This window comes from Pungitius pungitius, chromosome 4, assembly GCF_949316345.1.
Source record: "Pungitius pungitius chromosome 4, fPunPun2.1, whole genome shotgun sequence".
Lineage (NCBI taxonomy): Eukaryota > Metazoa > Chordata > Actinopteri > Perciformes > Gasterosteidae > Pungitius > Pungitius pungitius.
In genome coordinates, this window is record NC_084903.1 from 20199337 (window position 1) to 20342096 (window position 142760).

The window sequence follows — 142760 nt, forward strand, 5'->3', positions numbered from 1 at the left end:
ACACACATCAAAACTTAACCCAAGACAAATACACAGCTTTTTGATGTGAACCATTGATTCTCAACCCTTTGGTTTTGAAAAATGATGAATTCTCAAGTAGGTTATGAAAAAAAGAAAATGTTCTTTGAATCTCTTTGTATTTTACCATTACTTTCCTGAGAAAATTGAAAATTTGAAACTGAATTGCCATTGAAAATTGTTCCAGATTATCCCGGCAGGAGCCCTGTATTTTAAGGGAAAGTTTCTGAGACCTATACTTTGGAAAAACACAGAATAATGTCAAATAATAGACATTGAAGTTTCACTGCAGACCAAGCCAAACCCCATACGTCCGCAATAGCTTTTATTTTCATTTGAGTGTTCAGGTTGGGTTTTTACCTATTTCATCTGAGACTCCTAATCAACACCATGACCTGAGGTGTAACACACATTAATTTCACCAGAAACTGGTGCTTTCATCATGTATCCTTTTACAGTGAAAGTCAGCCGAGTGAGAAATTAGGAATATTCTTTCGAGCATCATCCGCAGGGTGAAGGTTCACAAACCTTCCCTTTTGTCATCTAATATCAACACAATCATTGCATTAAAAAAGCTCAACGAAACGAACACGGCAGTGAGCTCACACAATGCAGCTGTAACAGTGAACACTGATACGTTCGTGTTCGCCTGGAAGCGGGTGTGTCGCCGTGGCGATGTGGGTGGGAGGACCATTGCATTGCAGAAGTATTGGAGGAAGTGTAGTAATTACAGCAGAGGCAGTGTCAGTGACCTCTAGATTGCACTATCTTGTCTCCTTTGTGCCTGCCTTTGCAGCCCCGCCTCATTGAGTGAAATTGTATCTTTTCACTTTGGCTCCCTTAAAAAATGTGCATGGTATTGGGAGTCAGTGAGGCGTGATGTTTTTTTTTTTTTTTTTTTAATGCCTTTTTTTCCACCTCCTCCCTTCAGCCTCCCCCAGCTGCCCCTCTCTTCCATCCCCACTGTGTTACTGGGAGGTATTTCATGAACAGCTGGGTCCCGGGAGAGGAGAGGTTAGTGACAGAGGCGCGCTGTGTATAATTCAATGATTATCAGGTGTGTGTGTGTGTGCGTGTGTGTGTGTGTGTGTGTGCGTGCGTGTGTGTGTGTGTGTGGCCCTCCCCCTCTATTGGCAGGTGTCAGGTGACGGGAAGGCCATGTCACTGGCTGTCAGCTGGCTTTCTGTTGGAGCAGTCACACTGTTCACAACATTACCATAAGCTGATGGGGAACGCTGAAGCCCGTCCCGGCACACACACACATACACACACTCACACTCTCTGACCTGGAGCTCACCAGACCTAGTCCATGTCAGCCAATTTAGCAGATATTGTCATCGTTTTGTGGTATGAAAACATCAAGTGCTATCGGACAGCTGCAAAACTTCACAATATTTTGCCAACGCAGCTGCACATTTCCACTTGTTCCTACTTTAACTTTCATGGTGGACGGAACAAAAGTGCAGATGTCTTATTTGGCTCTCACGGGACATGGAGTAAGCAATCACAACAGAATAAACCTGGGAGAAGAATTAGTTGATTCATTGATTAAGTGACATGAAATTAGCATGCATCTATTTTGATGATCAATTCAATTAATTAATTATCATTTTTCTTATTTCTTCATTTGTGTGGTTGTTTTGGAACCTGCTCCTTTAGGGCACCGCAAATTATTATCAACTATGGTTATTGTCAAGTGGTTTTAGGATAATTAAAACAATAATTAAAAACATTTCCTGTATATTACACATGCCCTCGTGTAATATACATTGTGGCTTTGCCCTTTCCTTACTGACACTTTGACCCATTGACACAAGTTAGCCTCCAAGAGTCCCCATGCGTGATCATCCTGTGTAAACACTGAGCCTTTCACCAAGGCTGGCAATAAGCAGATTGGTTGGGACGGGGGGGTTCAAAGATGCTCTCGCATTAGTGCTACCTTTAGCATGCTAATTGCTATTCTTCCCCTCAGTGGGGATCCTGTTTGAGATGGAGGGGACATGTGAACTGCGCTCGATCCCTATCTGCTTTACTGTCAACATGCCCGGCCTATAAGGGAAAGAGAGGAGAGCTGACCCCTAAACCAGTCGTGCATCTGAAAACACAACTCCTTACTTTAATTTTACCGATGTTATCTCAGCTGCTACATTGGTCGGCGAGCTGCTAAAATAACAACCAATGACGAGGTAATATGTGTCTGTAACAGGAGCACAATCCATCTCCAAGGGCGATTAATGCCTCTAAAAGGACATTGGACCCTGCTGGACTAAATGGCACGCACAAAAAATAATTTGTTGAAGTTTTAAAGGGGGCATGGCCAGTGGCAGCTCTGATCGATTGCATTAGCTGTGACAAAATACATAAAAAAGGGGATCAATGCTAATAAAGTGAGCTCAGTCGTGCAAGAAAGCCTCTTCCTCCTCCATTCACCTCTAGATCCCTTGTCTTCCTTGTTCAGTCATATGGGAACAACGGGTTGACTATCAGTGACACAGAGTCCAGGTCAGGGATCACATCTATTAACTATTATTAATGGCCCAGGTTCCCGAGAAGAGAAATTAGATGGGGAAAATATAAATATATAAGCCAGTCTTAATATTCTACAATATTCTTCCTACAAAAGTGTTTTTTCACCAACCCGATAACTCAACATGTACCGTGTCTAACTTTAAAAGGCGAGGCGACAGTATAATTGCACGGTGTGTGTGAAGCGGCCTGCGCGGTCAGATGTTGTGCGAGGGGATGAACATGTTCCACCTGCTCGTCGTGATGGGTTTTTTTTTTCCGCGCGCTAACCGCCGGGGACTCTACTCCGCATAGCTGTGCTTAATGTCCACACTGTCTCCCTCTCTTAAGTCCACAGCACGTTGAGCTGGGAGAACACTTCTTGACTGCATGACTGTGTTCTCAAAATAATCTTGAAACGGCCGGTTTGCCTCGGGAAAGGACACGCTTTTTATTTGTGTGCATCCAAATAGTGAAACTGACACCCCAAGGAAGGGGGGGGGTCAAGAGATGGAAGCTTTTGTACTAAATACATGTTGATACAAGTAATGTGATATGAGTGTAAAAGTATAACGTTATGGAAGATAATGGCATTTTCTATATGATGTAGATAATATTGTTTTTTTCATAATCCGTGAAGATAATCTTCATATATTTGTTACCATTGTGGTGTTTACTGAAATATTAACAGCCTTATGTAACCTTGTGTGCGTAACGCAAGCTAACCTGCATCTGCACATAGAGGTCAAGTTACACAAGGCTTGTTTGATTTAATCCACATTCATGGAATAAAAGTTCCTAGAAATGAAATGAACTCTTTTTTTTGCTACACTAAAGCACTTGTGACTTTGTTTAACCCAAAATCTAATTCATTTAATTTAGGACACAAACATGCCTTAGCATGGAGACCTTAAACCTTGTACCTTCCCCTTCATGTGCATCAAAGTGGATCCATCTTTTTATATAGTCATCATATCCTGAAAATGAAATATATTCACAATGCAATGTGGAGTTTGGCCAAGTAAGCGAAACATCAAAAACAAGTTTTAAGTGTACCAAAATCGATCCAAAAAGTTAGTGAATATTTAAATGTTTATGTTTTATTTTTGCCCATGTGTGTAGTATACCTCATGATAACAACACAATGTAGTCCAGCTGAGCACCAAAACCAAAGAAAAACTGGTTCGGCTCATGAGCACAGCTCCATAAGTGTGAGTGTATATTATATATATATATATAAATATATAAATTTACTGTGTATTCATGTGAGCTGTGGTCCCGGTCTGAGATCCAGAGCACAGCGCCCCACAGTGGACAAGCCCGGGAAAGTGCTCCCCTCTGCAGCCCCCAGGTCCCCCGGCTCATCCTCTGCTCTGAGCTGGACGAAACATTTACATAAAGGTGCTACCCCTTTTAAGCCCGGCGCCATCGACACTGTTTATCGTTTGATCAGCTGTGATTGATGGTCTGTTAATACCAAGTTATCCTTGCGTATTTTCCATGCCAGGGGACCCGTGAAGAGGTTCATTTACAGAGCAATCTCCTTCATTTGAGAGCTTGTTCCAGAGAGGACAGCAGCCTGTTTTTTTCTTCTTCTCCCCCCCCCCCCCCCCTCGAAATTCTGGAATGCAGATGTGTAAGGGACATAATTAGTAGATAAGAGTCCTAATTGGATCCTGCTGTGCGGCTGCAGAGGGCGAAGCCTTCGCTATGTTTCACGAGTTCCACGGTGTGGAAGGAACGCTTCTTTATAACCTGCTCGCACCGTCCGTCACAATGTGGGCGGGGAGTCCTCGCTGCCTCTCGTCGTTGCTGGTACTTGACCAACTTTGCCTTTGGTTTTATGTGCGGCGGAGATGTTTTATGCATATTGTGTGCGTTTAATGGAAGTATCATTTGCTTTCATCAGACAACTGGTTTTAGAGGTCAGTAGAGTTTAGTTTAAATGCATAATGGTTACTGTACAGAGTCACAAAGAACGTGGGGTAAAAACATTAAAAAAAAAAAGGTCCTGCGCCTGCTGTCGCAACGCTTTCATGAGTCAGGATCTTTCTGGGAGGTGGAGAGAGTCGTGAAAGCTCGCCCCGTCTCTTGGCCTCTGCAGAGGAGCCCTAGCCAGAGCAACGCAGCCTCCCTTTTCCTTAGGGCAGATACGAGTGTGGCGGCACTCATCCCCGGGCGGTCCCCCCCGCTTCGCTTCCTCCCACATTCACCTCCCCTCCTGCGAGGGGTGTGCGGCGTGCAGCAGACTGACGGCTCGGGCCATGGCAGCGGCACACAGCAGGGCAGGGGAGGCAGAGGAGGTGGCAGCTGCGTGTGGGTAGGGGAGGGCCAGGAGAGTGTGGGTCGGTGGGTGGGATGGGTGGGTGGGGGGGGAGGGGGAGGGGATCCGACCCCGAGCTCCGGGGGTTTCGGATCTCCCCCCCACCCCCCAGCTGTGCCCATCTGAGGGGAAAAGCGGGGCCGGGGAGGAAGCTCCGTCAGTTGCAGGGACGGCCCCCGGGGCCCAAAGTGTCCGTTGGCAGCGGCGGAGCAGAAACCCCACTCTCCCTCCGCTCCACACTCAATTACTTCTGTGGGAGAGAGGTCCACGGACAATGAACACAGCCTGTGGAGCGCTGATTTGCACCAGTTTCGTCTTGTTCTCAGTGACAAAAAGCTTTCGGGAAACGGTGCATTGGGGGGGGGGGCGTACCTGAGTCTCGCTTACGCCACGGCTAAGGCCTTGAGAGCTATTTACTGCATGTTTCTCTTTGATGTCGGCTCGCCGACTGTGAAGTGTGTCGCGCCAGTACTTTGTCCAAGTACTGTATCGCTGAAAAAGCAATCAGCCAAGGAAGTCGTACCACATGTCATTTCTACAAAGCGGAAGCCCCCGAAAACGAAAGTATCTGATGACTTTGTCCTGTCTTCTACACTGAAACACCCGTGTAATGAAGCGGATCCAGTATCAGCATGAATTAAGTGTGAAACAGAATATTATTTTTGTCCAAGCATTTGAGCTGGCGGAGAACAAAAGTTCTTCGGGCACACTTTTATAGGGAAGGATTGTGTTAACAATCAAAGTCAGACATGCATCTGAGGAGCTCCTCCCCGCCCTGAGTGCTTCACCAGAGGCTGATTAACTCACATCAGGGTGTTTCTTTAGCCAAAATGAATCAGAAATGTCCATATTTTTGCAACATGAGACATCTCTGACTCATTTTATCTGCTTCCGAAAACGAGGCCTCGGTTGACTTGCTGAGCCAAATCTCTGTTAAGAACGTAGTTCATCTCTCACGTCTCTACAGTGAGGCCACTTCCACCGGGGAAATGGACAAGGACGCAGATATGTGGCAGCTTTTATCTCACTTCTATCTCTTCACCCCGGCGATGCTGTTGCAATACCCTACGCGTGACACTGTCATACCTGAACACTACATATCATATAAATCCTCTTAAAGATTTATTCCTGTTTTCTTCAAAGTAGAAACACTAGAAGTGTGTGTGTGTGTGTGTGTGTGTGTGCAGCAGGACATGATGAATTGCTTCAGTACTTTACATGCGTCCAACCTAACGTGCGTGTGATAAACATCTTGGTTTTCAAGGGTCCGCTCCTTTGACTGTGGAACATTTTAGCCGTCTCCCCCGTCTTCTTGGTTTTCATTTGTCTGTTACTCCTTTTGTGTGTTTCTGCGATTGATGCCAGCCTCTCGGTGCTTTGTGTCCGTGTCTCCATGCTAACTCGCTCTGTGTGTGTCTCTCTCTTTATGTGTCTCGTAAGTCTTGGCCAAGCGATCTTGGCCTGGGTGCCTGCTGTGCTGTCTGTCATTCCTGCTTCCATTGACATTCAGACTGAGCAGCTGTGCGTCTTCATGTTTTTCAATTAGACATAACTTCAAACCCTGTTTGGAATTCAAAGGGCTCACTTTCCTTGTTTTCACCCTGGCAGCAGAGCGGATTAAAATCTGCAGAGTGAAGTTTGTTTTGTTTTCATGAAAAAAAAAAATAGATGTAGATGCATACTTTTTTTTTATTGTGATGTTGTACTTGGGGGAAAAAGCAGCGACCGAAGGGCTCGGTGGTTGCAAAAAAATCCAAAGCAAAGTAAAAAAAAAAAAAACATTTTGATGGAGCAGCACATGATCAGAGAAGATCAAACTCATCTCAACAGGTGACCACTGTGAGGTGCTTGGGGAAAAAGGTTGGGCATCCACAATTGGGAATAAATCCCCCAAAAGACTCCCAATCACAACAAAGGTGTCATTTACGTCCCCCGTCACCAGACGTGACCCGGACCCAGACTGAGCCCAGAGGAGACGCGCTATTGATCCGCTCAGCCCGAGAAGGCCAGCTGCCATTAAAGCCACGACAGTGGAACTGTACGCCATCGATCGGCAGCGCCGGGACCCCCACCGTATTATTTATAGAGGAGAGCTCCATCCACCACTCTCTTATGTCTGATAATTGATGGCAAGTGGGGCCTTGCTTCCCGCCCTGACCCCGGACCACCTGAAACCCAGATGGATTACATCCAACACAATTATGATTGATAATACCGTGTCACGCCGCGGCGAGGCGCGCTGAGGTAGTCGCTCTTTCTCGCTTAATTCCTCCCGTGGGGGGGGGAAAAAAACGGCGCGTCCGCGAAGACGAGGCGAAGGTGCATGCACAATAGTGTAGGGATAAGTGATGAGTTAGTGCACGTGTTGAAACAAAGCTATGACCTCGTCACTTTTTGAATGGAAGGCTGCAGGTGAGAATATACCCTCACAGCTCACGTCGCTTCACTCAAGTGATTTAATCGTTTTGCCGAAGTCTATGTTGGTGCATTCCGTTACGGGTTCATTTCCACCACATTTATTTTAACTTACATTGTGTAATGATTGGATTTAGCACTTACTATGGTGTTCCCCCTCAATGCATTAACATTGTTTTGGGGTTCTGTTATACAATATATTTGTATAATGCATTCAGGCTTCTGCTTCAATAGGGCGTCACAGGCGGTCGAGGAACTGTCTGCCAGAGCCTCACGTGTTTGTTTTTCGCTTACAGTTAAAGTTTGAGTCTCACTCCACTGACTGTGAAACCTCTAACGTTGGAAAGGCAGCCTGACAACGGCACTTTCCCCAGAGCTCCAGCATCGGCCCCCGCACAGACCCCTCCTGTCCCAATGACCAGCATACTGCTCTCAATCCATTTCTTTATATGTTATTATTATGTGGTTTACATGCATTTTTCCTCTAATCCACTTACTCTGGATGAGTATAATGCAATTAAGACATGCTTTATTATTCAATTAAAGGACATATCTCTCTCCCGCAAACATTCAATGCTTGCCCCTTAAAGGCCCTCTTAATGGTTCAGAAGTTTCTGCGTTCTCATCGTTGCCGGGAATTGAATTAACGTGACAGAAAGGGCAGCTCACTACGAGACTTAAATTGTAACGACAAGCTAGTTAAAATTAATTTTCCACTCTGATTGGATTTAATGTTATCATCATTGCTTCACAGATATGTCCGCTCTTCATTCATATTGGAGAGAGGGGAAAGAAACATAAATCTCACAAATGGGTTCCTGTCTGTTCTTGTTAAAGTGATGTAGATTCATGGCTCGCCTCCACCCCCCCCCCCCCCCCCAGAAGTCTCAACTGCTTTTCCCGTCCTTACCAACATCAGCTGCGTGGATATACCAACAACATTGTTTCATCCTCCAACAACCAAATTAAATCAAATCTGCATCCGTCTCCTGATGATTTTTTATGTCCAATTCATTAGCAAAGCAAAACATTCTCATTAGACCCTGAGAGGGGATGTGTTGCGCAGTGGAACGCATGACTAAATGCCTGCTGGGTGTTTTAATAAGAAATATGTTTGATGTGATAATGAGCACTTGGCCCTCCCACTTATGGACTCCTAGTTGTGTGTCTTTTTGTAATTATGCATCTGTAATTGAACAATGAGGAGCTAGTTTGGACGGCAGAGCGAATGGCACAGTGTTTACATCAGGGTCATACGATAGTGTGACGTAATGTGCTAAATAATATGCTCACCTAAATGTATGCTGTTGTATAGTTAATCAAATGTGACGTTTGGAGCATGAATATTTGCAGATGAGGTGTGAAATGCTTCTTAGAGGCCGTGAGTGTGAAGACGTGGAGGAGGTGAGGAGGTGAGGAGGTGAGGAGGAGCAGTCTGACTCTCCCGCTGGTCTGATAGCTGAGCCAAGTGGGTTTTAACACCAGGAGTTCTGGCCTAGGCCCGCTCCACGCACCACACCATAATGACTAGTCCAGGAGCTCAACAGAGGCAATTCACCTGATGAAAAAGAGAAGGGGGGGGGGGGGGGGGGGTGAAACAACTTGAGATATTGAGTGTCAGCCAAACACAAAAATGGACCGTTCAAAGGCTGGTGTGTATAACTCTATACGGTTTGTCTCTATCATCTTAATTTAATGGCCTCTCCTCATTTGTGATATTTGATTTCATTTTTCACTTCAGCAAAGGGAGGAGGTCCTATATATGTATGGTCAGCATATGGCACATATCAGATTACTCATATGTGTTTTGTTTTGGCAGTATCATCTTTCTCATCCAATAGCTTCATGCGACATATGTTCTCTCTCCTATTCTTCATATCGCGCCAGCTATTGAATTCTGTCTGGTGTCTGATTCCAGCTATTAAAGTAGTTCATATCTGCATAAAGGATCCCTGAGCAACTAACAGGTGTGCTGTAATTCTATTTAAACAAGTATAAATGATGCGGAAGGTGCTATGTGCTTGGGGGAATGGCTGCAAACACAGTAATGTAGCGTTTTTGACCCATTGAAATGGAACCACTGGGGTCAGGGCTTTGCTTAAGAGCACTTCAACAGTAGCTGTCGATGGCAAAAATAGTCCAAACAGTTCCTCAAACCAGTTTTCCTCATCCTTTACAAGAGTTAACAGCCTCTATTGCAGATGCACACTTATGAGATATTGGCAGATGGTAAGTGATGTCGGAGTGATTTAAGATAATTTTTCTGTAATTACATTTTTTTCTTATCTCATCTTTTTTCTTATCATTTTCTTCCATAAACACTACAGTTCCAGACGTGTCATACCAGTTCTTAATCCGACATGAAACCGGTCACATCAGATGTCAATACAACATATCAATCCAATGTCCAAATTCACACTCAAATCACTTTAATAAATAGATAAAGAAGAAATTCATCACACTTCAGATTGGTCTCTAAACATGTTTTTGCAAACATGACAAACATCAAATACAGCTATAACAATACAAACAATATAAAAAATACAGACACAAAAGAAACAAGTCATCACATTTCATAAAATATGTCATAAAAAGGTCAAAGAAACATAGTATAGTTGTCTTGAAAAATCTTTTGAAGTAATTAAAAATGCTGTAGTTTAACAAGTATTAAGATTTTATTCAAAACTTTTTGTTATGCAATGTCAAAAAGTAGAGGATGTCAAGAAGGTGATTATAAAGCACTGATTAACTACATTTTTAAAAAGTCATGAAGATGTGCATCTCATGAAAGTACTTAAAATGTTATTAGAAAGTAATAAAGTTATTGAATTGATACGTCTTTAAAGTCACGAAAAGGTCATAGAATATTACTTCATAACAAAAACCACAAAAGAGTAAACGTGTGGTACATCATTAAAAAAATCCACTTCATAGTGTTTCTAAAATAAAGTTTCATGTCATAAAACTTTTTCGAAAAAAGCCACAGTACAAAAGTCTTGAAATTCAGGTGACGACATGTCACATGTTGCATAGTATAGTATGATCGGTATCATTAAATATTCTTATAGAACATTACAGTCTTTAAAGGCCATTCGACAGATATAAAAGAGCAATGAAGAAGTCATGTTAAAGCATTTATTCAGTCCAGAAAAAGGAAAAACAAAGTATATCTGTGTTTTTGTCGTTAAAACCAATGAAAACAGGGTATGATAACAAGCAAGTTATAGATGTGTGTTTTCTAATAAATTCATAAAAAAATCAAATACTATCATAGTATAATATGTCAAATATATATACTGTCATTAAAAGCTCTAAAAAATTGAAAGTTATAAAACAGTATAGACAATACATAACAAAGTATTAGAGAATTATTAATGTAGTATGTCTTAAAAAATTTAAAATCTTTTTTAGTATATAGCATACAAAAATTGGTACGTAACTTGGCAATGATTATTGTATAGTGTGTCACATATATAATTATGAAAAACCTTAAAAAAAACATGGTTCAACAGTACGACTAATTTAATAAGTTTAAAATGACATGGAAAATAAGTCATTAAAATAATCCTAAAGTAATGAAACAGTATGTAACACAATTATTTAGTGTGTCAACATATAAGTATTTTATTACTAAATAAAAAATCACCAAGTCTCTGGTAAACGTTTTTCTTTATATCTTCATTCATCAATGTGAACCGACCCGACTGACATTTTGGCAGCAGGCTGCAGCTCCGACTGTCACGGTGTGACGAAGCAGACACCCGGAGCCCTGCAAACACTGGCAAGCGCTTTGCTGAGGGGGGTGGGGGGGGGAAAGTGACATCATCCGGGACACTATACCGGACACCACGAGCTTCCTGTGTTTTTTTTTCCCCCCTTCACAAAACATAATGGCAGTTGATCTCTCACGCGGTGGCCCGGTCTTTGTATCTCTCCTCAGGGGACAGCAAAGCCATGCTGAAGGCACATTTTACCCAACGTCAAATTCTGCACTAAATCCGACCCGGTGGCACCAATAACAAGCTTTTTTTTTTTCTTCTCACGGCCCTGGTATTAAACTGGGACTCTTATCATAACCAATCAAAGTTCCTCGCCATCACTTTGAATAATATTTTGTTTGAAATCAAATTACCATTCAGTTTTACTTAAGTGAGAAATAACAATAGTGTTGTTGAGATGAGATTTATTTTCTGTTACCATATTCAGTGTGGCCTCCTGAAAGAATCATCAATTGTATCATGTCTCTGTCTTTATCTAAATTGTATTATAAAGTCAAAACGCAGCACAATGCATCTTCAGCACAGCTATCACGGCAAGTAATTGAACATATCAGTTCACAGGAGCTAATAAGACCTAGTTTTGTAATGTTGGAATTGTACATTGACAAACGGATTGCATTTGTTTCTTCCTACCCTGCTTATTATCAGTAAATTCTAATATAAATATGCAAATCTTCTGCTTGAACTTTACAATCCTTCTTTGAGGCTATTCATCTCCTTTTAAGTGTTCATTTACACGCGGAGAGCCCCCATGCATCAAGCCGTGTCATTTTGAAAGCAAATATTAATCAATTTTGCATTGTGGATTGCCCTGCAGCAGTTTGTAACACATGCGCTGCCTTCGCCGGGATGGATGGATGCAGACGCTCCTCCACTCTAACTTCTGCTGATAAGTGCGGAGAGGTTGAGGCCTCTGTATCACAAGACGTTTATCATATTAGGTGCACACATGACTCGCTGTGTGGCCTTTTCTTTGTATCGGTATTTACTGAGAAGGCCCGGTTTTTGCTCTTAACCGAATTCCGCTCAGCCCATTAAAATGCACCTATCCAATGATTATTGCAGTTTGATGATGATTTAGTTTTTCTGCTTGCTTCAGAAATGCATGTTGAAATGCTCCACAGTTATAGGTTTGACCTTTACATTACATGTCATTTAAGCTGCCGCTTTTATCCAAAGCGACTTGCAATGAGTGCATTTCAACCGTGCTGCCGTCACTTTACAGCCTTTCTAGTGGATGGTTACAGAGAATGTTCAGAGCCAGCAGGTGAGGCGGCTTGCTGTTGCGGTGTGTTAACGGAGACCGAATCCTCAGCGCGGCCTACACGTGACTGGCTGTTCAGTCGGGAAATTACCCAGCGGGGCCACTTATGATAAGCTTTCATAAACAGGCTGAAGTTTGTCTGAGTCGTGTAAACGGTCTGTTTCTGCCGGCACGGTCTGTTAACGTTAATACCAGTCAGGACTCATTAACCTCCCCTCACTGGGCCACAGCGTGTCTGTTCCCTTTCACAGGAGGCTGCGTTGGAATAATACTGTGATTTCTTGTGCTCGGGCTCCTCGTAGCCCAATGTCATTTGCGTCCCAGCGTCATAATGTTGCAGTAATGATCTCCCGATGTAGTGTCCTGTGTTCATGGGATGGGCACTGCTAATATCCTCAGCTGGCGATGGTGGGGGGGGACCTTGTTGTTGTAGATGAATTCAAGTTACGTTCGTATGTGATAGTGCTATATACTTGGCTTTCATGGCTCTGTAAATACAGATATGAATATATATGTGTTGTATAAATATGAAGAAATCGTCTCTGGGAACGAACTTGTTTTAGGTTGGTCAGTCCACCACTTTGGTCCAGATCAAAATATCTCAATGTCTTTTGAGATAGATTGCTACCATTTTTGGGGGCAGATCATCATGGCGATAATCATTTATTTATTTGTTTATTTGATAACGGCACATTGATTAAACATTGCTGTGAATCTGCCAGTGTTAGCCAAAAGGCTATTTTTCATCTGTAGTCTCATTTATTCAATTGACTTTGTTTCGGACTTTTCCTCCGCAGCCACTGAGAGGTGAACATTTGGTTTCAAGTGAGGGGCGAGTATTGGATAGAATGCCATGTCATTTGGTGAAGACACCAACTACATTTTAGTTACAAAACAAAGATCAGCGTCAGCGTTGCTTTGTGTTTTGTGCTAACACATATTAGCATCGCGGACTGCACATACGCTAGGTTAGCATGCTAACTTGCTCAACTAAGATGGTGAAGAGCACGCTTGCTCTACTTCTGTATGTTAGCCTGTTAAGTGTTAGCATGTTAGCACGACGGCGTTGGGAATGAAAGCTCCAAAATGCAAGGGTACAGCCTCACTAAGCTTCTCCCAGGGCGACTTGTTCAACAACGGAACATTTAACGTCCGTTCTTTCTTAAGAAAAGAATATACTCAAAGGGGAAAAAAGGTTAGATTTAAATGTAAGTGCTGTTTCTTTGTGCACAACAAAGAAATTTGCTACAGTTGCAGTTCTCTTTGGCCAATGAAAGTAACTCATGATCATGCTTTTTGCATTTGTGTAAATGCAGCCAGGTCTCACACAGCCCCCCCTTTGACAAGCCATCATACTGACTAATACCCCATGAGACCAGGATGCTGGTCTTTTTTGTGTTTGTAACAAACCTTCCCGAGCAGTTTGACAGGCTGGAACAACAATCCTGATAAAGCCAAGCTAGCAACTAAATAAAAAATAAATAAAAACACACGGAGCATACAGCAAATACAGCAGCCCGCCCCCATTTCCCTAAGGGCTCCCTCCCACTCAATAGTGTCAGACACGACAGACAAATGATGATAAAGTGATCCTGTCATGCCTTTGACGGACAGCCGGGGGGGGGCTGGCCCATGCAATAACGCCAGTCAACCGGGCTCTGGTTCAAAAGCACAGCACTGAGACACGCGTTTCATCTGCAACGTCGCAGTCAGACAGTCAAGAGTAAACGCCCACGCTCACAGTCACGCTCCTAATTATTGCCAACAGCTTGTTAATAAATAAAGGCATATTGCTGCTGTCAGATCAGCGTCACGGGATCCTTTTTGTCGACTTGAGATGAACAACCGTGCATTTCTAGATAGATTTTTTTTCTTTTCCTCGATAAAATCAAGTTTAAGTAAAAGCAATGATTTATTCTCATTTGTCTTGAACACGATACAACTCTCTGGGTTCAGCTGCATAAATGAGACATTAACTGATGTGCAACACAGACATCATTTTAAACTAATGTCAAGTGAGGACGTCTTACCTTCTGTGGGAAATTCCTTTGATTTTGGAGCCGTATTGAATTGCTTTCTCTGTGAATTATTCCATTTTCTTTGCCAATTTCAGAGTCCCGGGAAAGAAGATGTTGCACTTGTACATATTTTAAAGCCCTCTTTGGCTTTAAAGGTGATCTTGGTTTGTACTAAATAAATAATTTGAAAGTAAAAACCTACGGTATGAGGACCAGACATTTTGAGGACTACAGAATGATTCATTCATGGCTAAATGACGCGTATACTCACACACACAAATATTAAAATGATTTAGTGAATTTCCCTTTTACCTCATACATCATACCGTGGTGCCGCTGGGAAGCCAACCACCACAGACCAGACCAAAGAGTTCCGCACTGTGGAAATGCGTTTTAAAATAGCTCAAAGTGAAACACAAGAAATTTAATTGGGGCTTTTCAGTTTGTTCCTATAAGGGTCAAACCGGCTCTCTCTCGGTCTGCCTGCGTGATTATAAGGCACCGGAACGGAACATGTGATTTGATGAAGATCAGGAAATTCAACAAGGCCACCGGGAGATTGTTTAGAGCTCATAAGGTCAAGCATGTAAAATCAAGGAGACAGCACACTTGTCTCCAGTGCACAATCGCCATTTCAGCATTCACCGTCCATTTCTCTGTTAATTATAGTCATACCGCTGCATTGAAGTTCAGCGTTCCTTAACATATTCTTTGTTTTGAGCCCTTTTCGTCTCAGGTAATGGAATGTCAGCTCGGTGTGATTCCCATGTTGCAGAGCTTTGATCAAAGTGACCTCTGCACCCCTCTGCCTTGCAAATCAATACACAAAGTCAACAGGAGCTGACAGAGGCAGGCACAACATGTAATAAATGACAAATCACCATCACAATGGCGAGAGGATATCTGACAACCGCAGCTCATGGCAGTCATTTTCATGTGACGCCGAGCTGTTATGTTCAAAGTGGGATCCATTTGCCAGGACTGTCTCACAGAGATGCTGATATTACAAAGCTGACTTGTAAGCACCTCATCCCCGAGTCATACGTTCCCACTGAAGCTGTCCCATTCAAGTGCCGACTGAGGCAATGGCATTACAGTTGTATCTTTTTTTTTTTTTATTGTTGTTGTCTGTCAAAGGGAGCTTATATTGAAAGCAATCTTCCTCTTAAGGGAGCAAATTGTTCACAGAAAATTGTAACTGCCATCGCTTGGAGATGATTGGCTGCATCTCCTGGTGTTGGCAGCCAATAATGGAAGGATTTCATATGCGGTGAGGGGGGGGGGGGTGCGCAATAAAGGAGCAGTGCAATTCAAAAGGTGTGTTGTGAAAAATGAGTGTGAAATTTCACACTGGCTGCTGTTTTGCCAGGTGGAGGGGAGATGGAAATCTGTTGTGTGACGTGCAAAGGGGTAGACACGTTGTGTGGTGGGGTTGGGCGACGCAGGTGTTATTATAGTCAGCACCGTGGGCCTATCAGAGACCGGTCATCTACCTTCCGTGTTTTACAGCTTTGTCGGGATCAGGAGGATTTGTTGCTGCTGCCAGCTCGCTCGGCACCTGAAGCATCCGGCTGAAAGAAAAATGGCCTCAGTGCTGTGGCCCAGTCGACCAGAGCTGAGGCCAAATGCCAAATGGACAGCTCTGACAGGTGTTTCACTGACTCTTTCCGGTAATCTTGGCCAGATTTGTGTCCTAAGTGTTGCAGAATGTTCTCACCTGTCAAACAGTCTGTAGGATTCACTGCGTGATCGCTCATTTACGGAGCGATCGGTAATGGCTGCATCGTTCTGTTGACTTGACCATGCGCCTTGTATTACAGTGGCTCTATGGTACATGCCGCTGGGATGTCACATGGGCACGCCTATTGTTTACAATCATGTACAAAACTGTTGTTTAAATGCTAAGCAGAAAAAGCAAAACAATAGGTTGTCCGTTCGTCGCCAGCGCTCCGTCGGTCTCTGCGTTGTTCCTGCACTCTCCCTTTCTTTTTTTTCCAGTAAGCAGCCCCCCCCCCCCCCCCCCCCTCCTCCACCAAGAACCAGCGAGTCCTTGCAGCTGCTGCTAATTGCCCAGATCCTGACATTTCTCTCACTGTGGACATAATGAATTATGAAAGTGTCAGACCAAAGCCCACCCTCCCCTTGCACGGACACGTCAACATATACACACACACACACACACTATCCCACGCCTCCCTCGTTTTGGGGCTGGCATGCCCCATCCATTAGTTGTTATTGTTTTCTCTAAACGTGACATTGATTCAATTTACCACCAATCAATTTCGAATGGTTCTGACATTCAGATATGACCTTAAAGCCAGGCGGTCCAAGAACTATGATTAGAATTAAACTTTTGTTAATGAGGTGATTTCTCTTCACACGGAGGCATGTGACATGATTCCAACAGGAATGGTCAGTAAAAATTAGATCAATTATTGAGAACGAAAACGCTTTAACTCGATTACCCTATCCACCCTCTCTGGTTTGTGTAATTAATAACCCCCTCTCAGCTGCAGAGAGCAGTTTATTAATAACAGTCTATATCTGTTGGCCTTAATGAAATGGCATGGACCAGGCCATCCGTTCTGCAGGTAATGTCATAATCAATGGTGCCCAACACATGTTAATTACCATAGTTATTAATTGTTACAGTTGGATTTGAATGCTACATGCTGTCTGCTCCTTTGTCCTGCTATGTATGGCAATCAGTGGATTGAAAATGGCAAATCTAATTAGCCATTCAGCGAGCAGGCTGGGAATCCAAATGAGACGATATCAGCCGTGACAGCTGGCAACCGAGGCGCCGTTCACACTGGGCCGTGAACAAAACCGGCATTATCCACAACCCCGGGAACAACAGGAAAAGGCATGTATCGCAAACTAATAAATACATTCGCAGCAGCGGCCTGCCATATCGCACAATGGTCTAATGAAATGCCTGCTTGATGCCTTTGTTGGGGTACAAGGAGTGTTTATGCATCTATCTGTACAGGGTGCACGTCGCCCATCCAGCAGGCAAGTGGTACTTCTGCTTGATATATGCAGTGATGTAACGACATGGTCCTGTGGGAAAAAGGTCAAATGTTTTCTCTCTATTTGTATTAACTTATTTCCTGAATAAATACCAGATATGTATTAAAATGTTTAACCACTGGATCTAATGACAAAAAACAACAACATATTTTTTAAAACCCTGCTTTTTCATCTATGAAATAAAATGTATTCTTTCCAAGGATACAGTTTAATATAAATTAAATAGACAAAAAACTTTCAGACTAATCTATCGTTCAGACAAATCATTAAATTGGCCTTTTATCCTTATTTGCTTAATTTGAGTCCAATCTGAGCATAGTTGCTTGGTTTGTGACAGATTGTATAGGAGATTATAACTGGGCATACTGTACTAAGGCAAACATAGTTATTGTATACCCATTACAGTGGGAAGAGAACATTGTTTAGTGTCTGGTCTCTTTGCGCTGTACTTATTTCATCTGGGACTGGTATTTCTGTGGATAATTTCTTTTAAACTAAATTACAGTATGCAGTAATGTTGGATCCCAGAGAGGTCATGGGTCTTGCAGCATTGAGGACATCCGAGTGGGCGCCGGACTGTTTTCAAATTCCACCAACAACAATACAAAGATGCCCTCAACACCACTCGTTCCTCTTATTACTCCTCCATCATCCAATCTGGCTGCAACAACCCCCAAAACGCTTTTCACCATCAACAAACTTCTCAAGCCCATGGACAATATCTCCACCTCATTCACCACCAGCAAATGCAACTAATTTCTATCATTTTTCAACGATAAAATAATTGCAATACACAACCAGCTGGCTGTCCCACTCTCCCTGGCCCTCAAAATGATTCTCCCCCAATTCCAAGTCACTCCCTCTCATGCTTCAGCCCAATCACCGAAACAGACGTCTCCTACGTAGTCTCCAGCGAGAAGACCTCCACCTGTGCCAAGGCCTGCCTCCCCTCACTCTCCCCTCTCATCACTAACATTATCAAATCCTCACTGTCCTCTGGTCTCATACCGTCCTTACTGAAGAAGCATGGTCTCGACCACGACCTCGGTTCGATGGTCTCGAACTACAGACCAATCTCCAACCTCCCCTACCTGTCCAAAGTCATTGAGAAAGCTGTGGCGTCACAACTCCAGTCCAATTCGGCTTCTGCTCAAAACACAGCACAGAAACCGCCCTACTGAAAATCACAAATGACATACTCCTCTCTGCTGACTTTGGCTTCCTCATCATCCTCATCCTCCTTGACCTCAGTGCCGCCTTCAACACCATCAACCACTCCTCTCACGTCTCCAGTACACCCTCGGCAAAACTGGCACTGCCAGATCGACAACAATTCATTGCCATACACAACTGTAAGTCCTCCACCTCGCTAGTCACTTAGTCTTAGTCTTAGTCATTTAGAACCTTCCCCTTGTACAAATCATCCGCCGTCATGGCCTCAATTTTCACTGCTACGCCGACGATACCCAACTCTACTTCTCCTCCAAGAACATCACCCACTCCACTCTCGCTGCCTGTCTCACTGACATAAAATCACGGATGCAACAGAACTTTCTCAAACTCAACTGCAATAAAGCAACCGAACCCTTTACGGCTCTCCCAACAAAATCCTCAACAAACTCCAATTTCTCTTATCTATACGTTTCTCTTACATCGTAAAGTGTCTTTGGGTACCCAGAAAAGCGCTATAAAAAACCAAAGTATTATTATTATTATTATTATTATAGATGGTCCCATATCCACTTCGCTGTGCAGCCTGAAGACAACATTAGTTTAAATCACTTTTGCCACATCTGGTGTAGAGGTAACAAGTCGTGAACACAACCTTTTTGCCATGTCAAATTTTAAAGTTGAAAGCAGACCTAAACGCTCCTCTATGGTCACCAGTTAGTTTCTTACTGTGGTTTGTCGGCTTTTTTGTGCTGATCAGGTAGTGTTTTAAGAGCTTTTTAACGCAAAGAATGGGCAACTACAGCCAGGAATGACTCTATAAGAGCAGGGAGAATGAAACAAAAGAGGTACAAATGTAGGTCAAACAGCTTTGAGCACAACTGCAATAAAATAAAAGATAAGTAGTAATCTACATAAGCTGTCTTGACCTCATTAAGCTAACCTGATGACCACTATCATTCTAATGTGCACAGATGGTAAGTTGTCCACTACAAAGGAAAACATTCTATCAATTGCATACAGTAATGAAATAAAACTTAAATGTACTGTTGGACACTTTGATTCACATCAACTGTGATTGTCAACACTGAAACACAAAGTCAGAGGTCATGCAGGTGAGAATAAAAGAAAATAGTTTGTAACATTGTTAAGATTTGGAAACATCAACCATGTACGAATAATACATTGTTGATGCAGCCACACAAATTCATCAGTTTGAAGTTCAGTTTTTGTTGGTGGAAACGCCTCAGTGCCTCAGTGGATGGAAGCTCAACCTGCACATACACAAGCCCCCCCACACACACACACACACACACACACACACACACAGACACACACATTCAATCCATATTGAAAGCAGACAACAGCTTGTGGCTCCATCCAGAGAGCACCTGTAAATAATGCAGTGTTAAAGGTGGCAGCCAGGAGAGAATTAGAGGGCGAACAGGTGGATGAACCCCCCCCCCCCACCCACCCACCCCACGCGCACACACACACACACATACACCATCAATGCACAAACCCCTCCCCCACCCCCCACGACGCACCGTCACGCCGAGTCTCCCTGTCAGCCGCAGTCTTAACACCACAGGTGCTGAGCTCCAGCATGGCGGGCCCAGGGGGGGCCGCCGGCCTTTCCTCCCGCCACACTCAACGCAGTGATGGGCAATAAAAACACTTCACACCTTAAGTGAAAGATACGACTTTAAATATTTTACACACATTCTGCATATGCAATTTATCCACACCTGGCTGTTAGGAGCAACAACATCTGGTAGTTGTTGCTTTAGAGGCAATTAATTCTTCATCCAAGCGGCCATGGTCCTTTTCTAAAAAATAAAGAAGAAGGACTTATGACTGGGAAGGATGTAAAGATGACAGCGTAGTTTAATAACGGTGATCACTGGTGAAACTGATTTTAAAAGCTTTTTGCCATTGATTTTAATATTAGGTTCAAACACATCAGAAATATGATTTAATTGTAATTTTAAGGATGAAACTAAAAGGGAAGGACTCGAAATATAAATGCAAATGGCATACAAAACCAGCAAAATGATTATTGCTTGATTAAATATGAATTTATTTTTAAAACAATAATACTTTTTTAAATAGGGTTTTGGATCTGCTGAAACGTGGATGGCTGCACTCACTGATTCGAAAGAGTACGCGACGACCACGACAGCCGTTTTTTTTAAGCTGGATTTTGTGTCCTGACTCGATAGAAGCCGGAGGCTCTCATGTCCCTTGACTGATGAATTCAATAGATGGATAAATGTCCGGCCGAGTGTAATTCTAGAGACGCAAAACTGATCAAGGTAACGATGAAAAACAACTGTCTGGTGAAGCCTAAAGATAAACTAAAATGAAGATTTTAAGTTAAGCCTACGATGGCTGAGTAACTGCTGAGTTAATACTTTTGGCCATAAACATTTGCCTTGATTGTGCTACTTTGACTTCTTTCGAAAGTGACCTTTGAAAACAGTAAATAAAACGGGTTGTCATGATGGAGTTAAAACAACACCTAAGTGGTATATTGAATTAGCGCTGATTGGCTTAAAGCCGCTCACGCCCCACTCTTTTTCATCTCCAGCGGCGGATATCACCTCTTTCCTGCTGTCTTAATGGCCCGTGACATTTACCTTCATTCATGCACTGATAGGATTCCTTTGTTTCTTGCCATCTTTTCCCACGGGAATGAACGTAGATTCGGAGTTCCGAGGTTTAATGGGAAACAAGTGCTGCGTTCCGGTGTGCTGTGTGACCACAGGAGGACGGTTATCGGCCTGTTTGGACGGTGTTGACGGTGACCGATTCTGCCAGCGGGGGCCCTGTGTCCACGCCTCCCCGTGCACGTGGGAACCACGGCGATGGAATCTCAACAAGGCTACGAAGGAAAACAAAACAGTCCTCTTGACAGTAGGGAGGTGAAAAGGGGAGGCAGACAGGGACGTATCTATGGTCTGAGACCATTTCAAAGTTTAAAGCCAATGGGGGCGAATGTGATTCTTTATTGTTATACATTATAATTATTCAAAGCCGCCGCTGAATCGTTTTAAAAAGGCACAATGTGCTTCCGGTCTTCTGTTTGTTTTGGGTTTGGCTACCGTTTGAGCAGAAACCCCGCAGTGCAGGTGGGGGTTAAACTGCTGTAATCCCGTTTCCTGTTGGTCTGTTTGGTGGGCGGGGTTAAGGTGTTAAGACGGACACTGGTTGTGCTGGCTGTTTATCATAAAACACAGCCTAGCCCAGAGAGGTCCATCTGCTTTGATTTTATTTAGTGATTCCCCCCAGGGGCCCTGAGCTGGAGCGAGAATAACAATACTTGAGCCCATCTGTTCCCGTAGAAGCAGCCCCGGCTAAATTACCACACGCTACGAGCGGCTGGCATATGCTGTGGCATAAAGCTACAAGAGGGCATTGTGTGCCAGCTGTTCTGTTGACAAATACTTATCTGGCACTTCTGAAGTCAGCTTGCTAAGCTGGTTTCAAGTTTGACTAAAAAAAAAATTATAAAAAAAACGAGGTGAGGTGTGGAACAGGGTTCCTGTGGGGGGAGATGCATGTGTTAAACATGCCGATTTATCTCGGGGTATCGTTTTGTCAGAGATTGTCTGGAGAATTAGGTCACCGAAGGCAGACTTAATCTGAACATATAGGCCAGATAGCAGACTAAAGCCAAACCAAGTGATCCACACAGACTATACTTAATGTAATCTTTCAGCATAACAGGCTGTGATCATATTGTTGTCGTGTGTTTACAGTGTCAGAAGCCTAAATTGAGCTTGATCATGGTAATCCTATCAGAAAAGAATCAGATTGTTGAAGGAGTGGATATAACACACACACCTTAAACATTGAAAAATACACTCATGTTTTACAATGATTTGCAGCTTAAGCCTCCAGAAACTGCACATTGATATTAATAATAACAGTAATAATAAAAACAGATACTGTTTAAATATGCTGCTCTGCCACTCAGACCCAGCAGAAAGCACTCATGAGGCCAGATAGATACATCCTTCAATCCTTTGTATGGCGTCCTAGTTTAGTCGAAGATTTTACACACTGTATTTATATCCGTATAGTGTAATATAGTGTAGTATTTTGAGGTTTTCACCTTAAATAGCACGTCTATAACCACCAGATACATCTAGCACAGTGCCTGTAAATGACCTCGGAGAGAGTCTCTGTGGTCATGTTGCTTGTTCTTACGAGTTGGAAACGTTACCATGGGATGTCTTTTTGTTTCAGTAGCCTCCACTGTCAGTAAATACAGAATTATTGCAGCCGGAAGCCAACACATGTAGCCAGTCAAACAAACAGTATGGAGAAGATGTTCATTAAAGAAACATATTATTCATGAGTGGCTTTGAAAAAGTTACTTCCTCACACATGTTAGTAAGTGGTGAGGGGGGGTTGGGGGGGCAGTCTTCTCACAGCTGAAGGTGCTAACAGCGCTAAGAACGGCAACAGCGCTGACAGAGCTAACAGCGTTCACCTGGAGGGGAAGTCGTTACCGGCTGTAACCATCGTCACAGGCGAGATGGTCTGCTCGGGTAGACATTACACCACTATATTTTAGGTTATATATAGTCGGCTCTATTAATGTTCAGAATATTATGTACAGCTTAAAGCGTTTCTACTCTCCATGGTGGCATTATGATCTCTGGCAAAGTGAAATACATTTCTCAACTTCCCTGAGAAAAGTTTTTGTGAATAAAGTGTTTGTGACAAGATGACGGCAATCCGAAAACTCACCAATCCAGTTCCACCTCTGACCCAAAGCAGCCCTGAGAACCTGCCGTGTACCCTTAAAAATGGGCTTTATTTTGTTAACGTTTACAGGAACATCACTGACATTAATTTTCCACCCGTTACATATGTATATACTGTACAGATGCCACTGAAAATACAAAGAACCAAAAAACAAAACAAAAAAAAACTTCAAAATGGTTCCCTTCGTTGTGAGATTCTCTCGTAGAGAACAAGGCTCCAGTCAGTGACACGCTTCAGCAGTGCAGAAAAAAGTTCACACAGGAAATCCCCCCCATCAGGGTCCCTGGGACAGTGGAAACGACCGCAGAGCAAAATGGAAGTCGTCAGCCGGAACCAAATTTATAAAAAGAAAAACACTTTCACAATTATTCTCACAACTAAGTCAATAATTAAGTTGTGATTTAGGAAAATATATATATATATATATATATATATACTGTTTATATATAATGCTGATGCCAACATGTGCAGTTCCTCGCTTCGATCCAATTTCTTGTGATGTATAAAAACAAACTACTTTATGCTTTAGATACTCTTTCAAATTGGAATACAATGCAATCAAGGAGTTTTTTTCTTTTTAAATAATTAATTTAAACGGTTTTCTTTAAATACGTATATATGGTGCCCCGAGGTTTCCAGCCCGGTGCCTCATTCATCACCCACCCTTTGTTAACTCTACACTGTTCAACGTGTCACTATTAACATTCAGTAGTTGCTATGAGACGGCGTAAACTGCAATGACTCACTTCACTATACTGAGAAAGAGGAGGAGTCCTCGCACCAGTAGCATCAACCCGGTTTCATTTTCTCAAATAGGGACAATGTAGGACTTTGTAACTTGATTAGAATACAATAAATACGATTTCATCACACTTTGTTGTGTTATCTGGTGCATTGGCTGCAAACATTGCATGTCACATCTTCATGGAAGGCAGCGAGAGTCAATACTTGCAACGACAGGCTTCGTAAACAATAAAACATAATTTAGGTCAAGTTATCAACACGATGGGTCTAAGACTTCCAAAACACTGCATGTCAAATTATACACGTCATACTCTCTGACTTTAGAGATAACAGCCAGACTTTTCCAGTATTTCACCTCATTGACCCTGTGAATGCGTGGAGTGCTCCACCAACAAGCTTTACAACAGGAGCCATTGTACGAGTCTCCTTCCATAAATTTATCTGGCATCTACCCTGCATTAGCAATGCAGGGCGCTCTTTACAGCTACTGAGGAGAAGCACATTTGTATTCTGTAACACAAAACTCTGATGTCTCCCGACCAACAAATTAGCACTCACCGTGACTTCCAAAGAGGAAAAAAAAAAAAAAGAGCGCAAAACCTAAATGTTTCCTGATAGGTCCACTTGGGGATGGAGCAAAAGTGCAGCGTTGCTTGAGCAAGTATGCAGTAAAACGTGAGACTTTTACAATGGCTACATCTGTTTCTGCAAAACATGTACTGTAAAGAAATTTTACACAGAGTGATGGGGGGTGTATGCAAACCGGTTCACAGAGAGCAGGATACTCTGGTCTTAATGCGACTGCACAGCAGGATGACATCTACACCGTCGATGTTACTACCCGGAGAAATCTATGCTACCAAGAGATTTTACAACAAGTTTTTAGAACAGTACATACAGGTTGGATGAGGATTTGCACACTGCATTTGCCTCCTTAATGCAGCATTAGGGAAAGCTCCTGTCTTTTACAGTGATTAAGAATAGCAGGACTCCTCTTATCTTAAGGTAAATGAGGTGCTCCCACTAGCTCGCCTTGTTTTTGTTGCAGATGTTTTGTCAGCCGCAGCGATGCGAGCAGGCCCCCCCCCCCCCCCCCCCCCCGGTCTTCTCCCACTTCCTCTCTGAACAGGGAGAGAATCTTCGTAAGGCCCACCTTTCCTTCATCGTCATCCGCCGCCCACCATCCACACAGGGAAGCTACGCAGGCCTGCACGAACAACACACCAATGCACAGTGCAAATAGACTCCCACACCCCCCACCCCCCCTCTTCCATCTCCTCAACCTCCGCAGACGGGCAGGCATTAAGGAGAGGTGGGGTGCAGAGGATTAACTCCGGACAGCACCCCTGCTGGCAGGCAGCCTTTCTCCTTTCAGTTTGTTTTTTATTTTTGGTCTTTTCTGGGAATCTCCTCAAGGAGGGAGGGAGGGAGGGGGAGAGGGAGGGGGGGGGTCTTGTGGCTGAGGGACAATGGTGGAGGTTTTCTACTTGTACAGGCTCATGGTCGAGCTCTGGTACATGCACATGTACGCGTCACACAGCAGGCGTCGGGCCTGGCCCTGGATGCTCTTGGGGTCCAAGGTGTGCAGCTCCTCTGGGCTCATTTTCAGGTAGGCCTCCACCTCCGGACAGGGAGACACCTGCGGGATGTTGAAACCGTTCTGCCCCCCTGCAAAGACACAGGATCAAAAGTGGTCACTTACAACAGCGAGGCCTTAGTCACATCACTGGTAGCTCAGTCATTTGGTCACATCGAGCAATGACAGTATTACAGTATAGTGATCTAAAGAAACATTTTTAAATGAAAGAAAATCTTTACAGGACCAGAAATAAAGGAAAATATAGAAACAACTAAACTATTGCTATTCTCCCAGGCTTATGACTGATTGTGTGTGTGTGTGTGTGTGTTAGGGGCAACTCTTTAATTTGTTGATTTTTATTCTGCGATTATTCTGTATTTTGATATTTAGTCATTTATGTGTAGTGAAATGTGATACATAAATATTATTTTTATTATTAAATGTGCTCTAGCACACATCCTATAACAAGAAGGATAAATAGTTGTACTACATCTCAAAGCTTCACAAAACAACAAACCATAACTTCAGAACTAAAATATTTGTACATAATTATATGCATTTGACTTTGCATAAAGATTCATTTGTTTAGTGTTTCTGAGGCCCCGCAACGCCGTCTTCTTTCACCACAGTTTGAAAAACGCAGCACGGAAAATTGCAGCAGACGCCTACCGTCACGATCGGCCATGCTGTCAAAGAAGAGCCAGGCGGAGTCTGCGCTGCCGTACTTTACGAAGGCCACGTAGTGACTGGTTTCGATGCACAGCACGGCGAACAGCTCCATCCTCTGGCGGGGGAAACTGCCCTGCCGCCCCGTACCGTCTTGCAGCTCCTTGGGGACGGACAGTTTGCCGTGCCGGTGGGTTTTCCTCCTCGGGTGGAGGTGAACCTAAAAAAAAAAAAAAAACGGCGCGAGCAGGTAAGCGCCGCCACAGCGACGGTTTGTTACTGCGTCCTAGGAAAGGTGAACACGCTACACACAACGATAATTGAGATCACACGAAATAAAAGCGTTGAAGCACATTTCGTTGGTCACGCTGCCAGGTGAGCGACTTATGGACGTAAATGCGACAGCATTCCGGTGAACGCCCTGTGAGTGAAATGGCGGGACCGCGTGTTTCGATCTACCGAAGAAGCCTCGTGCAACGGAACTTGAGACTGCACCGAGGCAAATCGATTCCCTTGGATCTGGCGCCACCAAATGGACGATCCTGGCCCAGGCTCTATGCTGAATTGGCGATGCAATGACGCCCTCTGTTGTTTACCTGTGTATTGCACTTTTCACAGAACTGTTTAATCTTGCCCGCCGTGATATCCCCGTCCTCGTAACAGTCTCGGCACTCGTAGAGCGCCAGGCCTCCGCAGATCCGACACTCCCGTGGCGCTGGATAACAAACACAGCACGTTGAAACAAGAAAAAAAAGGTCCCTTTCATCTTCATCTAAAAAAATGACGAGCTACAACTCACTGTCTTCGAGAAGGTCTGTGATGTCCAACTCTAGTGAGGGGAAGATCTTGTTGAACATTTTGAAGTCCTTGCCAAAGCGGGGCATCTGGATGATAAGGCAGGAGGGAGCCTGGCGTTGAGGAAAAACAATAGAAGGGGAAACGTGTGTGTGGTCATCGGTTGTACACAGGAAGTGAACCCAGGACTGGCGTGTAGAGGAGTCTATTACTGACCCTAGCGCGTACGTCTGTAACGTGAACAGAGGTGACAATCTTGTTTTTGTTTGTAAATGATCTAAAAAATAAAAAAAATCTAAGTGTAAGTCTTTCCATACCTAGATCATGTGACCACTCTATCTACGTCAATAAGTTGTCTGGTGAGCACCAGATGGTGCACTAAGTGCACCATGAGGATTGCTCGTGGCTCCGGACAAAGTATTGTAATGGAGCCTCTCATTTCTTAAGAGTCGCTGACGGAACTATTTGTGACCCTCATCCACATTTAAACAACCAAAAGACTTCAAGTCAGATCGAATGAAATTTGAGTTAGGAACAATCACAGATATAAACTATGCACCCTGATGCAGACTACAGTTATGTAACAAATGGGCGAAGGGAGTGAGGGGGGAACATTACTTTGTCAAATTACTGGACATCAATCTCTTTAGTTAACTCTCTACAGCTAGTAAGTTGAAACAAAAATTCACCTCTGCAAACTTTAGGTCGCTGTTGATGAACGACCACTCGAGGAGCTGCTGGATGGTGGGGACTCCCACTTTGTCCTTCTTGTCCATGAAGATCTGGTAGAAGTAACAGTCCTGGACCTTCTGTCCTGCTGACCTGGAACGCAAATCTTATTTAATCTTCTACACTTGGGAGACAAAAATAACACGGCAACTGTAAACTGTTCAGAAACAGTACTTAGTAAGATATTTATCTCAAGATAAAGAAATATCAAGGTTTCGTATTTATATTATGAAAGCTTTGACCCTTATTTATTTTTAAATTGTTTATTCTATATTCCCCTAACCTCATATGTTATTTTATACTTTGGCGATTTGTAAATTAAACATGCCGTCAGTAAATACTGATTAAACCGGTAAGCTTTGAATCTTATCTAAAGCTAAAACTAATTGTATGTATTGTGAGCATGATAAATGGTGAAGAGCAACATCATTTAGTTTCTAATCCAGTTTGTTCATGTTTCAGATTAGTCACGTTATATGAAGTGGGTTTAAAATGCTGGGAGCCGCTCACTACGAGACTTTGGTGCGAACCCATTACTACTAAATAATCCATCTTTACAGTAGACCAAATTCTCTTCATCGGACTACCAAAGAACATAAAACATGAATGCAATACAAAGAAAACTAGTTAAACCACTTTGCCCACATTGTCTGCCATTCAATCTGTGAACTTTATTTGCAGCTTGTCACATGCGGCTCACAGACAGGATTGTGTGTGAAAAGTAACCTGCATCACTGAGCGGTTTTGGATTGGTAAATCATATGCCTCTTTTTGCATTTATGCACAAAGTGTTGTATATTTTTCAAAAAGGCAACTGACTCGTACCTTAGCTTCAGCAATGGATCCACCCTCAGTATGTGATGGAAAAGGATGTTAAGGAACTCCTCCGGATCTGCAATACAATATGTGCATAGATAAATGTGAGGCATCGCTTCCGTGTAATAATTGCAGGCAGCCAGCGCTGACGCGGTAAAAACAAAGAAGCCAATGACAAGAATGTGTACAATTACTTTTGGTTCATCTTGCCGCAGTATAATATATTATTATTGAAGTTGTTTTCTTCCTAAAAAAGTTTTTAATACGTGTGGCCACTAGTTCAATAAGAGTCACATCAGAGTGGAAAATGTATGAGAAATCTTTGAAAGACCAATTATGGATATATCTGTACCTTTCTCTTCAGACGTAAACCCAGAGGCAGCTTCTACATTCTCCAGGATCCTCCTCAGCTTCATCACTTTAGTAGCACACACATAACCATGTCTGCAGGACGAAAGAGTTACACGCTCGAATATGGAAAAGTTCACAGATGAAGATGAAGTAAATAATGCAACTCAAGCTCATATTTTAACTTCTCTCGCTCAGCTTCAACTTGGAATAAATTAAATAAAACGCATTCCAAGTGTTGAGAACGCTGGGTAAAAAACCTACAAATGTGAATCACGAGTGCGTACGCAACAAACCACTCTGACATACATGCGCAGCGGGTTGACGATCTCTGTGCGTAGAAGCTCTTGGGTCTCTCTGTAATACTCCACATCTGTCTTTGAGCGTGGTCTCAACAGAACCGTGTCCAGTACCGAGCTGAAGGAGAACAGACTGCAGAGCAGAAGACACAGGACAAAGCGGTAATAACAATAATCCATGTTTCTTTTATCGTGCCTCTATAAGATTAAAAAAAGGATTTTCCATGAACTTTGACTGACATTGAAAAAATATATATGGTGGCTATAATGGCGTTTGATTATTTACATTTGTGTTTATTGTTTAGCTGATAAAAAATACTTTCTATTGATTAAAATAATTCCCCACTTAACCAAACTACCTGAATGTGTTTTTATATCATTTCTGGTAAAATAATCACATTTAGAGCTAAAATTTGTAATCTCCCAATTGGACGATGCTTCATAAAAGCCTGGGATCCCCACGGTTTGGGGAAGAAGTTTGGGTTCACTGCTTAGTTCAAACTGCCCTTCGGCAGTTCGGCATAAACAACACAGGAGACGGTATCCACCGACCTGCTCACAGCATGAATACACCTTCCTGTCGGAGCCGGTGGGCAAAGTCAAAACAGTTTACTAATAAGCTTCTGCCTCTGGGCAGACAGCACCGCAGGCCGAGGAAGCACTATATAGTCAATCAATAGGACTGTGCAGAGACGGTTATGTGACGTGGCATAGACTGCAGCTGATTAGGTATTTACTGTTTGGAGTACTGACCAGAAGAGGGTTGAATCCAGGTAGCAGGAGTTGTAGTGGCCCTGGATGCCTTTCTTTTTTCCTACCATGACATCCAGACCGTCGTTCTCTGTGCGGGGAGGCGTGTTCTCGTGTACTACCTCACTTAGGTACCCTCCAAATGCTGCACAGACACACGGTACGGTGGGTGTAAGGTTTTCTTAGGTTTTTGTTCATCTGTGGCGTTGTCTCAATCATCTCAATTCTACCGACTCACCGATGGAGTTGCACCGTTCGATGGGGTTGGAGGAGTGATGCAGGGACGGGAAGCGGGAGTCGGGCCGGCAGCACTTCAGCTTAACGAACAGGGCCTTCTTTGGGGGGCAGGTGAAGTAGCGCGTTCCTTTGAAGGTGCCGTCAGTGCAACCGGGGCATTCTTCTTCCTGGAGGAGAAGATCGATACCACGGAGTCCAATTTATAACCACAGGTACTGGAGTAAACATTTGTTTTGGAGGCATTGCTGAGAGAAACATAGTTAACCAAAATAAGTCTAGAAATGTCCTCATCTAGCAGGGACATGATCAAAACGAGAACAAGATGTCCATGTTTGAGGTCATCAGTGGAGTCATAACGTTCCGTTAATATTCATGGTGTAAACTTTCCATTGGAATGAATGACTAAAGACTAAAATGGATGGCTGTATTTATAATGTCATATGCATAAGGAAGCAAACCTTCACCACATCATGAGACAACACTCCATTGATTAGACTGATAAATCCATTCAAACTGAGTACTAAAAGATAAAGCTTCGTATAAATTAAGGTTTTGCTAATAAGATAGCTCAGCTTTTATTCAGCTGATCGCTTCCTGTAACCCGTCAATACGTATCTAAAGGAAAATAATCACTTACCAGCTCCAGCCCAGCCAAAGGCTCCAGCAGGCCAGGAGGAAGACCCACCCAGCGGATGACACCACACAGAGGTGGGTTCTCCTTCACCTCCACCAGAGAGCCCACCTCCAGACCCGGCTGGCCTCGGGGCGGCGTCGAAGGACGCGGCGAGGAAGGGGCGGCCGGTGACGGGGGCTCGGCCTGCTCTCCCATCACCGACTGGACAGAAAGGGAGAGAGGCCCATGGTTCATGTTGTCAACGGGCCCCGTCTTCCTGTTCAGGCTGAAGGGCAGGGAGTGGAACTTGTTGTCACTGGACAGCGAGGTGGAGGGCGGGGCTCTGGAGGGCGGGGAGGACTGGTTGAAGTCAGGGGGCGTGTCGGTAAGGGACTTGGCGGGGTCCTCCCCAACTGCAGGAGAGAAACCACAACCGTAAAGAACAATCAGCAGTAATAGTGGAGACAGCCTTCAGTATGCAGAGATGTCGGGCTTTATAGAGTAACAGAGATGAGGCTGAAAATCCCGCTTTAACCAAAGTGAGATTCTCAGACGCTGCCCCGGTTTAAGAAGCCAAGGAAGAAAGCACACTGCCAATGGAGATGTACGCCTCCACAAAAGTCCACAGTAAAGATCTGTGATCTTTGTAGCTAAACTATCTCAGTGTACCTGAAAATGTTTGCACCTGGGTCAACTTTTGTCATTAATATCCCTTAACAATGACCGTCCCGTTTCAATGCAAAGTCCAAAAAGAATTGTTATATTTTCATGCCGTGAAATTTCCTCTGATAGTAAAGAATTTTATGTTAAAAACAGTTGAGGATTGGGGACAATCCACAGTGTGGACTCGGGTATTTGGATTAAGTTTAAAAACGCCCTTTGCCAGCTGATGGCGTTCTGCAACGTGCTTCACCTTGCTTTAAACTCACATTATTCCATTCAAACCAATGCGTTTGTGAAGGAGGAGTGTCACATCGTTTATCAATCCCCAAAAAGAAGAATGCCTAGCATACCTACCGTTACAGAGGAGTCAATTTTATCAAGAATTCAGATTTTATATATCCACACCTTAATTATTCCACCACCGAGAGAATCACAGGAGTTTGTGGTCTGATCTTTTTGTGACAGTAATGGAAGCACAATAACCACAAAGATAAATATCCCAGACCCAGAGGACAAGGTGACAAATTCACAAGATGAGCTGGCAGTTGTGAAAATGGCTCGTCAGCCATCTCTGTCATTACGGTTTCACGCCCCAGTATTGAAATAGTCATGCGGACACTAAAGTAATGCGTTTTCCTGGCGGGGGAGGCAACGCCAGTTAGTTCGCGGTCCTCATTTTGACGATGAGAATTCGAGCCTTTGAGAGGGTGCCGAGGTACATCACCTAACGTATCTGGCATCTGGCTTTGCTTCTACTTTATTTGTTGATTTGAATTAAGCGTTTAGTCAAGATCATTAGAAGAATGGCATCTGGAATATGGCGAGAAAACCGCTTATCTAGTTGATATTCAGAATAATGTGCATCATTAATCTGCCCCCACCATCTTGACCAACTTTTGACCAAATTTTTCACAACTGATGCGCAAGGGTGATGAGATGAGCAATGTGATCGTAACGTGTGTCCCCAAACAATGTGCTGAATCAGTGACACCAGAAATAAAGTATTTTACTAATGCTTCGGCTTGCAAATAGAATGACACAGAAATGTCCGTCTTTTAAAAATAGGATTTTGCAGCCCACAAACAAGGGCCAGTTGAGGAGATATTTGCAGCATTAAGCATTATTAAAAGCCTCAGGGCGACACAAATTACTCCGTGCAGGTGGAATATCACATTGAAATGGTAATGAAGGACAAGACTAGTGGAAAGGTTGTCATAGCAAGCTACTGCAACAAACTACTCATTGTCGTATTCCCACAAATTCGTGTTTGGGGCGTTGATTTTAGATACATACTTTATTCATTCATTATTTTAACCACATCAAATAACCTATACATGAATGAAGGGAATATTTTTTGTATGGAACTGCATTTCTCCAACCTGTTAAAACACTAATAACTATTTTCATTTCCTGTAATAGAACTTAAGATTTCTACTGATTATGGAGGTGCAATGTCAGAACTATGGAACTATGATCCATTTTGAAACTTTATCTGAACTAGAAGAGGCAGAATAACTTAATTAATAATAATAATTTCTCCAGCATTTTCTGCCTCATGTACTTCTGTTAGGATCTAGTTACTGTTATGGCAAATAAGAACAAAATAAAAATAAAGTTACCAACTGCAGTTCTGATGTAAATAATAAACAATTATCAATTTGATTGATATTAATATTACAATAAATGTATATTTAGTTTAGTTATTGAGAAACATTTAGTTGTACAAATAAAAAATAAATCCCCAAACTGACTACATCAAAAACAAGGATACATTTTTACTAGGTTGGAGAAGCAAGTTCACATAAATGAGATTACCAATTGCTAAAACTTCTACGATCTGTGGTATGTTACTTTGAAGGACACTTCTGATTATTTCATCCCACAGTACCACAATACACAATTATTTTAGTAAAGTGGAGACCCAGTAGGAATGGAGCCCATTATTATGTTAGTAAATAGAGAGTAGATTGAGTGGCTGGGTGTGTAGCTTGTCGTAAACAGGAGCTTGCCGGTGCGATGGTTGACACCCCACGAGTCCCCGTGTTTTACCTTCATCAATGTACCATGTGCTTTTGGATTTGGACTGGGCGGGGGGATCAACAGAGCTGCCATTTAAAGTATAGTAAAATTCAGACTTGCTTCTACTTCCACAATGATGACCTAATCCTGTAAATAAGTACATGACAGAAACAGATAAGCGTGTGCGTGTGCATCAGTGTGTTTGAGAACAGGCCGGGTGAGAATTAAAAGGGTAAAGAATCCAATGAGATTATTTAATAAATAAGGTCGATAATAATAATAATCTTAACTAATTAATCAGCAACTGCAATGAGTTTTCTGCATTTCGTGCAAGGAAAAACTAAAAAGGATAAATGATCACGGTAGGAACAGAATCCAAAATCAAAGCAGCTTCAACAGGAGTTTCTTATAAGTTGTGAAAAGGGTAGTAAAGCATCTACTGTTATTTCTTTGATGAAATTGTCTATTCTCGTGTTATTCTTAGCTCTGCTGGCCGTAAAATATAAAGGTTGATCAAAACTTTAAATTTTTAGAGATCTCTAAATCGAAGAAAAGACGTATCTACCTCAGAGGGGTAATTACCACTTCCAAATCACAATTTGTGAAAACAGCATGTTTGTAAAGACATTTGAAAAATAAAAAACGTTGATTGCTTTTGTAGAATCCCAACCAACCGTTTTGATGGAACGCTCCTTTAAGAATTACCACACCAAGCGGTCGGTACATCGTCTACGTCTATGTGTCATAACAGCAGTGCAGTACCTTTGCTCTTTGGTTTGCTTTGGCCAGAGGACGACTTTTCACTGTTGGTGCCTCTGGGAGCAAAACTGTGCTTTTGCAGCCTTTGGTCCTGCATGGAATATTCTGTACAGCCCAAAAACACTTTGTTAGTACAACAGCCCCATCAGCGAGGGGAAAACTAGCATGCACCAAATGTCACCCACTTCATGCTTTTGAACTTGAGAAAATAACTTTTTTTTTAATGAGATTACGGAAGACTCTGGAAGATGTTGAATTTAACTTCACACTGACAAAACTCTAACCAGGTATTTTTATTCTTCCTTCCCGTTAGACTGTCTTGTAACGGCATCATGGATAATTTTAGCAAATGTTTGAAAGTATCTCCAAGTTACAGAATATACTTCATGTAGCCGGTCTAGAGGGTGCAAAAAGAAAGGCTTTCAAAAGGCAAATTTGCAAAATAGAGAAATCTTCAAGATTGAGGATCTTGCAAATCTGCAATTTTCGATTGCAAATCTGTGAGAGTGAGAGAGGCGGCATACAACACATAAACAAATCAATATGCCAATGTGGGGAACAAAGAGCCCGAGTATCTCACTTGACGTTCCAAAACAAGTGAGACGTCAACACAAAAGGTTCTCTGTTCCCGCTGCGAGCGAAACACAAACTCACAACGCTCGGAGGCAGCTCAGAGTCGCTCCAAGACAGGCACAGCCCAATGTTCTCAGGAACTGTTATGGTTTCACCACACACACACACACACACGCCTGGGACCAATAGGAGGTGACTCACCTGGCATTACGTCGCAGATGGGGACGAGTCGTGTGTGCTCCAAACTTGCAAAATTACACAGCAACTTCCCACCAAACAAACCGTCCCAGTCTCCGATAGGATTGTCCTGAAAGAGTTGGAGACATGAGAAAGTTGCGACTCTGCCGGGCGTTCTTCTTCATCACTGCGAGGCGGACCGGCTGCCACACATGCTTCTTCCCCTGCTATCTTCTTGGAGATTAAAGAGGTCTCTTGTCTTACCGCTCTAAAAAACAATGCTCAATCTTGATCCTCTGTGTTGTTATGATCCAAAACTGCTCATCTCATTTTCTCCCTGCTAAAAAAAAACAACAGCTTTTCCAACACAAATCCTGCCAACTGGACGCTCGGCTCTCTCCGCAAGGCTCAAACGCGCTATTCTGCTTCTGCACTTTGGCTTCCAGGACCCAGTTCCAGCGGCGTAATCTACGATCGGGCGAGAGGTCCAGTGCCACCAGCTCGAGAAGGCAGGGCGAGGCTGGACGCAGAGCGAGGCAGTGGGCTCTCCTCGGCTGCCTGCTGGCCCCGTGCCATGCTGTTGGGTCATACAGCACTAAGTCTTTACCTCACTCCCCGCGTGACTGCCTTGCCTTTGTGTGGGTGGCTCAGATGCACTGAGTGGGCCACTGCTGCTGCTGCTGCTGCTGCTGCTGCTGCTGCTGCTGCTAACGATCAGCAGTCAGATGCCTCAGTTATGTGTTTCGATCTCTCTACGACTACAATACCTCACCCGCCTGACAACCGTAGCCATAGATACCAGCTGCTGGGATCGCGGGGAGGAAGACACGTTGCCTGAACGTACAGAGGAGCGGTCGTAAGAAAACAACAAAAAAACACAGCGAGGTGATAACTTAAGAAATTCATTCTTACAAGTTTGCTCTGAAGATGGCGAAGCATCCGGTCGTGTTTGAAACATATTAAACGTTTACCTAAATGTCACACTGACCAGGTTTGGAACATTTTGACAGCAACACTAAATGAGCGGGAAATTAGGGCTGTAAGAATATATTACATATTATGTTTTGTGACACTGTATGAAATCTCAAACACTGTTTCAATTTCTATAAGTTAAAAGGATTGTTTCACATTACAGGAGAAACTTTCCTTTCCGTTGTGAGAGTTCTGGATGAAACAAACGATTATTAATAGTCTACATTAAGACATAAGAGAGACAAAAGAGAGATACAAAGTACATTCAACTTGTGTTGTGATATTCAGAGAGTACCAGTACTGAAACAATGTAATGCAGTAACATGTTGGCATTTAAAATAAAACGATCAAAAGGAGAAGTTAGCGGAAAGTATTTTAAATGTGCTGCCTGACTGCAAGCAGAACCTCACTAGCTGCTATTGTTTAGCAAATGTTTCATTTACACAATGCTGGCATTTTAAAAGTTACAAGCTCTGGAAGCAGCTTTGACCAGACCCGTTTTAGTTTGGGCGGTGGCTGGAGAAAATCTGTTTAGAAATGTTCCATTAATTTCACAGAAAGTGGCAGGAATCTAAGCCTAGTATCGCTCTTATTTTTAGACAGGTGGATACAATAACTGTTCAGAGAGAGCTTTGCTTACCATGTCAACTCCCACATAGTAGCCCAGGCTCTCGTTGCCCGGCAACAGGTCACAAAAAATGGTGGTGCCTCTCTCCGGCCCGTCCCTGGTCTGCACCAGGACCCTGGAGTTGATCTCCAGTGGGGGGAAGTCCTGGTCATCTTCCACCAGATTGATGTGGTCCACCTCCAGCTCGCCAAAGTCTTCCACGTCATCATCCTCCCACAGTTCGAGCTTGTCCAGGGCCACGAACACGCCGCACTCATCCTCGCAGCGGAAAAGTTGTCGGCCCTGGTAGGAGCCCTCCGTGAAGCCCTGGCCCCGGCCCTCCTCCTAAGTGAAGGAAGGATGATGAGACAGAACAGGAGCGTGAGGGATGAGAAACTTAATGTTGTAAAAAAAAAAAAAAAAAGCTAGGCAGGTAGCGAGGCTGCTCAGCAATTTTCAGTGAAGGGAAGTCAACATCATAGAGCTGTGATTAAATAAGATTGATTACTGCAGCAGGAATACAAGTAGAACTTCTGCAATGATAAATGCATTCAAAAAGTTCACGCACAGCTGCTGGATGCTGTCGCACAGCAGACTATAAACATAGTGTGCCCCTTGTCCCGCATGCTAATTAGATATGAATTAGAGTCGTCTCTTTTTGGTGGGGTCAATAAATCTGAATTGTATCTGAAGCATGTGTGCAAACTGAGGCCTGAGCTACGGTAGGAAAGTTTGAGTTCCATCAGCCCACTACAAGAAGACGCCATCTGGATGAATAACAACAACATTGTGCTGCAATAAGTAACCCTTTGTGTTGTGTAGTCCTGCTGTACATACGGTACAGAATGAACAGCGCGACCAACAAATAATACGATTTAGTGATGAGATTAAAAGGAATAGTTCACACAAACTTCTGCCTTTGTGTCAGTAAAATTACAGCTTCTTTGGTTCAGATTTCTCAAAAAAATGTTTTTACATGTAGCGAGTGTCTATCTTTAAAGTTTCAGAAAAGACAGAAATAGAGGCAGTCCATAAAAATAGACATCTGACATCTGACGGTCCAACATGTGCATCGTTTAATCCATCAAGTCAAAACCAATGTGATGCACTAATGTAAGTGCCGAGAAGTGACACTGTCATAGCGAAAGTCACACAACAGTGACGATTTAGCAGTTCTTTGTGCTTCGGAAGCGCTGCCTTGTGCTCTGTGCAAACATCTCCAAACTGTGAACAAAATAGCTCCACGAGGAGCAGACACTTTGATTTGTTTCAGGGTCCACTTTGTCTACACAAGGCACACATGAGAAAGCAGACATTTGCATTTGTTTGCACAATTTAGATGATAATACTGGTCTATCTTTTGCATTACTTCTCCAATGTGTGTTGAAAGTAAAGTCTGTTGACCTTAAAATAGCAGACTCAAACTACAGCGTATGTTGTGCCTCACAATATCACGTAATTCTGTCTACCGTGCTTATTTGTATATTTATCTTGTTTAGAACATGAGCACAGATGTATCATTGCAATTGCCTTGAGCCCTTCCACTAAAGAAAGTCATGGGGGGTGGAAATGCATTGTCCGTGTCTTCTAAATAAATGAGCAAATTGTGAGCGTTGTAATTTGCTGTACTACAGTCAGCTGGTGCCAACGGCTGTTTATTTTGAATTGGATTGAAACATGAACAGCATTGATAACATGTTTCTTTTTGACAGCTGGTTTGCGATATTTCATTTATTATTATGTAATAATACATTATTATATTATATTCTTAATCATAATGGACACACAGTTACGGCGGCGTTTGGTTGCAACTGTGCTTTTGTTTTTCGCATCTGCAGATATTGTTTTCAAGCTGTACTTCCTGTACAAGCTGAAACTGGCTTCTTTTTGGTTTTTCGTGAATAGATGTCTCATTTGTACTGAGCAACTTAAAGTTAAAAAGATTTGTCCTGTCATAATGACTAAAGAGTAAAAACACACACACACACACACACACACACACACACAGTCTAAAAACCGTAAACGAAAGACAAAAATATTTCTCACCAGCAGCTCCACTCCAAACCAGATCCCAGAGAGGGCCCTGTCGGGGAGCAGCGAGCCCTTGAAGCGAACCACACCGGGCAGAGGTTCATCGCCCGAGCGCAGCTGGACGCGCACCTTCGAACCGCAGTCAATGTCACGGACGCGCTCCAGCCGCGACTTGTTGCAGAGGAGGGCGTACCGCTCCTCACAGTTGGTGATGGGGAACAGCAGCTCGGCCAGCTTCTCGTCCAGCTCCAGGACGTCCCGCTCGTCCAGGCTCAGCACCACATTGGTCTGGTCCAGGACGCGGAGACTCTTTTTGCCCTTGCACGGGGGCAGAGTTCTGCCGAGGCTGTTGCGCTCCTGGCAGGCCTGGCCAAGACTGCCGCGGGGGATCCTCAGGGTCTTCTGGGGAGGCTTCTCCACCGTACACTCCTTTATGACAATGTAGAAGCGCCAGTCCTCCCTGAAGCCCCCACTGGGCTTCTCCTGGCTCCACAGGGCAGAGCTCATGGCTGCATGCTAGGCGGAAGGTCCAACATCAAGGCAAGCTTGACCTGTAGGAAGAGATGACTAATGAATTAACAAATAAATTAAATATATAGTGTGTATGTATACACATACACAAAACATATACATGTATTATGTTTTTCATTTAAGACATATACAAACTTGGATCAATTATAATACAATAATAACAAACAACATACTGAGACATTTGGTAACAATCTGAATTGCTTTACGGTCAGAATAACTCGGTGAAAACCTCGAACAACACATTGAAATCTGAAAGTTAACTTTCCATCTTAAGAAGCCGATGCCTGTTCTTGTATCAAATAATGAAATAATGTTGTGTACTACCTGTCATCCCTGTGCTGTGCTGTTTAAACAGACTCTCGTGTGAAACTGCTCATATTCACTGATTTGAATAGTCTGAAAAAAAAGACTGTGAGCAGATGGTTGACTTATTCAAACACCAAAGGGCAAGACTCGGAACTGGGTTTCCCCTGATGACACGTGCCACATGTTTTAACGGCACACTTCATCCGTCATTTGCTTCATGTGTGACAGTACTGCGAACACAGTGATGATATTGTTGTTTTCACTAAATGATGTAGTGTCATAGTAACGTGTTACAATCAGGGTATTACTGTCATGGCTAACAGCAAGAAGCAGGTAGAAAACTGAAAGTGAACCTATAAAGCCGTTGATCCGCTTTGATATTCGTTTTAGCCGTTTGGCCGACGTGACGACCACAAAGGCGGCTGCAGGTGTTTATTCCAGTCTCGGCACCACTGACACTCGTATGAGGACTCATTTTCGTGAACATTTTCCCCTGATAACCAGAGCAGCAGGGTGTCATCACCTGTCAGTCACAGGCCCTTTAAGAGAGGGAAGTAGCTAACGTATCAGCCAGCTAAAAAGCCCCCAAATGGCAATTCACGTTCAGTACTAAGGAAACCGACACTTACCTTTTGATACGCGTCCGTTCAGTTAGAGAATACAGGTGACTGTCATTTCAAATGTTCATCTCATCAGGCCTCTGGAAACAAGCTAGAATCCTCCCGAAATAACCTCTGATTAGCTAAATGGCTAGCTAAACCAGCTAAGTAATACGCTAAAGTTAGCCTAGTGGGCTAAGCGATAGCACGCGGGCTGGCAGAGGACTGCCAACCTCGACAGTATCAGCATTTAGGTCTGCTCTCCATGCGAAAATATGTGAAATAATACAGTGTATCACTACAGCTATGCCGATATATTATTTACAGGAGACGACCTCACGAAACTCAATGTATGACATCATGCACTCCCTCGCATGCATTGGTCCGTCGTTCCGTTTCCAAGCGCTGATTGGCTGTTCATTATGCCTGTAACCAAGCCCCACTGTGGGGCTTTCCCATGAATGGCAGAACACATAGTTAGGTTGAAGTGTAGCTCTCAGGGCAGATATTCAGGGCAGTAAAAGAAGATGCTGTCCCCGGGACTACAAAATACTACTGCATTAATCAAGAAATAATTTGAAGTGTGTTTATGACCGTGTTTAATCTATCAATTGCTTAATATACTGTTGGGACGTTATATGTCATATCTGTGTCATGTTTTAATAAACAATCATAGGTTTTGGATAAAAAAAATGTTGGTATGAAACTACTCACTATAGCAGGAAATCTATATATGTATATATGCAATCCCTGAACAAGCTTCAATAATATTAGCATCATTTTCAGTTGTATTGATAATAGTACAAGTGGTGTGGTTTCATATGAACATATCACAACCTAAACCTACAAAAGAAACCCAGACAAAGGTGGATATGTCTTTTTGTACTTGGATAAACCTTGAAAAGTATCATTTTATTCCTTTCAGCAGAAGACCAACACTTAAGCAAACACACTCTTATATAAATATTTCATACAATAAATAGAAAACAGTCTATGAACAGTACTAGGCCAGCTTTACACAAAATTAGAAGATCAGTCTGGATTCCCGTTGGGTCAGCTCCTCCACCTCCTCCAAAGTGAGGTCATTGTTTATCAACCTGTAGTATGATAGGAAAATGATGAATGATGTCAGTTTGTGAAACGAAACCAAAATCTATGTTTTCCCGTAGAGCAAAAACATTGCAGTCTTTTCTTAGTTCTAAAAAGAGAAGTGAGGCCCTTAATTTACCCCAAATCCAGGATGTAGACAGCCAACAAGAACACACTCTAAAGAAAAAACATAGAGTAGGCAACTCACCATACTGATTTCATACGCGTATTCTCCTTCAGGGCTTGAACCAGACATTCCACCCCTTTTGTGGTTATGCAGTTCTCAGTCAACCTTTTACAGAACACAAGCGCGTGAGGAGAAGGTGGAGCAAGTGAAGCACTGTTGTACTGGGAGTGCTCAGCCACTCCTGTCCACAGCAGTCCATTGTCAGTACCAGTATAACGTGTTGCTAATCCTTACCAAAGCTCTTCCAGTGACGTGCTGTTCCTGATGATGTTGGCGAGGGCACCTGCTCCTGCATTCCCCACCCCATTGCCTACCAGACTGTTAAGATAAATCAAAAATTAGATTCAGGTCAATTATTCTATAGCTGCAGTAGTAAAATGTTGAAACATATACACAAATGTGATCATTGTGCAGCTATTTAGAAGTCAGTCATGTCTGAATATGTTCGCATGTACCTTTTCAACTTAAATATAAATATAAAATATTACCTAAGCCACACCAGCGATGTGCTGCTCTCTAGAGCACTGGCGAGGGCCACTGCTCCTGCATCTCCTATCTTGTTGCCCCAAAGCCTGGGAATACACCAAAATATTAGGGGATATTCAACCTCGTATCAAACACACGAGTCCATATAAAAAGCAACAAAGACAAATACAACAAAATCAAGTTCGAACAGAAGTTCATCACCGATAACACATTGGCGTAGAGACTTTTACCCTAAATACTTTAGTGAACGGTTGGATTTCAGTCCCTCCGCCAGCTGCTTTGCTCCTTCTTCCGTGATATTATTGTTGCCAAGCCTGGAAGGGAAATAGAGAAGTTAATTTGCTATTCATCACAAGCGACACAGATGTTGGGAGTATCGTCATTCTTATCATCATAGTTAGCATTTGAGTTCTGCTGAAAGTACTGAAAGTACTGACCTAAGAGAAAGGAAATCCTGCCTGCTTTTCAGAAGATGAGAAAAGTGCTGTATACAAGCATCAGTTAGCTTGTTGTTGAAAAGCCTAGAGACAAAAAAAACGATTATGAAAAGTAATAGATCAAACGTAATTTGAGACATGTGAAAGAAACATTGATGATTTTGACAACACTGACTTACGCAATTTTCTGGAAGCTGTCACAACGGATACCTGTAGCAAGTAGTTTGCGAATTCCCTCATCAGTAATGTTATTATTCCTGAGGCTGCAGATGGAAGAACGTAGGAAACTTGAGCATAACATTTCTTTTTGAGATGGAAGGAAGGATTTTAGCTTTTCATACTCACTACAGGGACCTGCAGTTGTGCATGCAGGGAAGAAGCTGCTCCACTCCGACATCGCCCACGGAGTTGTTGTCAAGCTGGAGGCCGACGGGATTCCTCAAATGCTGGAGCACGTAGGCTAGAGCGGTGCACTCTACAGGACCGATGTTACAGTAGGTCAGTTTCAGGTGGTCCACCACCAGCTTACTCATGGCATCCTTGGCAACCCTGCTGTCCTGCATCTCGTAGATGCATTTGATGAGCCAGACGAAGCCGGGCATTGCGTGCATGCTCTTTTTATCGCCCTCGACGGGTTGCGGGATGGACTTGAAGTGTTTGTGCATGCCTTTGGACAGGCATCTCACCACCTGTCTGACCCTCTTCTCGGTCACTGCACCGGGGCAGCAGTGGAGCCACAGGCTTCGATGGCGCTGGGACAACAGTCCAGACACAAAAGTGGCTGTGATTTTCAGATTGGGTGTTTCAGCTGTTGCAGCTTCCCACTTCAAAGCCTGCTCTGGTTTTTCAGTGGCGGACGAGCAGACGCCGAAGCATGAGGTGCTCCCGAGACCCGTCCCTCTCATGTTCTGCGGCTCAAAGAGGTTCGAGATGATTGAACGGTCAGCGTTATTTGACGAAACAACGTACAGAGCAGCAAAGAAGCACTGCATCATCAAATGAAGGAATTCAAAGCATTTACTGTGGGTGGGGGACATGTCTTTGCTTTGTACGAGGAAGCCCATGCAGATGTCCTTCTCAGTTACGCCACATGTCTCAAGGTCTGCAGCTGAGAAGATGAAACAGCTTGTTCCTATTCCCTCAAAGGCAAGCTGGCCAAGATGCAGGACTGTGTCTAGGTGCTCCTGAAGCCAGCTTGTCCCCGTGGTGCTCTTAGGGGAGCTTCGGTGCTGGAAAAAGTGCTGCAAGATCATGAGGTAAACATCTGTGATTGTTTGTAGACTGCCTTCGCCACAACCCAGAAGCTCCTTGTGGCAATGTGAGACAATCCAGCAGAGGACTGGGCTATGGCACAGCCCAAGGAGAGCGTTTTTTGTCCGTAGGGACTCCAACACCTTGGAGGCCACAGCGGGGTCATGGTGATGTTTCCGCACAAAGCACTCAATCCCACTCGGGGTAAAGCCTTGCAGGAGGACCTCTTTGCGAAGGTGTTTTCTCAACGCAGGGCCCACTGCCTCCGGGCGACTAGTCACCACCTTCCGCACACCCTTCATCAGGGAACCCTGGATCAAGTTGAACAACAGGATTTGAACAGGCGCTCGCTGGGTGGGGCGGCAGAGCCGGTGCTCGTCTGAAAAGCCTTGCTTGAGCTCGTCCAGGCCATCGAAAGTGAAGAGGATGAGATGTGGATGGTCCAGGATGAACTGGAAAATCTCCTCCTGCTCCCTGTCCGGCCAGCAGCAGTGCTCAAACAGCAACTCCTTGACGGACAGTTCCTGGCGCTCGGAATTCAACCTGCGACAGCTGAACGGAAACAGAAGGAGGAATTCCCCAAGGATCGTCCCCCGAGCCCAAAGCAAGTGCAGCATCTGGAGTAAGGTGCTTTTCCCCCCGCCCGCATCCCCGGACACGAGCACTGTGTCGGCCTCCTTGTTCACCGTACCCACTGCGCCGACTACGTCCTCCAGGCACAAAGGTCCATGGACATCGTCGCAGTTATGAGCTAGTTCCAGCTGGCCCTCAGTGTAGATGTCGTCCAGGGACATGTGGCTGGTCCCTCCATAAGTGCTAAGGAAGCAGGACTGAGCAGACACAGAACTGCTGAGCTTCTTCTGATACTTTAAGACCACTGGGACAAAAAGCATGCCGTATGTCACACAAGAGATACCATGTTCCATGTTTTGAAAATAAAAAGAAAGTCAATATTTTAAAATAGCTGTTTTCTGTGGTTGGTTCATTTGTCTGTTTGTCTGCATTACAGAAAGACTAATGCTGCCTGCCCGATTTTCATTTGAAGTCCAAAGAAGAACCCGTAAAATATTGGATACTTTTCAGCGTGATTCAAATGATGGCATACCTTTGGGAGGAGACCAATTCTCCTGGTTCAGCGATGATCCAGATCCCTGTTTTTGCTGAACGTACTGAAGTACAACCTTCGCCGCTAATTCCCCTTTCGACCTGACATGATCAAGCAAACGTCTTGCCTGATTGACATACAAGGGGCAAGAGGTTAATAATTAAACTCTCTGCTGAGAAGTATTAACATACAACAACCAGCAACAGCTTAAATTCTTGTAACACCCCAAGTTGCCTATTTAAGGGGAGCAGTTTTATTTCCAAAACAATTGAAAAGGTGAAGAAAAACAAGAATCTTTGAATAACAGGTGAGCCAATCACAGTACCTGCTGAGAGGGAGTGTATATAGGCAGCCGCACGTCATTGCAGTCTGCTGAGGTAAAGTGACCTGATGTGACGAGAGCGTGCAGTGCATCTTCAACGCAGCCTTGCAGATTGCTGACCAGGCTCGGCCGTTGGGTCAGAAGCGTCCGAGTAGATGTGCTCGGGTGACCAACCTCTTCCTCTCGATTCGAACAGAATCCCGGAAATGAGAAACCAGCAGCTCGCCCTTCAGGCAGCACCTGTTTGAGAGCGGCGTAGAAGAGCACGCAGGTGTCCACGCCCTTGGCATGAACCAGGTCGAGCAACCGTCTGGTCTTGGTGTACAGTGCCTGGCCCGGTACCTGGATGTTCTGGTAGTCCTCCGGCACCAGCTCCCCCTGGGACAGCAGAATGTCCAGAACCTGATCCAGATGTTCAGCTGACCCGCTGCTGCACAGCGCATGCAGGATCTCCGTCCGTTGTCTCAGCACTAGCTCCTGTGCTGACATGCTTGTTGCATGTCAGCACCCACACTGAGGGACACCCATTGTGTACTTATGCTGCTCCTAGTTTTCCACGCTGGCACAGGGAGCAGCTGACATGTCATCATGCTATTGGTCCTCATTTGGATAAGTATACTAACAAGATTACTTGATAGTGATTCATACACGAAAAGAAAAGAATAGAACTGTTACACAACCAAAGGAAAATAAAATAAACCCGACTATGAAAAGTAAAACAGTACATTTACAGAAACACCAGAACCCAGGGTGCCCTAAAGCAATCGTTAGGCTATCACTCACGGCGAAGTCTCTGCAATAAACAGCTTTCTTTCCAATTCTGTCAAGTGAACACGGAAAAACTTCAGACTGGCCTCTTCCTCATTCTACAGTTGAAAGGAAAACTTGTTCTGCTAAGTTCCCTTTGTGAAATGGAAACTAAAGATGTCCAGTACATGAGTTGAAACTTCCACATTACAATGTCTGTAACAGTTAATTCACTTCCCTCGTTTGATAAAACCAAAACAATGTTTGGCAAGTTAAATAGTTGCCACATGCAATCAGCCGAGGTTTCAATGGGCACTTTTTTGACAATTTGACATATTTACAAGAAATGCCACTAAAAATATACCCAAGCGATGCAGGTCTGTGTTGGTAGTTCCTCAACGGATGCAGTTTGCTCATGAAACCACTTGGTGGAACCATCACATTAATACAGAAACCCGATTTGCTCAAAAGGCTGGGATTTTTTCAAATCTATTTCACTTTTGTCACATTTCTCTACGCATTTTTTTTCAATCTCCGAAGATGACCAAATCGACAGCCTCTCTTTGTGCTAATGTTCATTTTTTAATTGATTTGATCGGATTCATTAGAAGGTACAAGTGGTCAATGTTTTGTTGTAAATAAATGCATAGTATGATAATCGCTGCATGGTTACCATTCAGCAGTGTTGTAATAAGAATAATAATATTGTTGCTGTAACTGTGAACCTGCAGCCTAGCCAGCATGCTGTGTATTTGATGTAAACTTCAAAAAAGAGCATAGAAAACAATACCCAGGAAACGGCTCATATTGAGATGGTCTCGTAGCCCCATTGCTTTCTTTGATGTCAGGATGAAATAAGTGCGAAAATGACTTTTTGGAGGGTCAGATGAGTTGTCATCGGTGTTATTATAGCCCCCCTGCTGAGTGCCATGATTAATTTATTGTGTTTCCTTCTGTGAATCCTAGCGGGGAAAATCCTCAAACACACAACAGCAGAAGTAATAAAAGGCAGACTGGAAGAAAACTTTCTAAAGTGAGTTCTCCTTACTCTAAGAAAGAAGCGACTCCACCAGCGGGAGTGTAACGCAGAGTGCTCTCTGTCAGGTATCCTACGACAAGCTCTAGCATGGAATGTTTTGCCATCTAAATTCACAGTAGGGGGTCCAGGCAGGTTTGGCTGGATAAGAATGCAGGCAAGAAATTGTCAATAAAGAGAATGGGGACATATTCCCCAAAGACATCTCTGAGTATTTCTATCCTCAGTTTCAACATACATCGCCTTGTGCAAGTGAAATATGTTATGTGGCTCCAACTTCAGTCATTTGGACTACATAAGCTTCTGCTATATGAATGAAGAGATGTTCATGAAGTTTAGCAGCAAAAGAATGTTTATGCATCGTAACAGCAAAGGGGTCAAAGGTCAGAGGCTGCAGTTAAAAATGTTTCAGGTTTATTCTCAAGACAGATATCAACATCTGGATAAAATAACTGTGTGTACATCATTTTACAGACAATCGGGATTTCGACCAAAGACACGCAGATGGGTTGACTTAAACTTGGCTTGGAAGATCTACTCCTGCAGATAACTGAGCTTGAAAGTGAAGTCTCACTCAACATGGAGTCCGCTCAGCGCTGGATCCAAACCATATCTCATGGCAAAGACACTTTGGCTCCAGCCATCCCATCGCAGAGGATTCTCTCTGTGGAGATATCCAAAACACATGTCCTGAGCTCAGTGCTACGCCAGGTGCGCTGATGTACAGTTTCTCCATCCATTTGTCTGCCAGAGAAACAGAACTCCCAGAAGCAACTCAGCATGTCGCAGCCTCTATGAAAAGTAAATCTGCAGGCAAGATGTTGCGTTGAACCAGCTATCAACAATCAACATCTCCCACCTTGACTACTGTAACTCTCTCCTGGCAGGTCTCCCTGCTGCCGCCATTCGACCACTGCAGCTCATCCAGAATGCAGCAGCTCGTCTGGTCTTCAACCTTCCGAAATACTCCCACACCACACCGCTTCTCCGTTCTCTTCACTGGTTACCAGTGGCTGCCCGCATCCAGTTCCAAACATTGGAACTGACGTACCATGCTGTGAATGGATCTGGACCAGTCTACATCCAGGACATGGTGAAACCCTACATCCCAACCCGCACACTCCGATCTGCATCTGCCAAGCGGCTTGTTCCTCCCTCACTGAGAGAAAAGCACTCGGCGAGATCACGACTCTTTGCTGTCGTGGCTCCCAGATGGTGGAATGAGCTCTCCGATGACATCAGGACCGAAGAGAGCCTCTACATCTTCCGTCGAAAACTCAAGACACACCTTTTTAGACTCTACCTTGACTAAAACACTAGCAAACCGTAGCACTAACAAATGGTAGCACTTAAATTGTACTTATAATGGCACTTTTCTATAACATGTTTTGAAACTGCTTATTTGATGAAAATGTTACTTTCTTGTTACTTGTTCTTCTGAGTTTGTATCTCTATATGTGGAAATGCACTTATTGTAAGTCGCTTTGGATAAAAAGCGTCAGCTAAAGGACATTCAACAACAGACAGTAAAATACACTCAACGGCCGTGGAAACAAACCAATGTATCAATATCTTATGAAATGTGTCAATTCAAGCCGGTTTCATGCATACAGTCTTTATAAAATAAACTTCCGACTTGGTTCGGTTTCATAAAAGATTGTTTTTTGTTTTCAGAGAAGTATGGAAGTACTGTTGCTTTAGTACACAAGGTATGCAACAAATACATTAACAGCGGCCTTGGGAGAAATATATTTTGCTTGTCCAATCGAGCTTGTGCGTTTAATTTTGTGAGATATCTTCAAATGACTCTGCATTATGTCTTGTGGTTGTAGCTATGCACATGCTCTGTAAGTACAGCTTGAATGGAAGAATCTCTCTTTCAGGGCAAGTCAACGTTCTTACTGGACAGGTTTAAGTGGGAACTAAAAACAAAGATACCCATTAATTTGATTTCTGAAGGCTGGAATTAACTACATCACCTAAAGATATATTTTGGAATTGTCTTTACACAGAACAAAGACTATGGATTTTGATCTCTTACATTGGATTCGCTTTGGAAATGGATCTTCCCAGGCTGAGAATGTACCATGTACTGCTTTTAGAGATTTATTAAGAATCAAACAGGATTCTAGGAAACGGGTTAGCTATAAGAGACAATGAGACAAATTGGGATGGACACAGTGTTTCCTGTTAAGTTACTCCAAAGGCGCCCTTGTTGGAGTTTACTTCTTTTGAATAATTCTATGGTGTTATATGATGTAGTAACAAAGAAAATGTCAACCCCTTTAGGTTTCAAGTAAAAAGGATGAGTTATGCAACCTTCCTCTGGGAACAGAGGAGTTCCAATACAAGGTAAGGTAAACATTAAGAGGATCACTATGTGCAGCAATGAAGACATTCAGGCCAAATATTGAAATATTCACTTTTCCTGGAATCAGTCACACAATGGAACGATTAGTGTATAATTAGAAAAAAGGAATTCAACAGAGGAAGTGGATGGCATCATGCGCATGTGAGCGTGTGTCATTCTGGATTTAATTGACGGGAAGATTAAAGCTAACATCTGAGAGTCCACCCCCCCCCCCCCTTTTTTTTTTCTTCAAGGGCGGCCAAGTTGAAGCAGTCTGGTCTCCAGCGTCTGCCCGAGGTTTGGGGTGCTGCGCTCAAGGTTAGCGCAGCACCCCCCCAATCCCCCCCACCCCCCCCCCCCACGTTGAGCGTGCGCCGCCTGAGATGGGTCCTACTTGTTGGACATTCATTATCAAACTCTGTTTGCTCCTTTCATCTGCAGCTCTCTGCAGCACTCAACGTAAACTACAGAGGCACCTTGCAGCTTGACATCTCTCCATTCACTCTGTACCTTAAACAGCATGCTGCCACATCAAAGAGCTGCGGCTGCCTTTGATGTTGCAAAAAGAAAGAGCTCCAATGATCTTCTGAAAAAAAAAAAAAAACCAATGCAACTTTCTGGAGCCTTGTTTTAGTCTTTGGCTACCTCTAGAAGTCTGGAGTCGGGCTCTAGAAGTCCATGGAGGTGGGAATCTGGAAAAGATGAACTGGTCTTTTTTGTAAAGTGAGGTGAAGGAAAGACTGGAGAAAAAGAGTTTACTTTGGTTTTCAGCAGCCCGTCAGCCTCTAATATTCCAGCAAATGACCCTCTCATGTCATGAATCAATGGATATTCATGGGGTTTTTAATGTCCTACTGTATATCAAATAGATACAAAACATGTGCCGCGCTTATTGATCTGTGTTAATAGTTTCAGGTCAGCAACGGAGCTCCATGATGGAGAGAAATAATAATAATAATTAATGAAACGTCGGGCGTCGGAGACAGACTTTTTAGTGGGGTCAATTTATTGTTGTTCTTTTCATGGGAACTCTTTCACAATAATAAAAAAGATGCCACCGGACATAAGCTTCTTTTCTTAAAAGGAGAAAATGCAGCGAAGTTTGGGAGAAATAATCTATGAAAAAGTAGTCCCGTCTTCTTTGATATCAGGGTACAGGTCACTGTGGCCCTGCCTTGTGCACAAACATGCGGACACATTTAACTTGTCTTCAGTCCATCTAAATGACTCAACTTTAAACCACTGTCAGTGTTTCAGCTTTCATCCTAAAAAGGACTGTTTGCTCCTGCAAATTAAAAACAGGTTTCTCTTTCTTTGCCTCTATGACACAGAAAGAGGAGAAATTTCCCCTCAACACAAACGGGCCTTTTGTAGTTCACCAACAGTCATTTTTGTGTGTTTGTGACATGCGTTGCATTTCGACCAACTCGTCATATTGGCTCTGGCTCTCGGCCATCGAGCTGGACACTTTAACGCATGCAAGGAGGGCGTCGGATTAATAGTGTAAGAACTGCTCATGGACATAAAAAAATAAATAAATAAATGAAATGAAAGGAATAACTTTTACCCTTCTAAGCCGCGGCCACCTCTGCATCAGTGCAGAACAAAAGAGCCTCCTTCTCCAGTGCCAGCTCGGTGATTATAGAGGGGATTTAATCCTGCTAATTATAATTTCACCAGATATAACAAAGGGGCCGTCCACAATTAAAAGTGACATTTGATGCAGTCGGCTGGAGGCTCCGGCGCACTGAACTTTGTCAGCTTGTTTTCTAATTGAATGAACTTGACAATAATTGAAGTGTTTTATTTTTGCCCTTCTTTCCACACATAAAAGACATCTCTGCCAATTAGTGTTAATTCCCCCTTTCTTTTCATGCACTTGAGTAGGCAGGAACCTGCATATTCCGATCATTTGCATTATCCAGAGCGAATCTACTTTGAAGTTGTGAGATTCTGTAAGAAAAAGGATCCACTTATCCCACATGAAAACATTTTCAAAGCTCATAAATTCACTGGAACAGATGTACATTATCCTTGGTTTCGCCTTTTTTCTTCTTCTCTTTGCTCCTGGATTGGTAATAGACTACCTCGTGTCCTTCTCATCCTCAGTGTTTAGCATCTTGCCTTCACAGTCGCTTGCGCCCCGCTGTGCCAAATCCACACTTCAAAGCCGTGTGCCTATCTGCTGCAAACAAAGCCCACGGAACGTATCATGGCCGCCCCTCGTTTCCCTATATTCAAGTCAATACCGTTGCTTTTCTCTTTGCCAGTGGCAACACGGGGGATTATTTCTACGCAAAAAGACCATTTCCTGAAACCCGTACAAATAGGTGCCCATGCACAGGGACGGTGTATCTAACAAAGTCTCTGCTAATGCAGAATGAGTGGGTGACAGTCAACAAGCGGTTAGCTCTACATATGGACAAGCCAGAGATGGGGCTTTCATTCTCTGAATGAAATTCATCTAATTACACTTTACTTTGTGACTCATTTTTCTCTCTGGACGCTTGATTTTGAAATGTATTTTTGAACCCGTTCACTTTCCTGGAATCGGTCCCCAACAGGGGAGTAAAGACGTACTCGCGACTTGCGAGTGTTCACAAAAGTCTTCCATTTCGAGCATCCAAATATGTACAAATCCAAATGGACAAAAACCCTGAGTTCTGAATTACGCCTCAGTCAAAGCAACGTGTTCCTCACACCTCGCTAACGCGGTTACCATTAATTAGATTACACAGTTGGTACTGTGATATAAACGAGATATCCTCTCAGGTGCAGGTCGAGTTATTAGAGTAATTAAATAAGAAAATGTGCAGATTGTATTCTTCAATACCTCGGTCCGGTCTCTGAGAGAGCATTGCTCCCCCTCACCTCTGCTCTTTGTTTTCTACAGTGTAACGTGCACAGCCCTCTGGAGGATGATTCCCCCAGCAATGACTCACTGTAATGCTCAGATATAAATGATCAGTCACCCTTTGCTCACGCCTGGTTTTTCCATATGCTGTAAGACGCTGACCTCCGTTCACTTTGCACCTATAGATCCTTTTTGACCTCTGTTATGTTGACACCCTTTGGCATTGGACTTCTTTTGGTATTTCAGCACTAAAGATATACATGTATACATATAGAAAGATAACAGACAGACAGAGTGAGACTCCTACAGTTCAACTTTTGCAATAAATGTATTTTAATGTAGCAAAACAATCTTTCTCCAAAATTCCAAAACAAACTTAAGCTTCAGCATTTGAAACGGTCTACACAACGTACTCTTTTTCTTTACCTGAAAAACTTCTGAAGAGTCCCGAACCAAAGAAGCCGAACAGAAGAGACAGTGCCGTCATTTCAAAAGGCGTGAATGCATTATCCAACCGTTACCCTGCACTGGAGAAGAAAATCTCCATGAACACCAAGGCTATTACCAACATATGTGAGGAGTTGAAAGGAGTCTAGATCAAAGTCAAAGTAAAAAATAAAAAAATAAAAAATGTTAAAAAAAAGTCTCAGGGCCCGGCTGCAGAGAAGAGAGGATGCAGGAGGATACAGCAACGTCCCCTCTGGCTACAGAGCATGTGAAACTTGCAATGAAGATGCAAGCCAAGACGTTTTGGGAGTTTTGGAGCATGTCTTTTATTTTTATATAAAAAACGAGGACAAAGAGCCCTGATTCATAACTACAACACGCATTTCAGACGCATAGTAACTGTTTTGCTTGTGGTCTGATGACTACAGTCACAAACTGCCTTCAGAGGTCAGAAAATCAGCTCAGGACTTCTGCTCCGTGCTTCAATTAGTTATCGCCTACATAACAAAGCAGTTTCATGCAGAGCAAGCATTAGAATTTAATAGATTGGATTTTCCAAGCTCTCGTGAAACAGTGCTATTTATTTTGAACGCCACCGTAATGTAGAGGTCACACCGACCACCTTTTTATCTTCAGGAACTGCAGCAGCGACTAATTCATCACCATGGTAACGCATGTATTCTCCATCATACTCCTTTTTATATTAAATGCATATATATATATATATATATATATAGATGGTATTCATTAGTTTGAAAAATCACCTATTACATTTTACAAGCAACTTTAATATCCAATTATTTAAATGTAAAGTACAAGCTGTGCAAAGACATGTTATTTTTTGTAAAGAGGACTTGTGTGACGGGCAGGAGTTCCTGTGACGTTTAATGGACTTGAAGCTTTATTTCTCCTAATTCGTATGCAATGGCAAAACGCAAGCCAAGACTATACTTGCTGTTCTCTGTGATAATCACAGCTACAACAAGTCCATCTCCTCATTTAAAAGTGCGAGAGATGATTTTACTTTGAAAACTGTCCTACATTTCGATTTGATACAAACTCCAGCGGAAAACATGTCATTTGGTCAATGACGTGTTCCCAAGGAAGGGATTTGTTTCACCACCCATTACATACTTACCATCCATTTAAAATACCTTTGTCAGACAAAATAACATTTTCGGGCTAAGCAAAATATGTGTAAATTGTCCATGCATTACTTTACACCTCTGCGAAGGAGGCTTTCCGAGGTCGAAATGTGCAAAGCAGCTGCAATAATAACCTTGTAAAGCGGTGAGGATAGAAACCATTTGTAATGATGATACAAGCTCCGCGGGTCACACTGCACTGCGTACACAAATAGCCGCCTTGGTGAGAGGCGAGGCGTATCACGTTGCCAAGGGGCAGCCTCTCTCCCGCGGTCGCCCCGACCAGAGATAAGCCGCTAAGCTGCAGATGAAAGTGTGCGTGCATGTAGAGAGCGTGGCGAGCAGCTGTGGTCAGCCAGAATCTGGGAGCCCTCCGTTACACCAGTTAGAGAGTAGAGAGGAGCTTTAACACACACACACACACACACACACACACAATTATACCTTCCACACCAAATCCAGCTGACCTGTTAAAAAAAAAAACAATAAAAAAGGATATAAAAAAGATGATAAAAAAGAAACGATAGATAGCAAATAATGCAAAGGCTTGAGAGTTGCATTGCCAAAAGGAATCGGGAGGTTTTTGACAGTAGGAAGGCAGAGGTAGACGTGACTCGGGTTATCGTCCAAACACCATCATGACTTTTCACAGGAGGGAAGTATGTGGTCATCTGCTGACATCTTGGGCCTAAAATAAAGATGTGACTAAACAGCCGACTTCGCAACAAGCCGCTTCTGGTTCATACGCAAGAAAAATAAATGACTATATGAGGGGCTGATCGGTCTTTCAAATGAAAGATATACACGTTGGTTGATGACGCAATAAAAAAGGATGGGTTTTTGCACACAGTATATGTTCATATTTTGAGAGCATACTGTGTAAACGTACTGTGCACATTCACACAACAGACACTGGCAATATAAATGAAATAAAGTGACCACAGTTTGCGTTTATAAAGGAACAGTTTCATACTTTAATAAAAGTTTTCTTCCTTGGCACAGATCTGCTATCAAATAAATAAAGCAATGAATCAAATACAATCTCTATGTTCTAGAGGGGCGGGAGGGGAGAGAAACAGCTAGTGCTAAAACAACTTTCTTTTACAAACACCGAGTGGAGGAGAGAAGTGCTCCGCCCTGCGAGGTGGAGCTGATGGAGAACCAGCTGACAGAAGGCAAGCCAAAGGAGCTCAACAGGGGAAATCATAAATAAGCCTTATTTTCTATTTTCTACATGATGCTGGTTTATCATTTCTGAAGTCCACTATATACATCAGTTTAAAAAAAGAATGGTGATACACGGATGTTAAAAAGCAAATTAGTGGCGCGATACATGTTAAAATAACAATACTGACGACAGGACAGAGGATGGTGGATGAGGAGGTTTTTGTGACTTGGTTTAAAAACACTTGCTACAAAGAAAGGCACTGACAAAAAAAATTATGAAAGAAAAGAAAACATTCAGATGGATTTAGATAGCTGGTGAACACATTAAAATCATTGAGACCAATTGATATCGTAAGACACGAATGAGGGATCTTGACAGGAGAAATTTCAACTTGTAGAGTATGTGTGACAAAACCGAGAGGAACCTTCCCCCAACACTGCTCTGATGACTGGGGGCTCATCACGACGAATCGGACCACCCAGCCTGCCAGCCCCCCTCCCCACGCTGACACCGACCCCGTCTCAGACCGGGGGGGGGGGGGGGGGACCGGTGACAAAAGGGACTTCCAGTAGCATGTTTTTCAGGAAAAGCAGTGGGTGGTGAGAAAGCTGAGGCATGGAGCACATTCTTAGGAGGGTGGGGGTGGGGGGACCTGACTGGCTGGTAAAAAGGGACGGCCTGCAGCTGTGACGGGACGACAGCGCGGGGCCGAGGGCCCGGAGCAGCATTCACTGCTCCGAGGCACGTGCACACGCTCAAACGTCTACACTGGGCCGAGCGCTGAAGGCTGGGGGGCCTTTGGAGCCTGGTTAACATGGTCCATGGTCCTTCGCCAATTCCACCTGTTTGGATCAGTTCGCCTTTAACTAAAGACCAGGGCAGGTCGTTTCTACACGCGCTCTCTTAAGCACGTCTCCAGCCTCATGTAAAGGTTAACTGCTGACACCATAGTTGCTTGTTCTTCTGCAGCATCCACGGCTACTGGTGTCATCGGCAGTAGTCATGTTTATTCCCTAAGGTTATTGTACAGATTGTTGAGCCCTATGAGGTAAGTTTGTAATTTTCAGCCAAAAAAATAGCTAGAGTCCCTGACATTATCAGCTCTCAGTTCTCTGCCACAGAAGCGGCTGCAAGGGAACATCTGCATTTACTTTTTTTTTTTTTTTTTAAATGGAAGCCCCCGAAGAGCATCCCCTGGATGGAGCAGACAGGCCCCGGCGCTGGCTGGGGAGGGGTGAGTTATGGGTCCAGTGGAGACTGGTGGCCGGGCTCAGCGCCATCCGTCACCGGAGGAATGAGACAGCTGACGGAGACACAAACACAGCCGGGCTGGCTGAGCGCGGAGGCCACATGGCGGCACGGTGAAAGACCTGCCGACAGCTGGGGGACAGGGAGATGCCATGGAAACCGAGGGAGCAGCCGTGTGACCCCCCCCCCCCCCCACCCCCACCCGCTTAGAAGAGCCTCGCAGACGCTACGAGAAACCAAGTCAAAAAAAAAACCAAAGTGAAACTGAAAAAAGATGTGCCGCTTGGATCGGGCCTGCAAAAATAAAAATGAGGCAAGTTTCCTTAAAAGGCCAAACTTCACACTGATATACACTGCAAATACGCATTTTTTAAGAAATGTTCTTTCAGTCACCGGGCACTTCATACACTGCCTGAGCAGCATGAGGGTTGTATGTGGTGAGACAATATCAGGAGGGATTTCAGGACCTGATCACACTAAGGTATCAAATCACAAGGATAGAACGTAGAAAGAGGGAGAGTGCGACTGTACATTTTTGTACTCCAATTAGTCTTATAAAATGCAATTGATAAGGAAAACATCCATAAAAGCTTTGAATTGTGAATACAAAGATATCACATTATCAATAAAGCTTATACAATTGATAATATATATACCATATGTACAGTCAAGGCTAGTCAATGGACTAACTGCAGATTATGACACAATTTGAAAATAACCTCTGAATGTTTAGTCGGCATTACATCACCATTAACAATTAGGATAACATTAGAGGTAGCAGCGAATTTGGGATCTCTGTTCTTTTTTTCCTATATAACATTTCAACATCTGTCCTTCCCCTTTTTGCTTACATGGCATCGCATGCTTGAATCAGAATCTTCATTTTCATATTCAAAAACCTGCCAGACGGCCTGCTTTAAATACTCACACACCCATGAGCGCACTTCAAGTGGTTTTCAACAGACACCAGTGTCGTGACACTCACATACACACAGGCATTCTTTGTACAGCGCACACACACACACACACACACACAGTATGCCAGACTCTCCAATCACCTGTATTCTTTCATATATTTTACATCACAGTCTCTCTTCCTGTCATCCTTCCTTTGTCCTTAAAAAACCTTTTGGGTCTGGAAGGGTCCTGGTGCTGGTTTAGAGCCTCAGAGTTCACCGGAGGAGGACCGAAGGGTTGAGAGCAACTTCCGGGTTGTTAATCAAATTGTCCCTCTGCGCCTCCTCTCGGGGCTCCGGCCGTGATCCTAAGTCCCACTTTGGTCCTAAATCACTATAACGCTGCATACCCGAGCTCTGTCATGTTCCACCAACCTCTTTGTAACACTGATTAATAACCTCTCAGCCCCCTTCCCATGATCCTCCTCTCCGGCGCGCGCCCCGCCTCCACTGCCAAGGCGCCACGGAGAGGAGCCCGGTCGGGTTCTGTGGGGCGGAGATTCAGGACTGGTAGAAGTGGTGGTAGTGGTGATGGTGTTCGTGGTGGTGGTGGTGCTCATGCCGCTGCACCATTTGTGCCAGCCCCCCCTCGTACAGCAGCACGCCGGGCAGGTCCCTCACCTGCTCCTTCTCCACCACTGGCCCCGGAGCCAGGGCGCCCGCGGCCCTGTAGCCCTGGCTGCTCTCCTTGGAGCGCTGCTTGTGCTTGCGGTAGGGGGCCGTGGACTGGTGCGGGGGCGTCTGGCTGGGCAGCGCCGCGGGAGGCGGGAGGCCTCGGCTTCGCATCACCCTGCCGCCCCCGATCTGCGCGGGGGGCGTGCGGCCGTGGGTCTTGGGAGAGCGCAGGGCGTGCTTCCCCGACGCGACTCCCGGCCCGACTCGCGTGCGGGCCGGGTGGAGGCTGACGGGCGCCACCGCGTCCACAACGGCCTGTAGGCGGCGGTGGTGGTGGGAGTGGGCGTGGCCATTTTCCGGTTCGTGGGAGCGAGAGCGAGTCTGGTTGGACGAGCGGGTCGGAGGCTCCGCTTTCGTCGGCTCTGGGGTGGGAGCTGAAAGGGGAGACCGACACAGTCCGTCACAGTTGTGTCACATGACTTGTCGAAAACGAGCTCATTAATCCGGAATAAACAACCTGCAGCTAACTTCTAGCGGCTTCACTCTGGGTTCTTTCCCGGTGCTGATAACCCTGACTCGGTGTGGCAGAGAGAGATCTCCGTTAGCACCTTTCCAGCAGCACCGACATTAAAATAATCACTTGTCATCACTGTCCGTCAGATCAAGGCGCGCTGCTTATTAGACCTAATATTTCCCTTCACAGCGGCCCTTCATGTTGATGGGGCCGCAGCCTCGAACACTTGATGTATTGTGCTTGCCTGAGCCCAGATGTTTGTACTGGCTGCTAGTTCTCCCTACTAATGGCTCCAAGCAGGTGCCGCAGTAATGAGGGCCCTTGGATGCAGCTTCAAAGGGGCCCACACGGCCCGCGTTTCGCTCCTTCCCCCTCCCCCCCTCCTCCTCCTCTAAAGACGTGTCCTCGGTCCACTCACCGGCTCCAAAGCGGGACGTATAGTTTTCGATGCCTGCCAGGTCCAAGTAGTGGTTCCTGCGTTCCAGGTTCTCATCCACGCAGTGGCGCTGGCAGCCGGGCTGGGCGTGGTGGTCAGTGTGGTGGCGCCTGTGGACACGAGCGGCACCTCTCATTAAGTAGTGGTTTCGGGACAGAGAGCCTCGGTGTGGTGAACTAGAGTTCTTTTATGATCAGGCGAGACGAGAAGTGATTGTTGGAGAAGTGAGATTGTGACGAGATAAACTTTGCCCCGGAGGATTTGAGAAGTGCAGCGAGGGAAGACTCGGTACACGGTACAGTGGGGGTCAATTTTGGGTGAAACTAATTAAAGATTTCTGCAGCTACCAAGTGTGAATCCTCCCTTTAAACAACCACTGCCCCTAGCCACGAGAAATTTATGACCAGTGATACAGGATAACAATGAATTTCACTTTCTTCTTCTTCTTGTTGTTGACACCTCAAGTTTCAACAGAGATAGGTGGGGGGGGTTTTTTACCTTTGGAGGGCTCGAGTCTTCTTGTCGGCACTCTTGGGGTCTTCTATGCACTTGTCGTTTTTCTCCCTGGGATGGTACATGTCTGTGTATGAAAGACACAAGGCTATTATCAAAGAGAGATACACAGAGCAGCCACACACACACACACACACACACACACACACGACAACAGTCACACAAGCCTCAGAAGAAAGCAACCTTTGTTTTGGGGTTTTACTTTGAAGATCTATAGAAAAGGAAAACAACAATGCTTAATTTATTCTATTTTCAACTCCCATCCTCTTATAAGGAATGGAACGGGAAAATAAAAATAAAAAAAGCACGCAGACTTCACAAATAGTTTATTAAGGACTCTGAGATCTGATGCCGTTTCAAAATTAGCATGAAGGCAACCGGCGAAATTTTCAAAGCTCGCTCTGTTTGAATCTCTCGGTGGATATTTATAGCCGGGACAATAGGAAGCAAATACACAGGAATATATACTTTTTTTGAGATATTTTTCCCAGACTACTTGTTTACCGAGTCGTCAGTGAAAAAAGTTAAGTTGAATGTAGCTATATTTTCCTCTGAGAAGTTTGTGGAGGGGTGAGAAAGAGAAGAGAGGAAAAGAGGGTACTTTGGAGAAAAGAAAAATGGCTGCGGTTATCAAAAGGACTCGGCACATCTCTTAAAGGTTTCTTTCACGGCATTTGAAGGCACAGAGGGAGGAGTGTGTGTGTGTGTGTGTGTGTGTGTGTGGAGGGGGTGGGGGGGGCTGTTTTAGCTCTGTCACTCCCCCCCATCATTAAAAATGAACCCCATTGAGCAGCAGAGACGGAGCGACGCCGACACCGCGAGGAACAAAGCTCCGACGGGCCTGAAGCAGCAGACTTTCTGCACGACAACAAACGCATCTCCGGGTGAGCCGACAGCAGGCAACACAAGGGGGACCCCTCACCCCCCCCCCCGCACACACCCCACCCCCACCCCACGCCCCCACCTGATAACTGCGAGCTTTACCTGCCGCGCCCTGCGTGCAACTCCTCCAACGCTGGCTGGAGTCGGGAGCCACCGACAGCTTCACCCGCAGCGTCTTGCTGCTGCTGGGGGAGTGGTTGACGGAGGCGTCCACGACCTCGTAGATGGTGTGCAGGAGGCTGGTGATGTCCTGCAGGACGGAGAGAGGGGTCAATTAAGGGGTTGGTTGATTCAGCAGCATCCGCCGGGTAGAGATTGGGGGAATCATTGGGTCAATGAGTCAGCTGACGTAGGTGGGTATTTAAAATAGGAAACAGGGCACATGGGAGATGTACTGTTTGAACTCGATGTTCCTCATAAGTGTCAGAAGAACAGAGAGACTCGCTGATGTCAAGTCGTTTCAATTCGGCTTTCCAAGCGGAAGCCATCAGACGAGTTACATTCAAGTTACATTTACGTTCAACTCCTCAGCGTCTCTTAAAGGACTGAGACTACATCTGTGTGCGCGCGGAAAAAAAACGTAACCACGCAGATGCGCACATTTGCCTTTAAAAAGCGGCGCCACGCCGATTTGGGATAGAGTTCCTATTTGGACCGCTTCCTTTGCGCAGCCTCCTGTGGCGTTTAGAAGCTATACTTTTGCACTGATGAGGGGTTTTGTGCACCGAACTAAGATGACGGCTCCCTCTCGGGTGCCAGCAAGCGTGCCGAATCTTTCCAACGCCAACCGCAATCTTAATTTTTTTTCTAGAAAATGCCGCCTGGTATCGATGTGAAATGAACGGTCTCACGCGGTATCTCAATTCTCATTAGCGCTTCAACTTTTCGATGGTAACACACACAGTTTCCCCGACAGAGCACCTTTGACAGAACTGCTGAGAATTAAGCGGACACCCTACAAAGAGTCCGCCGGCGTCACAGCGGCACTTTGAATCATGAGAAAAAAGGACTAGTGCGAATTCTTCAGGGCCCGGTTCCACATCCCGGTTTCAGACGCACTGTAGGAAAAAAAGTTAAATGGAATAAAATAAAAGCTTTGTGTGTCACTTTTGGTTTCTTTCGCTTGCTTTCTTTTCTTTCTTTTTTTTTATTTGAGAAAAAAAAAAGTTCCAGAAGAAAAGCTTTTCGTCCCCCCCCCGCCTTCTCACCGCCGCCTGCCGTCTCCCGAGCCGCGGAGCCACAGGCACCGCCGACAAAGCCGCGCAGCCGAGGACCGCTGAAGTCTCTTTGTGCCCCGTGTGAAGTCGTTCCCAAAAAACACGGGCCTTTCTGGATGTTCCCCCCTCAGATCCGCGCCATGGCAGACGCAAGCCACGAGGTACCTCGCGGGAGCGGAAACGGTGCGCGCCGCTCACACATCGGGTTTGATGCTTCCATCCTCACTTTATTTTGGAAGGCTTGCGGCAACACAGGAATAGAAGTTTTCAATTAACCGTCGCGTTTCTCAGCCGCGAGCCGCTGTTGGAGCAACTAAACCCTGCCTGACAAGTTGTGTTCGAGGTCAGTCCCAGTGACTCTTTTGCTCTGGGCGGCGTTGGAAGTGCTCATCGTGCGCTCTTATTCACATCTATTCAGTCAGAAGTCGTTACCTCTCTGGTGACTTTGCCGCTGTTGTCGAAGTCGTAAAGAGTAAAGGTCCACTCCTGTCGGTTATCCTCCTCCACAGAGACCGCGCACTCCAGCTCCTGAAAACACAAGAGCCGCACAGCGTCATCCGGTGTGTGTGCGCGTGTGTGTGTGTGTGTGTGAGTCAGCGTGTTCTGCCATTGCCCCAGTTTCATCCAGAGGAAGGGTGGGTCATATATAAAAACGACACTCACTTCAAACTGGAGCGGTTTCTGCGGCCCTGCGGGTGATTGGCTGTCCCTCTGCTGCATCTTCTCCTCCACGCAGCATCTGCCCGTCTTCTCTGGGGGTAAAGCCACTGCAGTCACACACACACACACACACACACACACACACACAAAGATAAAAGTGAGAGCCTGAGGACGGAAGCGTTGGGTGCAGTCGTAACCCGAGGATATATGTCGTCGCCTCAGAGTGTTCCTTGTAAACTTCTACTTCAGAGTTTGGCAGGCGCGATTAAGATGTGTCGCGTGTGTTCGAGTGCTCCTGGTGGGAAACGAACCCCCCCCACAGCCCAACTGGCGCACTGCTTGTACTCTGAGCCGGTGTTTTTAATATGTGTAAAACAAGTAGCCTGCTGAATATCTTCTGAAAGCAGCCGTTGGGTTCGGCATAGGTACCGCGTACAGAGGATCCCCGACACGACGTTCTGAAACGGGCCAACCGGAGCTTGGAGTTGGACATTTGGTTTGACCGCCCTGAGCCAGTAGGGTTCATTTACGGTACATTTGTGATACATGGTGCGTCGTAAGCCCAGCTTGGCACGTCTCAACCCAACGTGCTCTTCGGAGCCGGGTTCAACCAAGTCGCTGAAATTGGGGGCGGTGTACACGAGGGAGCTGGAGTGGCTTCGTCCTCGTGCATGTTCATTCCCGGCCTCCACTCAGCCACACCCTCTGTACGTTCTACCTCTCGTCATACATCTTTGAAATGATCATCGGCGGCCCCTCACCCCAATCGCAGTCCTACGAGCTGCGCACACACACACACACACAAACCCGCAGAGACCACTCCCCTCTCCCTCCACCCTCCCCGGCTCCTCTGCCACACTTTGAAGTTCCGATCTCAAACCTTTTGGAAGGAGATCAGACCGGCTGTAAAACAGAATCACTAATTAATTAAGCCAAGTCAAATCTGAAACACTGTTTGTTTGCTCGCCAACGGAGCAGACACAACAGCCCGATTTCTTTCCTCCTGATCCAAAGAAGATCAAAGCAGACCCCGTCTCATCCCCGGGTAAGGGGAAATGCCAGAAATGAAAGGCATCGTCCCAGGGAGCTTTTACCAACTTTTTGGAGAGGAGCAGCATTTTGGGGTCCCGCTGTTTGATCGTCCGAGGTGCTCAAAAGGGAACGTTGTTGTGCGAGGGGCCAATCTGCTCCGTAGCAGGCTCAAACGTGGCGGTGAGATGCTTATCTCGGCGCTAATGAAATGCCGGGAGGAGTACCAGTAATCCGCTATCACCCTCCTCCACCCACCACAGACATAAGCCCACTCTTTATGAGAGGAGCCGAGCCAGGGGATTGGCTGCAAGTCAGATCCGAGGGGCACGACGAGGGCAGCCGAGGCCTCCCCGCCAAGTCCACACACACACACACACACACACACACACACACACACACACACGATGGCCTTCGAGGAGAAGTGTCTCCTCCTTCAGAGGACACCTGCCCACACGTGAAGTGTATAATTTCGTCTGAGACAAACTTTTTTTTAAATTGTTCACGAAACTTAATAGCCTTTGTAGGAGTTTCTCCCTGCATGCTGGCAGTAATGATGTAAAGCAACCTAAAATCCAGCTTCTTCCCTCCTTCGTAATGTGTGCAGGCAATTTCTTTTCTTATTACAAAGTCCTTCTTTAAAGCTAAACTTTTATGAATGTTGGTTGTCTTATCTCTGCTCTCCCTGATTTCACTACCTTGTCTTTATGGTTGTCTTTAGTTGGGTACAGAATGGTCATTTCGTTACGGCACATTACCGCGGTGGCTGTAAATTAAAAATTAGATCAAATGTCTTTCATATTTAAAAATATGAAAAAAACATACTCCTGAGGCTTGAAAACAGCCTGTGGTGTGAATAATAACTGCAAAGTAAGGAAGCTCAACGGTGTCCCACTCCCCTGGACTGAGACCTCATTTTAGCCCACTCCAAAGTTATGGTTTTATGACATTTCTCCGCCCACAAACGTGGCGGTTGCTCCTCCTCGCTCACTTGCACTGGGAGTGCGTAAATTAAAAACAATGTACGGAATGTTTCAGATGTCCGTTATGGAAATATCCAGCCAGAATCCACATAATGTTGTTATTGAACCGGCCTTTTGAGCGGAGCGGCGTGTTCTAATGAGCAACATCTGTCCTGAAGGGAGGACAACCTCAGCACGACGTCCTCGACTAATTTACTACTTCTATTTATCGCTGGCCTTATCTCTCGTCTTACTTTTCAGTTCTTTTGTCAAGTAAAGAGGGACTGAAAAAAAGTGAATTGTTTTTTTTTGCCGCCCTTCCAGCACTCAGCCTCCGCCTTGCCCAATCCTGCCTTTTACTGCGAGGGAGGGACTCTCTCCTCCCGCAACTCTTCATCTAGGCTCACATCAGGAAAAAAAAAAAAAACATGAAGGCATTCAGGCACTTTGCAGAGCACCGCTGTGGGGGGGGGGGCGGGGCAGATGAAAGATGGGAGGAGGTGGGGATGCGGGAGGGGAGGGTAAAGCGGACCTCATCAGCACATTTGTTGGGGCTTAGAGTACGGGTGTGGCGCAGAGGAACAACTGCAAAAAAAAACCCCACAAAGGTACTTTGAGGGCTACGACAAACTGGTTTTCCTTTTTAATTAAAATGAAGGGGATGGGAAGCAGTGGCGTGGTCAGGCGTAGCCTTTGGTGGAGGGCCTACCTTCCAGACGGTAGTGTTCATCCCCGATCCTCTCTGCGCAGGCTTCGTCCATGGCATCCTGCTAAGAGAAAAGAGACAGAAACGGACGCATAAATCACTGCTTCAGCTCGTGTAATGGAGAAGCATCATAATTTTTTTGTCTTATTCTTTCATCTTTAACGACGCGCATCCAGAGCGGCGACGCGCGGATCAAAGTTACACCATTTATCTATCTATATATGGACTAAGTTTCACAACTGCGCTCTGAGATCAAAGAGCAGCGGAACGTTTAGGACGGGGCTAATTGCAGGACTGAAGCAAACGGAGAAGACTTGTGAAAGAAGCATCGAAATCGCTGCCGTCGGCCCCGCAGGATTCTGGGAAACCGGTCCCGGGCTATTTCTGTGGGGGGGCCATCATTGACGCGTACAGACGCTCGTTTTTTTTTGTTTTTTTTTACCCCCACTCGCCCACCCGCTCTCCTCTGTCTGTTAGCGCATACCGCGGAGGGCTGAAGGGACATGTGATCTGAGGGCTTCACTATGGAAAACTCCGGCTCGGGTATCTATGCAGCATCGCAGTCACCTGGCCCAAAAAAACATTACTTGCACACACACACACACACACACACACTGGTTTGCACAAATTCCAACACTCTCACACAGTTTAAAAGCATTTGTACTGTTTAAGAATTTAAATAAATATCCAACAGACTTATCAATGGAAATAATTAACCGTGATAATGAATAATTAACTTAATTTATCATTACTTAATAAATCCAAGGTGTTTACTGCGCACATGTGTGCGCGTGTGTGTGTGTGTGTGTGTGTGTGTGTGTGTGAGGCTGTGCGAGCGCGAGAGGGGATCTCTGTGTAATCCAGAAAGGTAGAAGGTCAGATGGTGTGACCATTCCCTCCTCAGACTAGTGCCGGCCCGGCTGCGGCGCTGCGGGTGGCCTCGGGAAGAGAACACCGCGAACCACAGAGCCGGCCGGCTGGCTGTCAGGCTGACGATGGACCCGGCACGGCCGCGTGTCCCAGTTTGTTGTCGGTATGAACGAGTTGACACACGCCCCGATCCCGCTACATGACTCTGGTCCTGAGATTTGTTGCGATGAACAACGGTAGCAGCGAAGGATTTTTGACAAGGCGAACCATGGAGAAATATTGTTTATGCGATCCCATTCATTCTGAGGAGGAACCAACTTGCTCTATTGGATTCAGTTCATGCTGGGGGGGCCACAAGGCAACGAAAGACGATTTGTTCAACAGTCAACCCGATGTATCCATTTATGTCAAATGAAAGACGAGTACTTCAACAAGTCTTCCATTTGTTGAGTTGAATGGTAAGGGAAACGCTGAACTGGATGTTTACGGGTCTGATACTGATCCTCAGTATATTTGTGGGGCGGTTGTCTAGCGTGCAGAGAAACAATTCAACCTACGTAGGAGTCAGCTGTCACGGATTAATCACGGGCTGTCACCCTCAGTCGAGGCTCCAGTCTGCAGCACAGCCAAGACATATTTCCCTGCCAAACTATAGAATTATTCCTTATGTGAAGGCATCCCCACGCACACACACACACACACACACACACACACACACTCTCTGTCCTGCAACCCATGTCAGGAGGACGGACAGGAGGGAGGGTTTGGTTCGGAGCCACTCTGGCCTCTTGTCTCCACCACGTCGCCTCAGAGAAAAGGGAGAAAAAAATCCCTGCACAGTCAACATTCATTGAATTTCCCAGACTTAAAGAAAGGCGCGCACACGCACACACACACCGCATCTTTTTTTTTGCTTTTTGATGAACGTTCCAAAATGATTGAGGGGTTAGCCAGGAACATGAGAAAAGGGGGGGAGAGGAATGTGCTAATTGGTTGTTGTCTGTGGTGATGGATGGAGTCGTATTATTAGTGCGTGCTAGGGTTACTCTGGGATATGTTCTGGTCAGTGGAAAAAAAAATAGAAATATGCCATCCTTTTTTTACTTTCTCTCACACACACACACACACACACACACACACACTCTATAGTAAACTTATGCAGAAACAAACAAAGGAATAATGGGAGCTTATGATTGCTTACATTATTTTCTTCACAATGTGTTATATTGATTTGACAGTTCTCCTGATTTATAAAACGTTATGTTTAACATTATCGTGCGAGTTATAAAGTCTGTGTTTCATCAAAATAAAAAAAGATGATTGAGTATTTGTCCTCAGGCACAAGACTGAACCGGAGAATGCATCCATTGCGGCATGAATACTTCTCCTCACAATCTGCTGTGATGGCGCCTCTGAAGAGAACTCCCACACCGAACTGACCCGATGACACTCCCACTCTCAAGCCCCTTCAGATTCTGGCTCTGATTGATATTGTTCAGTTCATAAAAATCATAAAAATAAGTAGCATGAACGTCATCCATCTCGTAGGTAAAGGGGTTAATCTCATTATCCTGTAACTTGAATGACACAGGATTGAAGGGACTTTATTTTTGGATAGATTTTCCCAAACACTGGTTCCAAAACTTTCATCTCCCTTTGAACTTCACTTATTTTGTCTCACATACACCAATACGTACAAAAGCCTGATAAAGAGCCAAACCAATTATAAAAAAGGACAGAGGTATACACTGAAGACAGTAATAACTGTATAGTAACTGCATGTTATAGCTTGTGTTGGACAAGATAGTACATCCATCCAGTTGTCTAAGCCAAGAAGGATGAAAGCTCCAACTCACATCCTCCGGTTTGATTTGAAATGAAAGAGCTCAGGGCGGATTTGGCTGAGACTGCGATGCTGGTCATCCGCCTCCGAAGCGATTTCCACACTAATGAGGAAGAGACGAGGCCCAGCTGATGCAACACTTGCAAACACTGAGTGAATTCTAGCACGCGTACAGTAACCCACAAAGCAGCCGTCAATGAGCTAGTGATGGGTTTCTCATGAGCCCCCTCATGGAGAAGGGTCAAAGGACACTGTGGGAGAACATTTCAGGCCAAAAGTGGAAGCCCTCTCCTCCCCCGTGGCTCAACACACAGCTTAAACGATGGAGAGATGAGGCGGCAACCGTCGACACTAAAGAAAATCGACACAATGTGACTGCTGTACTGCTGATTCAGCACATTTGTAGCCCAAACCGTTTCATCAGATCTACATCAAGGCGTCTCCTCTCTGCATGCCGCCTGGGTTCAGAGGTTAGAGGTCAGCGGTAGCGTCGGGGCACGAAAAAAAAAAAAAAATACTAATTTCCACGGCACCTGGGATCGGCTCAGACTAAAGCATCCAGACGCCGTGTTTAATGCTCCGTGCGGCCGGCTGGATGAAGCGTTCTGCTTTCATCAGCGGTCGGGTCCTTCAGAGCTTCTTCACAGCTTTTAGAAGAAGTGGGGGGGGGGGGGGGGGGGGGGGGTGTTGTGCGTCCCCTGTGTGGTTTAAACTCGTCCGAGCCCCTTCACGTGAAGTGATTTATTACCGGACTGCAACACAGGACCCAGTGAGCCCACTGCATTACAGCATCCCGTCTGCATTACACGCCGACGTGAAGGACGCTTCGGTTTGGCTCAGGAACCATTTGGCAACCCTCATCAATGCTCATTTCATGATAATTTATTTGGATATAGCAAAGCTAGATTAGCATATATGAATAATGCCATTTACTGAACACTTTCCCAAGTCGTAATATTAAGAATGTTGACCGACCGTCTCCCCACTGTAGGTTCTTTATTAGTCAAGATGTTACCTCCAGAGCATTATGGAGAGGAGTTCAAGGCTTTTGAATTTATTAATGGCAACTAGTGAAAATACTTAATAGTCATTAATAGCCGAGCTAAACTTCCTTATAATGCAAGAGTAATGCAAGAGGGAGCGCGTGAACCGCATTACTACAGAACACGTACATCTTGAATTTTAGGCATTTCAAAAAGCATTAGACTTCAATATTATAAAATGACATTGATTATAACTTTGATGAATGGGAAATATATTTAACACAACTCTTCCTTATGGTTGTACATGTGAATGCAATACGTGCAGACAAAGATTTGGTGCGTGGGCATGGAACGATATTATTATATTATATTGGAAATTCCATGAAAACGCCACGTTGCTGACCGTTTCCATCTTGGCTCACAAGTGATACACGACAGGCCGTGAGAAAGTTGCGTCCTGAACTAATGTAGAGCAAGGAGCACTGCGCTCTGCTCTCCTACCTGAATCAAAATAAGGACTGTAGGAATAAAAGGACAGGGAGGGAACGCTGGGACAGAAAGAAATAAGGCAGAAAAGAGCCTTTCGCTTCATGTCTCCTCCTCCACTGAAGACACGGACCCACTGGGCCAAGTTTCTGTTCCCGGCTACGAGTGTACGTTTGAAAAAGTAAACGGGTACATTAAAGTGTAAGTAATATGTTCTTGTATGCGATTGTGGGGGAGGAGGTTCCCACGAGGCCTTTTGGTCTCTGCACAGACCCACCGCGCGGACCGGCGACAATTTATGCGGCCGGCGACAGCTCCCCTTGATCGCGCGCCAGGGCCCAGCGGAGGCGGGTCTCTGGAGCAACGGCAGCTCTGCTGGCACCATCAAAAAAAAAACGGGAAGACTCTCATTAAGATGGTGCCTCAAAAAAAAAAAAAAAAAAACACGTTAAGTGGAGGAGGAGGACCAAACCAGGCCAGACGGGCAAAGTGAAACAAGGCTGAATGAGGGCTTCATGCCTGCTTCCTCCTGGGCCTTTTCAAAAAGGACGAGGGACCAAGCACGTTAAGATGCACTTTAAAAATGTCATGTCTTTGTATTTGGTGCACTTGGCAAACCGGATTTTGACGGATTCGGCTGGATAACAGCCATTAGCTGAAGTTTATGAAACACTAATGGAGAAAACCGCTGCATAGCATGAGATTTTTTTTTTTTTTTTTTTTTTATCTCTAGTGCACACACAGCCCCCCCATGTTGAAAACTGAGAAGTAAGACATCAGCAAACAAAACAAAAAAAAGTTTGCTTTAGTTTTTAGAGCTGCAAATTAGCTTATGGGTGTAGAGTTACTCACAGAGGACCTCAAGTGAGGAAATACCCGTCTCTCTCCACCAGCCCGAGGAGTAAACTGAGATTCACCAGAGGCACGTTCAAAAGGGCCGATCTGGAGCAGTGGCTATCCTGCAATCGGCCCAGCAGTCATCAGCAACACTTTAAACCTGCGTCCGTTGGTTTTTTTTTTTTTTTCTTCCCTTAAGCGGTTCTTCAGCTGGCGTGCTCCTCACCTTCCAGCAGCGTTAAAGCGGCCTCTTTCAAAAGGCCCACGTAGCAGTAACACACGACGCCCCTGAGACGCAGCCAAGATAGAGAGTGTTGATGTGAGGTGGCGAACGCTGCTGTGCCTCCGAGTGAGGCTTCAAAGGGGATCAGTTTTCACACATGAAATAAAGATCTCAGATAATCGTACGCAGCATCTCGGAGCCGACGCGTCGCGCGAGACGCTCCCATTTCTCTGCAGCCAGACGAGATAAATCAGCTGTTTTTACGCAGAGGCTAATCGGGCTCATCTTCCGCATCGAGGTAGCAATCATGCATTTGCTCTGGTGGGGCCGACGCTTTTTTGGGCCTTCCGAAATGCCGGAGCTTTGCAAACAAAGCCGGCGAAAAAACTGCTCTCGTGAGCCGTGCCAAGGGGGAGTCATATCTGCTGTGTTTTACGATTGCGACTGTATGGCTTGGATAAGCGGCTCGATGCCTTTCCAGAGGTGGCACACTGTAAATCGTTTGATGTTGAGCCCTTCACACGCACTATTGACCAAACACAAGCTGTCTAGTCCGACGGTGCATTTAGGGCACACAAATACTACGCCGAGCTTAAGCAGCATTAGTTCACAACGCAACAAGAAGAAAAAAAGTCATTAAAACCCTCTATTTTAAAACCACATTTAGACCCTGCAGCTCTGTACTGGGAGACTCTTGAGACTTTTGTTTGCCTTGACTTTTCACCATCTCCAGAGAAATGGAGTTGCATAGGTCAACAAACTGGATACATAATTGGACAAGAAAGTCCTTCAACCTTGCCGACGGAGGAGGACTAACGTGTAATTTGACGTCTCGGAGGGGACATCAAAGACAGACACCTTCTCCCCATACACACCCTCGGTCACGGCACACCCTCTTCTCGGCACCCCAGGAAGGAAATTATAGCCGCCGAGTTAGAATCCATCACCGGGCAGGTTGGAGGAAACTGCTCTATGATTAACGTGTGCATGGTCAGCAACACAGACGAGAGGGGGGGGGGGGGGGGGGGGGAGAGATGGGAGTTTGAGCAGACAGTACACGCCAGAGGGGTTTACCGTGCTAACTGGAGTTCACCACACAGGTCATGCACAGATTCTCCACACACACACACACACACACACACACACACACAAGCAGTAAAAGGCACCAGAAGTAAAAGGCGCTCCATAGCGAGGAGGTGTGGTTCAGTACACTTTCTGGACCATATATTGAGTCAAATTATACAGTGTGTCTGCTCAAATGAACACTGTGACATTGCTGGATGAGGCCGCAAGGATGTGAGCATGCATGTGTGCGTGCGACATTTGTGTGGATTATTGTACACGTGTTTTTTTTTTTGGACGCCCTTCATTTGTTCGAGCCAGAGCGATCAGCCATTTCCCTCCACGTCAGATCAACATTGCAAATACTGCTGGTCACATTACCTCACCCACATCAAAGGGCTGCCTCCTGAAAGGCTCAGTGGAATATTAGCAAAGATTTACGGCCTTCATCTCTTTGCTTCAGAAACATGCTGATCTGAAGTAATCTCCGGCACCCCTCTCCCCCTCCCCCTCCCTTTTTGTGTGAAGTTGCCCACCACTTTAATGACCCATTTACAAAACTTTTACACCTGCAAAGATAAGCTTTTACAACTCAGCCAGCCCCTCGGGCACTAAAGCCTACCTGTAACTCAAGGTAACCGCCTTTATTAGCTCTGGCAGAATATGTTCCCGCTCCAATTAACACGTATCGCACTGTTTACCACAAAGAGAAGCGGAGGATACAAAGGTGTCGAACTGTGTATTTCCCCCCGCCCCCCTACAGCAATTCAGAGACACCAGTCCTTTCCTTCAAGAAAAAGAAAAAAAAAACCCTGAGCCCAAGTCCCAAATATTCTCTTAGGTGTTTGTGAAAAATACAAAAAGTACAACATGCAGTTCATACGAGTGCCGGCGGTTAGCAAAGAAAAAAAGCCCTGCAGCGATGCACCGTAAATGAGACAACCGCCCAGTAATTGTCATCTTTGTGAGCTGTGAGGTAAACGTCCCGCGCTGTCATTAGAGCAACAGGCGAGCAGACACACAACCGCCACTGTCCTCGGGGAGGCAGAGAAATAACAGGGCATCGCCGCGCTCGAGGTGAATCCTCAAAACGCTGCGTCTCCACCAGCCGGCGAACTCCACTCCGGGACCTCGCGTTCCCAAAGAGGAATTGGGAAGGGAATGGAGACGGTCAGTCGCTTGGCCGTAATTTACAGATGCACTCCGCTCGCCAAGAGTAACAAATTCACAACGTTATGACCCTCTGAATTCAGAGTGAAAGCTCGGGTCCAAAGAATGAGAGAGGAAAAAAGAAGAAGAAAAAAAACGCAGAGGGAGCAGTCATTTCTTTGTTTGACACAGCATTAGTTTGTACAGCGATCTCAAATCTTCAAGAAGAAAAAGGACAGAGCCGTCTGGCTGAGGTTGCATGAGCATACAGTGTGTGTGTGTGTGTGTGTGTGTGTGTGTGTGTGTGTGTATGTATGTGCGTCTATGTGAATCATTACTGCGAAATAGGATGGATTATACAGCTCAGATGAGCTGGCAACACGCCTGCTTCGCCGCATGTTGTGTTTAACAGTGAGGGTGCTGCGCAGTGTCTGGAGGGTCTCAGTAATTAGTCAAGCTCTCAGTGAGCAGAGACAGCCCTTCAGTCGTCTGGGGGGGGGGGGCTTCAGACGCCAGTCTCGAGTGCCGCAAAGTGTGGGAGGAACAAGGTTTTAGCCAGGAAGTCTGCCTCGGGGGGGGGGGGGGCCGCAGCAAGAAAGTGACACGCGCTTCCATCTTCAACCGCAGCCAAATAAGAGGAAACACCTCCGGGACTTGTCATATGAGAAGTTACAAGGACATTATAAAAATGGGGGCTATTTCCATTGCGGAAGACTTTGATGTTTTCTCCCTGGACATTGAATGGTGTTTTCAAAATTCCAAAAAAGATTTATACAAGTTCAATCTTTTTGTTTGAAAGGAAACCCTCTTCCCTTTCTTGTGGTTCTTGCGGGACGCGTTCCCTTACGAACTGAAAGGCTCTAATGTTTTCATCCACGTTTACAATCTGATCCACTAAGCCGGTAATGGAAGTTGTCATGGTCGCCATTCTGTAGTCTGGATGTCATCTAGCCCCTAGACACATGAGGATATGTCATAAAAGCTTATCGTTACGCTCAGAACTTTACAATTAGGCCAACGTCTATAAACCACCAGCCTTGTTTTATTTCCCTAAACCTCGTCGCTGCACTCCACGCCGGAGCGCCACGTGTTGGGTGGCGGGTCATCTAAAAGCGGTTGACGCGTGCGTGTTGACCAGATGCGACTGTACTCGCCCCAAATGTCTTTAAAATCGCACAGTTGTGTTTCAACTTTGCGAGTAAACACCGCAGCAGACACTTCAACGACTACATACAAGCAGGCTGGTGCCAAGAGGGGCGGATTCTATTCAGACCGGAATGGACTCAGTGGCCGGTGCCGCTTGGTCACAGGAACAACTTTGTGACTTAAATTAAATGTTGTGGCTACGCTAAAAGGGAAATGATATCATGACAACACTGACAGAAGAGCTGATATAAAAAGTTCATAGTGGTGATGGATTAGTTTATGGTGAACCACAGGAATACTTTACACCCATCACTGATAAAGTGATAAACGTGATCTAAACTGTGCCTCCAGTCCCTGAGTGCCGGGTTTTTTTTCTTCCTTTCTTTCAAAAACACGAGCGAAAGAACGAACAGGTCTAATGTTGATTTGGGGAGAATCGGGAGTTGGCCCGCTTCATCGGATCCTGGAGGCCCCCCCCCCCCCCCCCACTTTAGGTTGCGTCACCTGTGGGGTGTAAACACACAGGAGGACAGCTTTCCTCTCTTTAGCTTTCCTTCCACTGGAAACATCCCCCTCACAGACGATCCGGACCTCCTCGAGCCGCGGCGCCTACAGGAAGAGCCCGGAGTGTCCCGTGGCCTGCGGGAGGCACAATGCCTGCCCCCACCCCTCCAACCAACTATGTTTACCCAAATGCACTTCCTCCACACGCGAGGAGGGTGAACTCGACAGCGGGGGCATGAAGGCCGTGACATCCATCGTGTGGGGGGGGGGGGGGGGGGGGGGCAGTGATTAACGTATTCACACGTTAGGGTAAACAAATGGGTAATGTGCGTGTGCGTGTGCACTTCGTCCCTCTCGAGAGCGGTTTTCTTTAAGCAGATGTATTTGAGAGCCACTTTGAGTGCTCAGTCGAATTATTCAGCGCTTACTGCACGGGCCACAGCGCAACCCGCGGGGAACCCGATAAACAAACAACAGAATTATTTGCGGGTTTAAACACTTTAAACGCCCACTTCAGCAGATCCTTTTAAAAAGGGGGTGATTAAAATGGGTCACTGCGGGAACACCCCCCCTCCCCAAACACACACACACACAGTGTATAACTCCATGGAAAATAGCACAGATTCTTGTATTACTTAATGCATTTTTTTTAAATAATCAAAATAAATAATTAGCGCCTAGTCAACGTGGGACAACTGCTTTGCTTTGCCTCGGCTCACCAGTAATACACCCATGTGTGACAAATGGATGCACACACACACACACACACTTACTTCTGATTCCTTGCTTTATAGTTGGAGTATCACTTTATTTATACTAAACACTTGCCACGTGCTTATCAATTGCAAACCATTTCAATCTGTGTCGACATTAAAGATAAAAAGAGAAACTAAACCGCCAAACATCCGCCTTCAAGTGTGGAATAAAACCTGCCAGCCTAAACGCATCTGTGAAGGGGGTGGCGCGAGACACTTTGATCAACAGCTCTGCGAACACAGAGCATATATTTGGGGAAACAAAAGCAAAAAAAAAAAACGCAGCCGCTAATCCTCTGAGATTTAGAGCACATTCCCCCAGAATCCTTTGATCTCTGGAGTGCACCCGGACAGCTGACTCCAGACGGCACACGCGTGAACAGATTCGCACGTACGCGAGCGCCATTCCAGTCGCACCGCGAAGATGACAAGTGGCAGGATCGTGTTCCCAACGGCACCGAGCAGCCAATCAGCGCCATTATAAACCTTAAGCGTTTCCTCGTACATGTTGGAGAATTCGGAGGCTATGGACAGCCTCCATATTAAAGTCTGAATGTGACGTGAGGGATTGAGAGGTGATGCTCTGGTGCAAAGAGGAGGACATGGGATGAACCTGTTCAAGTGTCCACATGCCACCTCGGGCTTTACCGCACTCTAAACCACTGGCGGTATTTCACAGAAGAAACGTCTCCACAAAGAACCCCCTTTGTGGAGACGTTTGTCGCAAATCTCCTTCAACTTTAAGTAATCTAGGTGACACACGATGCCGGATGCACGTCCTCGAACCTTCCAGGCCCCCTGAGCTACGTTGACGTCAGCCCGAGACTTCCATGCAAAAAATATATATATCACAGAACACACCCTCCCCCCCTCTTCTATGGCCAGGTGCTACCCCTCCTTCCCATAAAGGCTAAGGCTTTTCTTCTCAGAGTGTTCAAACTTTTCTCCCAGCCTCTTCAAAGAACAGGCCCCTCGGTCCCTTGGGAGCACAGAGGGGTGTAGGGCCCGATGTGGGAAAGGGGGCCCTATACGTCACACGGAGTGCACAAGAGGCCCGGCCGGTGGGAAAAGGAAAACCAAGGGGCGGGGGGGGGGGGGGGGGAAAGGAGGAAGAGGAGTCTGTATTTGAAAAGGTGCTTTTCAGCTTCGGGGGAACAAGGGCCCTCCACTTTGTGAAGACGAAAAGCACAACAGCAAGGAGCGAAAGACGAATGGGTCGCAGGTCCACGGCACGTCTTTTATGGGACCCGGAGCCTGCCGGAATGCGGCTAATAGCTTTAGGCCTACTTCCAAACAGAAGAAAAACCTTCTACTTAAATTAATAAAAAATGGGCTAGCAACCATCTGCGAGACGAGGGGGTTTGAAGTTTCCCTGCGATTTACGCCTTCGCTTTTTAGGAGCTGTTGAGGAGCGCTGAGGCGCGGTTTGAAAAGCCAGCTTTGCAATTACGAGAGCAGGGAGACTGGAGGCGGGGGCTCTCGGGCAGAGGAGGAGCCATCAGTGTCACGTCTGACACTTCCCTGAGTGGCCCACTTCAAATTGAGTCTCATTTCATCAGCCCACAGCCGACACAGGGCCGCAGGGTGAACGCGAGAAACAGATGGAGACCAGGAGGAGGGGGGGGGGGGAGAACCGGAGGAGGGGGAAGGGATAGTAGTATAGAAAAAAGGGAAACCCTTGGGTTGAATAACATTTTCCTTTTTAGCTCCTCTTGACATACTACCAACAGAACGGACTTTTATTTTTTTTATCTGATGCCAAGAGAAGAGACTCTTAAGATTACAAAAAAAAAAAAAAAAAAAAGCTTCAAAGTTGCAAGGTTGGCTGAACACTATCAATGCCCGTAACGTGTGGAATTTAGAGGTAGGTGAAGGATCTGATTGTTTGGAGACCCACAGATACACCTGTCCACACAACTCCCCGTCTGTCCGTCACGCCCAAACAAACATCCGACTGCAGAACTCGTGCGCGCGTGTCGAGTCGTCATGGCGACATCGGTAGGATCTCAAGGGCCCCCGTTTGCGCTTCATCGTATCCGCGCACGCTGGTTCGCGGTTTGATTTAAAACCCCCAATGGAGAATCTGCGTTTTGGCTTGGATGAAATTGTCATTGTTCCCACTGGGAATGTAGTGTGCAAAAAGATCAGATCAAAAGAATTCCAAGCGCAGACTTCCTGCTGTTGACACTCGACCCACATTCTCCTGGACCCTGGTTCAGCTGGGAGGGCTCAAAAGAACAGGGCTTAAAAATAACCGTCTCACCAGGTATTCCATATAATACGGACAGCGAGAGTCGAGCTCACATCCACTCACCTAAAGTGTTTTATTTCCAAGCACTTTGTGTTATTAAACTTCTACTCAAAGAGTTAAGACTTGTGATCCATTTAAAGCATTTTAATATTGTCTATGTACTGGATATTTGGTAGTTCCTGTCCTTTAAGCATTGCTTATTCAAACCATAAGTTGAAATAGAAAAAAGGAAATGTTTTAAACTTTCATATTAAAAATACTAAGGACTTTGGATTGTCTTTATAAATCACAAATACATACTGATGGTGGCAACACCGTTCTTCTTTTATTCAATCCCCCCCCCTCTGAGCTATAATGGCCATTAGGCACCTGGACTTGAATTATTAATAGAAACTAAGCTCCACTAACTATTTTGTTCCAAAACATCGAACCCTTTCACATGTTGTGATGCTGCACCTGGATATTTCCAAAAAAAGTGAGAGGGGTCGTTACTGTATGAAGATGTTTATTGCAGCTTTGGGCACGTGTCAGAATTAGCAACTTTGCCACCACAGCGTTGAAACATGAAAACCGAGTCCCATCCTCCCAGCACAATTAATTACTACCCTTGATGGCTTGAAAATCAACTAAATAAAGACTCATGGCTGCCCTTCAGGCCAAATCAAAGCTAGTTAAGACACTTCGCTGAAGGAGAAAAAAACAAAAACAAAAGTGGACTTTGGACCTGACCAGGAGCCGGAATCAGTAGATATTCCTGTTGCCTTCAGCGAGTTTTGATGCACACACATTCATGCAAATTAATCCACATGTCAACTGCAACTTAAGGAACCATCATTTTTAAAAAGGAAAAAAAAAGAAATACCGCAATAGGAGCTTTAATTTGTTAAAATGCATGTCTGCATTTGATGGGTAGATGCATTTCTGCACAAAGTGTCTGGCTCCACGATGAAAAAAAACTGATTTTCCTCCTTTCTTTTCTTCCTCTCGATGGGCTCCAATTCCTCAAACACGCTGCCTTTGAGGAAAGGTCTCACTAACCGAAAGAGGCTTAAGTCTCCTCTGAAGCCATTCCAAAAGGATTTCCCCACTCGACAACAACAGCACAGTGTTTACGGCAGTGCCAAAACACAAAACAAGCCTGACCTCCAACATTTCTCCCCAGCCCTTAACAATCCACACTTGTCGCCAGAACTGTCACACCGCAATGCTTTCAGCGCGGGCCCCTCAGATCACTGAAAGAACAAAGATGGGTTCCCATGTGAGCGGAGGAGAGGGTAACATTTCATACACAAAAAGTGTATCCCTGATCGGCAGATGTTTTTAACATCATGAAACAATGTCTCCACGAATATCAAAAGTACGTCCAACAACGAAGCGTTTTAGAAAGTTTACTCACATTACCCATTAAATAAAATGCCTTGAAGCACAAAGTAAAATGGGGCCGGGGGGGAGGGGGGAGAAGGGGGACCCGCAAATCACCTCGTCCCAATTAAGTCAAATCCGCGCAAGCACCGCGAGGACACAATGTAGCGCGCATCCATCGCGCTACACTCGGGCATAACATACGTGTACTCGTAGCCGTGTACTCACCCGTGCACGCAACCCGCAGCTATCCTTGTGGTGACAGTCCTGTCGCTCGAGGGCTGGAGCGCTCGTGCAGTAGTATTTCTGCTTCAGGAGCCAGTCGTCGATGCCCTTTCTCGCCAAACAGGCGTTGACTACAAAACTGTCGCCTGAAACAAAAAAGAAGCGCACTTTTTTTTTTTTAGCGGCTACACGCGAGAATGCCGCCCGCGTTCGTGTTGAGCACGAGCTCGTCCTGCGGCTTCAAAAGAGTCGGGAGTGTCTTAATGAGCTGCGAGGGAAATGTTTCTGCAGCTCCCAGAACCGACTCAAAATAAAAGAGACTTTTTTGTTTAAAATTGTGTTTATTTATTTTAAAAAGGGGAATAAATGAGCGCGCTTACCTTCTGGACTCTCCCTCGGTTTACAAATAGCGGCTTGGGTGAAAGAAAGTGAGAAGACAATGAGTAGTGTTACTCGAAAGTAGCGCAGCACAATAAGTACCAGCGGATGGGATTTTTCTCCGGAATAAGAAACCTTACCATGTTTCGAGTGCAGTTTACCCATTTCTATGCATCGGGTTGGTAGTTGAAAACCATCTGAAGAATATAATCCAGGAGGAATAAAAAAAAGAAAGAAAAAGAAAAAGCGGCTACAATATCCAGACAGCGGAGCGTCCGTGGAGACCCGGGAGCAGACTGCTCAGTGGAGGACCGTGTGACCGGAGAGCCTTTGATCCCGAGCGACGCTGCGCGAGGAGGGAAACGCGGGACGACGCGCGACTTCCTGTCCACGCTTTCAAAATAAAACATTTCGCTTGACGAGACACGCGTCTGGGGACAACCAGTTTTGAAAACTAAAGAAAGTGTATGTTGTTATCTCTAATGGTGACGTGAAACGTGTAACCAGAAACAATTAGGACCTATTCCCATTCCCGCCAGCGATATAAAAAATGTTCCTCTTCGTCACACATATTTTTATTTTGAAAATAACTACAGCCACTTCCGATGTTTTTTTTCATCGTGCTTGACGTAGCTCCTTTAGCGGTCTCTTCAAAGAACATATTAGGCATCATGCAAACCTCAATCTCAATTGCCTAAAGAGATTAGGATTTACTCCGAATTCAACACCGCAAGCAAGAGCATGCAAACGCACTCAGTATTATAAGTTATATAAAAATGTAGTTTTTGTAGCATACTATTTGTGAGGAGGTCAGACGTCTGTGACATCACAAAGCGTTCGCAACAACGTATCTTCCATAATTTGGAGTGAACAATCAACAATGCATGACATGATCAACTTAAAAACCTGCCTGGGTCCTCTATTGACACATACAGTTGTTCATTTTAGTAATAAAACACACTATACAATGATGCTGTCAGGAAGGGCTTCCTGGGGACAACATCTTATCACAATGTCTTTGACATGAGAGAAAAGGTTTAAAAATCCCAGTGTAATTGGACTGAGGCAGCAGATCAAAAAAAGGCTAAATTTCTTTTGAAGTCTTAAAATGAAATAATAAAAGGCAGAGAGGCCACTGTGCCATGTGGTACGCCATGCTGCTGCTGGCTCAATGTGACAGTAACACACAGGGAGCGCTTTGGGTATCGTCCTGTGAGAAAGATCACATCAATCAATGTTTGATAGTGATCAATCCACAGCCCGAACATCAATGAATCAAGTTTAAGAATTGGGGACTTTTTGAGATCTTCGATCTGTGTCTCTTGAATGGTCCCAAATAAAAATAATTGTTCTTCTTTATTATTAGGTCGCAGTGAAGTTTTAAATCCAGAAACCATTCATGCCATTGCAGTAAAAATGTATGATAAAAGAAAATATATATATATATATATTTTTGTTCTAGAAAAAAGAACAAAACATATGATGCACGTATTTCACATCATACTGTGCATTTTCAAAGTACATTTAAATAACACTGGAACCAATTTTGATCAAAACGGTCTTCTGAGAGCTGTCAGCTGTCAGCTGTTTCTTTTTGTTGTTGTTGTTGAAAATAACATGCCTTGTATTTCAATTGCTGGATGGCTAATTTATGATCAAAACCCTTCTCTTGTCATATCTGTGTCATGGTGTATTTTTACTCTAATATCAAAGAACAGAAGATTAAAATCTTACGGGAGGCTTTCTTTTGTTTAATCTTAACATCTGTAAAAACAAATTGTTAAAGAGCCCATTTCACCATTCAAAGACATGGCCACCACATGGTTGGGTAGCATTGCCTGGTTTTCCCAGTCTGTACGCATGCATCCAACACAAACAACTTGGTTGGAAACCCTCATGCACACATAACTTGAACCCACTTTAACTGTAAATCCAGTCAGACACTTTAATACACCAACTTATTGCAGAATTCCTGAACATAGTTAAGCTGCTGATAGCCAAAGGTGACATAGGCAAATATGAGCAATTTGGCAGGAGAAATCAAAAATGTAATCAAAGTTTCCACATGAGGGTTTTCCCATCTTTAGGAATGAGACCTCACAGTGGACGAACGTCTCTGATGCAGCCCTCCAAACGCATTGGGATCTGCATCCTGCCTCCATCATCACGCGTTGCACCAGGAGGAATCAGGCTCCCCTTTGAACTAGTCTGACACACAGACACGCAGATGAGCTTGTTATTACAGCAACTTGCCTGAATTTGCTGGGAACGAAGGCCTGTCCCTCTGACACACTTCCTGTCCTTTGAAGAGGCCAACGGAGAGATGGCTTTGCGGGGCCCTATTTCCGAGCTTCCCCTTTGATGCGTGAGAGAGAGGAGGTGGCGGGTGTTTAAAGCAAGAGTTTCATCTCATGGAAGTGAACCCCTAAACCTCCAATCCATCGCCACCATCACAGGATGCAGCTATTTTAGCTTAACACCTCACCAAATCAGAGAAGAACCAAATGCATTTATCAAATCAGTCGGAAATCTGCTGTGTTTTCTTCTGTTTATGTGCTTGATACAACAAAAGATAAATTCGTTAGGCACCTGCCTGATTGATGTAGGTATTTATTGACCCGGAGGAGCCCCCTACCTTGGTGGCCAACTACAGCTCATTCCGCCATAAAACCCACCGTTCTCCCTTAAAACGGGCATAATGGGGACATTGAAGGGTAGACCCTAATGGTTTGTCTGTATTTATGTCCCCCGTAACAATGTTAGGGGCCTGATGCCTGGGGAGCCCACCGGAGGGAATGCTGCCTGGCGGCGTGAGGTGGGGGGATGTGAAGCGCGGTTAGCGGGAGAGAGGAGCAGCTGCCCGGCGCTCAAAGCTCAAACATGTGACTGTTGCCTTTATCTTGAGGAACAAAAGGGGCGAAGATGTTACAAAAAGGGCAGAAGACAATCGCGGCTGAGGTACAGTGTTGATTCCTGCAGCGGGCGGCGACTCGGGCCCATTGTGGCCGCCCAGCGTGTGATGTGTGTCAGGCGAGGAGAGAAAGACGGACTGGCGTGCGTTTCGCATTCTGAGAACAAACGTCAGGAGGCCTGGCTTCACGATGTTCCCGGACACGTTGGTGCACTTTAGGCGTTCAGCTGCAATTGCTCGCTTTATGTTAGCAATTTCTGAGGTGCAACGCCGAACAAGATTTGATGTCAAAGCATACTGCTATTCACACCTTTGGTGTATTTATAGAAGCTAACAGCAGTGGCAGCGCATATATACTGTACGTGTGGCTGTATCGAGCTACCGCTGTTAGCGTAGAGTCCGCACAGTCACAACAAAGCACACGGACGTGAACATCCTGCGATGACAACATTTACGCCACGCCGGTCGTACCCTGATGCGTAGAGTAGAAATTTGCCTTTACCCCACTTCAAAGCTTGTTTTGATCTTCTTAATTAGTTTTGTCACATTAGCAGCAAAAAAAGCCTTAAACTGCACAAAATGATTTGATGGCGGTGAGACCACAATGTTCACAAACACACCAGAGTTAAAAATAAATCATCCAGATGAGATTTATCTTGATCCTGTACTTTATGTTATTGGTTTGTAGTGTAAAATAGGAGAATCCCACTTAAAGATTCCTTTTAATCTCAACAGCAGCTCTTAACGGGGCCTTAAGCCCAGACGCTTCCCCTTTGCAAAATATGTCCAGAGTAAAGCTGAACAGAGCAAGTGATTAACAGCAAATAAACACACATTTGTGCAGACTTTCAGGCGCACCACTGAATGACTGTTTTCCGAACGTTCCAAATTCAGGCCAAAATCAATACTTTCTGCTTCTGTACTTCTCTTTGCTATCTGCACTCGGCACTGGCCGCTTTTTCTGAAGCGGCGGGGGTGTAGCCCCATCCAGAACGAGGACACAATTAGTGTATTCAGCCGAAAACAGTGGGGTTCCCCCTTTGATGTGGGGATCAAATGAAGGAGCTGTGTGTTTTTGTCCAAAATGACAGGCTTGCCAGGTTTACTAATGGGTAGCTAATAGAAAGAGAGGTTTATGATGCTCATTAATTACATAGTCTGTCATGAGCTCGAAGGGTAGAATAGGGGAGATATGGGGGAAAAGGGGAAGAAGAAAAAAAACTGAGTGGGGTGCAGCAGAGGAAGCAGAAAGAGGAGACGGGGGGGGGTGGTGGTAAAAAGGGGGTTGGGTGTGCTCTGAAAGGGTTGAATTGGAAAAGATGGGCGTAAGAGAGGAGAGGCAAGGAGATCGCCGAAGAGATCCGGAATGTGAGAGAGAGAGAAGTGAGAGAGAGGCAGAAGAAGAAGAAGGAGAAGAAGAAGAAGAAGAAGAAGAAGAGAGGGAAGAAGAGAGCGACAGGAACAGGAGGAGATAAAATAATCCCTTCCCCAAGATAAGAGCAGCCACCAAGACAGGAGCTTCAAAGAGCAGGAGACACTCTCCTGGGAGCGTGCCATAAACCTTTTCCTCATCTTCAGAGGGATATTCAGTCCCTGATCCCAACACGCCCAAGCTCTCAGCACCCACCGCCCTGCAGGTGACCGAGGCCCGGCAACTCCCGGAGGGGGGGCGTGCACACTTCCAAGCAACGCTGGCTTTGAACTTCTGTGCCTCACGTGGAGTGGCGATGTTGATCTGCACACGCGGGTGCAAATGTGAATAGTTAATGAAGAGAGGAGAAGAAGAAGAAGAAGAAGAAGAAGAAGAAAAAAAAAAATCAAATCAGAGTCCGTCCACTCCCACCACGGGGAGGACCGGTGATCTCCGCTATCGGCTTCAACCAGCACAGCTCCTACGAGCCCTCTGCCCGCCGCAGTTCGCCCTTTTCAAGCCGGCCCGCTCCTTTGCGGCGGCGCCGGCGGCGCGGAGGTGTGACTCGTGGGACGTCGACGGTGAGTTTAGGGTAAATGAGGCTGTCATTAACACTGAGGGTGAGTGCGGTGACCTGTGTGAGACCAGGCAGGCTCTCGCCCACCCCACGGGGGCCCGGGCACCATCGGGGGGCCACTCAGCCAGACATGGTTTATTTAGCTAAGCCCCCGAGTCTCCCACACATTGAGGCCCACACTGCCGTGGAATTCATTATCCGGGGGCCGCTAACGGGCCCCTGGTGTTTTGAATAGTTTCAGCAGGCTTTTGAAATCGCAGCCTCTGGCTTGGGTTCAACCGCGGAGGCCGTGATCGAATTGCACTTGAGTGTTATATCATCTTCGGGGGAATACTGCTTGAGGCGCGGGGCCGAGGTCCACGCGGGAAAACAATGGCAGGCTAATACCCCAAATATTTAGCAGCACGTTCCACGGCGAGGAGGCTTTGTTTTTTTGGAATAACGCCGGCTCACGCTCGCCGCAGTGAGCCTCCGGGCTCTTGTTGCAGAAAAGGCTTCCTCTCCGTAAAAACCTGGGACCTTTTACCTACAGGGAGACAAGTACGACGCGTTCTAGATCGAAATACATTTGCCAGCTGATGTAACATAGCAAAAAAACAGCTAATTTGATGTGACTCCCTTGTCACAGATTCGGTCAACTTTGACCATTCAGGTCAAAGTTAGTCCCATGTAGGGGAACAAAGTTCTTGTTGTAAATGTAGGTTTTTCAAAGTGAAGGACGAGGGAACCTGTTGGGTTGCTTTGTGCTCCACTGTAGAACCGGCGGGCAAAAGCTGAAATACTTTTTTTAAAGTTTCCTCTGAGGTAGAACAATCTAGCAGCATCAGAATAACCTGTTTGGAGGAAACCTTCTATAATCACTCAAGCTGTCAAATGAGCAAGAGACTTTTATGCAAATTTGTGAAGGTGGAAAAATGTAATTTACAAATTAAGAGGTTCAGCCGTGGAAGAGACTATAATAATGCAGATTGGACTCATCCACAAAGAGGTGATAGAGTGTATTCAAAGGCTCATGCGTTCACTGATCTTACTTAACAGAAAAATACATCACACGGAGCACTTTTAGAACAAAGCTATTCCGAAGAGTGTTTCACAACATGCTGTTTTGACATTGTTCTTTTTATGCATTCATTTAAAAAGAAAATCTTGTAAAGCATATCATTTAAGAAAAGATGCAGGGTTGTCCGCAGAAACGGGCATGCCTCGAGCGGCGTTGTAAAGCAAGTACTTAAAATAATTTTTTCCACAACAATAACACATTTCTGAGTTGGTTCACCGCCAGCCCCACAGAATTCTGCCTCTAGCTGCGTGGCAAGAATGCAGCGAGGACATTTCAGAGGAAAAGCTATAAAAGAAACACTAATTCTTTACTGGCTGGGTTTTAACAACTGTTTCAAAGACCGTACCTTACAGTGAAAAAACAAAAACAACAAAGCACCTTTCATAGCAACGTTTCGGCCACACGGCCCAATATGGACCAACTTCAAGTATTTGTCTCTCTTCCAAAACGTTCATGGTTTCAATCATTGTCCTAGTTTAGCATGCTAACATTTGCAAAATAGCACTCCATAAAGAACATGCTCCAGCTGATGCTGATGTGGGAATGTAAGACATTGTCTTGCCTATAGTGATGCTACGAAAGGTCAGGAATCAAACATTCTCCAACGTGAATGCAACACGTCAAGAAACCTGTAAAGGAAAATAGTTTTCTGTTTACCAACAAATATCCATTTTGGTTTTCTGGCCATCTGGTGAATATGAATCAAATGTGTATCAAATGAAACGTTACTGAGCATTGCTTTTCACTCTCATTGTAATCAGACTGTTCACATGTACAGTTTACAATGACACACGTGAACCGTGTCCTCACGGGAGGAAAGTGCTGCTTCCCCCCCCCCCCCCCCCCCGAGGAGCTGATCAAACACTCTCTAAACTAAACCGAGTCTTCCCAGCTCAGCCACACAGACGTCTCCAAGGGTTTGCGTGTCTACAGCCTACTTTGCAAACGGGACCGATTTTCCTAACCACAGTTTATAAAACTGGCTGGACCTGACAGTGCACATGCATGGCTTGCAAAAAAAAACTGGCCCTCTGTTCTACACAATGGTGCACAAGGTCAGCTGTTCTTTAAATAGACCACCATCAGAGAGATTACAGTCTGCCTGTGCCACTAAATGACCATCCAACAAACTCCTTTCATCATGAGACTTGGCAGTACTTGCAGAATCACTCAATTCAATTGTAAGATTCACGAGTGCTCTGTTACATTGCTGAAGGGGACAATAAAATATCTGGAAAAACAGCCAAACAAAACTGTAGTAAATATAAAAAATACTTCATCTTCTCTTACTAGACTTTTCATCTGGCATAAAAATAGATTCACGTTTCACATGTTTCATCCGTAAGTGTAGACTCATTAAGTAAAATATCCAAAGATGTTCCGTGCATTGTTGCTTGGTGCGGCTGCCAGAGGGCCTGGGGCTGACAAAGAGGGGGCGGTCATCCAGCGATGCGTTGCGTGAGATGCTTCTCAAACAGTGGGTGAACTGACCCCTGAAGCCGGGGTCGCCGCAGGATGCCCTGATGTCCAGCGATGGCTCCGCCCCCTTCTCCCGTGAGAGGGGGCAGGCGGGTCCTCCCAACAAGACAATTCATCTCTGTAATGAAGTCGTGCTCCCAGAGAGAGAAGAGGCTCGGCCAGATGGAGGGCTAGTGGTCCAACGACCGGCTCTGAGAGAGAGGGGGAGGGGGTTAAAGGTGGAGGTTCCTCCTTCTCTCTGTGATCACTGATACATTTCTGCTTGTCATTACCGAGCTAACAATACAAATTGTTATTTAGCAATCATGACATCATCAGAGAAAATAAACGAAAACATGCAGCTCTGCTATAAGTTTAAAATGAGTCACGACAGAGAAAGGGAGACACACAACAGCCCCTCCAAGTACATCCGAGAAGCCGAGATCTGTCACCAAACAAGCTGCGAATGTGGATTTATTTAAGCTCGAAAATCACAACTGACGTTGGTAAAACAGATCTAACCTATAATTTATTTTTGGCTATACTCCGTTGACAAAACTTTTTTCAGACACTGTAAAGAAGCCACGTGTTACTCCATCAACAATCTACTGCCGCCTGTATTTTTCTGTTCCACCTAGAAAACAGAAATGGATGTTAGAAACACTCTAAAGGGATTACTATAGTGATTACTGTTTGAAAAAAAGTACTGTTCAAAGTCCAGATGGAAAAAGATTGGAGAAAATACAGATCCCTGGTGTTGATTTAACATTTTTACTTTTAAAAATATTGTTGAAGATTGTGAGTCTTTGGCAGAGCGACGTGCTCTCTTGAGTGCTCTCTAGCTTCTAGGGGGGAGCCAGGGCAGGTCTGTCTCCCTTTGCATGTTGGGAAACATCTGGAGAGAGCGTGTGGATCACATCGCAATTGCTCACTGCGAGATTCTCAATGTCAATGACTCTCCACGATCACCTGTTAAAACACGGTGGGTGCCAGCCACTTAATACAGACTCACATTGCACCTCAGACACTGTCATCGGGGCGTGAGGCATCGCTCTTTCTTTGCCTGTGGTTTACACCTTTGAAACACTCAGCGTGTTTTTGCACAAAGTACTATAGGATTAACTGTAGGTTTTTATACGTAGCTACACATCTCTTTATTTAAATGGGCAGGGGTTTCCCAGAAGGAATGTATATTCATAAAGAGAACTAATATCTCACAATCATGCTCATTTTGCTTTGTTCGTGGATTATGGGGATCAACCTTTATAAAAACACACCTTAAACGACGGCCTCACTTGTGCTGATCTATAACAAATATCCCAAAGTAATGTAATGCTCCTCTGACCTTAAAATGGTAATGCAGCTTAATCCAAGATTAGTTTTTTTTTGTTGCATAAAGTACAAATCTCCATCCATCTATCAAAGCAGAAATGCTATTGAAAAATGTGGAAATGGCTCAAGACAAATCTGTGAGGATAAAAACATGTTGATTCCAAACCAAAAATGGCAAAAACTACAAATAGCAAAAAGGCCATTTGAGAAGTTGACATGCTTCTGGCCTCCAGGGATTCGAGGAAAAACCAAGAGGATCAAATACGAGTCAGTCAGTCACTGTTTATCCTCACACAAATGTCTGGTGAATGCAAAGCAGACCATTTTATATTTCTATTAATTTCCTCGCTGCACTATTTCAGAAACATCACACATTTCTAAAATACTGCCTAAAAACGATGTCCCAAAAGCCGACGACGTGGTTTGTTATTTTTTTGAAGCAAAGCGCCGTCAGACGATCACACACACGCAGATCCCCACACGTCACCCGATTGTTTTCTCTATGTCTCAGGTTTGTTCCTCACGGTTTCATAACAGCTTGAAGTCTTTCCTGTGGGAGGAGTTTCACGGGGGCCGTAATTGGTAGCAGATGAGGAGGCCCCCGCGTGCCTTGGCGGTGATGTCAGACCCGGTGGAGGGAAAAGCACGGCGGGGACGGGAGGGGAGGAGAGTGGGGGATAGGGGGAGGGGGGGGGTGCCAGAAGGTCTCAGAGGCGGCCTGGTCTGCAGGTGGTCAGACAAGGCAGCAACACCGCAGCCAGAGAACTCACACGGTTATCAAAAGCGGCAAAAAAAACAACAGAAAAACGTCTCTCATAAAACATTTTTAGACAAAAGTTAATGGAATGAATTTTTTTTTTCTCACGAAAACAAAATGAATATTATGGCCTCGCTCTGGAAACCAAAGAAAGGGCTTCCTTGTAACACGAGGCGCACCAACGTGCTGCACAATGTTTTCATCACCCGTTATCCAATCAAAGAGAGACCCGTGATGCCGTTTTTCATTCTAAGCATTATTAGCGTGGCTGCTTTCTGTCGGGCTCTGCCGGTTGAGATTCTGTGATCTAAAATGTAAATCCGTTAAGGACTTTGCTCTTATCCTGCCACACACACAAAAACTGTGACCACCTAGTGCTGGCCTGACCCATTTTTTGCTGCGTGCGGGACATTTGCATGAAAGGAATGAAACTCGATGCCAAAACAAACATCAATTAAAGCTGTCAAACACCACCCAAAAAAAAAAAAAAAAGAAAAAAGAAAACAGCTGCAGCTTTGAACAGCTCGACCAGCAGGCTTCAAAAAGCCAGCCGTCTTTAAAGGGGCCGCCTCGCACGTACGAAAGGGCCAGGCCCGGAATTAGCGCGCCGTAGGTTGAAACAGAAAGTAGCTCTGAAAAAAAAAAAAAAAAAAAAAAACTGAGGCAAGGTCTTCTCTCTACGTCCCCTATTAAGGTGAAAGATTTCCCCTCTCATTCAACATTTATCAAAAACATGATTGGAACAAACTATTTACGCTATGAGCCATTGAAAATAAATGTCCCGTCTTTGGCTTTGAGGCGAGACCCTCGACACATTTTTATGTCCGTTGTTCATCTAAAGTGGAGCAATTCAAAAAGTAGTCGATGAAAGTAGATAAAACACAGCCGAAGGTCTTCACATGTACTTGTTCTCTCCTGGCGATTCTGTGGAGAGCGCAGCGGTGATTTGTCAATTCAGGTTTTTTTTTTTTTTTTGTCTGATTATAATCTATTATGGCTCCTCTCCTCTTGTCCATTTGCTCATACAGAGCTCCCATTGAGTAACTGCCACGGCTCATTACTGCTGCAATACCAAACTGTTTTCGCCCGGACTGGCTGGATTATGTTGTTCCGGAGGACTCGACCTCTCTTCCACAGAGCTCTCAATGGCGGTGAGAGAGGCGAGGGAGGGGGGGGGGGGGGGGCTACCGTTGACCTTTACCAAAAGAAAGGTGAGCTGAGGAAAAATGCTTTCTTCAGAATCAGAGGAAAATCAAAAAAAGAAGGGACGAAAACAACGCCTGTAAAGAACAATACAATAAAAAAAAGTCTTGCTGGGCAGGTACAGCAGATGTGTAGAGCTAAACGCTAATTATAGCATGCTAACATTTGCTCATTAGGAAGTATACAGCTATGGCTTACTTTGATGTCATTAGATTTGCATGTGTCTTGACCAAATGTGCCAATTTATAGCACTGCAGCTGCAAAAAGAAAACCAAACTATATAATATTCAGACCAATGTTTAATATTTAGAGCATTCTTATATTAGTGTATGTAAAGACATGGTGAACTAATGTCCACCTGAGCAGACAAATATAGTGAATCCCCCCCCCCCTCCTCTGTGTGTGTCTTGATCCGTTCACAGCAGGTAACGGTAACACGAAACATGGCGTCATCGCTGAAGCGCTGCACCCCCCCCACCCCCCCCGCCTCAGGCATTTCCTCGCGGAGAGCCATTCAGAGACAAGCCAAACGCTCCCAATCTGTTATCATGTCCCTTTTAACAACATCACAAAAGTCGTTTTTTATTGCTTTTGTTTTGTAACACACGTTTCTTGTTTCTTAACATAAATCCGAAGCGGTAAATGACAGAAGGGAAATCTTTTTTTTTTTGACCTACCTGTTGGTGCTATTTGAGAAGTTGGCGGAGGGTCTCACATGAGCCCAAAGGACGGCATTTCCTCACAATCCGTTTCACTTTTCACTCAAAGCCACAGATGTTGACTTTACAGTGGTGCTGAAGGAAAAGACACACAAAGTGGTTGAGCTTCATCCTCTCTGCACCATGAATGTATGTATATACTGTTTTGGCTTCATGTTCAATAATTGTTTAGACACTTCCGTCTGTACAAAGTAGTGGCCCGACAGACCAAACAATACACTTCCATAAAGACACACATGAAAACATTCATCACAACTTTAGGTGAATCGAGTGTCTTTCTTTGGTCCGATGCTGTGTATCTTCAAAATAAAGGCAGACCGTGTGCTCGGCAGTAATTCCTCTTTGAAGTGCTAAATAAAACACTTCGAACTCAAAAGTTTAGACCATCTAATACTCGAGGTGACGTGTTGCACGATAGTTTTCCTAAAAACCAAAATGAACGTGAAATTCTTTGCTACATTTCACTTGAAAGGAAAATTGCAGCAAATGACCAGATGACCAGATGATCACCGAAGTCGGTGGAACGGAGAAGAAATGAAAGCTTCGCGCCGCTTTGATCTGGTGTCTCTGAGAGGAATCTCCTTGGCAAAACGTTAATCTACCCTCTACATCGCAGATTACCCCCCCCCCCCCCACCCCCCCCGCCCCCCCCAACCCCCTCTTCAAAATGTGACCGTTCTCAGATGGTCAAGGTAATTTTGACCCACTTAGGGGGCTTTGATCCGAAACCCCCTTTTAACAGATCCTCCCCACAAGAGTTCAAACTGATTTTGTCATCCTGCCCTCCGCTTAAAGACCCAGAGTCGACGCTAAAGCTCCCGCCGAGCTGCCGGGGTCGCTGACAGCCAGCCCGGGTTGAAAGCACTTTCTAACGCTGACGATCAGTGCGAGTGACTCGCCGCTAATGGCCCGGGTTTTTTTGAGAGGCGGGGGCCTCCTGCTCTGGGACGGGTCTTCATTGGATTTGGAGAAAGTGATGACATTTTCTCGTTTGCTTTCTTGTTTGTATCAATCTGGCTTTTGTTTGGGGCCGTGTGTGGCTCTTCCTTTAACGTCTCTCTCTCTCTCTCTCTCTCTTTTTGGGATTCTGGGTTCTGAGGCGGCAGAACCGGCTTGGATTCGGCAGCGGTACCCGACGGGGGCTGCGTGGTTGGGAGAAGTGTTCACCTCCTCTTCAGGAGCCATCTCAAGGCCTCTTCACTCAGAGGCCCGCTCCCTGTCAGCACATTTTAAACTTCTTTTTGGGGGAATGTGTGAATTTACTTTACTAAAACCCCGTTGATATCGCTGCTCAAAGTTTGAGCTCTATGGAGCCATCATACTTGCTGTTGGAGGCATCAGGCTCAGCAGGATAACAGGGGAATATTCAAATTAGTCACACACCTGCCAGCTGCTCTAAAGACATTACGATTGGATTGATTCAGTGTAAAATCCCTGTGCAGACATGTTTTTCGAGGCTTGGCTTACTTCACAATTAAACTGTCAGTTTTACAGCAGGTAACACAACAAGCAGGAAGAGCAGCATGCCTGCCGGAGGCAGTTTACTTTGTCGAGATCAACCTTTTGATGGTCAGTAACAGGCAGGCAGGGAGGAACAGGGAAAACATCACGGAAAATCCACAGGTACGCTATTTTAACGTGTAGTCACAGCAGCCGGGGCTCAATGATTTGTGAATATTACGTTGGTTGCAGGTGATGTGGCAAAATGCAAAGAGGGAAACTTGGATATGAGGCACCATAGACCAGCAAACCCCGTACACATGGTCCCTCTATGCTCCTCCATGAAGGAACTGTATGGATATTTTAAAAGTAGGCCGGCATTTATTTGGCATTGAATTTATGACTCAACGGTTCATGCATGGAAACATTACAGTCGTTTTTTTGTTCAGCTTTATGTCTTCCACAATATACATTTTGGCTGTAAGATGGTGGTTTTATTCAAAAGATACAGTCATAAAAACAAGCTAAATTAGGTTTAAAATTCCATTTCTGAAGTGTAAAAGTTATTTCCCCAGTCTATAAATACACCAGTGTAGAGTGAGATTGATGGGGAAGCAGGATGTGCAGCCCATAATACTAATTAAGTAGTTAATCTACTAAAGTGTATAACTCTAACTAACTATGAAGTGCTTTACAACAAGGCTTTCAATTACAGGCAGCTAATTGTGCAGTAATGCCTAAGTGTACAAATTGTTGCAGCCTTAGAGGGAAAATACTTAGTCGCATGAAGTCTTCTAACTGTAAGAGGAACAACTTTACACAAAATACCAGTTGCAACATTTTAAATAATTAGGTTCGATGAATGTTTTCCTCTGTTTATAATGTAGAGAACATAAAGTGTAATTCTTATCATTAAGCGAGGTCTCTATTTTGAAGAAATGATAGGAATATTCATGTGTGGTCGTGACTGACATCTGTGAAATGCTGACCAAGGTATTAAAATGTCGTGCTACAGATGGTCTCCGGCTCGCTGTTGCTGGTTCTGCTTCACGGGAAAAGCCTTCAGAGGCTTCACGCCAAAACAGCTCAGAGTTAGTTTGTTGTTTGGGTCGCAAATGAGTACAGCGTTACAATGGAGACATGTCGGTTGTTTAAAAGAGAGCGCTTTGGAGCCCATGGAGGGAAAATAACTTTCCGCTAAGAAAGCCCACAATGCAATGCATCCCATTGGATAGATGCAAATGTTACAGTCATGCGACACTACACTTGATTCATAACTGTTTAAAGTCACATTTGACTGCACTGCAGCGTCTCTAATGAGTGAACAAGGGAGTGATTCCAGGCAGAGCTATGAATTTGTAATTGCCTTCACAAGTGGGACAAACTCACAATACATTCAGGGAGGATTCAATCAAGCTTTCTGAGAAGAGATCTAATCATAAAAGTAAAAACACATGGACAATAGCTGAGTGGGAGCTTGAAGAACACATTTCAATCCAGCATTACTGTTTTGGTCTTCACGCTTCCCGTAAACACCTCTGCACTCTCTCGTCCGCTTCCCAGTCTTCTCTCACACTTTGTGAGGTCAACCAAACAAGGAATATCACTTCAAAAGATTTGAGTAATGAAGCTGTTTACCTTAATTTGAATAATCTGAACAAAGTAACAGAAGTAACACTGAAGATTTATTTGGACCCACTAACTGTCAGCTTCGACAAACAAGAACCCAAAACAACAACAGCTTCGGTTTCCCACGACGCTCCCCTGAGTGGGACCTGCACTTTTTTCCACTTTTTTCTTGGGAGTGGAATGTGCCCCAGATCTCCATGCGGAGGAAAGAAAAAGTCTTTTAACTTCCACTCGAATATGCAAAAGATCTGCTAAGACTATGTTTTCTCCCCTGGGTCACATTTGCACATTTGTGGCAAATGAAAACCCATTTGCTGCGTGTTTCGCTGCTCTGGAATGGAGCCCTAACGGTAATTAATTGATTCCTAGCACTCTGTGGAAATTACTACAGTTCTTGGGGGATATGAAAGAGACTGCCAACATGTTCTTTGTTAACAGCGTAACCTTCATTTGGACACAAAGCGGAATATATGATGTTGTACCACAGGGACTGCTAATTCAAAAAGGGGGGTATTCACCATTCTATCTGCTAATATTAAGACAAAAGAAACAAAGACCAGGGTCCTTCATTTTACTGAGGTTGCTCAATGTTGAAACTCCTGAGACTGACCATTGGAGGGTAAAGAAGTGTCCGTTTAACGTCACTCTTTTATTCAAAAAGGAAGAAAAAAAAAAAAAACTTTAAAAGAGGTTTTATGCTAATGTCAAGCTTAATTGGCATTATAAAAAATTGCTCTGGCATACGGAGGGGCTCCAAGATTAGCCAGAAGAGAAAGAGCAAGATAAAGCCTTCAAAAGGCCTATTTCAGAGGAATTATAGCGTCCTTTGAACATCATCCAAGTTTTAAATACATTAAAAGCCTGTTGGCGCACATGTAAATTAAGCAGTACCAAAGCGTTCCAAAGAATTCATGGTTGAATCGGACCAAGGGTGTGAGGATAAAACGCAGGGCAAACGTGTCCCAGAGGGGAGACTGGGGGGAGGAGGAACCCTGCCATCTCCCACAAGTTTCTCCGCTCGCCCCCTTTCTTCCCCCGTGTCCACTCCGCTGTGGGCCAAGTGGCTTAGCTTGGATGAAAAGAACCACGGCGAGGAGCTCCCTTGGCAGCGGAGCCCTGGCGCTGTCCAAAGTGCCAGTGATGGAGCATTGTGTACAGCGCATACAAAAGACTGTTTAGCAGCAGCAGCAGCAGCAGCAGTAAGCAGGGCACCGGCGATCTGTCTTATTCCTTTGGCCGCCTGTTAAAACACTGGCACAGCCGGGTCAGGGGGGGGGAGGGGGGGGAGCCTTCGGGTGCAGGAATGTCTGTCTTTCACTGTCCTGAACATCACGTATGGGGAACACAGAGCAGAGAGGGTCCCGCCTGCTTTTCTCCTGAGATTCCTTGCCATCATGTGGGGCATGATTGGCTCTAAGTGACGGTGACCTATGGAGCAATTCATGCCAAGCCTCGGGTTACAAAATACCCTTCCAGCCCGCACAACTTTCTGATTTGTGTATAATAAAGCAGGGCAATGCGACATGTTATTTACTTTAGATTCAAGACATATTGCAAAAGAGGAGGAGTGCTTAGATAATGGCTTACAATTATATGACGTCAACGTATGACATCAGCTGTACCAGGTCCAAAATAGATACAAAGTCTGCCTTAATGGACTTGGAATGACCTTTTTGATTAACTTAAATATTTACATGAACAGATTAGATGAACAGAAAAGGATAAATACAAACAAAAAGACTTAATCCTGGGCCCGCTGGTATTTATACCAGTCTTAATGTTACAACTTAACACTTAATAGTACACTTTCTCCTTTTGTTTTGCTGCAGAAATCACACCTGGTTGTTTCTGAATACTAACACTGATCACATATCATTTTATACAGAATAATAGCTGTGGATGTCTCCATATGTGCTTATGATCTCATTATGTTTAGTTGTTGGTGGTGTGTTGAAAACCAGTAGCCTCCAACAGAGAGATCATCATAATCCCAGTTGTCACATCAGAAATATACTTATGAGAATGCTTCATACAAAAATGTATTGGCGATTAGGGTAAGAGATACAACATTAAGAAGCTAAAGGTTAAAGGTATTACCAGAATGGATACTAACGTAATTAAAGAATCAGACTAAAAACATACAACAAATGTCATCTGACCTTCAACTAAAAGTTGAATTCTGTTGTTCTCTGACTTTTTATTTTCACTGAATAGAATAATGAGGGAGAGACAGAATATCCGTACTTCAGTTCCAACCCTACTCGATCAACGTATTGAAGTCATCACGTCGCCAGGAGGATTTACATCTTAAGACAAATAGTGACATCAAAGCTCTGAATCCTCAAGAGGCTCTTCAGCCTCAACTTCATTTAAAGTTAAGAAGATTTAGATCAAAAGGTTAGAGAAAGAAAAAAAAAAAACACACTCAAAGGACGACCCTGTGGAGAAAAAAAAAAAAAAAGAAATCACGGCCTTCGCAGCGCTAAGCTGTACAAGTTCACTGCCACGGCAGGACACAGCCTGTTCCTTCACAGCCTCTGAGAGATGAAAGGGAAGATTGTCCGCTCGCTTTGATTCAGACTCGGCCAAACGGAGTCTAATGAAGAATGCCTGGCAAAGTTTGTTTTTCTGAAATCTCAAAGTTCTTCAGAAACCCCCCCCCCCCCCCCCCCCGTCCTCTCTCCTCTTTTTGCGCTCCCTCTGTTCAAAGCAAGCGAGCATTTGTACAGCGTTTGATTGTTAATTGCTTGCATTTAATGACGGACCTGTTTCCCAGACCTCGTCGAGTAGTCTGCAAACTGTAAACACTTGGTGGGGATTTGACAAAGACCGTGAAATGAAAAGCATAAAGCAGCCCGAGAGATCCTTTGCGTGATTTGTTTAGGTGAAAAATTTGGGATGCGGTTAGGGAGCCTCTTTGTGACTCCCTAACCTAAATTCCCTAATAAATGCAGATAGTATTAGTTGAGACCAATCGGCGGCAGCTTGAACCTTGAGCTAACGTGTCCCATATTTGTTAAAAACACAAATGCTTCTCCCTTACTAATTTTCATTTTAAAATAAATCTTAGTTCACAAATCAATTCAATACAACAAGCATAAAGAATCAAGGTCAACCACATCCGTTTTAATGAATACAAAGGTCACTGAATTTAGAGGAATATCCAGATTCTGATTGCAGGCACCGTGTATGAATGGGGTCAAACATTTTTAGATATTGATTTCAATTCCGTGGTGCATAGGGAGGTCAAATAAGAGATTTGGCACGAACACAACAATACTAGGCGCATATTTCCACTCCAGAGAGGAATTCTGAGAAGCCAACGTGTGTTTGAATGAACACATGTTGTGGAAAGTTTGGGTTCCATCTGGTTTGATGGTGGCTCTGGAGAGAATCACACATTTCTGAAATTCCAGAGCTTTAGATCAGTCCGACAAGAGTAACTGTTTGAAATAAATCTCTCAAATAACTTTCCATGAGAAAAGCCCGAAAAGCAAAAGGATTGGATTTCTCCCTCTGATGTGCAGCTCAAAGTGGCTCAATGTGCAAGACTTTGTGAATTAACTTCAGAGAAATCACCAAGTAAACAATAACAGGGAACAATATTTAATCACATGCATTTGCTTGTATGCATGCCTGCACATCAGAGGGGCTGCTCCCTCTGTAGTGGCGGATGACGCAAACTTCAAATGCGGATCACTTTAATTGACACGGCGCTTCATCTTCAAACTACTGTTGACAATCCCCAATTCATGAGCGTAATAATTACATAAATAACACATATGAAAGGCGCATGTGAGCCGGGCGGAGGGTCCGAAAACAGCTTGATCAGAGGGAACACAGTCTCTCTCCCGACTCGAGGCGCGAGGGTTGAGATTGCACCAAAATGGTTTTTCATGATGTATCTGCAGCTCTCCAATGCATATTCACCTGCATTTATATGTGTGCTTAATTAACAGGGCGACAACTTTTTTTTGCCATGTCAGCTTTGCAGATGATGATGTCATCAAGTTCAACAAGAAGCCACTGAGGGTGCCCCTTTGATAGTCAATGCAGTAAAGTGCAATGACACTGTTATCGGGGTCCCCCTCAAGGGGCCCCTCTCATGAGCAAAAAACAAAACCTCGTCGGTCGGCAGTCATCACGAAGCGGGATTATGCTTCAGGAAGCCAGAAAAGGAAGAAGAGAAAGGAACAGGACGATAATAAAAAACAAGATAGTGGTAAGTCATAATTTATCACTTACCACTATCTTGCTTTTTATACAGATACAGGTGGGTTGAAGAGTGATACTAGAGTGATAAGAAGTCCTGGTGAATGCTTGATAAGTAGACTATAATACAGTAAATAAACAAATAAATAAATAATAAATAATTAGTAATTAGTGAAAACCTGTATCATCAAATAAAAACTACTTTCACCCCCTGGTGCACACGTATGGCCGCGTTTTTTCTGCCCACAAAGGACGTGACGAAAAAAAAGAACGTACTTTTGAAAATGCACGTGTGAGTCGGGTGTGCACTGTGGTATTTACTGTATATTAGCACTAAACAGCCCTGCGCTCCAACTTTGGATCAAATCCTGGCAAAGTCTCACTGCTCATTCATCTCTCCAAGCACACACGCAGACAGGAGCCGAGAAAAGGGGCCAGCACATCGACATGCTGGCTTTGACGGTGATGATTACCCGCCAACTAATACACTTCACTCCCTTATTTCCCTGAAATATGAGTTTGCAACCAGTGAGCTCCATCTTACGGACATGTTAGAGTTGCTAAGCAGTAAACTAAAGGAGGGATTTATGGTCAGACGGGGGGGGTCAGCGGAGGCTGCAAGAGACGCAGGACTTGATGAACGAGGCATGAGGAGGCAACACGTGGAGTCACTTTTGCGGAGAAATTTAAACAGAACGGACAGGAAAGATTGATCAATATGAGATAAATCGATCAAAGGAGTGCTTTGAAACGATGGAGATTATAATTATATTTTTAAGCCTCGTTGCCTCTTTTTGGTGCGTTTGTGAGAAAACCCGCACGTGGCTAATAATGAACTAAGAACCACTGAGTTAACTGGGTTAAATAAAAAACAAACCTGCCGTGTTTTTTTTTACATCCTCCAAAGCTGCAGAGAGAGAAACCTCCTGCATGGATGAACCTACAAGTCGCCCCCCCCCCCCCCCCCCCAACAACACCCCTGCTCCATCGTCCAACATGTGTGGCGCCCTCTTGTCTCTGTTTTGACAGGAGGAGTCCACCCTGAGTCCGTGGCGTCCTCTCAGGGCGACATGCGGGTCCACAGTGTTTGACAGAGGTCTTCACTCTTCTCCATTCTGCCCGGCCTTCCCGTTCTGCTCGGGTGATTCTGCTCTTGACAATTGTTCTGGTCACTTAGGCTAATGTTACTTTTCTTCTTGTATGTTATGGTAAAAAGAAGAAGGAGAGAAAAAAAGGGGGGGGGGGATTCCCAGCGATTCATCAGTAAGGTCAAATGATCAGATTCTACGCGCATGTGTTTCTTTTTCACTCATTTCCTCACAATACTTTTATCGAGGGACATGTTCTGGTTTGACACAGAGCGGTGGGGCATTGTTCAACTGGACAATGGGTTGCAATTCATTAAGTATTGACAAAGTTAAATTAATCAAAGTTAAATCTGGAATATGCCTGAAACCAAAAACTGCACTATACCCTCATACATACATACTTAGTTTTTCACAGATGAAATGACATGTTTTGGGTTACATCTGAGTTCTTTAGTGTGTTCTTCCATATTGGGAACGGCTCTCCTGATGAACGCCAAAAACTGGTTGGTCAAAATGTCGATTTTTCTATCAAGAACCAACTATTTGACAAAGGTCTTTTCATCTTTCTGTGGGCTGCCACGGTGTATGTTGGAGTACAATGAAGGTGGAGTCTCTCGTCCCCTCAGCGAGCAGCACCTCTTTCACTGGTTCGATCGCACCTCCACTGAATCCTGCTCCCCTCAAACCTGAACTTAAACTGTATCCACCTCACAGCACCCACCACATTCGTTCTAACACATCGTGATAGAAATAGAGACAACGTGGTTGTCATAGGATTACTGGTCAGAACTGTCAACTGTATGTGACGTTGCAGAACCACAGAACAAATGGAGATGGCAGGTGCTGAAAGTCAAGGGACGCATGGAAGATGATTACTGACATGTTTCATTGGTTGAGCGGTATTAGTGTCATTACTGGGGGGGGGGGGGGGGGGGGGTCAACAACTCTCTGACAGGTGTGATTATGGAAAACGCAAGCGAAAATACCATCACGTATGTGTACTGTATTGTTTAACCCATTCTGGATATCAGGTTGGTTTTTCTATATATTCCATCTGTGAGAGTTACGCTGGGATTTAAATGTTTTAATTGCTGCGAGTTATTGCAAAACAATGGGATTTAGTGTCCGTAGTGATTTGTACATCTCAAATTTGAATCATTTAGTGATTTAAACCACATGAGCGTCTTCTCCTTTGATGCCCAGCTTAAACCAGGACACGCGACCTAAAAATATGTTTCTGTGGAATTAATTTTGGTTTTAAAGTAATCCAATCAAAGACGCCTTGGCTAAGAGGCATTCAACAACATATATTAGACATTCTATATAACAGCACATGTCGGATATTGTATAGTGAATCAAATATCTACGCTCCTGTCCCCAGTGGGAGGCGTCCGTGCCTTTTCATACACGCGAATGTCCTCCGATATCAAACCAGGTGAAAAAGAGAACTTCTACTTTGCATTCGTATCGTCGTTTGAAGCTGGCAAAGGGACGATAAAGACGCTTCAGATAGAAGGAAAACGGTTTTAAGCTCTTCTGATTTAAAAAAAACAACAAAAAAAATAATTTGATTGAGCTGTGTTTATATTTAATCCAAACAATTTGTCTTCCCCTCTATAGTTGCTGGCACATTCCCGTCTTTGGCAAAGGGTTGACATAGTAATGAGCGTGTGTTCTGCAGTCGCTGACAGTTCTGCAAACGTTCTTTCTTCATGCACGCTGCTTTGGTATTCCTAACAAAAGGCCCGTGGCTTTCGCGGCGAGTGTCGTACAACACGTTTAGCAGCGGACACAATTAATGGGCCTGCCGGCCTTTTTGCATGGGGGGGGGGGGGGGGGGGAGAGGGTTTTAAAGCCGTGGCAGGTGCCTCGGAGCCCAAAAGAGTCGCCGCACAAAGAGCGCCGCTGTCCGGGGGCTTTGTGGACAGGATATCCACAGATGTGGAGCCAGACCAGATGGCACATGGTACATCTGAGACACAGAAAGGAGAAGCGGGGACACGGAGGGGTAAAGACACACAGAGTTGAAAGGGGGGACAAGGACAAGGGCCAGACACAGGCCCGCATTAAGCGGGAGCGAGCGAGCGCGGGCCATATGCGCCTGACATTTAGCCGGCACCCAGCTCTCCAGTGACTCGGATCTGCGTAGCTCCAAACACGCCTGCGGGCCACAGAGGACAATGGCCGCCTTCTCCTTTAACCAGCATCAAAAGGGGGACGGGGGGGACGGGGGGGACGGGGGGGATGAAAACGGCCACGCGATAGAGCGCCTGTCAGAAGTGTAAAAAACGCAAATGACGTATAGGAACACAGTGGTGTGGTGTCCCTCGTCCCCCAAGACCCGGTCCTTTTAGACACATGGGCCTTGTTCAGCCCCGGCATTTCTTATCTGGAATACGACTCGTCTGGGGGGGAAAGCAAGACATGTGAGGAGAAGTAATGTTCACTCTCTTTGTTCCGTTTGTGCCTTTTTACATCTGAGTCTGTGTGGTTGCATAACAATGCGACAAAGGGAATATGACATGAAAGCGTTAGAGCGATTCAAATAACTTTGTCTGCTCATGAAACAAAGAGATGAGAGAGAGAGAGAGAGAGAGAGAGACAGGGAGAAATGGGAATGTCACCCAATTAAAAAGGTTCAGCACAGCCTATGGGAGAGCAAGAGAACAACTATTAGCAGGGTGCAGTTACAAAGCCACGCTTATAATCTTTAAAAGTGATTAGATGGCCAAAAGAGTCAGCTTCATTTATGCTTTGAAGCAAGGTAAAAAATCAATCAAAAAGTGTTTCGTCATTAAATGTCGAGGGGAAAAAAGTTTTCAAATATTTGGTCATATATACAATTGTCAAAAAATATTAGGGTGAAAGATTATAAGGTCAGAAAGTGTTGAAAGATAATTGGTCAGAAAATGTAAACAAAAAAAAAAGATTAGGTTGGAAATAATCAAAAAATGTAAATAAAAATATAAAAAGGTGTCTTCAAAAATATTAGGACAAAAAAAGTCAAAGAATAGAAATGAATAGATCAACATTTGAAAGAACTTTATTCTCGCCAACAGTTAGGTGGGAAGATGGATACCACACATGTCCATGTACAGTATATATAGCATAACAGAGTTAAAGCTGTAAATTGATTGCCTCTGATTAGTGGCATATAGACAGAATAAAAACTCAAAAGATTCTAAAACAATCACGTGTTCACAGCTCATTTGTTTAATCTGTGCACAATCCAAAATTGTAAAAACCTCAGCTTGTGCTGTAACAGACAGAAAGCTCAGCGATCGTTCTTGTCTTTTGTGAATGGAGGGTTAGGGCTGAACACATTGAATATTGCCACACATTGTATTTTCTTTGTTTTATTGTGCGACTATAAGGAACACTTGCAGCCTGTGGTCTGCAAAGCATTTTTATCTCCACTCTCATTCACACAAATCCGCGTAAGTCGGTCAAAGTGTTGGCTAAATAAAGAAACAACAAGGATGAACCCTCAAAGATAGCAGCAGAGCTGAGATAGACATGTGAGAGGCGGAGAGAGAAAAAGCAAGGCCGACCATCTCTCTTTGACTTTAAACAGACTTCAATTGAAAGTAAGATCCATTAAATATGGAATTTCAGTCCAATTTGTCTTCAAAAGGGGTAAAAAGAGCTCATTATGTGGGCTCTGCTCTTTCTTGACTATTAGAAAGAGATGTTAGTCAAGCCTGCTTATCGCACAACCTTATGAGCGCAGGATTAAAAGATCAAAGGCTGACTTCGGTTTAATATTATAGGAAATGTAAGCTCCTTCTTTCCCGATGCGCTTTGGACTGTGCCTTTTTATCCACTCTCAGTACTCAGATCAAAATGTCAAAAAACTCAATAATAATTTATTCCGCTGTCCGTTTCGAATATGTATGCCCGCACCTCTCATATCCAGGGTGAGAGCCCCCCCTCCCCCCCCTTCTTATGTAAGCGGGCACCGATCTAGTTCAAAGTGGACCCTTTAAGACCTTCAAGTCAATTCCCCCGCAGCCCGAGCTTCAAGAGAACTCTGATGTACATTAGGCTGAGAGCAGAGCTGACCGATGCTTCTGACTTAATGAAAAATATTCTGCGACTACTCAATCATGCACTCGAAGGTTTAGGGGTTTGGGGAGGGACGCAAACACAATGGCTCACAAAAGGGGGGGCGATGCCGGGAACTCCCTGTTCCCAGTGGCGGAGGACCAGTCTAACGAGGACGTGCGTTTTCTGGCACAAACTTCAGAGAGCGGGACCCGGCTTTGCTGTCTGGTCGCCTCGTGCTCATTATTCCCCCCCCCCCCCCCCCCGAGGAGAATCGACTCCAAAATTAGGGAGGACACTGAGTTGCAGCACTGCCATTAAGTCATTTTTTTTTCTCGCCATCCTGAAAATGAGAATGTCAATTTCTATCAATCAACACTTTAAACAAGAGAAATATCTAACAATTGAATTAGTGTCACAGCCAGGGCTGGTGCAGGCGGAAGCAGGCAGGACTCAGATGCAGGGGTGCTCGATCAAGGTGCTCTTTATTCAAAAGACAAACCAATAACGTGCTCCAACGGCGAGAGACAGGAAACAGGAAACGTGAAACAGACTAGACTCGACTTGCATGAACACTGACATGTAGACAATGACGCGACAAAGGACAACTGGCACACAGGGCTTAAATACACAAGGGAGGTGCAGGTGATTGGACACAGGTGGAAACACTCAGGCAATCACGGGACAAGGCAGGAAGTGAAGTTACCCAGGAACACAACGACATGAAAACTACAAAATAAAACAGGAAGAGGACCCAAACCGTGACAGAACCCCCCCCTCAAGGACCGAATTCCAGACGGTCCTAAAGGGGAGCAGAACCGGAGAAAATCAGACAAGGGGAGGGAGGGTGGGGGCCCGACGATCCTGGACCGCGCGGGGAATTCCGGGTGATGGCGGCCATGTGTCGGGTCCTTCGGGGGGCCGGCCGGGCCTCAGGGTCTCGGGGGTTCTGGCGGGGCGGCGGCCGGGCCTCAGGGTCTCGGGGGTTCTGGCGGGGCGGCGGCCGGGCCTCAGGGTCTCGGGGGGTCTGGCGGGGCGGCGGCCGGGCCTCAGGGTCTCGGGGGGTCTGGCGGGTCGGCGGCCGGGCCTCAGGGTCTCGGGGGGTCTGGCGGGTCGGCGGCCGGGCCTCAGGGTCTCGGGGGGTCTGGCGGGTCGGCGGCCGGGCCTCAGGGTCTCGGGGGGTCTGCCGGGTCGGCGGCCGTGCGTCGTGGCGGGGGGCGCCGAGCTGTGCCGCTGCGGCGTCGTCGTGGCGGAGGGCGCCGAGCTGTGCGGCTCCGGCGTCGTCGTGGCGGGGGGCGCCGAGCTGTGCGGCTCCGGCGTCGTCGTGGCGGGGGGCGCCGAGCTGTGCGGCTCCGGCGTCGTCGTGGCGGGGGGCGCCGAGCTGTGCGGCTCCGGCGTCGTCGTGGAGGGGGGCGCCGAGCTGTGCGGCTCCGGCGTCGTCGTGGCGGGGGGCGCCGAGCTGTGCGGCTCCGGCGTCGTCGTGGAGGGGGGCGCCGAGCAGTGCGGCTGCGGCGTCGTCGTCGTGGCGGGGGGCGCCGAGCAGTGCGGCTGCGGCGTCGTCGTGGCGTGGGGCTCCGGCCCAACCCCTGACCCCACCCCCCCTTCAAGGACCGACTTCCAGGCGGTCACAAGAGGGTGGGAGGGAGGGGCCATCGTCGGGGGCCGTGGGGGCCGGAACGGGCGGAGACTGGACTCTGGGGGCCGGAACGGGCGGAGACTGGACTCTGGGGGCCGGAACGGGCGGAGACTGGACTCTGGGGGCCGGAACGGGCGGAGACTGGACTCTGGGGGCCGGAACGGGCGGAGACTGGACTCTGGGGGCCGGAACGGGCGGGTGACGGGCGTCTCGGCGCAGGAACGGGCGGGTGACGGGCGTCTCGGCGCAGGAACGGGCGCCGACGGGCGTCTCGGCGCCGGAACGGGTACCGACGGGCGTCTCGGCGCCGGAACGGGCACCGACGGGCGTCTCGGCGCCGGAACGGGCGCCGACGGGCGTCTCGGCGCCGGAACGGGCGCTGACGGACGTCTCGGCGCAGGAAGGGGCTAGGGCGAGCGTCTTTGGGCCAGGTCAGGAGCCGGGGCTGGAGGGGTTCGTATCCTCCTCCTCCTCGGGCTCTTCCTCGGGTTGAGGAGGTCCCTTATTTCCAGGCACGCCTTCTGATAGCCCCTGGGACCAAAAATGAAGTTCGTCTTGCGCTGGAAAAACGGGCTCCTCACATCCAGGTATTCCGGGCCCAAGTCGTACCAGGAGTCTGCTGAGTCCTTCCTTGGTCGTGTCATTCTGTCACGTTCGATGCTGGAGCAGGCGGAAGCAGGACTCAAATGCAGAGGTTCTCGATCAAAGTGCTCTTTATTCTAGACAAACCAATAACGTGCTCCAACGGCGAGGGACATATAGACAATGACACGACAAAGGAGAACTGGCACACAGGGCTTAAATACACAAGGGAGGTGCAGGTGATTGGACACAGGTGGAAACACTCAGGCAATCACGGGACAAGGCAGGAAGTGAAGTTACCCAGGAACACAAGAGACATGAAAACTACAAAATAAAACAGGAAGAGGACCCAAACCGTGACAATTAGTTTCCGATGCAGTTCAATATGTCTTCTAGTGACGGTGTGCAAGGATCCAGCCATCCGCAGGTTTTAAACCATTTTATTAGTGAAAGGTTGGACCCCCCTTTCGCCTTCAGAACTGCCTTAATTCTTCGTGGCATAGTTTCCACAAGGAAACGAGGAGCAGGCAGGTCAAACACTGATTATTGCCAGTAAATGTTAAAAATGGATCCCGATACAACACCTTTATTTCTGTCGGAATGAGCGGTGAATAGCTGATATGGTTGGTATTTATAGAGAAGAACAAAGTCAAGCAATTATTCCAAATAGATCATTAAAAGCAAAAAAAGAGATGCTGGTCCGTCATAGACTGGGGGTGTAGAGACGTTGTCTAAATAGTGTTGTCATAGAAAAAATGAAAAAAATGTAAAAGCACTTGGAGCGCTTTTTCGATGAAAGGCCCGGGATGAAGGAGTACCGATTGCCCGGCGGGGGATCCTGCCAGAAAAAGACGCTATGTGGACACAGGCCCCGAGGCAGTTAGAAAATACAAAATCATTGACAGGTGATGATTCCCATTTCTACATAAGACGTGGTACATTTCACTGTAGCAACAAAACAAAAAGCAAAATGCACAGATGGCGGATGCTTCTCCTGTTAATTCAAATTGTAATGATTTAATTTTAAATTGTATTCCTCAATAAATGAAATAAAAGTCCTCTGTTTTAAACTGATGTCGGACATTAAGTCTTTATCATATAACCTGGATGACTGGAACTTTATTCGCCATCCGGCCCTCTCTTGACCCCAGATCCGATCCGTCACCACCCTGCGGCCGTTGGCTACTGACCTTTCGGTCCCGGTGATGTGGAAGAGAAGCAAACCCTCTTCCTCTCTGGTCCCAGATGGATACACTTGGCTCCCCCCCACCCCCCGAGTACATCCAGTGCCTCACATCTGGTCTCCTCTGGGAGAGCAGACATACCGACAAAACCCAGACATTGGTGTCCCCTCATCCATGTCCACGTGTCAGTGCTCAGTGTTGTGGGGTTTTCCAGAAAGAAAAGAACGTCCACCCAGTCCCCTGCGGGGCTTGTCTCATCTTGATCCTAAACCGAAAGTAGCCGGACAGGAGGCAGCACTTACAGTTCGGAAAGGGGGGGGTGGGGGGGGGGGGGGGGGGGTGTCGTGGTCCCGCAGCCCGTAGTGTGAGTGAGCGGAGGGAGAGCAGAGGGACAGGCCTGGCTGGAGATCATTAGAGCTTGTTAGTGTCCCCCGCTGGCCGGGGCCTGGCGAGGGGGCCTTCGTTTTTTTTTTTTTGGGAACCTCTCCTCTGATCCCACTGAGAGTCAAGCAGCATGTAAAGGGCGACCGGGGGCATGAACAGGAGAGAGCGTCGGTGATGGGGTGGGGGGTGGGGGCCTTTCCACTTACAGTGCAACATACCCCAGGAGACGTCGCAGCAGATTTGCAGGTCTGACTTTCATCTGCCTCGCTCCCGAAGGCCATTAGGCAGTTTAGCTGGGAAAACGGCTGCTAAAATATACATCAGTCTCAGTGTCAGCACACACCGGCTCTCCTCGCCGCCGCTGCCAGTCGGTTCAATATTTAAACCATCAGCCCTCCGCCAGGCGTTTGATGTCAGCTCTCAAGGAGCTGCGTCTCGAAACGCTGACAGGCCCCGCCGGACGGAGCGCCTGTTTACCGTCGGCGACGCGGAGGCGAGACTCCTTTGTTTAAAACGACTGCGCCGAGGGGCTCGGCGACTCCATTTTCACTCCTTCAGCGGTTCTGATGGCACTTTTGCCAAATGCGGGATTTCTGTCGGAATCAAAAAGCAGTCTGTGCCGCGTATTTCGCTTGATGCAAATCAGCAGGAAAGCGCTCAGATGATATCACAGTGCAAATGTTCCGTTTAGTCGATGCAGGAGGTGTTGAAGATTAACCGTAGGAACTATGAAATAGACATGGAGGTAATGTCTGTTTTCATCTCGATACAGTCAGACATTTGGCACACGCAGGGCGTCTAAAGGGAGTTATTCAAAATGATCACTCGTTGCAATGTGGTGTTTTGTAAGGACATCACATCCAACCTTTAAATCTGACTCGAAGGCAATGTGTCGAGCTATTCCTCCTCTCACGTCACCATCATTCACTGGGCTGTGCATCACGTGTTCACATTTGGGTTCACAACGTATGCTCATTTATTGAGATTCCACTCGGAAGTGGCCCCCGATCCCCTAAACCTTGACAGTCAACATGGCCCCCTCCCCCCTTCTGATCTGTGCTGTCTTACACTATACGACCTTTGACCCATAGCAGCGTGAACCCTTTAAATCTGTCATTTTCCACAGAAGTTCTCAGCGGGGGGGGGGGATCATATCCACCTCATTTCTTCACGAGCTCCCTGCAGCTCCCATGGAGATAATGACATCTTTAAATATGCTACGAAGGGAATGTTTGCGGGCCTGCATCATCGCACAAACTTCTAATACACACCACACCATATGCCATTTGATGTCCCCTTTTATCCAACCAGCTGCCTATTAACATATCACATGTCATGTGGGGATCATTTTAATCTTAACAGCTGTATATCATCATGAGCACATAGATTTTTTTTTTCTTCATATAAGTGCTCCCAGTTGTTGTTAACCCCTGCAGTGATCGTACTGCAGCTGCGGGATCTTTTAGGAATGAAACTTGTGACCAATAAATACCCGTAATCGAAGCTTGCTCAGTACTTTTAGTCCCTAGGTGCAAAAAAAAAAAAAAAAAAAGAGCCGGGAGTTTGTCCCCCGGACCGGTTTGCCGTACCCACCCCTCCCCAGCAGGATCCCTCCCTTCTCTGTTGCCCTCCCCTCCGGGCAAAAAGGGGAAGATTAAACCCAACGGGGCTTTAATCAGCGGACCCCGCTCCGCTCGGCTCAGCTGCCGACAGGAGGAGGCCTCCCCGGGAAGGCCGCCTCGAATCAAAGCTTCCTGCTCGCCACTTGCTGCTTCGCCGATCCGTATCACAACAACAAAACCAGCAGAAACAATTATTTATTCCTTTTGATGTGGGTTTTGAAGTTACCCCACCTCTTCCACTATGCCCCCCCCTCCCCCTCCCTCCCACATCCTCCTTCCTTCCACCCCTCCTCTTCCTCGAGCCCCTTCAGCTTTCTGTATCTTTTACTCCCAAGGAAACAAGGTCACGTCGGCTCCTCCGCGAAAGTAGGCTGCTTTGAAGGAGCGGTTTCCAGAATCAGCGTCTCTCTCTCTCTCTCTCTGTCTCTCTCTCTCTCTCTCTGTCTCTCTCTCCTTTCACACCAGCGAGAGTCTGGTGGCGTGAGACAAAGCTGACGGGTCGCTTCATTCCCCACTGAGCTGGTTCAGGGTTGTGAATGTCACTTTCACAGTGTGATGTTTCTGCACATTACCGAAAAGTGTAACGGGAACTCGTTTCGTGGCGTAATGCGATTGTTCACAGTTTCTTAGTGTCCCTGAAACAAAATGTAAAGAGCCTAAAAGGAAGTTGTTCATTTCGCTACTGTTCATTTAATATATTGGGTGATTTTTTGGGGGGGGAGAGGGTATTTTGAAACATGTTAACTGTGTATCACCCTGAGGAAGAAACCCCCTTTTGGGTGTGCAACCACGTGTCTGTTGTTTGACGTGTTAGGGGCGGACCTCACAGGTGCACACACACACACACACACACACACACACACACACACACACACACACACACACACAAAGGCTTTTCCAGAGAACAAGGTGCTGAGATTGTAACGGATAGGTGAAAAGTGAAAAGAGCTGATGCCACACCTGCCGCTGATCCCAGTAAACCTCCTATTGGATTCAAAGTCTACAAGTTGAACACCAGTTGAAAAAACAAAACGTATCCGAGAACCACTTATACTCAATACACCACAACATGTGCTAAAGCTGCTGGATAAGCGTGCAGCCTCATCATAGGGCTTGGCAGAGGTAGAGTGATTCTGTATAACACAAATTATTTAGTTGAGCGATTCCTGATCTGAATCGGCTCAGTTTTTCAATCACTTATGACTGAGACTTATATCAAGTGCCGTCCAAAACTATAATATATATAGATATATATTCCCAAAATCATCATGTTCTCTTCAACAATCAACTAATATGCTTAAAGAAACCTCATCAGTAAAGTACTGTGGATGATTAGCATCTATCAAATCACACATATCACACACACACACACACACGTATCAATAATTTATTGTATTCAAATATGAGGTTATACTTTTATGGAATTCATCATGGAACCATTAGTGCTCCAAGTTGACTCTAAAATGTGCAGAGAAGCCACCAGTTTGCAGTCGGTTCAGTGATGACAAGCAAGCCGAACAGCTTGAGACATTCTGCACTCCCTCCGGGGCAATTAGCTGCACTCGGGGTAGACAGGGCTCCCATTTCTTACTTATATTAATTATCACTGAGTAAACAGCAGAGCTGGAGTTACAGTTACGGCCTGAAAGGTTTGGACCGCACTTCCTTTGTGGCTGCAGGTTGGAAAAAAGAGTGTCATACAGATTTTTATTTTGCAGAAATTTGGGGGGGTTTTGTTTCAATTAAAACGTCTCAACTTCCCACTGAGCCCACACATTTGTTACCATGCTCGCTGTTAGGGTTTGCCAAATTATTGCTCTGAATGGTGAAAATGATCTTGTGAAGCATTTCGTTTTCCATTTTCAGGTCTCTTTAATTGGCCTTTTTGTCATTGCATTGGCCTTCACAAAACAACGTTGCTCGAATCCACACGCAGGATTTTTGTAAAACTTGCACTGTGTTGATCGTACAGTAGTGATAGTATTTGCTCGATCGGAGTGAAATTGGGCTGCTTTAAGTTTTGGGACGTGGTTTGTCGTCTCTGTTCCAAGCTGCACATGGTTTTTACACAAAGAGTGTACACAGTGTCGTGTGTATTCCTGGAGGAGCTATTACCAGCTTAGACAGTTCTACACAGTCCAGCGGCTTGTCAGACATGACGGGCAAGTGGAGAGTGGCCCCGCTAGCAAATACCCCCCCCCGCCTCCCCCGCCCGGGCTGGGGATGCAAGCTGCAGGGCACGCAGACCATGACTGACACGTCCTCGCTTCCCTGAGCCCGTCCGCACCGTGTGCCGCTCCAAGTGAACTCAGGCACCCGGGGACCTGCTGTCCGTCCAGATTCCCCATCACGCCCTGTCAGGCTCATGGTTTAAAATTATGCTGTAACTAAGGACGGTAGCTATTTCATCTCTTTCGCGTTTGAGCTAAACGCATTATATCATAGGGCTTTTTGACAGTCGGTGCGGTCGGGCCTCAGTGTTGCACCGAGACGTCGACAAAAAACCCGATTAATGCAAATGAAGGGACGAGGCGCCCCCCCCCCCCCCCCCCCCCACCCCCCGGGCTGGAGATGAATGCGTCAGAGTGTGACAAAGAGCCAAGTTGCTCTGATTAACGCCGTGGCTGTCAGCGAGCGCCGGGCCTGACTGCCACATCAAAGACACCGACACACACAAGGAAACCCTTTTTGGCATTCCGCAATCTTCATTTTCCTCCCATCATTTGCTAACGTTACCCCGAACTCAGCGCTGATGACCGTTTCGTCTGAATTGAGTCACACTCAATGGGGGGGGGGGCTTTGAAAATAACTCTTTATTAGTGTGTTGCTGTTTTTCGGGGGAACACAAGAAAAAAAGAGAAAAGGACCGACACGACCGTTTATCTGTAGATTCTTTCAAAGAAAAAGAAAGGCAAAGGGGAAAAAGGGCCAGCCTACCTGATATGTTCTCTCTCTCTCTCTCTCTGTCTCTCTCTCTCTCTCTCTCTTTTCGTACCTCGATGTGCAGTCTGTGGCTGCGATCCCTTTATCTGCCTTTCATTAGCGCACCGCTCGCCCTCCTCCTAGGGCGCGCGCGTGTCTGCTAGACAGTCACTTTCTCCCGGCCTGTGATGTTCCTGCAGATTACAGAGGGCCTTTGAAGCCGCTGCACTCCTCGTTGGTCGCCGGGGCCTCAGACGGGCCCACGCCATCTGTCACGTTGACGGCAAAGTAGCGGAATGGGGCTGAGGCGGACAACCCCTCCGCTGAGCCACACTTTTGTCTTTTATGTGTCGCATTTGGATGTCGCCTGAAAGCCACCCCTTTGTAATCTTTTCCGCTGGGACCCAACCTGGAAGATTCCCCCCCCCTCCCCCCCCCCACAGCACACAAACACACACACAGGAGAGGAAAATGGTCCCCCGTAATTGCTCTTACCCGTGGGCATCAGTCTCGAAATGAGACAATTATCGTCATCACCTCGCAGTCTTCTCTCTGGTTTCCTCCCACTCCTCCACGGCCCTGGAAATCAACGCCATGCTGGTCTTTGATGCCTAACCAGTGGGAGGGATTCGATTGTTTGTGAGCTTAGGAGACAGCACGTTTGTCTGTTGCCCGAACGGCAGCCAGCCGCCAGTAACTCACGACTTGTCGACTTCACAAGGAGGAACTGAAAAATATTTCAGCCACTGATAAGTTCTCAAAACACAGGTCTGATTTTGAAGGCATTTATTGAGGCTTTTTCCAATCCTTTACCAATGCCCTTCCCTCTTGCTGCCGCCTGCATTATCACGACACAGTGCCATTTATACACCTTTAAAATAACTGGTTAGATAGATTATGTCGGCTCAACGGGCCGCTTGATGCCAGCTGACTTTAAAGCGGTATTGTAAATGCACTCGATGGCTACATTCTATATTGTGCAGAGATCAAATGTTGTATGAGTAATGAGGTCAAATATTTGCAGCGTAAAAGGCTCTTGGGCTTCTGCCCCCCAACAGAACCCTGTTCAGCTCCTCGGCTTACATTCTCGGACAAGTAGGAGAGAAGTTTGATCTGAGCTTTATTGCTCAAGTTTAAGGTAGAGGACCTGATAAAAACCAGGGTCTCGCCTCTAAACGGTGCCTCTCACACACACGTTGGGCTCGTGTGAACGTTCCCAACGGCTGCGGATCGCCGCCAGGCCACCACGGGACCAGTGTCACCCATCGCCCCCCCCCCCCCCCCCCCCCCCGTCTTTTCTATCCTGTCACACGCTCAACACACAAACACACACACTCTGTGTATGACGCACGTGAGCATTTGTGTGCACCACGAAAATAAACAAAGACTGTGACTCCAGCCACACATCCTCACATCAGAGCGGCTCCCTTCAAAAACATCCTCCTCTATAGTGGGCTTTCCAAAACAGAATAATGACAAAAACATTTAGGAAGCCCAATGAAATGAAATGAAAATGTAACGTAAGGGAAAGGCACCATGGCGAAAGAAACCTCGTACCTCCTCAAACCACTTTAAGAGCCTCGAACTACAGGCGGCGTAAAAACACAAAAGGCTCCACAGAGTGATTTTTGCAAATAGATCCCCAAAATACCACACACGACTACACCTTTAGGACGTGGAAGCATCGGGGGGGGGGTTTGCAGCACCGCGCGGGGCGAGGAGCTTCACGGGGAGGCCGGAGGAACACGGGGCTGGAGGCGAGCTGTAAACAGCGATAACCAAAGCTACGCAAATAAAAAAAATAAGAGCAAAGTGTTTGGTTGCAGATAAAAATAGACATAATGCTTTGACGGGGGATGAGTGACTGATGCTGAAAGATGTTGCTGCGGCAGGCTGGCAGGCGGCGAGAGGAACACTGAGGCAGAATGATTGGCTTCTCCTCTTTGATGTTCCCGTCTGACTTACTCGTGACGGCTGGTTACATCTTCAAAAAGCGTTCTGCGTTGACAGCTGTAATGACCCCAAACATTTCATCTGTCATATCTGAACAGCGCTCTGCCAACGCCGAGTGAAAAGAACATACTTCTGTGACCAAACGTTGTGCCATATTCTTATATCTTTCCAAAAAAAAGGAGAGGAGGCTTTGAGTTTGATGTAATTACCCAAAGTTACTTCTGATTCAAATGCTTGAGTTTTCCAAACAGTTGAAAGAAGAAATGCGAATGTGCAAATGTCAAAAACTGCAACCAACCAATACTAACGATGTCACAAAATATTGGTGTTGAAGCGGAAGATTTTTTATTTTTTTTTGCGTTAATGAATTGAGTGCAAAGTTTATCTTTAATAAACTTCGTGAAGGACGAGAAAAGAGAGACGACGCGCCGCAGTCGCTGGCGTGTGAGAGTGATGAAAGCCAACCTGGTGCACGGGTCAGAAAGAAAAAAAAAGAGGTGATTTTAGAGTTTCTTGAACAGTTCCAGCACTTAAACCGATGGAAAAGGACCACAGAGCTCTGGCTCCGGTGCAGCCAAACGGCACATTTTTATTAGTCGAACCATGTGCGAGACAGATAGCCCACTCAAAGCCCGCCTTTGTGTGCCCGGTTGTGTGTTTTATTTTTTTGTTTATATGTGAAAAGACCAAACATCCCCTCTCCATGCAGTCCACAGGGTGGGAAGCGGTTTCACATGGGTTTTTCTTTTTCTTTTTTTGTGTTGGGATGCCGCTTTCATGTGGAAACAGTCTCTGGGTCCCTTTAGCCTGCGTGTTGTGACAGAGGACAAAGCAATTCACAACATCTGCCATTCGTTAGGCCCTGTTTGGTGTAACCGATCTTGGTTTTTTTTTAATCCGTGCACTTCCAACGTGTGAGAAGCTCCGAATGAAGCAGATGGATCCCACGGACCTCTCCGGGGGCCGCAGCCGGCCGGCCGGCCGGCCGGAGGGGGTTTTGCATCCTGACCTTCGTCTCCTCGGGCCCGAGACTAAGCTCGTTCACCGCTCGTCCCCAAATCCCTCTCCTGCTAGACAAGATTTATTTCTGAATGCTTATTACGCGAGTGGAAAGGTACACATGACCTTGTGGGATTTGCTCCTGGATGGAAACTGGAGACACTCGATTCAAAGCCACCACGTGTAGGATTTGAATGGCACAATGATACTTTGGCGCCAGCAGGTGGCCAGCGATAAAAGCAAACAACTGCAATCACTCCGGCGACAATATTTGTTCCACAAGATAAAACAGAAAAAATTGGAAAATTGGAAAAAAAAGTGCAATTTTTAAGCTGCCATAATCAATACATAACAGATAACATTGATATGGGAATCAGTCATAGTGATAAAACATTTGAAGAGGGCCCTACATAAAACATTGTCCACTAATTGATGTTAACTGATTGTTGTGAATCGATAGATCTTCCAAACTGAGGTCTTCCACAAAGAATCACACAAAAGAGTTACTCTAAATCTTCTGTTTACCTGAGAAATATGAAGCTCGAAAAAAACTAATAGTCCTGAAGAAATCTTACATGAAAAACTTTTGTGTCCATTCGCGCATACTGTTCCCATGAGCTTCTTTTTAAAATAAACCCACTAGATGCAAAAGATACAAATCCCAGCAGTAAACCATCAAAAAAGACAAAAAGGGTTCCTTGTGTGTTGTATTTCGTTCCTCAAATACTGTGTTAAGACTAAGACGAAAAGACCAAAGAAGAAGAAAAAACATTTTCATTGGATTGCATAAGAGTCCAAACTAGTAATCACATCGTTATGTAAAGGGTGTATACGGAGCTGGGATCGCTTGACACGGAGCAGGAGGTCATTTGTTGGAGATGGATTCAGAGAGAGGACTCAAAACATCATCAGAGTGTCAGAAGCACCTCGTCATCCGATAGCAGCACCGGCTGAGAAGGTGGATCAAGTCAATCTTCATTTCTTTGGCACCTTCTGGGCCCATCATCTACCCTCTTTTCATAAAACCTGGAATGTGCTTCAAAGAATGCACACTATCTTTCCTCTGTGAATAAAACATCTGTCATTCATTCATTCAGCCGGCACAATATGTGCTGATTTAACAGAGCATAACAGCACTGGACGCTCCAGTGTCCCATGGAGCGCAGCCAGTGTCATGTGTGTCCTTTAAGAGCTCAGTCTGGTTTATTTAAAAAAGATTTATCAACATATTTAAGTCTAACTCAATTGTAATCGCTTTTTTTGTTCTGTTGCAGTAACAAAAAAGGACTCGGTAAAAGGACTTGCCCGGGGACAAAAAACAGAAAACAAAAGGGAAACATTTTACACTTTTGGCTTTCATGACGATGCCCCCTAGTTTTGCATTAGCTCTTTTTTCCCCTCACAATAAATGGTTCACATTGCATCCTGACACTTAGGCTCTGAAATCCCACGGGGTACAAGGGGTACAAGTTAAGCAGGGCTTAGTCCAAGTTTATTTTAGTAAGCTTACTTCGCCCCCTACCGAGGACGAAGGTGGTCGAATCGCCTCGCGTTACTACCGCCTCACCGGCAGGGGGCGGCGGAGGCCGGCGTGGTTCTGCGCAGTCTCCCCCCTGCGCAGCAGTGCTTCCGCCACCGCGGAGATCAGAGAGAGCGACCAGCCGGTGCCCGGATCAAAACACAAACAATGGGCAAGAAGCACAAAAAGCACAAGTCCGAAAAACACGGATATGAAGGTATTTCATTTCCACACTCTTCTAACAATCAATCGCTTCAACTGTTTGCTTATTTAATTGTTTTAAATGCATTGTTGGAAGCCCCCGCCATTGTTAGCTGTGTTAGCACAGCCATAACCGAGCTTATCACCCACCGTGCTGCTAGGCTAAGGTTAGCCACAAGGGCTGATATAACGTCACATGTTTACTTACCCAATTCCTCTGTAAATATACCACAACCTCGTATACAAGGCGATGTTGCAGGTCAGCGTTAGCTGTAAGTTGTAACTTTACTGGCAACGCCTGCAAGATAAGCTAACGTTAGCGGTTAGCTGCTAGCGACTACTGTCACGGGTCCGTCAGCCGTCAACAGATGGCGATGGCTCGGTCTGTAATGCGGTTTGTTGACTCTGTATCCGCAGAGTACGGAGAGAGACCTCTGAAGCTGGTGTTGAAGGTTTCCGGAAACGAAGTGACAACGGGAAGCTCGAGTCTGGAAACGTTTAAAGAGGAACCGCCGGCGGACTTCGACAAACCCAAAGAGAAGAAGAAGAAAAAGAAGAAGGATAAAGAGAAGGGCTTTGGGTCTCCGGAGGACGACAGAGGAAAGAAAAAGGTAATGTGACTAAAGGTCTTATCCCTTTTCCCTTTTTCCCGAAGCCACGACGTGTGACTCGCATGCATTGCCATGTCACATGTCGTTGTTTGTTTCTGTGATGTTAGATAACAAAGAAGAAGAAGGGCCAGGAAGCGGAGGATGATGAACGGAGCAGAACCCCGATCCGCTCTGAGCTGGATAAACTGGAAGGTGGGCTTTTCATTTCCACTTTGATGTCCTGCAGTTTACACCCACACCTTTCATGCAGAACTTCTCTTCATGCCTTTGTTCGTTTTTTTTTTCTCGTAGAAAAGGAGCAAACTCCTCTGCAGGAGGCTTTGAACCAGCTCATCAGGCAGCTCCAAAGGTGCAGCATCGGTCATTTATTGGAATGAGATGATTGTGTGTCGGCTTGTTGATTTAGAAGCTCCTGGTCATTCAGCAGTTGGTGACCCCACAGTGTGTGTGTGTGTGTGTGATTACATCGCGGACCACTGCAATGTGTGTTTTCTCCACAGGAAAGATCCCAGTGCTTTCTTCTCGTTTCCGGTGACGGACCTCGTTGCACCCGGCTACTCTATGATAATCCGACGGCCTATGGACTTCAGTACAATAAAGGAGAAAGTAAAGAACGATTACTATCAGTCGTTGGACGAACTCAAGGTATGTGTCCGTTTTACGCGCATGGTTAATGTTGCATCCCAAGTAGGAGGAGTTGGTTCAGGATGTCAGCATTTGAATGAGGGAGCTATTGGAATATTAGGTATGCCACTTTTAGAAGGCTATAACTGTTATTTCAATTTAACATTTTGTTTAGCGGGACTATTGGAGGGTGGCTGTAGGCAGATAGCCGCTATTAAAGGACTTCAATGCGGGCCAAAAAAATAACCTGATGGGCCTCAAAAGACCCATCGTATGCTCATTTTACCACAAGTTTATAGGATTCCTCGGGGTCTATAAAATGTCTGTAACATACTTTGGTCAAAATACCACATGGATCAGTTAAAACAGCACCCTTTTACCCTGTCTAAAACAGCCCCCCACAGAGTGACCTTTTTTGAGTGCCTGTTCCTTTACATGACATTAACATTTCATTTAGCTGATGCTTTTTTCCAAAGCGACTTACAATAAGTGCATTTCAACCGTAGAGATACAAACTTGGAAGAACAAGAAAGTGCAATTTCATCAAATAAACCGTTTTACAACTTGATAAGAGCCATTATAAGTAATAACAATTTGTTAGTGTTTTAGTCGAGGTACAGTCTGAAGAGGTGTGTCTTTAGTTTGCGGCGGAAGATGTGAAGACTCTCTGCGGTCCTGATGTAATCGGAGAGCTCGTTCCACCATTTAGGAGCCAGGACAGCGAAGAGTCGTGATCTCGCTGAGTGTTTTTCTCTCAGAGAGGGAGGAACAAGCTGCTTGGCAGATGCAGAGCGGAGTGCACCAATGCTTTGAACTGGATGCAGGCAGCCCACCGGTAACCAGTGGAGAGACGGGACAAGTAGTAGTGTGGGAGAATTTAGGAAGATTAAAGACCTGCAAGATCTGGATGAGCTGCAGTGGTCACAATAAATGCTAAATGAGCGCATCTTGAGGGCTTCGTTTGCTTCATGCTGCTAGATATTCCAAGTGTATCTGAGGTTTGCAAAAACAAAGTGAAGCTTTGGCACATATCGTATCTATAGTGGGTGAAGGCCATGACCATGTAAGAGATTTCATTGTGACAATAGAATGATAAGGACGCTCATTCTCAGTTGCTCAAGCGTGACGTTTTCGGACGAACAAGAACATGTTTTTTTTTTTTTTTCCAGAGTCTTTAGGTTGCTAGACAGGCCAAATTCCCAAATGAAGGTGTAGAAGGACTTTTTATAATATGTCCCCTTTAAAATAACTTCCACCTGGGAGATATTGATCATTTTGGATCAATGTCAAAATAAGAGAATTTGTAAAAGTAAATTACCAAAGTAGTTAAATGTTCCCCCCTGTAACAACTAGCGCGGGCCGATGCTTGTTGCGTTGATGTGGGTAAAACACACGTCACTGCGATGTCATTCCCACGAGCCGTTTTTATGTTGCGTGCTCTACGTGCTGTGTGTTGATGCAGGGCGACTTCAGGACGATGTGTGAAAACGCAATGATTTACAACAAACCTGAGACCATTTACCACAAAGCAGCAAGGAAGCTGTTGCACTCGGGATTGAAGATCTTGAACCAGGTATGAAACTCGCTGGTCATTCAGACCATCGTATACTGTGGAATTTGACAGGTTGCAAAAAACAAAAAACCATTCGAGTAGAAACAATCTTGTTGGAGCATTTATTATTTTACAGTGCCCTCGTAGTTTGAGGCTTGAAATGTTTTCAAACTCTTGTTAGGTCAGAGTCTTGATTAGTTTGACCCTTATTTTCTGTGGGGGAAAAAGAGAAAGTACAAGTTCTCTACTTCTCTAAACCCAGATGGCGTTCACGGCACCATATGTTTAAACCATTGTCCACACAGTAAACTTTCCTCAATAGTTTCTGCAGTGTTGTGTTTGCCCAGCACTGGGACTAAGTTGAACAACATTGATCTCCCTATAAAGCACCAGATGGGGGCAGCAGATCACCTCCCGTTGTAGCAGTAGTGCAACCAACAGGTCTATCCAGCCTTTCTCTCATCTGAGCCTGTGGGAGAAAAAAAAAAATCTAACCATGACTATGTCTATCCAACAGGAAAGGCTGGAGAGCCTGAAGCAGAGCATAGAGTTCATGTCTGGCCTCGACCCTTCAGCCACGCTGGCGGGAAAGGCCGAGGAGCTCGGGGGCACCGGCCCGGACCAGAAAGGAGAAGGAGCCTCGACCACAGGCGCCAGCGAGAGATCCCAGACACCCAGCACGCCCAGGTCCTTTAAATTCATGTTTGTTAAAGTCACAGCATATGCCACTTTGGCTCAGCTGCTCCTAAGCTGGGAGTGGCCCAGGTTCAGCACGAGGAGGAGAAACGATAATCAAGGCCATCGGTTCACTGCTTAGATCCCTTGAATGTTGATATTTGAGCGTCTTCTAAAGTGGACTCAAGCTGGATGACGCGATTATCTCCCAAGCCGCCTCCACCTGAAACTTTCAGCTGTCCTTTTCAAGCTGAAATACATTTTCTCCCCCCCCCCCTCGGCGGGGGCGTTTGCTGTATGACAGCCGCAAAGTGGGCAGCGCCATCGACAGGAGACGCCACTAAACGTGTCAGCACAGGTCTGGTTGAGGTACCTTATCAGCCTGGACTAAGGGGGCCAGACGCTGATAGAACCCGTTCTCTGCACGCGGTTCATTTTGCGTTTGTTCACTTTCTCTCCCCCCCCCCCTCTGACACTAAAGGGAAACCGTTTCCTTTCACCGGTGGAGGGTGAGAATGTGAAGAATGCCTCTCAGCTTGCTGGGTCTTGTTCTCTCTCTCAAGGCTGCACATCTTTTAAATGTGTGTTTTTGTGCCCAGTGCTGTAACGGCACCATTGGATTTAAGGCTGGTGATGGTGGAAAAACTACTTTTACTGTGCCTTTTTTCAATTCAGCCACTTTTTTTATCATCAATATCACAGAAGGCTACGCTTAGTTCAAAAATATTAATGACGTCCATCAGCAGAGCGCTTCCTGCTTATATTGTCTGAGGCATGAAAGCAGAATGTAGGCGTTTAAGGAACAGACGCACTTGCACAGATTTTCTTTTCTTTTTCCCCCAGTAAAAACCTTTTCACAGTGTCTCAGCTGTCTCGTCTTTCAATCCAAGTCCTTCATTTGCAGACAGGAAAAGGACTCCAAGGACGAGGCGGCAAAAGTAGAGAAAGAGCTTGAGGAAATACGCAAGGTCATCGCCGAGTCTGGAGGAAAGCTGTCCAACCGAGTGCTGCAGTGCGACGTGAGGAAACAGGCTTTATAAACCCATCCACTTCTCACAAAATAACGACATGAGTCCTCAGTCAAGATAAAAGCCATACGTTGTTATTAGCCTACTGGAATATTTTGTTTTTAATAGACATTCTGGTCATGGGTGGTCTGTCCATGATGGTGGATTAGTGATGGTTAAAAGATCATTTAATGCCCGCCAAAGGTTCAACCACATAAAAACCTTTTCTAAAAGTGTTTTTTTAGAAGCAGTTTTCTGCCATGGAGCCCTCTGATTCCTCTGTGTAGTTGCAGTTTGCGAGGCAAAAGGCGGACGGCTCCACCACGATGGCAGTTCTCAACCCGGCAGATCCATCAGCAGGAGGTGGGTTCCTTAATAAAAAGCCTCTCATTCAAAAGGTCCCAGTGTTCACTGGTTCCAGCTCTCAAGATGTGCAGAACAACAACAGCGTGGACGCCTTCTTTCAGATGATTGGTTGGTTCTCTGTTACAGATGCCGGTTACTGCGCTGTGAAACTGGGCATGATGTCCAATCGGCTGCAGAGCGGTGTGAACAGCCTGCAGGGCTTCAGGGAGGATAAGCGGAACAGGATCACTCCAGGTAATACCCCCCCCCCCAACCCCCCGGGTTAAAGTAACTGCTCACGGCTAATATCAGCCACCCAGATCCCAGCCGAGGAGATAACGAGCGACCCTCTCCGCAGTGTCCTACGTCAACTACGGGCCGTTCACCTCCTACGCGCCCACCTACGACTCCAGCTTCGCCAACGTCAGCAAGGAGGACTCCGACCTCGTCTACTCCCTCTACGGCGACGAGTCCGAGTCTTTGGGCGCCGACAGGTACGCGCAGCAGGAAACGCCACGCTCCAGCTCGGAGGCGCTCGCACCGAGCGTCGAACCCCACACATTCCTTGCGGGCCACTTTCCCAGATCTTTTTCCACTCTGGTGGAAGCTGTGTGTGCTTTCTGTGCTGCATGCGGCCGTCTCTGCCTGGCAGTGTGCAGGCGGGGGTTCAGTCAACTTCCCCTCGCTCTCGGCTAAGACACGGATTCCTATTATATGTATTCTTATTCTTTTGGCAGCTTGTCAAAGTTCCTCGCCAAATCGGACGAGTATGCGTACAAACTGGCCGACAACGTCCTGGACGCACTGACGAACGGGGAGCATTCAAAAAGCCTGAAGGAAGCTGAACCGGTGAGCGCTCAAACCCATCCGAGTTCTCTGAGTTAAGAGGAATCCAGGGGCATTCAACTGACCAAATGTGTTGTGCTTCTCTTCTCTCCCCCCACCCCCCCGGCTGTCCAGCAGGTGGAAGAGGACACGAATACACGAGAGGACTCGGATGATATGGAGGTGAGAGGTAACAGCTGGACCCCGAGTGATAAACAGCCAGCGGGATGGAAACATCTGGACGGGTTTCATTTTGTCATTATGATGGCCTCCGCAGACCCTCGCTACGTCAACCAGCTGTGTCAACATAGCAGGGGCCAGCCTTTAGCTGTGCACGCATGGAAAGAACCCCCCCCACCCCCTTCCCCTCAAAACACAGCGGTGCTACTCGCGCAACGGTCCGCTGTCAAAGCATTCGGAGAGGCCCGTGTTTTCTTACCGTGCCCCGCTGGCTGAATCGCCCCTCAGAGCAGAGGAGGAAACCAAAGTACAGGCCCCTCCGTCAGGCACACAGCGGGCCTCTGTCCCGGCTGTTTGCTGCTCTTGGCCGCTCTCCAGCTCCAAGTCTCATCCCCCCCACTCTGCGTGTGTGGGGTGGGGGGGGTTATTTGCAGATTTTTCATTAGGTTTGATTTAAGCGGAGCAAAGAAGCAGCGCGACTAAAGAGGCTCCAAAGGGCCAAAGCGTTCCCTTGAAGCGTCGGGACGTCTAGTAGTGTGGAATCCCTTCCTCCGTCCCGACTAAACACACCACCCCTCCCTCCCCCCTTGTCTCTCGCAGGTAGCTCAACCCGAAGCGTCCAGCTGCAACAGGCTCGACCTCCTGCTCTGTGCTGCAGGCCCGCAGATGGCTGAGGAGCTCTCTGGGGGTAAAACGTCTTACTCTGTTTTCAGACTGCTCTTTATTCTACGTTGGTGTGTCTTCCAGGTTAAACAATTTAACATTTTGCAAGGACACGGTAAAAAGGCAACAGGTCAAAACTCAAAAAGATGTTATGGCTCGTAGCTTTTTCAGAATCCCAATGAAAACTAGAAAACTATTCTTTTAGTGGGAGTGTCGTTTTTATAATGAATCTATATAACCGCTATAAAACTAGCCTCTCTCGTGTGAGATCACAGATGTGATCTGTGAACCCTCCCCGCCTGCTGAGTTCAAAGGGACCTGTGAACAAAGACATCCACAATCACACTGCAAATGCTTTTGCCAATGAGGTCAATGGAAGAAAAAATAAAGCAGCCTTCATCTGAGGCAGTTTGACGAGCCCATTTAGTATTACATGTCATAGTATCCCATCATGCCTCCTCGCAGAGCCGACCAACGAGCCGCTAAAGTTTGGGGCCTGTGTTCTCGAGATGAGCAGGTCCCCGTCGGGACAAAGGAAGAATAGGTGTTTTGTGATCAACACGTGCAACAACCAAGGAACTCTGAAGGTACCGCGAGGTAACCGGAGAAAGCACTAACGGTATGTGTGTTTGCGACCCCCCCCCCCCACCCTCCCCGGTCTGTCACAGAGGCCGTGCTCTTCCAGAGGAAATTGGACGAGACTACAAAGCTCCTGCGGGACCTGCAGGAAGCACAGAAGGAGCGGCTGAGCGCTAAGCAGCCACCCAACATGATCTGCTTGCTGGCACCAACCGCCAAGGAGCTGGAGCTGGGTAAGAGCCCCCCCCCCCCCCGGGTTTCAGTGCAGACATGACGAATGGTATCGTGTTATAATGTTCTGTGCTTAAACCCAGAGCCTCCTGCGCAATAACACACTGTGAAATAGAGACTTAAACCGGAGCGACTGACCCCCCCCCCCCCCCCCCCCCAACACAACATCTGAATTAATTTGCCTTCGGCTCCTCCTTTGCCTGCAGCTGAGAAGGTGACTGGGAACTTGGCCGAGTTGACGGGTCAGGTGGCCCCGTGTGACGTCAGCAGTGTCCGTGGCATCAGGAAGGCCATGGGCATCGTTGCTCCTCCAGAGCCCCCGGGGCCCTTCATTGACCTCACCACAGGTAAAATACCCACATACTTGAATGACAGCAGATACAAACGTAAAAGATCTGAATGCATCCTCTGCCACCGAATAACATTTATTTTTGAGTAGTAAAATCTGAACTTAACCGTACAAATACAGCAGCGTCAACGAGAACTCAACATACATTTCAATGTTTACAGTTCAGGAGGCGGCTGAACCGATGGAGTCCTCGTCCGGGGATCAAGATCCAGCTCCAGTCATCACTGTATGATGAAACATCAAACTGTAAAGGCGGTTAGATAAGTTAAGTTTTGTATGAACGGTGCTTTTTGTGTGACATTTGTAAGCATTTCAGTCATTAAACCTCTTTTTTTTATATAAACCGTGGCTCTTGGAAAAACATCTTGTGACAAACTGCAGACATAGGAAAACATTTATTACATAGCTGTACAAAAACTCAACGTCACATTTGTTCACATAAAGGCCATTACGTATTTATCATTATTATCTACCCACAATTACAAACAAAGCGACAGCTTTAAAAGGTAAGGCCACAAGACAAATCGAGTTTCAGTTTGTCCCTCATCGCAGGACTTATGCAGACAAGCAGAATATTCCCTCCCAACAAGAGGACGTACATACGGCACATTGTGTACTTGTCACATAGGTAAAATCAAACACCACACCGCCGGATCCCAAAAGATCACATGAAGAGCAAAGGTGTAGATCCGGTAACTAAGATTTGTCCGGAGAGTGAAACTCCTTCTACTGATGAGGAGTTTTTATATGCATTCATGTCTGTCCCGTGTACCGCCTCCCATAAGTCCTGCTCATTACACAGTAACAGAGCAGTGAGTCCATCCCGTCTCCAGATGGGTTTCAAATTCCCATCCAAACAGAATCCATCGTTTTGTGTTTAAAGGGCCAGAGAGATATTTAAAAAAAAGAAATGCTGTATTTGGCATTAGTACAATACACTTGTTTTCTTTCCCTCTATCGCAAACATCTAAAGTTAAAGGACACACAAAAAAAAAAGTGACTGATCACTAGACATGAATGTATGGAGAAAAACTACCGACGGGCCCATCCTGAGCCGCTCAACGGGTCCGGAGTAGGAAGCGTCGAAGCCGGCAGATTTCATTCACTCACATTAGCAGGAAACGGCCGCCCGGTCCCTCGCGGGCACTTTGTGGAGTCCGTGAACCTCCGGGGTGCGAGGTGGGGGGGGGGGCGCCTCAGCTCAGACCCATCCCTTGCTGCTTGCTCATGTCGGTGCACAGGAAGAAGGTTTTCAGCTCCCCTTTGCCTTTGACGTTGATGAATCCCCGACACTCGCACGAGTAGCCCAGCTTCTGCAGCACGTCGGACGTTTCCACCGTCACCTGGAAGCAGGCGAGCGCGTCCCCCGGGTTAACGACATCTATTGTGTGTATTCTAGGCCAAACGCTGGGTAATGGAATCAATTATTTCCAAAAATCCAGCGGGGGGACTTTCTTGCGCACGGCAGTATTTTCTTATTAGCATGAAGCGTGAATCGCTGTGCAGTCACAGAGGAGGAGCGATGTGGGGTCGCAGGGCAGAAGTTAAAAGGGAACATTTGCCACCTGTTACTGTGTGTGCACGTCCGATTACTGCTGATGGGGAAACGTAGTCATCCCCATCAAATTCCCCTTTGAGTACTACATCCAAAGCTGCTGCTCCCCGCAGAGCACGCGGCAAGTTCACTACGTCTGATCATTAAGAAAATAAATATACTCACGGAATGTACAACTCTGGAAATATTCTCAGAAATACAGCCGTGTCCCTCTCTTGCATCCGAACAAAAGACCCACAGTGGAATCCTCTACATAAATCCTCATTTACAGCCAAATGTGAGCATTGAGCGGCACCATGTTGGAGGACAACCGTTACATTCAAATTATAAAGGAGGTCACGCGAGCCGTCTCTGAGTGGTCGGCGGTGACAGCATCTACGGCTCCCTCCCCCCCCCCCCCCCCCCCCCCCCCCAGAGACAACTAACACATATATTATATCCGACCCTCGGAGAACGGCAGATGTTGGCCTCTGTCTGAATGTACCTGGATCTTCCCCAGCTCCCCGGTGCTCTCCATCCGGCTGGCCACGTTCACCGTGTTGCCCCAGATGTCGTACTGAGGTTTCCTCGCCCCGATCACTCCGGCGATCACCGGGCCGTGATTGATGCCTGGGAAGAACAGCGAGTTACTGTCACTGTAGACTCATTGATCTCAATGCTTCACCTGTCAGTGGGTCTCTGGAGGAGTTGGACATAAAATGGATGTCCCAAACACTTCTGTTTACTAAACAAAGCTGGATTTTGTCTCGCAGTGTTTAAACTCCGATAAGAAGGTTGATGCACATTTCAATGTTTATGCGTTATGAATGTTTTTATCTTTGAAGAAACGTAAATGTTTTAAATAAACCTTTATACTGTAAGCTCTCCGTTAAGAATCAACTTTCAGGGAATAACAGTGCCAGCAGACACAGACAGACGTTAAAGTTGGGTTCTGTCTCCATTTAAAGGCTTCACTTTATTGAATAGTTCGAAGCTTTTGAGTGGAAATTTAAAATGCGCATCACAAAGCAGTATTTCTGTCAAAAGGTTAGAGATGTCGTACTTCACAACCTAATAATCCAGGGAATGCAACCGCTCTCGTGGCCAGGAGCGCTGCACAGGTGCCAACTGCGCACGTTGTAACCAAGGCAACCGGCCGGGTCCGTCGGCCCTGACGGAGCGGTGCACACTGCGGTGCAGTATTCAGTCAATGAAAGGTCTGTGCTGAAGCTGTCACTCACCCACACGGAGCCTGAAGCTGTTGAAGGAATGCCTGTTGATGCCGTCCAGCTTCCCGATCAGGGCGATGGCAAACTCCACCATGATGCCAATCTGGGCCTGCTGCCTCTCTCTGTCCTGTGAGCACACGTATAACAACATCAATGTTATATATATCTATATATATAGATATATATATATGACCCGGGTCTGGCGGTAGCTACTCCACCTGATTGTTCTCCTGACCGGGCGTCCCGCTGAGCCCTGCAGCCGCCATGTAGGTGCTGCCGATGGTCTTGATCTTCTCCACACCGCTGAACTTTGGTTTGGACAGCAGCTAAAGGAAAACAGAGCCCAGCTTTAAAAGATATCGACGTGACGTCATCTGCTGGAAACGAGCACTCCCTCACATTCCCATCCATTCATATTTCGACAGATGGGGATGTTTCCCTTGTGCCTCCTTGCAGTTCTGACCTCGTCAAAGTCAGCAATGATCTCGTTCAGGAGCCTCAGGCATTCCAGACCCTCCTTGTTGATGTCACACTCCGTGTAAAATTCTTTGAAATCCGGCACGGAGGCGAACATCACACAGACGCAGTCATAGGACTTATAATAGAGGTCCTGTTGGTGGGGGTGACATCAAAAACACACACACACAAAAAAAAAAAAAAGTTATTCCTTTTACCCCGAAGGAGGGAAGAAATGTTCCATAAAAGCTCCCTCGGCTTCTACTAGTTCTGTTGATGACTTAAAGACAGTTTAAGGTTTGGGCCTGAATTCTTGAACGTTGATAGAAGTCGAGTAAAGTGCTGAGTAATGTTTCGCCAAACTTATTTCAGACTGCAGTTCCATCGAGAGACTTTGTGATCAAAGCGGCAGCCTCACCTCGTTCTTCTTACTCTCGCCCACAAACAGCGCTGCCACGTGGGCCGGCAGCACGTTCTCCAGCAGCAGGCGGTTCAGGTTCTCCCTGGTCTCGATCTCGTCCTGCTCCGTGCGGTTCTTGTACTTCAGCAGGAAGTCCTGGCGGAAGCAGGACTCGTTCTGTCGGGCACAAACGCAGTGAGCGAAGAAAAAAAAAAAAAAACTGCATTTGTTGCGGTTTCTTGGTTCCATTATAAACACTCGGAGGTGGGGATTGTCCTCACCTGTTGTGAGATGATGAGCATGGTGACCAGGAACAAGGTGATGTAAATGCAGCTCATCACCTGAGGGTGTTTCATCAGCCCCAACCATGTCAGGACGGTGTGATTTTCTATGCTGCGAACAAAAAAACAAACAACAACAACCCTCATGGCTCGACTTTGCTTCCATTTGCGCGGTTTACACTCTGGTGAATAAATGTGCACCGTCTCTGAGGAATCGTGACTCTAGCATTTTATAACCAGCTGCTCTCGATTTACCTGCTGCAGTTGCCGTTGGACTGCTGAGCGTAGAGAAGGATTCCGTAGAACTCAAAGAGTTCCCTCTTGGTGCTGAGGATGAGGATGTAGTACACGGTGGAGGCCAGGACGAGGAAGAGCACTTTGAGCTCAAAGCTTACCCGCAGGAAGATGCCGCATGCGATGAGCGACAGGATGCAGCAGTACACCGAGTACTGAGGGAGAGAATTCACGTGTTCGGTTTCCCATTCAGTCCTGATATTTAAACGTTTGGTCATTGCCGACTGGTTAAACAAACCCATCGCTCACAGGCAGGTAGATGAAGTCCAATCCCGGCTCACGGGAAGCGTTTGCCACGACAGCGGAACATTCCGGCACACGCGTCTCGACGAAGCACTGCAGAGGCATAAAAGAAAGATCAGAGGGACGGGCGACGCGCTTTGAAGATCAGGCGCAAGCCCGGGGGAAAAAACCCGCCGCCTCACCAGGTTGAACACCGCCAAGACGACGATGGCCGCAGTGGTGACGGTGGCCAGAGGGAGGCGCACACACGGCCGCTTCACCACCGCCTCGGACACCGCCGGCAGCCACTGGCACCTCGACAGCTTCTCAGGCAACAGGCGCTGCAGAGGAGAGAGGGGGGGGGGGGGGGGGGGGGGAGATAAGACTCAAACAGGCATTTCACACAGGCCGGGCATCTGCAGACGTCACGCGCGAGGGACGTCTTCCTCCGCCGGGCTATTTCCAGGGAAGGAATCCGTCTGCGAAGGGGCCCCCGGTCGCCAGGTGTCGTGGGCCAGGTCAGGAGGTCGGCCATAGAAAGCTACGGTGAACGCACAAGGGGAGGGGAGGGGGAGGCGGGGGGGCGGGGCGGCTTCCATCCCAGACCGAGTGAGTCTGTCCCGGCCTTCAATAACAAAAACATTTGTCTCTTGGTTTGTGTTCTTGGCGTCTGAACATCTTTGTTCTTAATTTGCGGAGGGATGGTTTAGTTATGGCCTAAAAAGCGCTTTGGACTTTTTGATCCACCTTTGTATTATTAGGACAGTTCAACCACAGGTGGATGTTTGTTTGTGTCCAGTGAATGAAAATCCCTCCAGGCATTCCCAATACATCACATTAATGAGAATAGGACAGAAGTGAGGCCACAGTAACCTCGACCTTTGACTTTTTTTCTAGATGTGTTTTATTTTGAGATTTAAAGTTTGTTCCATGAGCTTGGAAACATGAGTGCAAACATCAATGTTATTAAAAGCACAAGGTCAGTAGCTGTTTTGGAGTTTGCGATCAAATCACAAAATTGTCTTTTTATCCAGCATTTAATTTAGAAAAAATAAGGAATGTAATTTGAACATTGTGTGTTGCCCGAAAAATGATAGTGAAAAAAATTACATCCTGTGGGAGGACTTTTGGACACTTATTCATTGTGTGTGGCATTCACAGACCCTGAAATGTAATAATAATAAGAATTTTACATTTAATTTTCCCTTCCGAGCACACAGAAATTCAATTAGTGAAATACCATGTTGTGAGAAAATCATTCAAGTTCGGGTCAGGGCCAGCATTAAAAAAAAAGCCGATGTGGGCTGAAAGGTTGTGATGAAGGAGCGATGGCAAAAACCTGTGAGGCTTTTTTCCGCCCCCCCCCCCCCACCTTCTACCAACCCAAATGCTACCTGAGAACAGCTGCCCAACTTGAACTTCAACCAGGTGAATATCAAAGACTTAAGACAACGGACCTGGAAGTGCCCTGCAAAACAGATGGCCAGGGTCAGCAGCAGCAGGCAGACCAACACTCCAAACGACGCCCCCAACATCTGCCGACTGAGGGAGACCAAGGAAATACAGAAGACTTACGGACACGGACCTGGGGCTTTTGGGTAGGACTTAAGGGAGGGAATTCTGGTCATACTCACTCCTTTGTGACAAACATCTGGACGAGAAAGACGCTGAGGAAGATGCCGGTGGCACAGCCAACGTAGTGTTTGAACATCGGCAGGTCCAGGGCTCGGTACTCAGAGGAGGAGAAAAACACGCCCTAAAATCTCTTGATCAGCAACAGAATGCTTGGATGGAAATGATGGAGGTGTGGAACGTTTTAACGCAGATTTGTGTTAAAAACTTACCTGTTTTTCCAGATCCTTCTTTGGAAACCACAGAGCTAAGCTCCCGTTCTCTTCAGACTTGGACCACTGCCTGAGAGGCAGAAGGAGAGCTTTAGGACAAGGCTAAATTATGTGGACTAATCCACGACAGCACCATCTTGATAGCAATATTTCTATTAATTATGCTTAAATGCATTTGAATAGTTATGTTTTAATTAGTATTTAGGCCCAGCGTTTAGTCATAGAATCACTGACATCTGGAGGATTCATCACCAGAGGACAATAAATGCCAATAAATTAAAAAAGATGACAATAAATTCATCACACACCAAAGAGATAAACGGAGCCAAAAAATGTCAGCGAAAGAAATGTATCACATTGGCATGCCTAAATATATTGATTTATTATACCATTAATGCTATTTCCATTCAATCATCAAAGTGCAAACGGCTGGAACATTTCAACTGGGAGAGAAGAAGACTGCAGCCGAGCCGGTCATCATTTTCATTCGATTTGGGCTATGTTATTATTAAATACATGACACGTGATTTCACGTGTGGTGAAAATGGAAACGGGGCTTACTTGCTGCTGAGCTCATCTATGGTGGTAGTCATCTCGTTGTGCAGCTCTTCATCAAACTTGCTCTTCTGGGATTTGTTCCTGCACCGAAAAAACGGCCAAATGGACAATTAGGAGGAGGCAGGCAGACAGAAGCAGTCGCTGAAACAGGCGCCCGGGAAACCAGATCAACTCATGCAGGTTACTCCGGTCCAACGTGGTTAATGCCATTCCGAGCATTAGTGCGAGAAAGGAAAAAAAAAAAAAAAAAGTACGGTCTTGTGCCTTGTGAGAGGGTTATCCGGGGAGCGAGAACTGCGTGTTAGATGATCCCTGTGTGGGATCCGGCTGGGGGGGGGGGGGGGGGGGAGCTCGGACTCTGTCCATGAAGGAAGCGCAGCCTCAGTGTTAAATGGGAGCATGTGGACCCACTCTCGGGACGGGAAAGGAGCAGTACAGGCACTCCACTGCTCGGGTTAGTGTCGGGACACCAAGGCAGCAGTTCTCAACCTGTACGATATTTGTTATTTGACACCGATTTATTGATTGCTGGAATGACTTAAGACATGTTTGCCTCTACTCCACCTCCAGACAAAATAAATACAAAATCAAACAATATTTAAATACATCCTGAGAAACTACATGAGGCGATTTCTGGTTGGAACAGCAACAGTCAAAAGTTTGGACATGCTTTCTCATTGAAAACTACCTTTGACTGTTACCGTATGTCAAAAAATAACCGTCTAAAGTTTACATCTTACAACACGCAGCTCTGAGCGTGCAATCCGTTTGTTGTCGTCTTCCGGGGTTTCGTACGCCAAAAGGGTTGAGAACTACTGCACCGAGGGACCAAGGGCCCTGCAGGCCACGATGCCGCCGCCGCCGCCGCCCCCCCCCCCCCCCCACACTCACTTATAGCTGCTGAACGGAGGGGCGGGAAAGGAGAACGGTTCCTCTAGAGACTCATCCAAGCTGTCCAGCAGTGAAACACAAACACAAACCCATCACAACAAAGAAGTGGTGTGGCCCTAAAAAGAAAAATAAAATCTCCACCCAAAGCGGCTAATAAGAGACGAGAATCGTTCTGGTGAACAAAAGAAGCACACGCGTGGGCGCATCTCTTTTCTTTTGCACTCAGACGTGTTCACTAGCTGCGCTGCAGGAGAGAGAGAGAACGCATGAATGAAAATCAAGAGCATAAAGATCCGTTCCGATCCCATTGCTCCAACCCGCAGTGTTTGTGTAGGTGAGCCCTGCCCGCTAATCAGAAGCTTCACTTTAGACGTCTCTTTCCGCGAAAGGCTCACTGCCACGCCGGGCCGAGGGAATCGAACCGCAGCCAACTACAGCGGTCCTCGGCTTGCGTTGTTGGAAGCTAATGAAAGGGCTCGTTAAGGAGCGCCGCGGCAACGCCTGCCAAAGTTATGGGGGAACGTTTGGGGACCAACTCCTCTCGCACATGATGGAAACATATTTTTCAAATGACGAGAACCTTCACTCCCACTGGGGTGCGTTGAATGTAATAGATGGACATGCGTAGTCAGTGAGTTTCTTTCCCCATAGCACACCTCAAATCTCATAAATACCACACAAAACATCCTGCATGTTCATGGTAAGCCTCTTTAGATGAAACAATCAAAATGACCTGAAACCTGAATGACCGTCAACTCTTCTCAGCATTCACCTGGTGCGTTATGTTAATCGCTCCGTGTGTGTTGCTGAACATGTTATTGTTAAGGAAATGATGGGATGGAGCGATGACCAGTTGAGATTCCATGAACGGTCGGGGGGGGGGGGGGGGGGGGGTCCTGGCAGGAAAAGGAAACACTTGGCAGCTATGGACCAACAGGGTTGTTGCACAAGCTTCAGTTACACTGTTAATGTGTGCGTGCGCACTCGCTCCGTCACAGTTCAATATATATGCAGCTTCAAACAATAATAGTCACCTCTCGGTCATCTTGGAGCCGGCGGCTGGTCGCAGAGGGATGTCCTGGAAAAGACAAGAACCTATGATGTGCGTTGAAAACTGGCAACACGGAAACTTAATTTATTCAAATTAATTTAAGAATTAAATTCTATTATCAACGATGGGAATAAAAAGGATTTTAGCAGCAAAAAGTTACCACAACAAGACGATGAATGAGCTGTTGCCCTGTGAACGACTAATAAACCGTCTCCTCACCTTGGAGCGGGACTTTCCGTTGGCGATGGCGTCCGCGATGAAGCCCTCTCGACTCTGAAGGTGAGCAAAGGGTTTGACGGCGCCCCAGGACTCCAGGTAACGGGTCATACGCACCGACGCCCTCATCTTCAGACCGTCATTCACCCGAGGTTTGGGCGCGTTGCGGCTGTTGGACGTCGGATCCTTGGACTTGGACACACAAGCGCACGGGATTTAGCCGAGGCGGGGACATCAGGGTGAGCACGTTCCATGACTGAGAGTCACTAGAGAGCTCAACTATCGGCTCAACTATCTTCTAGGAGTGTCTGTGGAAATCCAGTGCAAGTCTTACGAGTTCGGGGTTAGGTGGACGAACAAAGGACTCACCCGAGGATCAATGACCAGGTGGGTTTGGACGTTGAGCTCCTTCAGGTAGGGGTCCCTGAGGTGGCCGTTGCCGTCTTCCACTTCGTAAGCCTTATTCAGGTGCTTCAGAGTGGCCTCTGTGATGTGGACACGTCTGACCGAGGGAGTAGCAGGAGAAAGATTTCATGGGCGCTCATTTTACTGCAATGACACTATTGTTATTTATTTCCTTAATGAATTTATTTTCAAATCTAACATTCAGAATATCCCGTGAATTTTGTTAAATTATTACATAAGGTTACGTTAAGGTAAAGAAACATTTTAATTGTTATAATGTAATGAGTTTTATGCAATTCATCTCATCAGAGTTGCATTGTGTTTCAGCATGTAACTGAATGTAATAATAATATTAATAATATAATAAATTAATAGAAACAATTATCCAAAATATGAAACGTAAATGTCTTTAAAGAGCCATGAAACTCATGATGTAAAATGAACACAGCCTACCCCGGAAGGCCCCCGGACTCCATGTGATTGGCCAGCGTGACGTCATGTGACCAGACGTCAAACTGCCACTTGCGAAGGCCGATGACGCCGCAGAGCACGTTGCCCGAGTGCACGCCCACTCTCATGTTGATGTCCACCCCTGTGGCCTCCCGTACCTGCCTGGATGAGGTCACACAGCAATACAAAAGCTCATTGTTTGTGTTTGCAGAACACACTGCAGCTATGATATCACAAAAAAAAACCTTCATCCATGTATTCCAAGTGTGCTTTTTGCTTTTAAAAATCGAGGGACAGAACGCGTCAATTTAGGGTGCAGGGCGACGGTTGGCAACAAACTCACTTGATGGCTTCGCACATGTCCAGCCCCATCTTGACGCAGTTCTTGGCGTGTTTCGGCAGAGAGACGGGCAGCCCTGACACGCAGTAGTAGCAATCCCCGAGGATCTTGATTCTCATGCACTCGTTTTCCTACAAGGGAAATGACGACGAGAAGGGGAGAAACCTGCTTATTTGCCTGGTAAATATTCTAAGGGTTAAATGTCATACACAAGTTTTGGCTAAGAGGTTAAGAGTTGTTCTCAATAACTAACATGAAGACATTTTAAACGACTCACCTTGGCGATTTGGTCGAATTTTCCAAACAGCTCATTGAGCATAATCACGAGTTCTTTGGGGGAACAGTCGCTGGCCAGTCGGGTGAAGCCCACAATGTCGGCGTATAGAATACTGGAAGAAAAAAGAAAAAAAAACATACAGGAAGAGTCAGTAGTGACAACAGCGGCCTTCGAAGTCGCCATACAGGAAGCTGACACCTGCAAACCCCCCCCCACCCCAAAAAGAACCCCATGCAACCAGTGTCATTGTTAAACTTCCAACGACCCAGTGAACACAATTCATGTAACTTCTGTCCATCTGTAATAATGTCCATGCTGTTTACAAAAAAAAAAATATGAGGAGACCCGTCCCGTTGTTTCAATCTGTCAATCAACTTTAAAAACTGATCCGAATGACCTGCTGCACCGTGAAGCACTCAACCAGTCTGGAGTGCAATGAACCATTTTTTGTCCTCTAAATGTTAGAGTGTTTTTGGCCCATTATGACCCATTATGAAAATGTTGGCTCCTGAGTTGGGATGTAGGATTTCAGGCAAAAATTGAAAGGAAAAAAATAAAAAAATCCTCTGCCCATCCTCCCATTACCCTCTAGCAGACCCCATCAGTGACTCATTACAAAGCCTGTCTGGTTCAGCGCTGACTCACAGGTTGTTCATCATCTCAAGCTGCCCATCATTGGACCCCAGAGGGCCGCGGTTATCTCATCTGACGTCTGAAAGACCCCCCCCGCCACTACCAGCTGGGAAGTTCAACCTACACCGGGGGCACCAGACTTACAGCACGATGGGAAACGAGGGTTCACATCCTTTCAAACTATGTGCATTAGGAATAGAAAAATACCACAAAATGCCACCAAAGACGACGCGCAGGCCGCTGGTTTTACTTTACCGGCACCGGGCTGGTTGGATTTAGGCGGCCTGGGAGAAGCTCGGTAACTCACCGGGTGGAGCGACCTCACTGCCCCTTTGTGCTCTGACTCCTCACTCAAAAAAAAAATAAAAAGGTACAATTGGCTTTCTGGAGACCAGCAGAGGGACACAGATGCCGCACCTGTTTCATTGGCTGACTGAAAAAGGGCCAGGTGCTCCGTGAGAGAGACGCTGCAGCTGCAGAGCGGTCAGACTGCGGTTATTAAAAGGGATACGTCAGGGTCGCCGTCATTCAACGCCACGTCACTAAATGAACATAATGGAACTCGTACTTTCTGTGTTCACCAGGACCTCTTGATCAAGGGCATAACCATGGTTTAGACATTGGGGGGGGGGGGGGGGGGGGGGGGGGGGGGACGACACAACCCCCCAATGCTTGGTTACGCCTTTGCTCTTGATGGTGAGAGACTAAAACTTTACTGTCCAAACCTTCTAATAGACAGGATTGCCTCAGTGGATAGTAACAGCTAATTCTGCTAAATTAATAAAGACGCTGGTGAAAAAGGATTCATGACTGGGTCGCCGCTGTGGAAACTGACAGTCATCATGACCTGTCTTCACAATAAGGGGCCAGGCTTCTGCACTAATTTCTATGTATTTTAAGAAGGTTTGTGGTTCTACCTGACGTTCTCGTGCCGCTTGACGTAAAGACTGTGGAAGTTGTTGTCTTTGACCAGTCGCTGTTGTTCTTCTTTGTCTTTACAGTCTTGCAAGCGCTCCATGATCGCAAGCTTCATCTTCATGGAGATGTAGACTGGAAGCACAGATTGCAGCAGGTTCTCCTGCGAAAACACACACACTCACAGTGAGTTACATCAATGCAATTTGGGCGTGGCAGGTTTATTTGACTGTAACACTCAGTGCACATTGAGGAGAAGAAAAATGCCACCTGGGAATACACACACACACACACACACAAACACACCTACTCACACCAAAACACATAGACAAGCACAGACTCCTGCACCCACTTTCGTCAACATCACACTCTTCAATATCCAGCATTCGGCTTCTGTCCCATGAAGCAGAACGAGCTGTTGGTGCTTCAGTACCAAAAGAAAGCGTTTAGAGCAGCGGTGTTTGACGAAGGCACGTTGGAACAGGTTTAAATGCAGGCAGTGATACCAAAGCGCTTCAAACGCCGCGTCGCCGTTCTGCCACGACAGCGAACACGACGAGGGAGAACATTCCCCGCTGCTTCAGCGCGTGTCATTAATTCAGTAATAAAATACCACCAGAGTGAGGCTGGCGTGATTGTCAGAGGCCCAAGAAGTGTTCAAAGTCCAATGGCTTGATTAAGACAGAAATCTGAAGAGGCAACTTCTCAAGAGAGGAATTAATCCCTCTTCAAAAACCACCTGAGGGGCCTTTGAAGGGACTTTTTTTCCTTTATGAACTGCGCTTTAAGATCCAAGCAAAGAGCCCTGTAAGTCAAAACGACGTAATCCGGCCAATAAAATCTGGATTTCTTGCCATGAGGAGTGCGTGTGAACCGTGAAGTCCGATTCCTTGAAGTAATTTTCAAAGAGGATTTGGATCTGGGCTTCAGGCGGTGGGAGGGGGGGGGGGGGGTCACCTGAGGACATTTGCATGGTTGTTTTGAAGCCAGTGTTCGTTTTGGCTCTCCGAAGTCTCCAGGTCACTGTCTTTGTCTCCTAATTCACCAGAAATGAAATCCCCCAAAGAATCTGCTGTAGCCAACACACCTCTTCCTTCACCACGCAGCGTCGGTTTGCTCAGCATTACAGCAAGAGTTCAGATTACTTTTCACTGTAGTACGGATTAGTTTGCTTCCCGGTGTCGAATTTTATCATGTAGTTCTTTGCCGAAGCCAAGTGTGCTGTCAGAAAGCCTTTTATTTCCCCGGAGAGCTTCTGGACAATCTCCAGGTTTGTGGAGACTTCTCAAGGACTCAAAAGAATAAAACGACACCTAAAATGAATTTATCTTATCTTGCAAAGAGGTGAATGTGCTTTGACTCAAAGCATCCCAGCTTTCCACATTTGATTAATTTTTAAATGAGTAAAAATAAACATACAAATTGGAATTGACATTTTAAGTCTATGTAAACCAAAAGTGAAATCACCCAACTTGAATCATCACTTAGGGATCAGGTTGTGACCACACAAAATGTGGGAAAGGTCATGGCCGTCAAATACTCAATTAAGGCGAGGGATTTTGTGATTTAAGTTTCTATTTTTCTAAAAGAATGTGTGTATAAATGAACCTTTTCAGTTTCCCACTGAGTCTTGAGCATAACAAATCACCTCCTATAAAGCAGCCTTGGTCTTAACTGTAAGATCTGCACTTGATGTTTAGATTATATTATTAAATACAATATTTAGTCTTATTTGAAATCAATATAAATGACTTTCAATACTAATGTACAGAACATATCTGGAGCATAGAAAAAGAAGAATGCGTTTTCAATTCAGTGGCATGCATGTACATGGGTTCCTCATGGGTTCCTCATGGGTTCCTCGTGGATAAACGGCCATGATCTTATGTCCCTGTTGTCTTTGGTCCTCAGGCTCTCCTTTATGAGCTCCGATTCAAATGTTAACGTAAATATCGTTCCTTCGTCTCTTCCTAGGCAACCCAACCGCTTACCCGGCGCCGGACTAAGCCACGGTGGTTTTAAAAAGGTCTCCAAAGTCAAAGCGAGAAAGCGCAGATGCATCTAATTTAAAAGGCATCGCAAGGGAAATCCAATTTGTGAAGGATTTGTTAGTCGCAATGAAAACATCCACAGAGAAGAGTCAACATGAGGCCAGCCGAAGGCAAAGATGAAATAAAATAGAAAACAACAAGCCCCGACTAGCAATTCTGATCATTAGTCTGTAATGTTTGTCTCAGTTATAAAGATGATGCAGAAAAATATAAAAGACGTTACAATTTTCAGCTACACTTTTCCTCACTAATAAAAAGGTTGTTATTTAGTGTAGTTATTTTCTTAAAGAAATACTACGAATATGATTGTTTTCTTCAGGATACAATTCAGCCACTTGTTAAAGGAATCCAGTGTGTTTCACACACCTGTTGTCTTTTTTCTATCTCCAGCTTCATCCGCATACTCAGGCACCTCAAGGTGTCTTGAAAGGTCTGCCTCAGGGTTTTCTCCATCAGGACCTTGTGGAAGGCTCCCACCCCGCAGCCACACAGGAACACCAGGGCATTGGACAGCAGCTGCAGAAACAAGACAAGGTGGCAGACGTTAGCATGCACGGTGCTGCTGGCACGCAATATTTGCAGGAAACGCATGCTGCAGCTATTTATGTATATTTGTATACATTTTTAGTTTCTCTTATATTGGGCATAGCTACATCATTTCATAGTACAGTTTAACTTAATTTAAATTCGGGCTGTCAACATAAAATGAATTAATGCAACAAAATATTTTAACGTAGTTAACGTACGTTTGATTACTTGATTGCTGAAAACCGAAACGGCTGCAGTCAGTTACATCAAGAAGGACAGAGCTTTTTGCATTAGAAGTGAAACAGAGTCAAACAGAGTCTGCAGAGGACCACCACCGTGTCCCTAAAAGACCTTGGTTTGAAAACGCCCTGGATAAATGTGGGGAGATTGTTGGCACTTCAAACACAGAAGTTCAACATGTTCCACTAGGTGGACTTCTGCCTCCATGATGATCAAATGTGTGTAGTTTTGTGTTGAAAATAACATTAACAATGTGTAAAATAGGGGTTTTCTAAAGTGATTACTCATTACTTGTAAGATTTAGTCGTTAGAAGAAAAACAAACATTCTTTAAAAACAACATTGTAACAACAACAACATTCATTAATCGCCATTCATCAAGATGAATGAATTTCAAAATGTGCGATTAATTAGTTAATTTTTTTTAATCTATTGACAGCCCTACAATAAATACCTTGAATCTTATTTTTAATTTAGCATATTTGTCTGAATTCTGCTTGTTTTTTGGGGGTAAGAAAGTAGTTACACACAAACCCTGAGCTGCAGCTTCAAAGGGGAGATAACTTGAACACATATAACTGTAACCCATTTTGGCGTTAAGCCTTTAACACACGTCTGCAACGTTCAGATTGAACTGGTCTCACCTGTTTGGCAAGGTCAGGAGGGTGGTTATCGTCGTAAATGGTGAGGCGCACTGTGAGGACCACGACGTGCGACAACGAGGAGATGATGCTCAGCGCCACGGCGTACCACAGCTGGAACGGCAGCATGGTGTACACGGTGAAGATGATGAAGAGGAAGAAAGGCACCTGCGGAAAACACGAAGGGATCCCGTCATTTCAAGAAGCCGAGACCCCGAAAACGAACTCGTTTGATAACGCAGAGTCATCCGGCGCCTTAACAAAAAAGTTTGGGGAGAGGAGGTTACCTGGTCCCACGGCAGGATGATGGGGCCGCTGAAGATGAAGGTGTAGCCCATGGTGAGGTGCGTCGCCCACACAATCAGGCCCAGCAGACGCCTCCATCGCTGCGAGAGCATCTCCGTGCACACCAGCATGAACACGGCCAGGAACACGCACAGGCTGCAGCTCACCACGCTCACAAAGGCACAGTGTTCCTTCGCGCTCTGTTCCGGCAGCAGGGAATGAACACACGTTTTATTACAGTAACATCCGTTCGGAATGTCATGGTTTTTCCCGTCAGAGGCCGCTGGACCATAGAGGTCAATGCGGCGTGGCCCCACTATTATGTGCCCAGTGATATTTGTTAATCTGCGCAAAATATAGGCTTTTCCTGCACGTCCTCTCCGCTTGTCTCCGCGTCTCAGCTGGGCTCGGGCCCAAGAAGCCCAAAAGAGGCGGGCCTAATAAGCAGTTAGCCAATCACTAATTAAAGCCCTTCGCCGCGACATCCTTTCAAGAGTCTCACATTTCTGGTTTTATAGCATAATTCCGCCAACTGGTTTCAAAGAAAGAAAATAACTTAAATCCCATTGAAAATCTATGGAAAGAACTGAAGATCAAGATTCATAGAAGAGGCCCACAGAACCTTCAAGATTTGAACACTGTGTGGAAGAATGAGCCAAAATCACCCCAGAGCAAAGCATGCGACTAGTTCCTCCAGACAGGAGGCGTCTTGAAACTGTCATTACCAACAAAGGCTTTTGTACAAAGTATTGAATAAATATCAGTAAGTGTGTTCAATACTTTTTCCCTGTGTCATTTCACATAACTTCTGAACCTCTTGTTTTGGTTTCTTTGAGTGTGTGTATTACTTGGGGTGTTACCAACATCTGGTGAATTTCATGCCAATAGCTCTTTTGGAAATATATTTAGTGAGAAAAAACATATACCTGATTTTATATAAATATATTTATCCTTTAATATATTTATTGTATGATATTTATATTGGATATTAATAATAGTTAGTGTATATATATATTGATATACTGAATTGTTTGGCGCATGGTGGCGCATGGAGTAGCGTGATGCCCTGGGAGCAACAAGTTTGACAGTTTGAACCCCGGCTGCTCCATGTGCCATGTTGAAGTGTCCCTGAGCAGGACACCTGACCCCTAATTGCTCCCAAGGCAAAAATGTAATGCATGGGTTATAATGCAATGAAAGCTTTGGATAAAAAAAAAAAAAAGACATGTAATGTAAACGTAATGTGTGAAGATGTCCTTATTATGTTAAACTGTTGGAATACAAGTTAAATGTTTAACTGCAAAGTAATAATGCGTGTTTCATACCTTTTTTTGCATTGAATCAAACTGGGATGTTTACTGAAACTGATTAGCTGGCCTTACATACAAAAAAAATCCAATCCAATCTTTTTGTATGGTAAGTCTGTTTGTTTATCTACCCAACTGTATTTACATTGGAATCGACTGTCAAATGAATGAAATGCTTGCTTATAAAGAAACGTATTGCTTGTTTCAGACGGGTACAAGATGCACAGCCATCGATTTTCCTCAGCAGTGAGACTCGTGTCGGGGTTTGTGCTGTTTGCTGCAGGCCATCGTCTTCCTGACAGAGTTACTGTGCAGTGAGAGGACAGAGATCCGGTGCATTTATGTGCGTGGAAGCATGTTTGTGAGAACATTTGTCCGTGAGTATGTTGTGCATGGACGCAACAACTGTGGTCGTCCATGCGAACAATTGTGTTGGCGTAAGTGGGAGAGAGAGAGAGAGAGAGAGAGAGAGAGAGTCGCAGGGAGAGCACGAGAGGAAACAAGGGGTTAAATGAGAGCTTAAGAGCGAGACAGACGTACAAAGTCAGTGTTAATGGATCTCTGCTCAGAGAAGGCCATCTCTGCATTGTATGTTGAGCTTTCTGGTTACCATGGCAGCGCATGGAAAAGGCCAGATCTCAACTAAAGCACTACGCGGCTGTGGGTCTTGAAACCTTTTTGCGGGCAGAAAAAGAACAATTAATTCAATAGAATTAGAATTCAATTCTATATGAATAAGAGCCAAAAACCCGTGGACAGATATATTCAGAATGCTCAAAGCATGGCACTCGAAAGTCTTCTTCACATTTGTAGGATATAACATTGATGTCACAATAACCTTTCTGCATATATGTTTGTGGTGGTCTCCCTGATCTGTACAGATAAACATCAATGATCACAGTGTGCCGTGTGCAGAACGTCTATTGTTTCTCTACACTAAATGTGCACATGTGTGTTCCTGCCAGCGTGACGCATTCCTGTGATGAAGTCACATGGGAAGACTGATAACCGGAAGGAATGCATCACCTCTAATGAAACGTCATCTACGTCCACCAACGTCCTCTCACAGCTCTTAGAATCATTTTAAGAGGACAAAACTACAACGTGAATCATCCCTCCAATCAGGGCCTGAGTCTGGTGGTGGTGCCCCCCCCCCCCCCCCCCATGCCCCTACCAGGCACCCCCCCCCCCCCTTTGCATTTCAACAAGTGTTATGCAAGCTCCATCCCAGCATTTTCTCTTAACTCTTCTGTACCCCGGGCAACTGTGTGTGTGTGTGTGTGTGTGTGTGAAGCCAGCGGACGAGAAGGAAGGAGGGGAGGAGGGGAAAGAGAACGGAATGTGTGTGTGTGTGTGTGTGTGTGTGAAGCCAGCGGACGAGAAGGAAGGAGGGGAGGAGGGGAAAGAGAACGGAGGGCACGGGTGATGGTTTGTCCAGTGATGGATGAGGTTGTTAGTTTGAGAATTTGAGAACATTTTAACGTCACAATTTACAATCCGGGAGTAACTCCGATAAATGAGACAATTGCGGGAAGTGGAATTGCGTGTTTGTGAGTTTGTGTGTGCACCAGCGAGAGACAAAATGAGGATACTTGTGTTTACATCAATGAGGGATGTGGCAGTTTCAAAAGGACTGGAAGATCTTTATGTACCAGGACAATGGCTGAGTGAAAGGGAGTGTGCCCGAGATGCAGCAGTAACACAATAGAGGGAAGGTTACGATGCTTTTTCCAACAAAGGAAAGTAATTTAATCTCCGGGGGGACGGAGTCAGTTTTCTATACGACTATGCTGCCCTGACTCTGAATGCAACGCTACCTGCCACCGTGCCAACATCAACAGCTCATCGGGCGGGGCCAATTTAACCTGCCTCTTCCTGCTCAAGATCACAATCACCGGCTCGACACCTTTGACAGCTACATTATTTTAACCAATGTTTGTTTTCTTCTCTTCAGTATTTAAATAAACCCTAAAAAGGGAGGCTTTGTTTTAAGCGCAGCACGGTGGTTTATTTGGCACAGAGACAAATAGAGTCTGCAGGCATATTTTGCACTCAAGTACTTTTGCGCAAAACTAAAGTGCTGCCAGCCACTGTTGTGTAGCTCGCCGTGACCCCTGACCTCACTGTGGAGAAAGGCAAGGCACTTACCTGAAGGAGAAGTATCACCAGCAGTATTGAATGTACCTGATTATGTTTGACGGCTGCATTTCCTCAACCTGATCCTTTCTCTGAAGCAAATGAAAGATATCTTCTGTATTCTCGTGTCTATTTCCCGCGATGCCCTCCTTCACATTCAAACAGTTACACAATCACTTAATCACTTCCAGGCAGCTCGACTGCTAGTGAAGGGGAGTTGAGTGCATTGTTTAAGTAGTTGTTGGGGGAGAGGAGAGTGTTTTTCATTTGTCACAGTTTCACGGCCGACGTCGAGGTTCAAACTGGCCGTCCAGCCACATCCTGCTACATCTCTCAACGTTGTGCAGGTGCTGCCGTCCTAATGGGCCGCATTGGTCCAATGTGAAAATGACGTCGGGCCGGGCACCTCGGAAATAATTCTCAACGCAACTACATTTTTGAACAATGAATACAAAAAAAAAAATCAGAGGAGCTGTTGATATAAGGCCTGTCAGTAGAACACCAACACTAGCAATGATCTAAATGCAGAAACACGTAATTGAA

General features: G+C 45.7%; 5 protein-coding genes across 10 annotated transcripts in view; 1 reads left to right on the forward strand and 4 right to left on the reverse strand.

The window, feature by feature from the left end:
• Positions 1 to 25131: 25131 nt before the first annotated feature.
• Positions 25132 to 40479, reverse strand: cylda (cylindromatosis (turban tumor syndrome), a). Of its 2 annotated transcripts, XM_037488171.2 has the most exons (17): positions 40145 to 40479; positions 38694 to 39229; positions 36681 to 36992; positions 35093 to 35198; positions 34322 to 34423; positions 33590 to 33706; positions 30902 to 31290; positions 30266 to 30431; positions 30031 to 30172; positions 29288 to 29410; positions 28983 to 29074; positions 28640 to 28706; positions 27775 to 27907; positions 27090 to 27198; positions 26887 to 27005; positions 26294 to 26510; positions 25132 to 25713 (listed from the first exon to the last, which is right to left on the reverse strand). In XM_037488171.2, the coding sequence occupies exons 2-17, from the start codon at positions 39183 to 39185 to the stop codon at positions 25529 to 25531; spliced, it is 2871 nt and encodes a 956-aa protein (XP_037344068.1). In that variant the 5' UTR covers positions 39186 to 39229; positions 40145 to 40479; the 3' UTR covers positions 25132 to 25528. The 2 variants fall into 2 exon arrangements, with proteins under 2 accessions (XP_037344068.1, XP_037344078.1); XM_037488181.2 differs by lacking the exon at positions 33590 to 33706.
• A 516-nt stretch (positions 40480 to 40995) lies between these two features.
• nod2 (nucleotide-binding oligomerization domain containing 2) lies at positions 40996 to 45801 on the reverse strand. Its single transcript, XM_037481287.2, has 10 exons — positions 44995 to 45801; positions 44670 to 44796; positions 42659 to 44441; positions 42493 to 42576; positions 42314 to 42397; positions 42107 to 42190; positions 41879 to 41962; positions 41625 to 41708; positions 41412 to 41495; positions 40996 to 41211 (listed from the first exon to the last, which is right to left on the reverse strand). The coding sequence occupies exons 1-10, from the start codon at positions 45478 to 45480 to the stop codon at positions 41139 to 41141; spliced, it is 2973 nt and encodes a 990-aa protein (XP_037337184.2). The 5' UTR covers positions 45481 to 45801; the 3' UTR covers positions 40996 to 41138.
• A 10423-nt stretch (positions 45802 to 56224) lies between these two features.
• nkd1 (NKD inhibitor of WNT signaling pathway 1) lies at positions 56225 to 78869 on the reverse strand. Of its 2 annotated transcripts, none has more exons than XM_037451515.2 (10): positions 78691 to 78869; positions 78553 to 78585; positions 78176 to 78318; positions 64480 to 64537; positions 61783 to 61886; positions 61552 to 61647; positions 60005 to 60152; positions 59006 to 59087; positions 58490 to 58617; positions 56225 to 57991 (listed from the first exon to the last, which is right to left on the reverse strand). In XM_037451515.2, the coding sequence occupies exons 1-10, from the start codon at positions 78713 to 78715 to the stop codon at positions 57444 to 57446; spliced, it is 1365 nt and encodes a 454-aa protein (XP_037307412.1). In that variant the 5' UTR covers positions 78716 to 78869; the 3' UTR covers positions 56225 to 57443. The 2 variants fall into 2 exon arrangements, with proteins under 2 accessions (XP_037307412.1, XP_037307403.1); XM_037451506.2 differs by having other exon boundaries at positions 64480 to 64540.
• A 36388-nt stretch (positions 78870 to 115257) lies between these two features.
• brd7 (bromodomain containing 7) lies at positions 115258 to 123370 on the forward strand. 2 transcript variants are annotated; one of them, XM_037484534.2, is made up of 17 exons: positions 115258 to 115409; positions 115811 to 116004; positions 116112 to 116196; positions 116296 to 116353; positions 116505 to 116649; positions 118091 to 118201; positions 118698 to 118867; positions 119760 to 119874; positions 120150 to 120225; positions 120355 to 120462; positions 120566 to 120701; positions 120945 to 121056; positions 121168 to 121215; positions 121813 to 121900; positions 122544 to 122687; positions 122892 to 123032; positions 123196 to 123370. In XM_037484534.2, the coding sequence occupies exons 1-17, from the start codon at positions 115361 to 115363 to the stop codon at positions 123264 to 123266; spliced, it is 1851 nt and encodes a 616-aa protein (XP_037340431.2). In that variant the 5' UTR covers positions 115258 to 115360; the 3' UTR covers positions 123267 to 123370. The 2 variants fall into 2 exon arrangements, with proteins under 2 accessions (XP_037340431.2, XP_037340441.2); XM_037484544.2 differs by having other exon boundaries at positions 121171 to 121215.
• Positions 123371 to 123414: 44 nt separating this feature from the next.
• Positions 123415 to 142760, reverse strand: part of adcy7 (adenylate cyclase 7) — a 21066-nt gene continuing 1720 nt past the window's right edge. Inside the window, exons 2-26 of one of the 3 annotated variants that reach the window (XM_062561834.1) lie at positions 138777 to 138974; positions 138493 to 138657; positions 137448 to 137597; positions 135033 to 135193; positions 133483 to 133594; positions 133209 to 133336; positions 132869 to 133027; positions 132380 to 132512; positions 132014 to 132202; positions 131778 to 131821; positions 130744 to 130803; positions 129856 to 129933; positions 129295 to 129364; positions 129085 to 129182; positions 128908 to 128992; positions 127654 to 127791; positions 127478 to 127564; positions 127190 to 127383; positions 126935 to 127046; positions 126672 to 126830; positions 126261 to 126407; positions 126016 to 126123; positions 125810 to 125924; positions 125074 to 125198; positions 123415 to 124377 (exon numbers count right to left, since the gene is read on the reverse strand). In XM_062561834.1, the coding sequence (XP_062417818.1) occupies positions 124231 to 124377; positions 125074 to 125198; positions 125810 to 125924; positions 126016 to 126123; positions 126261 to 126407; positions 126672 to 126830; positions 126935 to 127046; positions 127190 to 127383; positions 127478 to 127564; positions 127654 to 127791; positions 128908 to 128992; positions 129085 to 129182; positions 129295 to 129364; positions 129856 to 129933; positions 130744 to 130803; positions 131778 to 131821; positions 132014 to 132202; positions 132380 to 132512; positions 132869 to 133027; positions 133209 to 133336; positions 133483 to 133594; positions 135033 to 135193; positions 137448 to 137597; positions 138493 to 138657; positions 138777 to 138974 (3162 nt within the window). In that variant the 3' untranslated portion in view covers positions 123415 to 124230. Of the gene's footprint in view, positions 124378 to 125073; positions 125199 to 125809; positions 125925 to 126015; positions 126124 to 126260; positions 126408 to 126671; positions 126831 to 126934; positions 127047 to 127189; positions 127384 to 127477; positions 127565 to 127653; positions 127792 to 128907; positions 128993 to 129084; positions 129207 to 129294; positions 129365 to 129855; positions 129934 to 130743; positions 130804 to 131777; positions 131822 to 132013; positions 132203 to 132379; positions 132513 to 132868; positions 133028 to 133208; positions 133337 to 133482; positions 133595 to 135032; positions 135194 to 137447; positions 137598 to 138492; positions 138658 to 138776; positions 138975 to 142760 lie in introns of all 3 variants that reach the window. The other 2 variants (XM_062561833.1, XM_062561835.1) reach the window with 2 other exon arrangements.

Bases quoted from the DNA above. Each gene is read 5' to 3' on its own strand.
- cylda (XM_037488171.2), bottom strand. From the start codon at position 39,185: ATGAGCTCTGCCCTGTGGAGCCAGGAGAAGCCCAGTGGGGGCTTCAGG. The intron at 35,199-36,680 runs GTAAGCAAAGCT...CAACTCTTTCAG, and splicing joins ACTATGTGGGAGTTGACATG to GACAATCCTATCGGAGACTG. The intron at 26,511-26,886 runs GTAAACAACAGA...TTTTTTTTTTAG, and splicing joins GTGAAAAGTGCAATACACAG to GTTCACCTCCACCCGAGGAG.
- nod2 (XM_037481287.2), bottom strand. From the start codon at position 45,480: ATGTCAGCACAGGAGCTAGTGCTGAGACAACGGACGGAGATCCTGCAT. The intron at 42,577-42,658 runs GTGAGTATGAAA...TTCCATCTGCAG, and splicing joins CACAACTGCAGGTCCCTGTA to CCTCAGGAATAATAACATTA. The intron at 41,963-42,106 runs GTAAAAGTCTCT...GTGTATTCCCAG, and splicing joins CGTTCACTAAAGTATTTAGG to GCTTTGGGGCAACAAGATAG.
- nkd1 (XM_037451506.2), bottom strand. From the start codon at position 78,715: ATGGGTAAACTGCACTCGAAACATG. The intron at 78,586-78,690 runs GTAAGGTTTCTT...CTTTCACCCAAG, and splicing joins TAAACTGCACTCGAAACATG to CCGCTATTTGTAAACCGAGG. The intron at 64,541-78,175 runs GTGAGTACACGG...CTTTTCTCTTAG, and splicing joins GCTGCGGGTTGCGTGCACGG to CAGGATGCCATGGACGAAGC.
- brd7 (XM_037484534.2), top strand. From the start codon at position 115,361: ATGGGCAAGAAGCACAAAAAGCACAAGTCCGAAAAACACGGATATGAA. The intron at 116,650-118,090 runs GTATGTGTCCGT...GTGTTGATGCAG, and splicing joins AGTCGTTGGACGAACTCAAG to GGCGACTTCAGGACGATGTG. The intron at 120,463-120,565 runs GTAATACCCCCC...CCCTCTCCGCAG, and splicing joins GCGGAACAGGATCACTCCAG to TGTCCTACGTCAACTACGGG.